Genomic DNA, 138,784 nt, shown 5'->3' with positions numbered 1-138,784 from the left:
CCCATTGGGATTATCACACACAGCTCGATGGAGAACCAGACAGATTGCAACAATAGCTGCTGACAAAAAGACGAGAAACCAAACGTGGCTCCTGATGTGCAAGATCACTTTAATATCCCATGTTAAATTCCTGATCTGGTAATTTCAAAATACAGCTACGGGGAACCTTCTCGGTCCTTTTTTTTCCGTTCCATTGCACAGGGAAAGTCTGCCAGACAATTCAAGCAGGAAATAAAAGAACAAGCCCATATTCCATGACAAAGGTTTTCAGAAGCTCTTTTGTCTCCCCAGTGTTCATTTAAAGGTGCTGCAGGAGGGCAGCACAGCACAGATCCTTCATCTGCAAAGGGCAATGAATACTCTAAGTGTGGATATGTGTTGTCCTTGGACTGCCAGGTGAAGTATCAGCCAGTCAGTGGGATGGAGACATCAGCAACAGACTAGTGTTTGGATAAAACTTCTTAAGCCCTGTCTTTATGGCCCATGTTTGAGATGTAATATCGTCCAAAAGACATTTCCTTACTGTGTTATAACTAACTTAAAAATACACATTTCCTAGTGATCTCTATGAGAAGCAAAAATACTCAACTATGACTAACAAAATCTTCATGTCTGCAGGTCAAAACATGTTAAACTGCTAGCCAGGGGGTGGGGAACCTACACAGAAGTTCTCTATGAACAACTAATCCATTAATAAGAAAAAGGAGAAATCTTTGCTTTAAGCCTAATGAGCACAACAACCTCAGGTCATCTGGAAATGAATTCTAGCAAACTGTTGGAAGGAACAATGACAATTTAACTGCAATGAGCTGGCAAAGGATTCGCTATTATTAGCCCATCTTGTGAGGAAGATAACCAATGAGCAATGTAACTTGAGGGTAGCTTGATACTTTCTCAGTTTTTTGAAAGTAATAAAGAGAACAGTCAACACTGAAAGCTGCATTTTCTATTTTTTAACACGGTACTGTTTGTCCTTTAAAAGATAAAAGCCTGTTGTGTCAGGGCTGTGTGCATATCTGAGAAGCCTTTCTCCATCACTTTATATAACCTTATCTTTCATACCCTCAGAGAAAGATAAATCTGATCCTGTCATTAGGTTTGCTCTAATATACTCTAAAACACACTTTAAAAAAAAAAAAAGAAAAGAAAATTAAAGGCCTAGAGAACAGATCACAACCCAAATATCTACCTACAGAAGTTGCAATTAGCACAGTGGAATCATAGTGTTTGTGTTTAGTGTTTAGCACTTGAACTTTCTAGTCTGGACATTACATATTTAGGGAAGAGGGCCAGCAGTTCACCAGGAAGTTGAGGTGAGCCCAAATGTGACCAAAATTGTAGGCTAAATAAGTATTTGCAACTAAGACTCTTTTTAACTGTTTCTGCCTAACTCGTGTGCTTGCCAGCAGCATCCTAAAAAATGTCAGAGACAGCAGAATCAAGGAAAATTACATTAAATCAACACAGCCTCTTAGAGGCTATAATATATTGGTTCACGACAGCAACAAGAGAGAAAAGCTTTCTAGACTGTTTTACATTGTATAAAAATGCCAGCATTTTAAAGACAAGAGAGTTCCACAGTCTTTTTCTTCTCTTCAGTAGATTTATCTGAAGAACTTTGCAATAAATCCCAACATTGCTACAAAGGTAAATATATAAACTTAACTTAGTGTCAATATTAAGTTCTCAAAATGACTGCAAAGCCAAGTGTTATTTGCCACAGTGATGGTTTTCAACACATCATGCCCATATTTACCATTCTGAATACCTACAGCTACCTCTGTGAGCTCACCTGCACTTGTAGCACCAGTAACAAAAAGTTTAAAATTTTCTCTATAAAAAAAATCCCACGGTTAAAACCAAACAAACAAGAAAAAAAAAAAAAAGGTTTCCTTCCAATCTCAGAAGCCTCCACTATCTGATACAACCTCATTATCTTGTTCTTCCAATGAGAATATTCTTTTTTTACATCAAAGCCCTTCAGGAAACAACTCCCAGGAATGTTTGGATTGGAACTAATGACTGAGAAGATTTAATGTTTCACCAGGGAAGTTGGTGGTATTGACTTTGTTGTGAAGTGTCCCAGCTGCAGGAACGCATTAAAAAGCTTGTTAAAAAGAAAAAGTAAATATTTACAGCTGTGTACATTATTAGCCCCTTTCTGAGGGTCACTGAGCTGCAGAAGCATTTTATTCCTAATGGAACCACGGTCTAGAAGACAAGATTATTGATGATTAAATGATATCAGTTTGAATGTTTGGTCCTCACATGAAAACACAAATAACAGCACAATGGCTTAAACAAAGTATCCGATCGTGCTTCAGGATCTCCCTTACAGACAAATGGGAAGAGTAATTCTTGACTTCAGCTTGTAAATGCCTGAAGCCAAATGAATTTTTTTTTCAAGAGAAAAAAGAGCAAACAGAGCCTCTAAAGTCTGTACCAAAATTCTCAGGAGCTCAAAGAAACCACTACCAATATATCAAGGCTCAAAACCCCACACGTTGCTCGGTGGTTGCACTGACAACAAAACCAGTCTGAACAAAGACACTGCACATTAAAGGCCACATCATTCCTTTATCATTGCTCTTCTGCCATGAGGATTGCAAACATTAAAAGGTTGTGTAGGGAAGGGAAATTAACTTCTGGCCAGACAAAACAAAACAGGAACAACTCTATAATTCATCACCCTTACTCATCTGCTGTAAGGATTAAAAGAAATGTGAGCCCCCCCAAAAAAAATGTGATTTGTAATAAAATTTGGGTTTATAAGACATCAATAACACCTTATCTTTGAAGATTGGCTTTCAATAAACTCAGAAGATGTGCCAAGCATGTGATATTCCTGACACCACTGACTTCTATTACTACAAGTTCTCTTGAGCATCCTGGGCATTATCAATCACTCATTTATCTTCTCTATTCTGGTGTATTAGATTTTACAGGGTTAAACAGAGGTGCGTGTTTAGATTTCTAAAGAACACAATCCACAGCATCAGCAAACCAAAATTTTTCTCATTTGTCAGTTTCTTACAGATTTCTTGAGATATTTGTTACACAGAAAACACTGAATTTAACAGCTTTTATTACGATTACGCTGCGAGACAGACTTAGGATGGGAACTGCTCATGGAATTATGGAAGCAGGCAAGCAGCAGAAACAGCTGCATTTTAAGCTGTGCAGGCAGAGAGACCTATGATTTCATATTGGCTATAAAAAGAATTCCCAGAGCATTCTGCAGGGCACCTTGATGCCCTGCAACACTGATGCTTCTCTTTTTCTTCCAATGAGTGAGCTCTCAGCTCTCCAGCTATGTTTATTTTCGTGCACATTGCTAACATGGTGTCACCATCTCCTTCACAGACAAAGAGCAAAACAGCATAAAATACCTCAATAAACCTGTGTAAATTCTGTTTAATGCCCATAAACAAAGTTACAATCAAGTCATTTTCATTAGGAATGTAAACTCCCTCTGTTTTTTTTTTTTTCTAGGGAGGGAAATGAACAAGACCTAGTGATAAGTTAAAAGTTCATTCAATTTATAGAAACAAACAATTGCTTCATAGCAATAGATGTGGAAGACTTTCACCTGATTTTATGCATTACATGATTTTATGCATCACAGACAGGAATCTCCGGGTCAAATTTCAAAAACTAAGAAGTTGTCTGCGTTACCATATGACCCTCAACCCAAAACAATATAGAATTTTCTATGTCTAAGGCACAAATAAAATGTATTTACAATTAAAATACTAGCTGAAAATACAAGTTTGGCAAGTGAACAATAACAGTGTACTGAAATTTGCATACTGAATAAAAATTACTTATTTCCTCATAACGCGGAGTTCTAATCTTGTTCTGAAAAGGGCACTTTCCAAAGAAAAACGTTAATAATCATAATGTTTGAAGTACAACCCCAAATTAAAGTCTCTGTTGGTTCACTGTGAGATAAAGCCCTTAAAAACTATCACAAGACTAAGGGGGCTGGAGGAAAGAAATCCCTGCCCAACTGCTGTTCCTACAAAGAAAACAAAAAGGTAACTCCACTTTGGTGGAGAATACTCAGGTGACTTCAAGGGGCTTTTCTAACTGGGCATTCAGTCACTACTTACTGACACATAAGATAATTTTAAGACTCCCTTGTGCTTTTTGAAGCTCACTTGAACTGCACTCCCCTCACAAAGTATGAAACCAGAAAGCACTACAGGGATCCACTTGATCCACACGAATTTTTTTGCCCAGGATGCTTTTATGTGTCACAGCTATGACCTGAATAGCAGTAGTAGTGAAAGACCTTCATTTGCAGCATAAAAAAAATAAAAAAAATAAATAAATATTTAGTTTTGTTTGTGAGAGGGAAAGTTCCAATCCTTTGGCATCAATATTTTTGTTTCCATGGGCCATTTGCAACCTTCTGGCTTCCTACCACAAATGAGATATGCAGATCGATTCAGAGCAGAAAATAAGAAGCACTTCAGTGAAGTTTCCCTGAGAACAAATTTTCACTCAAACTCCATAGCAGATCTGCGTATATGGAACAGAAAAAAATATATTGTTTATTATAAAACTGTAAATAAAACTACCAACGGATTTAGAGCTGAACAAAATCAAGTCAACCTTTGGAAACTCAACAACTGCTCAGTCCTTGGCTTTCCTTAACAGAAATCCCATTGAACAGCAGAGATAAACTAATTCACAGTTCTTATCAGTGGCTGCACAAAGAAATGGAGACTCTATAATCTGGCACAAAACCTTCCCTGCACCAAGCAGCATAACACAATTCCATCCCAAAGAAACAAAAGCCAATTTTATTTTTTTTTTTACAAGGGCAAGACATGTGTTTCTTCCCTTGTGCCCAAGAACAAAAACAATGCCCAACTGTTGGGTTTCTGAACATCACCGTGCCTTGAGCTCAAGCTGAAAGAGTCAGCAGACACTTCTGCTCAAGTGTCTGCTAAACTGGCAAATCAACTCTGTAAACAGATCCTCCTCTGTCCCAAAAACTGGGGATAAATGCAAATGTCAAAGAAAATACGAGTAACTCACTGAAACGCATAATTTACCTTTCAGGCATCGTGTATTTTTGCCATCTTCACATTGCACAGGTCCAATTTAGGTCAATTAATAAAAAAGAGAAGGACATAGTTACTACTAATATGTCACTGCATCCATCTATGCCTCAATGTTTAGACATCTAAATGCCTACAGTCACTGCAGTAACCACATGACTCATTTATAAGCTTGCTCTAAAATAGTGATTATAATTTATTCATTTGTTCTCTGAACTGGTGCTGTCCAGAACACTTGACATCAGTTCTGACCACCTCATTTCCTTTTAAAGGTCTTCTCTAAGGCTCCACCTTGAAATGTTATTTTTATGATAATAAAGTGCTTGTAAATACACTAAAAATTGAATAGTGTGATTTTTAGTGACTAATAAACCCATTTCAATTACTAAAATTACTAGTTATTCCATTTTTGAGATGACATTTCCTTGCTCTGGGGCATTACAAAAGCTTCTTTACAATAAAACTGGACAAAAGACACAATCATAAGAAGAACTGCTCCTGGTCCTCTCAGCTTGTCCTCAGTGAACAGAGGACATGCAGCTACCAAATTAACAGAACAAACATCAAAAAAACAAGGCAAGACATGAATTATTTCACTACCTATCAGTGCATTTTTCCCCCAAGTAGCACCACAGATCTCCGTTACACACTCTCTTCCAGTTTTGCCTTTCCTAGAGTTTACCACTCTGCTTTCATTAGTCAAGTTGGATTCTCTGAAAGCCACATAAAGGACAAAGGTTTCCATGCAGTTTTGTCCCTTTGTGTACTTGCTTTGTAATGACAAATTGGATTTTAAGAAAGAGTGCAGGGAAATGCAATTTGATGGTTGTGAGCTGGATGCTCTTCAGTGCAAACCCCAAGTTTAATGCCTGGAATGACTCGGAATAATAGAATCATAGAATGTTTTGGGTTGGAAGGGACCTTTAAAGGTCATCTCATCCAACCCCCCTGCCATGGACAGGAACAGCTTTAACTAAATCAGGTTGCTCAGAGCCCCATCCAACCTGACCTTGAACAATTCCAGGGATGGGGCATCCACCAATCCTTCTACACGTGCATGACCCTGAGAGTGATGAAGATAGAATGCATAAGCAGCAGCACCAAGTTCTGATTACACAAAGCACCAGAAAGGCATGTTGGAAAAGCAATATATTAGAAAAGTAGGAGTTTTTTTAAATCATTCTTGTTGAGCTCAAAGCATGACAGCTGTATTTTCAAAGGATGAAAGGAGAACATGCTTGAGCACCAGTTAATCAATCTGACGAGTACTGTGTTTCCTAAAAGTCTTCAAGCTTCCTGAAATGCAGCTACAACGTTTTCTGAAGTTTTCATCCAACACACAGCACTGAATTCCCCTCACTCCTCAGTGGTGTACCTTTTGCACTTAAGTTTTTGTTTGGTTGGATTAAGAAAACACAGCAAAGCATCTCAAATTTGAGTCTAACTGCACACATAATTTAGTCTTTAGCAAAACTGCTTTCCCTTTGCTTCAGGCCAGCATTTGTTTACCACTGTAACCCCTCTGTACTTCCTCTTCTGTCACCAAAGACAATCTGCTCTGAGAACTCTTCCATCCAATCCAATAAGAGAAAAAAAATCACCAGGGATGGCAGGACCTACAGAACCTGCTACTTGGATAAATGAATACTGAGCTGATTTGCACAAGACAGCTCAGAGTCACTGCAAGAAGTCAGGGGTAGCAGAACGAGCCTCCTCCAAGCAAAAGCTTTACTGGAAATCTGCCTTGGATGGATTGGTTGGACAAGGTGCAGCTCATGGAATCTGCACTCCAGAAGTGCCCTGAAGTGCTTCTTATTCTGACCATTGCTGAGTATTTTTACCATGAGCAGAATTAGCTGAAATGTCAAGCACCTACAACAAGAGTTTCAGAATACAGCACGATGCAGTAAAGGCCAAGAAAAAAAAAAATTATCCAAGTGTCACTCAATTAATTAGTTAAAGAACTCATTTTGGCTTCAATACTGCTGAAAATGTTTATGGTGGACTACTTGTCACACCACGTAACAAAAAAACACTAGAGAAAACCTCCCCATACAGACAGATAAAAACATGTGTGGACTGAAAACGAATCAGAAATTGCATTTCAAAAATTCTTACACTCCCCACAGTCCAACCTCAACAGTGCCATCTGCTTCTGGAAATCTGAAAAGGTAGATGGAATGTTTTGAAGTGCCGTCTCGCTTTTATAATCGTGCAAATCCAGACCAACTAAAAGGTTTTGGAACATGTTTTATTGTTAAAGTATTTACTAGATGTATAACAGAAAGTGAAAATATTTGTGATGGAGTTCCAGTAGCAAAGATATGACTTTTTTTTTTTCCTGGAAAGAAACACAGCCCCATCCTATTTTCCATGTACATAAAGGACCTCCATTAACACTAGAGCAACTTCAGATAGCAAAAAAAAAAGGACAGGCTAGACAGCTAAATTTTCAAATTATTGCTAAGTTTTCAGTCTTGAATCCTCTTTCCTCACTGCACTGTGATGTGTATTTATAATAGAACACTTGAAAATAATTTCTGACAGATTGCTAGATTTAGGGTTTGTGGGACCTAAGCTGTAAGTTGGACAAAATAAACTCACAATAAACACAGTTTAGAGGAAGAGCAAGGGGAAAAAAAAGCCTTTTTAAAGCTGATTTCAGAGATACTTAACTACACACCAAACAAAGCCTTCAGACCTTTCTACTACAGTGAGATATCACAGAGCATCAATTTCCTATATCCAAGAGTGACATCTACCATGACATAAAAAAAAGAAAAAAGAAGTGCATTTTCCTCACCTGAAACAGGTGTAAAAAGGTAGAATTTTTTGAGTGTTCATGGACTCAGCTCCTTTCTCCAAAGAGCAGCATTTTCACCAGGCTTCAAACAGTCCTACATCACTACAAAAATGCACTAACCACAGCACACCATTATTTGATGTGGAAATGAAATCACTGAGACTCTGTGACCTGTCCTTTTATCTATTGTGGTTTTTGAGGAGCAAGGTCTTGCTGAGTGATGAAGCATTTTGTTTTAGTCTCAAACAGCTCACTAACCAGGTGGTCTTCACTGCTTCCTTAGCTTCAGCTACTCAGTTTCCATGAATAAGAATTAAATAAGACTTTAAAAAAAAAAAAAAAAAAAAAAAAAACAACCTTTTATTTTAAATAAATCCCTATTATCATATCTACAATAACCCACTGCACTTCTAACAAGCACCAAAGCTGCCAGAAGACTTCTCTTGGCTCTTTCACTTCTATGCTGCTCCTGGGCAAAAAATGCAGTGCACTGTGTATCTCTCCACTGCCTGCTTAGCTATTCCAATATGCAAGATATGAAATTTATGTGACTAATACACAATATTTGCTCTTCCTCTTCACTTGTGACAGGAAATCGAAACCTCACACGGGTGAACTGAATCATCTAAGCTGCTGATGCAATGCCTACCTACTTATTGATTTACACAAAAGAGTTTTGCCCATTAATGTTCAACTTAGAGAGATGTTTCTATTCTGTTCTGGGCCAGAGAAGTGCCAACAGCCTTTTGGTGCCACTTTGCTCTTATCTAACAAACCCATTGCAGAATCAGTCACTTGACTCTATGGCCCTTTTGTCTGCTTCTCGATTAATCTTTTGGCTCAATTCTGTTATTATCTAATAATCACATTGCAGAATTGATCCCTTGACTCTATTCCCCTTTGCCTGCTTTTGGATGACTCTTCCCCTCAGTCACTTTTTCAGTCCCCCCATATTTCTTTGTTCACAGCATGAACAAACCACTGAACTCAGAGGAACAGGTTGCCAGGAGCCATTGCTACCCCATCAGGATACAGAGAGACAAAACTGTGGTTGATGAAGAAGTCAGACGTTGCTTTAGCTCCCCTGCCAAAACAGGCACAGGACACAATTACCCTAAAATCAGCCCTCAACAACAACAGCCCTGTCCCAGAAGGGGTAGCCAGAAGCATCTGTGTGAACAGATATTTCCTGATCTTCTAGAACTCAGCAGCCCTCCATCCCTCCCTTGATAAGAAGGGGCAATGATGTTTACAGAATGTATTTGACTATGATTAATCCATACTTGCTTTTTATGGAATCTGGAACGTGAATAGCAAAGCCTACACTTGATTGCAAATGCCATCTGCACTGCTAGCAATAAGTCCATTTGATCCTGTTCATTTGCTTGAATTTTGAAAATAAACTTCCATCTTCTTCCTATTAAGTTTCATCCCAGCTTGTAGGTTTTGGTGTGAAGCTACAAGAAACAGGTTTGAGCGTTGCAGGACTCAGGGTCCATGGCTGGGGAGCTGCAACACAGCTCAGTTCAGCAACATGAGAGACAAGAGCTGTGGAGAAAACTCAGAAACAAAAAAAAAGCTTTTCTCTTCACCTATCAAACAGAAGGGAAGACTCAGAGTAGAAATAACCAAAGAACACCAAACTGTTCTGCAGTCTACACACAGGGCTCACCACACCAGTGGTTCTGTCTTTACTAGCACCGATGGCACCTAGAGAGAAGAGGAAAAACAGAAAATGCTTTATTATACTTGAAGCACAGAAGTGCTGATTAGGAAAAAAGAAAGGTCTCTTCAGTTTCCAGGCTTGCCACGCAGCAAGGAAAGCATGGTAACAGCTTCTTTGCAGCTGTGGAGACAAAATAAATCTGAGTAGCACGCTGGGGTTTTGGCCAGTTTCTCCCTGCTGGTCACTGACTGCTTTCCAAAAAAAAAAAAAAAAAAGGGAACAGGGTGAGAAGTCAGTGGAAAAGATCCTTTGCTATTTCTTCCAAGAATCAAAAAAAAAAAGTGAACTTGAAAGGTGGAATAAGCTTTCTAACCTATTACTTACAAGTACTTTTGGACTGATTTGCATTATTTTACTCATACATGGAGTAGAAACATCCACATATGCATAATGTTACAAAATCCTCTCTCATACGACACACCCAAGGGTGGTAATGCAATCCCCAAAATTGTAAAGAGACAAGTATCAAACATGAGTGTAGAAGCCACCCTGTCTGTGATCACACTATTCCAGGTTGCTGCCAGAATACCTATTTTTGGCACACGCTCCAAGAGCAGTCAGGAGGGGAAAGCACAAAGTTCTAGCAGCAAAAGGACTCCGTGTCTTCTCTGTTCCAGGCACAGCTTGCTTTTTCATTTCCAACACTTCTCCATGGAAAAGAGATCAGATAGTAGGGAATTTTTACTGCCTGTGCTAGCAGAGGCATATTCCACAGCTGAAAGTTGGACATCAGACAAAACACGTGTTGAAATAAGATGTCGTTTGGTTTTCTAACTGCGGGGATAATTAAACACTGGCAGAGCTTTCAGAAGAGGTGACAGACACACCACGACGATCGAAGGCTGAGATAAGATCAATTCCTAAGAGAGATGTTTCAATTTATTTTTCACGAAAGCTCCACCAACTGCACCCAGGGGGAAATGAGTCTGCGTAACCTCAGTAACACATTTTGGTGTGGGGACACAGAGATCTACAAAGTTTCAAAGTCAGGTGGAGAAAAAGGAATACTTCTGCTACTCTCAGAAAATTTGTAGCACAACAGTTCCACGGGGCTGCAATTGTTAAGTGATGTGATTGTTGGTCAGTGAGTTACCTTGTTCAAAGCTCGGGAAATACTTTCTATCCAGTGCAGAAATTACTCAGTGTGCTATCTGGGGAACACAAAAGATCTTCAGGCACATCAAAATTTACAACTGGAGATAGTCTGGTGGCATCATTTCCCATCCAACAAACAGACATGCAGCAGGGGAGCCTCCAGGTTCAGCAATATTTCAGTCCAGCTCTTCAGCAGCAGCTGCTGAATTAAACTTTACTCACAACAAATGGTCCATCCAACCCAAAATCCTGCCTCTACAACTTGCAGTCCCTCCACCAGCCCCTCACACTGCTTGTTGAGATTCTACCACTGTTTTCCCCTTCACCTCCTATTAACCAACAAAACCACATGGAATCTACTCATAAATCCTTTCCTGGCCATCCATAGCAAGAAGAGGGGAAAGCTGCAGGAGTGAGGGGAAAATGCTGACAAGCACAAGGTCTGATTCTGTTCTCTCACCTTGTCACATCTCTGAGCAAGGCACCCCAGGGTAGCCCTGACGAGCTCCCTGCACGCCTTTAGAGCAGGAAATGCCATTCAGGGATACTCAGTGCTCAATATTCTCTATTTTTACTCTTATGACTCTCAACCTTCCCCCCCCTAGACCTGTCACTATACTTCAGCTCTCCTTGTATCTGTTTATTCTCTCCCTGCTCTCAGAGGAAGACAGGATTTAGATTTGTTAGGGACAGGTTAACACCCACTCATGCAAAAAACTTGTAAAAATAGCAAAGACATTCCCTACAGACAAGCAAAGGGAAGCATCATGCATTTGCCCAGTGCCAGAGTTCTCCTAATTGGTAGTTAATGTCAGGTGTTTTCCTCAGGTGGATTCCATCTGCCTATTTAATTATCTTCACTCCTCATCTCCTACCCTGAATGATTTTTGCATCTATTACATCCTTTGGGAAAAAGAAAAAAATATAAAAAACACATGCACTGCCTCTTGCATGAAGATCTACCTCATTTATAGCCTCAGTCCTCACTTGGTAACAGCAAACAGCAACTGTTTCCTCTACCTACCCCCTCCGGACCTACCATAGCCATGGATACTTCCAGCATAACCCCCTACAGTCACCTCTTCCAGAAAGTGAAGACTCCTTTCTATGGGAACTTTGTCTCCCACCTGAAGTACACAAGGTAAGAAAGACAATTCAATCACAATTTAATAACTGATTAACAGAAAATAAGTTGGATCAGTGGGCCTTTTGCCCCCATAAAAGAAGGATCACCAGTGGAGCCCCACGAGGATCTTTTCTTAGATCAACACCTTGCATGTTTTAAAGCAAAATCTAGCAACGAGGCTTAACACTGGACAGAGTTTGCTGACAATGCTTGAAGTTATTCAAGGTTGCAAAAACGATGGCCAAAGGTCTGAAGAAGACTTTAATGATACTGTTCAAGTGGGCTGGAAAGTATCCAATAAGATTAAATGCAGATAAATATGAAGTGGGGAACAGTATTTAAAAAACCCTAAATTTATGTACACAATGACAAATTCTGAACTAGTTATTACCTCTTGAAAGAGTGATTGTGGAATTCTTACAGTTCCACAGAAGTGCCAACTCAGTGCTTACAGATCATCAAGAAAAAGCAGGCAGAAGATTAAAGATTAAAAACCTAATATACTGTATAAGTTTACAGGGTGGCATACCCTGAAATACTGTAGCCAGTCCTGCCTATTGTTGCTCAGCCCTGTTCCTCCAATTCCTGCATCACTGTCTCCAATCAGGAACACACCAGCAGGAGATGCAAAGAACACAGCAAGGGCAGTGAAAGGAATGGAGCCACTTCTTTCTAAAACATCTCTGGAAAAGTCACAAACAAATGGCAAATGAAAGAAAAAGTCATCAACCCACAAACCATGCTGAATAACACGGATTCTCTTTTTCACTGCCTCTTCCAACACAAGAAATAACAAACAAGGCATGAAACCAAGCAGGCAGAAAGTTTAAAAACAAACAAAAATAAGTGGTTTTTTTCCACACAAAATGTGTTTAAGCCTTGCAACTCGGCCACGGGATGTTGTGGATGCTACAAGCATACACGGCTTCAGATACTGATTGGACAGATTCACAGAAGAAAAAACACACTGGGGGCTCTAAAAACAAATATCACCTCTAGTTCCGGAAACCTGGGAGCCACAAATTACTGGAGGCTGGGAGAGGCATTTCCTCAATACACACTATACTCTTCTCCAAGCATCTGCTTTTGGCAGCTGGGAGAGGCAGGATACTGGGTGAGAGGGGATCTTTAATGTGACCGAGTACAGTAATTTTTACATCCTTACATAACTCATAAAATAAATGAAAACATTAATCGTATGTGTGTCGGAACTATAAGCAAAGCACAGCAAAGGAGCAGATTTTCGAAGGCCTAAAGCTCACTGATTAACTGCTGCAGTCACAGTTTGATAAGGGCTTTTTTTTTTTTTTTTCCCCAACTCTGGAGTAGCTTAACCTCTCCCAACCACAAACTTGTGCAAACGCACGGCAAACAAAGAGATGTGAATTTAATTCTGAGTGTTCCCTGCAGCTGTGCACACTGTGGCACTGGCACAGCTGAGGGCATGTTACAGGCTTGGAAACAACTGGGCTACTTAAATCAGAAGTGGCCCCAAAGGAAGTAGTTGTCAAGCTACAAGCTGGATCAGTGGAAATGGAGTATCACGCTGCCTTTTGCATCTCAGAAGGCCCTTTTTACCACAGCCACACTATCAACTAGGGATGTTTAAAGAAATACTGTATTATTGATATTAATTACTGTATTATTGATATTAAAGACAGAAACATTGCGAGTTTGTCCTGTTTATTACGTTCATCCAACATATCCATTTATTTCCAGTTGCTTACCACGTTTACAAAACACCAAATTAAGGACAAAAAGGGGAGAGGGGACAAGGGGTTCCCCTTAAAGGTTGGAAGGCATCTCAGACAGGATGAGTAGAAGTCTTCTTAACTTTAGCTGAAAAACTCCTCGAAGACTCCATCACACCAAATACCTGCCAGCATGGAAAGGTTTGCTCCTACAAGTCACATCAGGTCCTAGTCAGAGCACCCAAGCTACAAACAAACTGGCACCATCTCCCACTAAAAAGCCTCGTGCATCTCAAAAACTGGTATTTCTGAATTTGAAGCCTTCCCTGCTTTGCAGTGTCGATGTTGTTTTGGTGAAGCTTCCCAAGTGTTCGGGACGTTGCAAGATACGTGGCATGTTCTGCATGCACGATTTGCAAGGTTGGTTCACAACTACCAAAAATGGAAATAATTAATTTCCTTCAATTTCCATGTCAGTGTCATAAATAATATGTCAAAACAGCACAACAAACACCTTGCTACTGAATTTAGCAGTAGCTAAATTGCATTTAGCAATAAAACTCTACAAATTTCTTCCTTTAATGGACAGCTTGGAAGGTACTAAGTCACCTCTTCTGATTTCAGATTTATTTTCTTTTTCCTGAATAAGGATCTTAGCATTCTTCAATTGTATCAGGAAGGGATAAACATCATAAGAAGCAGCATCTATCAACGACCTGGATTAACAAGGCACTAGAGAATAAGAGAACTCTCTTCTTCCAGGGCCCAGTCTGAAAAATATATAGTCAAGAGACATCCAGGAGAAATACTACTCAAAAGAAAAATACAAGACACCTATAACTGAAGGCAATGTAATGCAGCTTTCCTAGAAAAAGAAAAAAACTAAGAAATTATTTTTAAAATAGCATGAACCTGTGCAACAACGTAAACTTAAGACACCTTTCTGACAAAGAATCTCGTTTTTCACTTTTGTCCAAAATACAGCAAAGCAAAGCAATGAATTACTGAATCCTGGGAATCTTCATACTTGTGACACCTCCTCCTACTCCTCAAATATAAAAAAAAAATAGCATTATTCGTCACCTACATTTTTAAACTGCTAAGTGTCATCCCCCGTTTTTCTCACTTGTAAAACTGGGAATGTCAAAACACACCAAAACAAAGTGCTGACGATCCTAAACTTTGGTTTAGCATCATGTCTTTAGTTTCTCACAGCTATAACCCTAAGCAGCAATCAGTGGATCCTATTTTTCGGGGGGATGAAACACAAAAGAGGTTATATTGAACTTAACACCCTCTCCCACGTAACAAGCCTATGCATTTTCAAGTACCTGCAAAGGTTATGGTACGTTTCCTAAATAAACCACTCCTGGAACTGAGGCGTAAAAAATGCTGGAAAACGCATCATAACCATGGTCGCGTCTAGGAGTGACCTACGGAGGGTTACTAGAAGGATGCATTCTGTAATTGTTCATACCAGCAAGCACGTAAGAGGGGCTCGATTTCACCGCATCCTCCCTCGCTCCTTGCCGGGCGCACCGCGGCTCCCGCACCGCTCGCTCCCGCCACGCCGGCAGCACCGACACGGCACGGCCGCCACCCCTCCCCGCTCCCGGGGGCACCTACCTGCGGGAGCGGCGGGCGAGGATGCCCGAGGGATGCCGCCGCTCCTCCCGCCCCGCCGCCGCTCCCGCCCCGCCGCCGCTTCCCCGCCGGGATGCCGGCCCGGCCCGGTCCGGCCCGGGACAGCGGCCCCGCCACGCGGGGCGCGTCTCCATAACAACGCGACCCCCGCCCCGCGTCCCGGCTTTACCCGCTCCGGCGCCCCCGCGGCCCGGGAGTCCTCCGGCTCCTTCCTGCCGCCGCCGCCCCCCAGCAGGGCGGCTCTGCGCTCCGCCGCGCTGCCGGACACCGCCCGGCCGGGCTCTCTCCGCGCCGGCGGCGGCGCCGCTTTGTCCCCCCGAGAGCGGCCCTTCCTCATTTCGGCGGCTTCTCCTTCTTCTCCTCCTCCTCCTCCTGCTGCTGCTGCTGCTGCCGCTCCCGCTCAGCGGCGGCGGCCGGGCCGGGCGCCCATGGCGGGGCGGGCGGCGCTCCCGGCGCGGCGCGGCGGCCGCGGGCACCTGCGCGCGGGGCGCGCGGGCGCGGACATGCCGCGCGCTCCCGCTCCCGCCGCCTGTCAGCGAGCGCGGCCCCGCCCCGCGCGCCGCCGGCTATCGCGAGAGCGGCGGGAGGAGGAGCGAGACTTGGGGGCGCTGAGGGAGGGAGGGAAAGGGGGCGGCGGGTTCGCCGAGGGGCAGGAGGGGTTTGTGGAGGCACCCGGGGCAGAGCCGGGGACAACTCGGGGACACCCTGCCGGCCTCAGGCGGCTCCCGCCGGCACGGGCTCTGCGCCTATGCCAGGGCTGCCTCGCAGGAGGCGGCTGGGAGGCGCGGGTTGAGGATGCAGCGTGCGGGGGTGTCACCGCGGCGTGCCCCACAGAATCCCCTCTGTCTCCTTCAGTGGAGATGTTCCAGAACCGTCTGGACGGAATCCCGTGCCTTGGGTGGGGGGACCTGTGGTGCCTTCCAACCTGACCCGTTCGGTGATTCTGCCCTTCTGTGACCCTGAATCGCAGAATGTCTCGGGTTCGAAGGCACCGCAGTGGGGTCACCTGGTCCCACCTCGCTGCTCCAGCAGGGTCGTCCCAGAGCACGGGACACAGGATCGCGTCCAGACGGTTCTGGAATATCTCCACCGAGGGATTCCACACCCTCTCTGGGCAGCCTGTTCCAGTGTATGGTCACCTGCACATCCAAGTTCTTCCTCATGTTGCAGTGGACCTTTCTGTGCATGGTGCTGCCCCCATCATCATGATCCAGGATCAGCTCAGGTGTCCAGCAGCATTCGGCTTCCCTGACAATAAACTCTTAATTGCCCCTGAGAACATCAGGTGGGCACAGGACCTTCCTGGTGGTCGATAGCATTGGTAAAATGCCACACTGTTCCTCCAGCAGGATGCAGAGGGATCCAAGTCCCAGGCCCTGCAGTGATCCAGTGACTGGAACATCCCAGGGCAGCCCCCATCCCACCTCAGGAGCTGCAGGGAAACGTTCCCCAGCTGTGGCACCAGCCTCTGCAGCACACTTACCATGGGGCAGAGTGAGATGTGGTTCACCATCTTCTCGGCAGAAAAGACAAACCTTCAGAGATTCATTACCTTGAGGAGCATTCACAGCGTATATCATCATCTTGTGTTTCATCTCAGTAATTCACACCCTCTCGGCATTTTTGTCTTCACAAATTATTTCCTGAGGGTTTAAGTTACCGGTTTCTGCATTCATTTTTCACAAAAGCAACTTCAAAGTTACCTTTTTTTTTTTTTTTTTTCCACCATTACATAGCCAGGAACCTTGCTGCTGCTGCAGAAAAAAAAGAACTTCTCCCTTTTAAAAATGCTGAAAAGGCTTATGCATCTTCAACCAGGAAATCTGATGTATAAATTTTTTATTAATTTTGTACAGAGACAGACAACAAAAATACACTTCCCAACGATTTATTGAGGTAGAAGAGTAGGAGCATTATTAAGTAACTATTAAGAATATTTAAATGCTTGCTCAAAACTATTTCAGGATGCGGGATTAGTCACAGAGATCTTTTCCCCTCATAATTGTATATGATAGGGATGGACAACCACGTGGAACTTCCCAGCTGGGAATCCTGCTCTAACTAAATGTAAATAATGCAAATTTATGGAATCTTGGCATCCTCGTTAATGGGAGCCTATTAGGATGGCACAGTGCCTCATCATAATTTGGCTGGATCTTTGCCCTGTTGCAACACAGATGCCAATTAGTCGTTCGTTGGTTATGGCCTGTGGGACACCCTGCACTGGCTCACACCTGTGCTCTTCCTGTGCCAGAAAGGAATTCGTGCAGGGAGAAGGGAGGAAAAGTCACAATGAGGATTTGAATAGCATTACCTGTCTAAAGTATTAAACAAATAAACATATTAAAAACAAATCTTCAGTCTTTTTTTTTAGACAGAATTGCAAATAATTGCCTTCTTGTTCCATGTTTTAATCACAAACTTGAAAGATCTCTTTCGTCTCTCCAAACCAAAAAGCCATTTGGGGGTTAAGAGGACGTTTTACTTGGGAAAAGATTGCATTTGGTTTGTTTCTGGCGTGTTTCCTTCTCTGTTTAATCCCTGTTCAGTATTTTGGACTCAAAATGTCTTTCCGATATTTTTGAAACCAAAGAACAGTGAGGTTTCGTGTTGACGGAATAGGAAAACTACTCATTTTACTGAGTCTCCCGTAGTTTTTCCATTCAAACTCGTCACTGAGTATGACCTGAATCTGCAGACCAGCCTGAGTGACCTGATTTTTCTTTTCCATATGAGCTAGTTTTCTGAACTTTTTTCTTTAATTATTTTTTCCAGCCTTAAATAAAAGTGAACGAATCGTGAGAGGCTTGGCAGGGAAAAGGGGCACAGATGAACAAGGCAGAGCGTGGTGTGATGCCACGCCAATGCTCATGGTGTTTGTCTCCAGAAATATTCTGTCACATCCATGAAAGACAGAGGAGAAATTAATAAAGGTTTATAAAGGGGGTGGTTGTTATGATTCCTGTGTTATCCAGACTGACCAACACAGGGGACTGCAGAGAGCCTGGGTAGCTCATGTGCTGATAATTAATGCAGTTTCTCTTTGCAGTTCCAGATATTTCCCTCCCCGGCTTCCACCTTCCATTTTCTCCATAAAAAGAACATCTCAGCATGCCCCTCTGATTCAGAAGGAATTATGCTATCAGGAAAAGTTCCCTTCCATTCTTCTTTAGCTGGTTTAAAGAGACTTTGGTAAGGCAGGACAGAGTCTAGTCCAGCTTATCCCATAATGTTTTCTGAAAAGACATAAATTCATCTGCAACGTTTTTATGACTGCTGAGCACACAGCTACAGCCATAATTCCTGGAGCTGGAACAGAGATATGCAGCCTGAAGCTGTGAGGTTAAAACCTCTTTATTCCAAACAGGATAGAAAATGCTAAATAGTAAAAGTCCTTAGGAGGCTGCTGAGCAAGAGAATTTCCTCATAAAAATGAAGTACTTCACTGAACCATTTGAATTCCTGTTAAAATCGAGCATTTGGCAAAACTGGTGCCGCACAAAACCCAGCTGATCACCTGTTCTCCCTGTTTCCAAGGCAGAACCGCATCCTTAATGCCACCAAACGAGTACATCGCCACCACTTGTCGTTTGCCACTCCGCTCACACCGTGCCCACGACCTTCACCCTCGGTGTTTCTGCTCTGTGCGAGACGGAGGAAACGGCTCTGGTTGCTCCACGTGTGAACCTGTCACGCACCTTCTGTCAGTGGCCCAGTTCTGAGGGCATTCACAGACGAGTTTGGGGCTGTACTCTGGAGTACTGATGTGTGGCAGTCGGCTCTGTGCAGTCAGGCAGGAAGGCAGCACGGCACATTGTGCTGTGCCTGCGTAGAATGGCAGTAATGACAAGTAATTACACAGGCTGCTCGTCAGCGCCCTGACTCCTGGATGCTTCCCTAACTAACTTCCCCCCCACACACACATCCCATGACAGCATTCTTTTTTCAAGATTCACAGGTAAAAAACAACCAGAGTGACACAACTAGAGAACAGCAGTAAGTCCAGGACCTTGACACAATCTAGGCAAAATTTACTCATGATCTGGGTTTAGTGAGGTCTGCTCTTTGAGGAGGTCTGCGTTAGACATCTGTGTAATTAATAAAAATACTTATAGTTACATGAGTTTTTTCTTACAGGAAAGTTATAAACAGTCATGTTTCAAGGCACAAGCTAAACATTAGGGAATTAAGGAGGATTAGGAAGAAATTTCTTGCAAGCAGGTTTTTTCATAAATGTATATTATACCATATTATTATTCCAGTGCATCTTCACTGGAAACCACCACTGTTTGTCAGTCTTAGGGACAGAATAACGAAGTAAACTAACTTATGTTTGGATGGCAATTACTAGATGTAGATATAACAAAATCCCAGTCATAACTGGATGTGATTTGCTTTCCAATAATTCTTTTCCTTCTTCATATACCATGAAGGACATATATCCTTGTTCACAGTGATGCAGTATGTCAAAGTGCCAGCTTTGCACTGCTCTAACCTTGGTTTTGGTATCATATTTGCATCTGGTAAGGAAGTAGAAGATATAAATATGCAAATATATAACTGAAGTTAAAAATAGGGCTGTGAGATTTAGGGAGAGCTTAGTGCAATAGTGCTAAACAGCACTCCTTAGCAAGAAAAGCTCATCAAACACATTATAGCTTTAAAAAGAGTAGAGACCAGTGAATGTGCTGCTTTCATTGTCAGCTTTGGTTTGTTTGTACAGCACTTGCTACAGTAGGGCTGTTACCCACAGGTGTTAACAGAGGAGAGGTTACATATGCACAGAAATGTGTTTATTTGTGCATATTTCTGAAAGGTCCAAAAAGAGAAGCACATGGAGAAGGGAAAGATATTGGCCAGCAGGAGTTGCATCAGATCCTAACTGTTGTCACCCTCTCTTTGTCACCCAAACAAAGGTGAGTTTTAAGAAGGGCCCGGGGCAGGATTACACATAGTTCTACTCTTACTTACGGAAACACCTCCCAAATGGATGACAAATACAAGACGGTAAGCCATGGAAATCCAACAGGTGTGAGGTGGAGGCTGGCACGAGGACACCTGAAGAGAATTAATGTGTCTGTATTGCAAGAGAACAGACAGAGAGAGCACGGATAAACGGAGAAGGGATTTGGAAGTGAAAACAATCCTCAGTTGATACAACAGGGAGCAGAGCCGTCTGAGGGATGAAGAGAAAGAGATGACAATGTAAACAAAGGTACTGGGTAAAAAAAATACCTGTTTCATGAGTGTTGTGGACAATTTTCTAACCACAGATTCATCACAGGACAGTGAGTCAAACCATCTAGAACCAATAAGGCATGTGCGGGAGTCACTCATCAGAGACACAACGTGGACCTCAGCTGTGTCCTCCTTAACATTCATCCCTGCAGTGATCCTAACAGGAAAAGCTCGGCAATGACTCACCTGGTGGTTTCCAGTCACTGCCTTTTAATATGTTGACCAGTGTGATCTCAGTGTTACCTTGTGCTTGCATTATTTGTTTTTTCTATAGACCTGTCAGCTCTTCGTTTTGATTACAAGGTGTTCAACAGAACAATAAAAAAACCCCAACACAGAATGCTAACACACAATTGGGCTCAGAGGTTGGCAGTTCTGACTGAAAGTACTGCCAGTCCTACCCTCCCCTGTTTGTCTCTCTCATCGGGACACACCACCCTCTGCCTCCCAGCAACACAAACCTTGTACAGCTGTGTTTTGAACTGAACGGGGCAATTAATTTGGCCAGAGAATCTGGGGACAGAGGGGAGTGCAGGAATTCTTTTGGCTGGATCGGCTTCCCCAGCGGGTTGGGTGCAACAACACCCTGTGGGTTGTGCCAGGGCAGTGGAGGGAAAGGGGCAGAAAAAGGGGCTGTGGGATGTGGCCATCCTGAATCCAGTATTGGCACCAGGTACTTTAAAACACTGCATCACAATTCTACACGTGGCATCATCTCTATAGAAATAATTAATATCCATAATAAAAGTTTAAATTAAAAAAAAATTGTATTTATAATCCCCAAAGAAGAAATTCATCATTTGGAAGTGATTGCAGAGAATTCATTCAAATATTGATAGTCTGAATAAGAAACAAAATTGCAGTTGGTTATTTCTGGAGTACAGGTAAAACAGGACCCAGATTTTCTCTGTGGCTTGCGAGAGCCCCCATCACACAACACGGAGAGCAGCTACTCGAACCAAAGCCTCTGCTTTGTAGAAAAACTAACAGTAATTGTTAGTGGTTCAAGGAACCTCCCAGTAACAGACCAGCAGATTGTGAAAGGCAAATGAAAGACTAGGGCAAAGGAAGAGAGTTCTGTTATGCTTTCAAGAGGTGCTGTCAACTCAGCAATAAGCTGAAATAAGCAGGTTTTTGTCCCCTTTAATTTTGAAAAAGCTAACGTGAGGCTTAAAATGACACTTTTACAATTCTAATTTTGTTGTTTGGGTTGTGATTTCTTTTTAAACCTACTACTCATAAAACTGCCTGCTTTTTTTTCCCCCCACTGACTCATTCTCTTGGTTGTATAAAATTACTGGTGCTTTTGTCATTCCTGTGCCCTGGTGGAGAACTAGCTCAGCAACATTTGTGTACTCAAATAAAGCAAGTAAGACTAACTATGTTCCATGAAGTATTCCTTACACCGAGAAAATAAAAGGAGAAATCCCAGCCCCAACTGAAGTGAACAGAAAAAAAAAAAAAAAATCACACCTCAAATTCAGTAGCATTAAGATTTTACCTCAGCTGTTTTTTTCTGGAGTCAGGAGTGCCAGACTGAATCCATCTGGAGTGTTCTCCCTCGGCATTCAGCTTGACTTGTGACACGACACATTCAACCGGGACTTGTGAAGATGAGCTCTTAGTTCTGAAGTCTAAAATACTGAAAGCCAAGGTTATATTCTTAACTGATCACCAAATCACATGCCCTTGTTGCAACTCTAAAAGCAGTTCTGCAAAGGAGCTTGGCTAAATTAGATAGCAACCTATGCTGCTAATTACATTTCTTGTTACAGTTAACAAGAGAAACACTTCCAAGCTCTGAGCACGCAGGCTCACGCTGAGACACGAGGAACAAACAGATTAATTTCATTAGCACACATTGCCGTCTCTAATAAAGCTGTAACAGGCCAAATGCTCTCATTTACACTCCTGAAACCCAGTCCCCCTCCAGTCACACTGTTACGCTTTCAGGATGCCAAGAAGGGAAATGGATCTGGCAATTGTCACTGGTTGGAAGCGCAAACAATTTTTCCCTTAACCGCATCGGCTTTTCAGATTCACCCAGAACACAAAACCCTGAAAGCTTCCTGCAGTCATTAAAGAGATGTGACTCACAAAAGAGGAATCGCTCTGTTGAGTTAGGGGATGTCAGTTGACACAGTTACTCAACTGATTGCCAGAAGCTGGGAATTTAGCTACTATCCTTATTCTCCAAACATTTCTCCCTTTTTTTCTGCTAATGGCTCGTGCTAGAAGGAAGTTGCTCAGGTAGGTGGCTCTTGAGACCCAGCATAGCAGTGTTTGTGGTTTTGGAAGAGATGCACACTTTTACTACCATCACTGGCCAGTGTCAATTAGATCAGCAGACAATAATTTATTGTTGTGGTGGCTGAATTGCCATCTGTGGTGATACCTTAACATCAGGGATGCTTTAGCTCTTGAAAAGATGAATAGAATTTACAGGGTACTGGTTAAAGATGAAATTAAATGGCAATAGGAGTCTTAAAAGCACAGGAATATCACTGAGTGCTTGGAAAAAAGTTCAGTTTTAACAAATAAAGAGAAAGGACCCGTTCAAGTATAAGAAGGGATAAGAAACTTCCTTGAACAAATTTCCCAGTATAGGATATCACACCAAATAACTAGAAAATAATACTTTAGGAATAAAGAATCGGGATTCCCTTCTCAGGACATGAGGATGTGCAGCTGAGATCGCTAAAAGCTCCTTAGCCTGAGCCTCCTTACATGCATCGCTCATCAGAGCCAAGTCTGGGAAATCGCAAACATATGACAGTTTTCCTTCCTGCTGCTCGAAACTCTGCCTAATCTCCCAGCAAGTGGTCCCATTTGGCTCCTACTCAAAGGCTGAAAGCGATCCCAGTTTCCTATAGCTCAGTATCACTCGTCTGCCAATTCAGCGAGCAGAGGCACTGCAAGAACCCCCCCTGGCACGGTTACACCCCACCCGTGTCCACGGGTTTTCCTCAGACTGGGGCAGTGCTGCCCAGAGCATGGACTGCTTCTGTGCTTCTCACCAGCCTGGCCAGCCCCTCCACCCTGCCCAGTGTGGAATGTTCACGTTATATGGTGGATTTTATTTGGTTTGAATACACAGACCCAAGTGCTGAGCATGACAAAGCGGCGAGGAACTCATGAAGTGCAGCCAACACTGGATCGAGCCCCATGAGGTGAAGGAGTGGGTAATAAGCTGTTAGATTTACTTCAGTTTTGCCCTTAGTTACTTTATGCCTTTTTGGACTTGCCTTAATTAAATTCATTCTTTAAACTTGTCCTAATTAAATTCATTCTGGAACATAAATATCGCTCAGTTTCCACTGATCTGGAAAAAGCTTTTTTAGGCCAACAAGACGTTGTCCTTGAGGCATTTCCTAGAACTAGGATAGAAATCTGTGCTTATAGCTTATAAAGGTTGTTTTATTATCATGCTCAGCGGTTTTGCTCAATGAGAATCCTACCACACTTCCATTGTGCCAATGTTTGTATTTTCAAGAAGAAAAGGTTAGTAAATAATGGCCCCAGAGTAATATCTGACAAACCAGTGCTCTATTCAAAACACAAAACCAACAGATGCTGCTTTCCTCATGCATCTAAATAATCACAAGGTGCTCAGTCATGCTGCTCTTTACAGCACTCAACAAGACAGTCTGTGAAAGTGCAACTGTTTGTCATCACAGCATCTACCTTAGACCGTGATTTATGCTTAGATGCAAATCCTCTTCACAGAAAGCAAATCTCCCAGTGAGATCCCATCAAGAACCACAACAAGCCATACAATTGCAGTGCTTGTGACAGTGGCTGGAAGGTACATAACGAGGCAGGTAGAGCAAGCAGAGTAAGTGGGAGCAGGTTATGAAGGGATGTTGTGAAGAAAGAGTAAAGACCTGGGAACCAGGAGACCTGGACTATCTTCCAGGGGATGCAGTAAAATTCCTGTGTAACGAGGCAAGGCATCACACTTATAGGAAAAGTTGAGCCAGTCAGGCTGAAATAAGAAGCATTTAATGTCTTGAGTTCAGTGACAAGAGCCCCATGAAACTGTTGTGGAAATTAATCTAATAATTAATAATACAGGGAATCATTGACAAATCAGGCAGGGGGGGTTAGCGGCATTTGGATTGTAGGAGAGCTGTTGTTTTTCTAATTCTAACTCACATTTGTACTTTCCTCTTTGTCATGTCGACGTTTGCAAGCAATAAAAGGGCATTATGTGCTGGTCATTGCATCTGCTCTTGAGATAAATCTGTGTTAGCATTCCAAAGGGTCAAGGAACTCTTCCAGGGCAAACAAATTCTGGAGCACTGATGCCAGATGGTGTGTGTATATAAAGGGGAAAATGAGAAAAGCAATTTACTGTGTTCCTGTTCCAGGGAGAAGTATCAGCTGGGAAGACAATAGAAGAGGTGAGAAACTACTGAGAGACTGAAGAGACAGTTTTCTTCTTCTTTGTGTTCTTTCTATCTGAAAAGTGTATGTACACAGAGGAATGGCAGTCCTTATTCAGGAAAAGTTATTCCAAAGAGTTAGCAGGAATATTTGACTAAAGAATGAAGGGTTAAATTAATAACGTGTATGAAGAATTTTGCACTGATTTATGTTACAGGTTCTAGATTTATCTGCATAGCTGGTTAATACATAGTCTGTCTTTAGAGAAATTTTTATTCATAAAGATCAAATGTTTTTATCTTGCATTTTTGGCCAAACTCTACAAAAGAGGTAGAAAATAATGGATCAGATTCTTAAATATACATTAGCATATCTTCAACAAAGGCAAATACTCAATGTAGTTTATCCAGCTCAGGTGCTGACCACTACTAGCTCACCTGCAGCTGTATTTAATGTGTGATTTCCAAGTGTGCAAAACAACTCTGCAAATTTTAGAACTAATCAATATTTTTGTCAAATCTAGTGAAGCAGAGAAAGGTCTCTTGGAAGGGTTCAAAGATAATTCAGGTCAGTGTAAGAAATTTAAAATTATTTTCTTAAACAAATTGATAACAAGTCTTCATAAATAGCCTGAACTCTGGATGGCCTTTACCACTTGCCACCAAACCTCAGAATTAGGTAGCAAAAGTGTAAATGTTCAGTTATAAGCAAAGAGGGAGAATGTGTGTTTTAATGTGTGTCTTAATATTTCTGTGTGCATCTTTGCTGAAGAAATTTAACTTTATACATGTAGTTTTTTTTAAGGCAATCTTTCCTCTTAATCTTATGGCTTCTCTTAGGAAAAAAAAGAATATAAACAAAGACTTCTCTCCATACAGGAAAAAGAAGTGGACAATGCTCAGGTTTGCTGTCACCCTCTTTGCTGTCATAACATCATCCACCTGCCAACAATACGGATGTCTGGAAGGGGACACCCAAAAACCAAAGCCAAGTCCTGAGCCAAATATGCAGGAGTGCACCCTGTACTCCAAATGTAAGAGAGGTTTCATTTTTGCCAAATGCAGTCGAGAAGTAGAGCTTTGCACACACTGATTGTTTTGGCAGTCCCCCTAATTTCTCAAAAACATATAAGATTCAGAATGTATTGTATTTGAAAAGCTTCCTCCACTGGCATTTTGCTGCATGCAAACCAAGAGTAAGATTCTGGGTCTTAACCAAGTCAACTGCAAAACTGCGTTGACTTCATTTATTGTCCTCTAAAAACCTGATGCAGTTTGCCTTTCTTGTAACTCCATCTGCTTAAAACAGTTTAGAGCAAAGATGAATCTGGTTTATTGTGAATAAGTATAAAAATTAATTGTAGCAGACACGAAATGGGAAAGGTTGAAGTCAAAATTCTGTTGGGAGCAAAGTACAGTACTTATTACATTTCTTCAACTATTTTTTTTAATGTTTGATAGTTTTCAAAGTGAGTATCCCTTGGGATATAACGTCTGGCAGAACACTGGTAAAATTCTTGGGCCTCTTTAGGCACATCTTGACAAAGCACTGTTGGTAACAGTCCACCTCACTTAGCACACAGCTATTTCCAAACCCAAAAACATTAGAGCTTGAGCACATCTCCTAGTTAGTGCTAAGTTTTTACCATATTATGGTCCAAACCAGATTAATCTTACATTTTGAGTCTTCAGAATGCATTATTTAAAAAAAAAAAAAAAAGAAATTAATTTAAAAAATGCTTATTTCAAGCTCTTTGTTTTATTCCCACCAGCTTCCTGTTGCTATGCAGACTTCACAGAGCAGTTGGCTCATTCCCCGGTGATTAAAGTCAGCAACAGCTACTGGAACAGATGTGGGCAGCTCAGCAAAGCGTAAGTCAGCTTTGAAGTTGTCTCTGTGTCCTGTTTCCGTGGGTCTGTGCTGGGGCAGCCACACAGCTGCTGCTGGGTACCAGCTTGCCCCGGAGATTGTGCCACCCAGCCTAGTTCCCATCACCCCGTGTCTACACCTGACCAAAATCTGACTCTTCTTCTCCTCCTCTCACTAAAGCCCATGAATCCTGAAATACATACTCCTTATGCCGTTTTATCATGAGAAAGTTATGGTTTTTTCAAGTTTGCTTTCAGCATAGAATGAGATTTGGTAGTTGTAAACCCGGTAGGTAACAATCACACCACACTTCTGTAGGTCTCCAGTACAACCATCACCCACCAGTGAGGGTGATCCCTAATGAACAGAGACCAGGCACATCAAGTAGATTTTTAAATCTCAGGGGAAAAAAAAAAAATCCACAAGAGTCCAGAAATGAAACTTCTGAATATTTAGAACACAAATTCTTGTAGCCCAGTGCGTTTTGTAACCGTGCAGAATGACTCCATAATTAAGACTTTTAGTACCCCGTTAGATGTTAAAGCTGTGAAGCATGGCAAGTTATAGAAATAAAAGGATGAAAGTACAAAACAATTAGGCAAAACCAGATGTGCAAAAGTAACAGCTCTTGCCTGCCACTCCCAGGAGAGCAGCACAGTGTGTGATTTTAAGTAACTTCAGCTGGGCTGTGGGAAAATCTTAAGATTAGTGAAACCAGGAGGCTACAGAGTAGACAATGTTTTGTACCATAGCTTCAGACTACATTTTATTATTGCCTGGAATCGCTCTTGCCAGGAAAACCCAAGGCCTCAGAAGTTTACAGAAAGCTCACACAAATAGGGCTGAAATATGCCTGGAAACATTTGTGCACTCTGGAGCTGGCTGTGCTGATTGCACGGTCAGAGCCTGTGCACGATGCCAAAGGAATGAGCTTGGAACTTAAACACTAACAGGGCCAGAGGATGCTTTTTCTGTGTTTTTCTCCTAATTTGTAGGGTTGCATCCACATCAAAGCAGGCCTAGAAAACTGAGGCTATGGCCTTGACGCTCAGAAATGGGCTTATTTGTGGCGTTTCTCATCCACCACAGCTGTGAAGATTTCACAAAGAAAATTGAGTGCTTTTACCGGTGTTCTCCACATGCTGCTCGCTGGATACATCCCAATGACACCGCTGCTATTCAGGCTGTCCCACTGTGTCAAAGCTTTTGTGATGACTGGTAGGTTCAGCTCTTCAATCAAAGTGTTTTTATTCACGATTCAATGGGGTTGCACCACCTTTTCTCTTGTTCTGTTTCTTCATTTCTCGCTTGCCACCTCTACTTTTTCCTCCGCTAAGCTCCTACCCCTAAAATAACAATGACACAGGCTGTGACTGCAGGATGGAGACACCAAACTGAGTTTAGTGACTCAGGGGCAGCACTGCCCTGCTCCCAGTGAGGATGCAGTGCAGTGGCATCATGACAGAGGAGCTCCCACCACGCTGACAGGCACTAACAGCAGCCTGCCCACCCTCTGAAAAGCCCATGTCTGTGATTTAGTGTTCATGCAGTTAGTATTTTCAATCTAAATGCTTGATCTCTATATGATACATTTCTTTTGTATTCATAAAATGTCCCACAGAATCAGCAAAGAAGCCACTTCCCGTGGGATTTCGTGTAACGATCAATTTACATAACAAATTATCTTCATTCCTTAATATTTTGCCTTTGACTTTATCTCTTCCATTCCATTATCACACTCTCTAAAATCTCTTCTGAAAGCCTGAGAAAGAAAATTGCAGCCAAGTAGTGCTAAAATTATTAATGGCAATGGGCAGCATAACAGCATTTAATTTTGTTCCAAAATACAGCGTCAGGGAATTATATTATTTTTTGAGTGCAAGGTACATGGTGGGACAACCCTTAGTCTTGGGGTAGGAGCATTATATCCGTGTAGGGTTCTGAGGTGTTCCCAGTGATACATGTGCAGCATATACCCCTCTCTCCCTGAAATGCTGGATCTCAAATAACATCATCCTGTGACATCTAAACCTCAGTCAGCACCATATGAATGTTGTGCCCAGTCACCAGAGTAACTCATCTGGATGGGTAAATTGTTGTGAAGCGTAGTGCATACACACGGGCTCTGTTCACACTATGGCATTATGACTGCTAGCTTCCCGTGAAAGTGATGGTCTGTGAAAGGCTGAATCCCTCAAGTTGCTCTGAAAATCGTGGGAAACTGTTATGATAATACTTCTAAAAATGTTATAAAAGGGCTTTTCTTAAGAGTAGAGAAAATGCAGAGCACAGGGTAGTGCGTGGTGGGGTTCTCTCACACTGCTCTCTGCCAGGCCTTCCCTGGTGCTTACACGAATATAATTGACATGTGGATCCATTTCCATTCTCATATTCCTTCCAAGGGCAAGGTCATGCATGCAGTACAGGATTTTGTTAGGATTTACCTTTAAATATGTCTCCATTCCTTTGTGCCAGAGAAGGGAGTGAAGCCTGGCTTGTATTTGTAATGGAAGATAGTGACAAGGGCTGATGTATTTCTGAGCTTCCCTAGGGTTTTCTCCAGTGATGAATTTTATCTCTGTGTCAGGAAACTCCAGGTGCCTCAGGAACAGATTTGTCATGTGCAGACTTCTTTCCTAAGTTTTTGGTTATCTTTTAAGCTGAATCCACGTTATTGACCTCCTTGAAGATAAAGGCTGAGGCCTTGAATTCCCCTCAGTGTTCACAATCTTAGAGCTGAGAAACAAATATTACTAAATTTTGTATTTGGATGTTAAAGCACTGGAGTTGCCAGTGAGCTTTAGAATAGATCTAACAGCAAAATTATAAAATACCAATACCTAAACCAAATGTATCCCAAAACAAGCAGCATAGAAAGTCATCACCAAACTGCTATATCAAGTGAAGGGGTAAAGATGAAAGAAAATGTGTGCTGTAAGTTTAGTTTGCACCTATGAATTGGTTTAAGACAGCTCTAGCATATATGAGATTTATACCAAAGTGTATATTGTGGGTCATTATTACATCACAAAATCCTCAGTGTCCCCTGGGCATCGCCAGAACCTGCAGGTAACCAGGACTTTTAACTCCCATCACCCAGAAGTGTGGTGGGGGTGATTGAGAGCTGCTGCACAGGGAGAATTGACCCTTTTGCAGTACAAGTCTCCTGGCAGAGAGCAGGCAGTGCTCTGAACAAATACTGAACAATGATCTATTGCCCCTGCTGGCGTCACAGATGCCTGGCCTGAATCAAAAATGTAATGACGACCCATTACCCTGAACACCGCTCTGTGTGGCTGCCTAATGCCAGTGTCAAACCCATTCCTTCACCCTGCCCGAGGCCTGAGGCTAGAAAAGAGCCTGGACAGAATTCCCAGTCTTTCTGGTGATTTAAAGTAACATTTTTTCGTGTTCTATTCACTGGAGTCCCTTTGGCATGCTGTAGCACTGCTGGTGATGTGACCTACTTTCTCTCCATACTGTGAGTGTGCCTGCTCATACTCTCTGTCTTTGTGGCCAGAAATGTGCAGAGGATTCTGAATGAGCAGTGACTTAATTTAAAAGAAATTCATCTGAGTAGCTCGGGGCCATCCTTTTCTTCCTATTGTCTTAGAATTTCTTGCTCCCACTAGTCCTAAAACTATTGCTTGTGAAAGAATCCAGTGTGGAAGTCACTTTTTCATTCACCTGTGAAAGGGCCTTGTGCCCCCTAAAAGAGAAACAGCTCATTAGAAAAAATACAGGGGGAAAATCTCCGAAATAACAATATCCTACCCACTGTGCATAAGGAACTAGTATGTTCATAAGTATTTATGTTTCTCACAGGTTTAATTAATATTTGAAGAAACAACTTAGGGGTTTCTGGACAGCAGAAATCAGACTTTTCCCAAGTCATGATTTTCCGCAAACTTGGCTTCATAATTACTTCTACTGGGATAAAGAAAAACTCATAACAATAGTTATGCCTTGCCACCTGCTCATAGAACAAACTACAGAGTCAGGCAATAATCGTAATTAGGAAATGTTTCATCTCACAATTTAATAAATAATGGTGAATAAAAATATAAACACTTTAATAAGCATATTTTATTCAAGTTCCCGAGGGAACCAGATGCACAGCACGAACATTAATTTATCAAACTGCAGCCTCTATTTCCAGCAGAGCCTCTCCCTCTGACAGCAGATTAATGGATGAACACATTTGAGACTATGGGTCTCCTGTCCCAGACCTGTTCAGGCCCTGGTTACCCTCCATCTGTTCTTTCTCCCTCAAAAAGCCCAGAAAACCAATGTGAAGGTTGTGCAGATGTGCATGTTCTGACCTTCCTGCATTTGCAAACGTACTGCAACGTCCTGTTCTTTCAGTTCTATGACCACATGACAACCCCACTTAAAAATGGAAGGCTGCAGCCCTCGTGATACCAAAACGGTTTTGGAAGCACGGCCCTGAAAATTAAAAACTCCAAACAGAAAATATATCCAAAGGCATTAATTACAAATATCACGCTGAACGATGCTAACTTTTTGGAAGCTGTGCCTTAAGGTTTTGGCACTCTCAGTTGCTGGGTGTGAATAGTTTGCCTAAAGCCAGTGAGACTAAACGTAAGGAGATGTTAACTGATTTGCAGAAAAGGATTCTTAAGAAAGGCAAGAGCTGAAAAATAGAACATAAAAAAGAGTGGAAGGAAGAAAATTATGTAGGATAATGGTAAGTCATGAGATCTCTCACCACTTAGACCAGCCAGTTGCTTACTCTGCTCATTCCAGGTCATTTATACCTTTTTTTCTACATTACCACTTACAAGTAAAAAATAACTTTAAATGTAAGGTTTCCATCATTTCAAGTTTAACTGCTTTGAAAGCATCATTTTGAGGCTGATGGCCTATTAGTTTATATGATTTTGTTGTTTGTGGATTTTCCTTATTTCAGTGCACATTCCTCACTGCAACTCCTCTGCCCAGGAAGCATCAGTTTTATTTATATATCACTGTGTCTTCCCCCCTGATCTCCATGCAGGTATGAAGCCTGCAAGGATGACTCCACATGTGTTCGTAACTGGCTGACGGACTGGGAATGGGATGGAAGTGGAGAAAACCACTGTAAGAATAAATGTATTCCATACAGTGAGGTAAGAAATCAGATCAGCTGAGGCAGAAAATAGGACATTAGGAGTTCTTTTCTTTTTTTTTTTTCCCCTGAATATATGGGAGTAAAATGCCATCAGTGAATTATTTTTACTTCAGCAGTTCCAAGCCATACCTACATCAGGTTTTTTAAATATAGACATTTTCAAAGATTTACATTTATGTACATCACTTACTCTGTGTACATTTAATTAATCACTATTCGTTCCACTTGTGAAACGAAAGTTCAAGCAGCACTGATATTTTAACCACAGTGGGATTTAGAAAGTAAAAGGTAATGAGAGTTGCTCGTACAATGGAGACACTGAGATGCATTTCAGAAGGTTCCTTACACAATCCAGGGCTCTACACTCCTCTATTTCTTTAAATTGGGATATAAATTCCCAGAGCACTGAGGAATTTTTAAACTTTTCTTGCCTGTTAGGCATCTTTGCCCTTTTCTCTATTTTACCTTGTTATGTTCAAGTCGTTCTCCATCCTCCACATCCCCGTGTCCTGACATTCTTCCAATTGCCTCCCTTTCGATCTCCACAGACCTCTTGTGTCTCTCACGTGTGTTCACCATTGCGTTTGCCAACTGTAGGCAGAGCTAACCCTGCTCTTTATAACTCTGCTGGTTAAAGAGCAGCACTAACAAGGTGTCTGAGAGCTCAGCCCATCTTTCTGAGGAGGTTTAATGGGTGGGATAACTAATTTTATGAGCAGAAGTGTATAAAAATGAGAACTGACAAGACTCACAGGAGCAAGGTTGCCTGGAACCTGATCTACAGACCTCTCAAGGCTCAGGATTTTTTTTGTGACTCGAGTAAATTTAGCTTCAGGGCGATATAATACAGCCCCAAACTGCTGCACTTAATTGAATATCCTTAACAGTTGAACTTTACTGAGCCCATGAAAAACTGTCCAAGTTGCAGAAGTAAACAAAATTTAAGTGAGGTGCTCAGGGACTGGTAGTACGGCTTGCAGATTCATTGTTTTGAACTCAATTCAAATGCACATACTTCCAAAAGTCAGCTCAGCAACTGATATAAGTGGAAGACACAGTCCAGTTGGTGCAGGATTGCTGTCAGCCTTGCAAAAGTGACACTAATCAGCAGGCTCAGGAAGGTGGCCAAAAACAAATGGGCTGTGGAAACTTACAGCTTCGGTTTCCCAGATGTGCTAAATCATCAGTAGTTCCAGATGATGTGAAAAACAAAATGATAATCTCCGTAAATAATCTCCAGTCTCTGTCCAAACTGTCCCTGGTTCAGAGATAGGAGTTTTTAACCTTGAGTTCCCCTGTATTTATTTCTTAAAGAAAATATACCATCTGCAGGGAAAAACAGGCAGCAAATCCTGAGGTCTTATCACTCGAAACCAGGCGCAGCCATTCCTAAACTAAATGGAACCACACCCTAAACTGCCCATGTTTTGCACCAAAAATAGGCTTGCTTGGTAAGGAGGAATAAAGATGAAGTTTCTTCAGAGAAATTTAAAAAAAAAAAATGCATTTCCCATATGACATTTACATGATATACAAACACTAGACTTGATTGGTGTGGACTCAGCTCAGGGAAAAGGAAGATACTGTTACCCAGAGGCACAGAGGGTTCTCCAACCTCAGAGCACTGTGGACAGATGCTAATTTTTTTTTTTTTTTAAACGCCCTCAGCTCCCACAGAGAAGCAACCAGCAGCCCTACATGTGATATGTGCTACTGGATCTAAGGGGTCTTTGGGACAACTGCTGAACAAGGAACAAAGGCTGAATATTAGGGATGCACAGTTGATCGTGGCCAGTTTTAGCCTGGCTAAAATGAGGCCCATTTTGTCACTGTTGTCCCAGCTGAGTGCTCCACAAGCAATGTTAATGCACAGACTAGAACATTTTCCAAGAAGCTAACAAGTCAAAGTCCTGTGCAGTAATTTAGGGACAAGTTGTGTAAATGGGCTGTGTGCACTGCTTGCTTGCTGGTTGTGTTCTGATCTTTAAGCAGAGTTAGGAGGAAGGTCAAAATAAAATTGCCAGTTTAGCAAGTAGAAGAGCACGAATACATGTCACAGAACATATGGGACACAAGAATAGGATGCAGCTATGTCTCTTGCATGCAGACCTAAGAAAACCCCCATGATAGGTTTAAATGCTTTCCTGAATGATTAGCTAAAAGCAGGTCGAAATCCAGGAACTGCACAGGAGCTGGAAGAAAATGTTTAGTGCTACATAAAATCACAGGAATGGTGGGAAAGGAAGAGCTGAGATCTGCCTGCCCTGAGAACATAAGGAGAGAAGTAGGTGGATTAACTTTTCCTTTTCTGACCCTGCATTGCTCCCAGTGCATGAGCCAACCTCCATACCCCTTCTCCAGCATCCACGGCACAAGCCCTGGCTAGGGATGGTATGAACTGAAAAGCTATTTTACAGACTACAGAGTCTTTGGGGCTATTTGGAATGGGCTCTCTGTTATTCATAAAGGATAGATTTCTAAGGCAAAAGTGATTATTACGCCTTCTTCTCATCTGCCTTCCTCACAGCATAGGTCAACATTGTTTTGCACATGGGGAGACAGAGAGATATAAGAAAAACTTGTTGTCAAAAATAACTGGAGCAGAAGAAGCTGCAGGACTACAGATACCCAATGCCACTTCTGCATAATAGACTTAAATCTGTAATCAATTTTTTGCACACAGAGCAGCTTCCATGCAGAAGTCTCCTAACCACAAAGACAAGGCATCTGCACAGATTCACAGTGTCAGATCTTTGCAGGAGCTGGTGATGGTGGTAAATCAGCACATTAACCAGGAATTACAGCATTCTGAGAAACACTGTGGGATTAAAGAATCAGTGTCATGGGCAAGGAATACTTGTGCTATTACAGATGAAACCCAGCTCCCATCAGAGAGATGCTGGTGATGTGGTCAAGGTGAATCAGTCAGTAACAGAGCCCAGTGCTTCTGCTTCACCTACTGTTCCAGTTATTAACACTCCTACTCCTGCCATCACTCCCACCCCCAACTTCATTCCTAGCTTTGCTTCTGGGAGTACCTAAAGCTTCCTTTCCAGGAACAGAAAAGACCGAACTTCAACCACAAACACGTGGGAGAAATACAGGCAAGACAAACTGTACCTGCTGCCTGCTTTGTGTCTGGACGCGATAACTCCTAAGCTGATACCTGTTAGGCAAACTCAGGCTGGGTGGGCAGAAGGTTATCACAGTGTTGTGTGGGTGTCAGGTCCTGTGACACTGGCCTTGCAAAACAACGCAGCATCAAAAACAGGACAGATTTACTTGGCCAGAGTACAAGGAGCTGCAATTGGAGATTTCTTGAGCCAGAAGGGCCACTGCACCACTGGACACAGTGCTTTGGAAGCCTGAAGAGAACTTACTTTCTTCAAGCAGCTGATAAGTTATGTCCCTTCCCTTTGTCTCTGAGGTCCTGCCTGGACATGAAGTGCATTGCAGGAGGCACAATGAGATCCCTCAGAGCTGTTATTCCACTGGGCTGTCTCTGGCCTGTAGATAAAAGGATTCCCATATTCAAAGCACTGTCTGGCACTTTCAGCACTACTCAGATTCCGAGGTGTGTCAGAGTGTCCTGACATGCCACAATTTGTCCAGCCTCTCACGCACAGCTTTGGTCTGTCAGCCCCGGAGAGCGGCTGGGCTGTCAGCCCCAGGCTGGAAACAAAGGATGGCTCTTGATCCCTGCACTTGGTGTAGCCACTTGCACTCTCACACTTTTTCCAGTTGTGGGACTGGATAACATTTGAAGATATTTCAGGAGAGATGAAACATGGCACACAGCAAGAATGCAGATAACTATTTTTATAAGCTAGTACCAATTTTTAAAAAGTGATAAATGTTTATCTGAGCTGATTTTAATTCAAATCTTTCAAAATGTAATGGGGGCATTTCTTCTTTGACACACAGATGTACACAAATGGGACTGACATGTGCCAGAATATGTGGGGGGAGTCATTTAAGGTGAGCAAATCCTCCTGCCTCTGCTTGCAAATGAACAAGAAGGACACGATTGCAATCAAGTATCTCCTCTCCGAGAGCTCAGAGGAAAGCTCCAGCAGCAGCAGCAGCAGCGAGGAGCGTTCCTGCCAAAAAAAACTCCTGAAGTTTGAGAAACCAGAGGAAGAGGAAGGTGAACAGACAAGATAAATGCTAGTGGATGTATGTCAGGACAAGAGAAATCATCCTGGGGGCTGGGCTCATGGCATCGTGCCAGCCTGCTTTATTCCTTGCTTCCTAGAACACAATAAATCAGTGGCTGGTTGTACTAATCTTTCTCTGATGTTTTTGCATCTGCATCACAAAGCTGCAGACAGGTTAGCACAAGTGTAATCCCGTGACTTGAACTGAACAGCTACAAGCCTGAAGGTAACATCTAGGGGTTGACTTTCAAAGAGAAGAGGCACAGGCAGCCCCTGCAGACTTAAGGTGGAACAGTGAGAACCAGAGACCTCTGGAAGGTCATGCCAGTAATGCACCAAATCTTCAACCCAAACCCTTTGTTAGCACAGGCACACAGCACTCCTGTCACGAGTTCCTCTGTGTGTGGCTCTGCTCAGGTAAAGAAGAAATCTGCAGGCAGAAGTAGGTCAGTGAGCCTGGCTACTCACCACTGAAAATGTATTTATTTTGTACCTCAAAAACATTCTCACAACACAGGGGATTGTGGGGTACCAGATAAAACCTTGGATCCAAATATTGTCAGTATAGAGCATCCACAGTCTGTTGCACAGGGCTTTTATCTTAAAATAACAGCAGTACAAAAGTCTCCAACAACATCAAGTTGAAGCATAATTTTAAGTGCAATTAATCTCACTGAATGATTCCAAGCACAATGACCTCTGACAAACCAGTGTCAGGGAGGGCCCCAGTCAGATTTCTCCCATCAGTAATTCTGCTTCCAGTATCACTGTTACAGTCTAAACCAAACTAAAACCAAAATCTGCACCAGTCCCAGAGGGACTCATCAGGTAAGGATGAACAAAATCTTGCTTTCAGTGATGCATCCATACCTCCTCTGACATTGCTGCAGAGTGGGCAGGTCTGTGCCATTCTGTACAGCCTTTGCCAGTGTCATCACCAGGGAAACTGTGAAAAGGGCTGAATTTGGGGGTCAGATGATCAAATTGTGAAAATCAGCATCATCTCGGTGCTTTCAAAGGAACTCAGTGCCTGACAGCCTTTAAAGATCCTGCCCACAGTTAAAACAATGACTTGGCACATCCTGTTAAACTGGGAGAATCTTGAAAACCCAGCACACTTTCTTCACTGAGCTGTTTATTTACTGGAATGGGTTCACGCAGCTGCAACAGTAATGCTAAACCCATTAGGTTGGGCTCTGCTTCCAATCAGCTTCTCAGTGCATTTAACAATAGACTAATTCCTACCAGCACTGAATTGTTCTTAGAATGATGCTCTGCCACATCTGCGTTTCGTGCTAACTCAATTACTCAGTTCTACTGTTTGAAGGGGAAGAACAAGAATTTGGTCTTCAGTAAAGCTCTCACAGTCTTTTTTTTCTCCCTATTTCACTAATTCAATTGTTTCCTGTTCTTTATTGCACCTCAATCAGAGCAGAAATTTTCCTGCTTCTTATTCTGACATGCTCAAAATTCAAGAATTAATTATCCCCTCTCAACTTTTTCTGTATCACTATGGCCAAAGATTTCCTTCATGGTTTTTTGTTAAGTAGAGCAGAACTGTTTCACAGAATCACAGAATATGCTGAATTGAAAGGGACCAAAAAAGACCATCAAGTCCAACTCTGGCCCTGCACAGGACCATCCCCAAGAGTGACACCATGTGCCTGAAAGTACCATCCAAAACTTTCTACCTGTGTCTCTGCACTTTTCCTTCCATTCCACTTTGTTCTTTTTGCTCTGCCTAAACTACTCTTGAAACCACTCTAAACAAACCCCTCCTCCATGCTTAGTTTCAGGATGACCCATGAGCCTGGTTCTTGCACGGTCTTGAAGAGCAGCAGGTCCTACAGCAAGATAAAGGACCAAGAAAGGCCATTTAGCTCCTATTCATAATTTTCCCACTGACTCGTGATGTACCCAGAGCAAACCGTTTAACTCTTTTGTGATCCCAGTAATTCTTGCAGAGCTACCATATTTCCTTTAGGTCAGCTCTTTTCTAGGACAAAAAGTCAAGAATAACTCAGTTGTCCCTAGCACAGAAATTGCCCCATACCTTTGGTCATTCTCTCACTGATCCATGCATTTTCTTCCAGAAGGACTTTCAACCTTGATTTAAAACTTCAAATAATGGGGGGTTTAATTTAAAGCTTCAAATAATTGACCAATGCACCTGATAATTTGTTTCCTCGGTGTTAGAGATAATGCCCAGTTTAACGTTTGTTGTTTCAGCTTTCAGCCACTGCTTTCTGCTAAAGTCTGTTTTATTATAGTTCTTCATGTGTCAGCATTGCTTTTCTGCCCAGCAGAAATCACACTTATGGATCTTCTCTGTAGCTTTTCCAGCCCTGAATATCCTCCCTAAATCAAAGCCATGCTCCATGGCAGTGTTAAGGGTGACCTACAGAGAGACCTTGTCCCTGCCTCTCCCCACACTTCTCCCTGACTGCACTGCCCAAGTCTACAAGGGCATCCTTCTGATTATTTTCATGCTTCCAGTGTCCATGTGTTAGAATTCTCGGTGTCACAGTTTTCCACTGTGCAGCTCCCTGGTCCCACAGGTGTGAGCTCTTAACCAATAAGCTCTTACACTTCTTGCTTTGCACTTGGTTGTATTACAAAACCTTCACGTGAATCAGCAACCTTCTTAAGCCACTGTTTGCTCTGTCCAGTTGCTTTAAAGTCACAGTAATTTATGCCTTAAACAACCTTTGTGACACTCAGAAAGGCGATCAGTAAATTTTACATTTACAGATAGGCTGGGATAACTCAGATAAAGCAAAATGAAAAATAACAGAAATCGTTAAAAACCAGACCAGAACAATACACAGTGCAGGTAACCAGGGAAAAGCAGGATCCAAGTTAGTGGTGGCTGCAAACACCCCCACCTAATGCTGCTCTGATCAACTAAGTTCTTGCTATGCCTCACAGCTCCAAAGCATGTCCTGCCTCTGGACCCACACTGGCCCAGACCACGGAAATGTCTCTGTATTTAAGTGACACTCAGTGACTTGACCAAGAGCTTTATTAAAATGTCACAAGAGTAAATCAAGTGCTTTGTGAAATAGGTTGTGAAATATGTTCCTACAGCAATCTGAGGAAACAGACTTACAACCTTTATCAATAAATTAAACTGGACTTATCAACAAGACAGTGTTGAGAAAACAAAAGTGATTGCCAATTATTGACTTATTTACGACCTGGCTGAGAATCAGCTTTTGTGCTGTGCTACTTGGGCCTGGTGTCACGTTAACCATAACACAGCTAGCTGGGTCATCCTGATTGCTCTGTTTATTTTATTTTATTTTCTTTCCTTAAACACTGGCAGAATACTGTGAGTCTTCTGAAATTTCACTGACGTGCCAGGAGTTCTTACAAATGAGGTCTCTCTTGACAGCTCTGTCAGAGGTTTTTACTGTATGTTACCTGAGCATGCTGCTTTAAAATTATGGATGTTACTCATAATGAGGAACCTCATCTTTAATTACTTGCAGGCTGAAAAGGATTTCATCATCCCTCTGTAATACTAATACTTCATCCTGTATATATTTCAATACTAAGCATTATTAAAAAACTTGCCCACTGTACCTTGTGCCATTGCAAGGCTTTCTTCCTCAGGCCATAATTTCCTGCAGCACCTTTAGAGTCCTCACTCTATTTTTATAGCTCATGATTCTCCATGGATATTGATTGCCACGTAGTCTTCCTTTTTAAAAAATAATAAGCATCAGCAATTATGACATCTTCAGCTTCTGTTGCATTTTTTATGCACCATATAAATATTCATTAATCTTCAAAATATACCTGAGAGGAAAATAAGCAGTGAGAAGCAAACTAAGTCAGTGGGAGAGAGGCAGAAAGAGACTTATCTGATCATTGCAAGTATTGCAGAACTCGGACTAGCACAGACAAGTTCTCTTTGAGAACCTTTTTTTCACACTGCAAATGGAGCTGTGCTTTGTAAGACGATATTTAGAGAAAAGGTATTTAGAGAAATTATTAGGTAAAAGTTATTATGCAAAAATTAGAGAATCACAGAACTGCTTAGGTTTGCAAAGACCTTAAAGATCATCAAGACCAACCATTAACCCAGCACTGCCTGTCCCACCACTAAACCATGTCCCCAAATGCCACATCTACACGTTTTTTAAATACCTCCAGGGAGGGTGACTCCACCACTTCCCTGCACAGCCTCTTCTGAAGAAATATTTCCTAACATCCAATCTAAACCTCCCCTGGTGCAACTTGAGGCCGTTTCCTCTGGTCCTATTGCTTGTAACTTGGGAGAAGAGATCAATCCCCACCTTGCAACAATCCCCTCCTTTCAAGTAGCTGTAGAGAGTGATAAGGTCTCCCCCCTGAGCCTTCTCCAGGCTAAAAACCCCAGCTCCCCCAGCTCCTTCTCATCAGACTTGTGCTCCAGACCCTTCACCAGCTTTGTTGCCCTTCTCTGGATACACTCCAGCCTTTAATGAAATAAAATAGTGCAAAACACCCTGAGCATCCAAAAACCAAAATGAGTTATTCAACAGTGGATTTCCGTGTACCTCGAAGGACAATGGAATTATACAAATAATAATTTGTGCATTATTTAAGACAAATAACATCAAACAGGCTAATTTCCCTTGCTGAGAGACAGCCTGCCTGCAGAGAAAGGAAAGTTGAAAATTAGATACGACTTTTTAAGGTTTTTGATAACATTTAATGCAACATTCTGATAAGCAATAGGAGAAAAGCAAAGTGGCAAACAGTCACCATAACACAGGTGCACAGTTTGTTAAAAATATACTAAAAGATTACTACTGTCATTAAACACAGACAGATCTTCTGCTTGGAATCCCAGAGGGTCCATTCTGATTCTAGTCCATGCTTATGTTTAGTCAGACAACAAAGCAGAGATTTTGCAGGCACTTTGAAGGACAAGATTAGAATAAAAACGATCTTTCTAACCAAAGAACTGCACCAAGCCTCCAAAGGTGAAATTCTGAAAGGGGAGATGAAAAATGCTTGCACTGAGGAGAGGTAAATCATTGGAAGAAATCATCCAGGGAAATGTATGACAAGGCAAGAGCAGACCTATGCCATTTACAGCTGAAATGTCACACCGTGGAAGTTTTAATCTTTTAAGGCTTCAGTGTACACAGAGCTCTGGAAGTCCTGACTCACCAAGCAAGCAGATGCAGGACCCACAGACATCCTACTAACAGTTACTCAGAGTTCATGACGTATCTCACATTCCACTGAGGCGCTGCTTCTGGAATGACCCCACTGCACACACAGGCTGTGGAATGTGGAGGGTATCAGGCAGAATTTAACTCTATCCATCTTCTCGAGGAAATCGGCTCACAGGATCTGACAACGCAAGAGCAACGTGTTCTAGGAGCGCAAACATGCTGCTGGCATGTACCTAATGACTACAGAATATAAAAGGAATAAAATTAGCCAATTCTATGCACATTTTCTGGTTATTATCCTTCCTTTTTTTCTGTTCCAAAGGTTTGCATAACTTGGAGTCATTTAAAAAAAAATGCCACATGCTCTAGACAGTTCTGCTGTGTGTTTGCTCCACTTTATTATCCAAGGAAACACAAAGATTTAGACAAGAAGAGTTAAGTAAAGAGTCCAAAAAGCATTAGGGTTTGGATTACCATTTGAAACGGTGCCAAACTTTGCTAATGGCAAGACTGAATTCCCACACGCCTGCAGACTGATAATTCTCAAGCACAACTCATTTTTCCTCTTGGCAAAAAAAAAAACCTGCACCTTTGATACAGTCACCTCAGCCAGCAGATCTAACTCAGTGCGAAGCCACAGGTCAGCTCTAGACCACAAGTGAAAAAAGACCCAAGCTATGAAATCAATCATCTGCTCCCAACAAGTGTGAGGGCACAGTTAGGATCAGACCCCAACAATCTGGCAGCTTTCAACATCTCCAAGAAGAATTTGCAGCAATCTCCTCCTACTACTGAGATTTATCTTCGCAGAGAAATGAGGGGGGAAAGTCTCTCTTCTGCTAAAGGGAGGTTTTGATTCCCTTTAGCTACTAAAACCCATCTCTCCTGCCTCTGTTTTGGTCTGCTATCCGAGTTTTAGTATTATTTTGGCCTCCTTCCTTGGAAATGCAGTGAGCTCTCTGTGGAGTTTGCCTCGGTTCCCCTCTCAGACAGATGTGATTAATTCAGTGTTCAAGCTCTTGAGTTAATTCTCTCATTAGATCACTTTCCTTCTTCATGGAATGATTATTCCCACAGGAGAAATGAGAAAGACTGAAACAATATTGTGCTAGTATCTGACACATTGCATCCAGGATGTTTACTTTAAATCAAATTGCCTGGAATTGCTCCAGATCTGTGGCTTAAACACAAGAATCTTCTAAGTGGTGGGGAACTGCAGCCCTGCATGTTGCACAACATTCCCAGTTTAACTGGAATTCCTCCAAACTTCCTGCTAGGTAAGTGTACCCAGAACACAAACCTCTCCAAACAAGTAGGTCAGATGACAGGATCCTTTCATCCTCAGGGCATACTCTGGGACTGAAAAAGCTTTTTCCTCATTTTATTACTTTTTATCACACACCAATCACCTTTCCACCTAATGCTACTGGGAAGGTGAAGCCTGGAGCACGCAGCACCGAAATATTGCCGGTGCTCCTGAGATCACAAGGCATTATCTGTGTGTTACTCACTGGAAATGGCGCATTCCCTCTGAAGGAATGGCTCAGATGTGTTCCCCACTTTTGCTGCTGCCACGTGGCTGGTCTTTGGAGGGCAACACCCCCCTCAGCTGGACACAGCCCGTGCCTCAGCACTTCGGGTGAGATGTGGACACTCAGGAGAGTTTCTCAATAGCCACTCCAAGAATGCTAAACCTGTTCCAGACTGGCAGCTCTGATGGCTGTCACCCGAATGCCACCATTACCCGAAGCCATGTTATAGTGGAAGTAATATAAAACCTTAATTACAATTTCCAAAACAGACAAAAGAGTTCACAAAGGTTTCTAAGGATGAGAGGGAGAGGAGAGGCATTCAGCATGGCAGTGAGCTTTGCAGTTTCCCAAGCCATTAACAGTTCAGCTGAAAAATGTACAGATCCATCACCACCTTGCTGATAGTGTGAAAACTTAAATGTTTCCTCACAAGCCATACACTCTGGGGCTGCCTGTGCAGAAAGATTAACTTTGGGGACCCCTCCTGCTCTCCATCTCTAGGTCAATTCCAGTTCAGACCTTTAGTCTACACACATATTCATCAAGATTCATTAACCCTCACAGGAATGAAGGTAAAAGCTCTTGGGCCTGGCCCAAACCTGCCAAGAGAGAGTGTTTTCACACATGGCTTGGGAAATGTGTTACCTCACTGGGAAGCACACTGTGACCCACAGAGATTGGAAACCTTCAGATCCTGAAGGGAAGCTTCTTTATCCACTAAAGCTTTTGTATCACGTGAAAATGTAAGCTGATAACAGGTTTATGCGGGTATCTAATTAGAATCTAGTGCCTGTAGCTCATTAAAGGCTTTCGGCTGGGTAGACAACACAATAACTAGTCATTATTATTACCATTGGGGTGATAATGGGGTAACCAATGTTTTCTTCCAGGAATACCTTACAAGTATCTTCTGGAACCCTCTTCTGCCCCCCATGTTGCACTCACAGCCTGCCTGTGAGTGTGTAGTTGGGGTGTTTTTTTTCGGTGGTAGGTTTGCCGGTGTGGGGGGTTTTTTTGAGACTAAAAGCTCTCCATCTGCATGGAGTTCATAAAAAAAAAAACAAAAAAAAAAAAAAAAAAAAAAAAAAAAAAAAAAAAAAAAAAAAAAAACTTGGATCTAACAAAGATCTCGCTGTAACGGAGGAGGGGTTCAGCACCCACACATCCAACGGCTTTCAACCTCACGTTTTTGGTAATGTTCTAATACATCATCCTGCGGTCCCGCTTTTGCGAATGTTCCAATACATTACCCTGCAGTAACAGCGGCACCTGCAGGATTCGGGAAAGGCAGCAAGGCATCTCCCTCGACTCCACAGATCATCCGAGGCGTCTGGAAGGGTTTTCCTGAGAAGTCTTCAGCCAGTGAAACCAGAGCAGCCACGGGTCTCTGCGGGATAGGAATTTTTCAAGAGAAAGCCTGAATAGCTTGTTTGGTTCCTGAAAATCTACTGTGTGTTTTGGGAGATGCACAACAGTATAAGGGAGCATTAGCCCCATCCAGTACAGCTCCTGTCTGGTCACAGAAGACGCCTTCTGAAAGCAGTGCCCTTCCCTGGGGATGGAACCATCCAACCACATTAACACAGCACAGTCCTTTGGGGCAAAATTAGCCATCTCAGCAACGCTGTTTTGCGTCCATAAATTTGGTGCAATGGTGTGAAATCCTAGTGCTGGCCGGGAGTCCAACAGCTGACATCAGCCAGCGAGCAAGCCACTGGCATTTAGGAGAATTCTAAGCCTTTTATTCACAGGCCACTTCCGATGAATAAAATGTCAGCGCGAGAGGGGTTTGGTTTCTTTTACTGATGTGTCAAAGAAAGAAAAAAAGCTTCAATGCATTTATTAGCCGAGCTTAAAATTTGTACTGAGTTATATCAGCATGCATCCAACTATGTGTGCTTGCAGAAACCTTGTTCCATCCATATCTATGTTTTTTTATGGATAATTTTTTAAGAACAACTTGAAATGTAATTAGAATGTAATGCTGATGAACAGAGAAACCAACAGGCCCCAGAGGGTATCACAATTCAAGTTCCTTCCAGAAGTACATTTTAAAGTTATTACAATGAAACCCAGAATCATGAGAAAAGCCTGAGGGGCTGTGACCATTGTAACTCTGAGCAGACATGTTTTTCTTTCCCAGCCTCACAGTAAATAGATATGGAAGCGTTCCAAGCGGCTCTCTGATTGCTTTTTGCTTTGGCTGGATGTCACGCTCCTGGAACAGTCGTGGAAAACTCAGGAGGGATGCTTTTCTCTCAGAATCGGTGCCAGCTCTGCCAGACCCAGTGACCGCGTGCGTTTAACTCAGTATGTGATGCTCATCCTCTGTCAGTGCTCAGGCATGCAGTGACTCAGGGAATTATACAGACTGAGATGGAAGCAAGCTCTGCCTCAGGGTCAGCCCTGACTTCAGTGACCCACAAGGTGCTGCTACAGGACACTGATGAAACATCTGTGCTGGAATGAAGAGGAAGGCCCAGAAATGGCATGACACTTTGAAGAAAGGGGATGCTGGGCTGGATCTGCTTGTCACGCTCCTGGAACGGTCGTGGAAAACTCAGGAGGGACGTTTTTCTCTCAGAATTGATGCCAGCTCTGCCTGACGCAGTGACCACACGCGTTTAACTCAGTATGTGATGCTCACCCCCTGTCAGCGCTATCTCTGGTGCCACAGCCCTGAGCTAAGGACAGGCAATGCCCCCACATCCCATCTCTGGGGTTCCCTAGACAGGCACAAATGTGGTTTCTCCCCAACACTGCCAGGTTTGTCCCTCACAGGCACAGATCGAGGTGGGTTGGGATCCAGTTTGCAAGAGCACGACTGAGGGGAATAGGACTGAGGGACAGAAATTATGAAGAGAGTGAGTAAGTAAATTACCCATCGGGGGACCAGTTTTAACAACAAGCAAGCTCCCCGCGGAGCAGGCAGCGAGCACAGGGCGGCCGGAGGTGCGCCCGTGTGGGAGCATAAGGGCTCCTCATTTTAGAAAGGACGCTGAGCGCGTCCGGCGAAGGGCAACAAGGCTCGTAAAAGAGGTCTGGAAAAAACGCCTTACGAGGAGCGGATGAGAGGTGTGTGCTCAGCACAGGGAGCCCTCAGCAACAGAGAGCACCCTCAGCAACACAACGAGCCCGCCATGCCCAGGCCGAGCCGCCTCAGCGGGGCGCGCGACCCCCGCGCGCACGCGCCCGCGCGGGCGGCGCAGGCGCGTGCGCGGGGCCGGGGCCGGGCGGGAGGTGCCGGTGCGGCCGCAGCAGCAGCAGCAGCAGCAGCAGCAGCAGAAGCTCCGCGATGGCGGCGAGCGCCGCGGCGAGCAAGGGCGGCCCCAGCCCCGGCTCCTGCTCCAGCTCCGAGCGCCACGCCCGCCTCCTCCTGGCCCAGATCAACCGGCTGCGCGCCGGACAGTGCTTCTGCGACGTGCGGCTGGAGGTGGGCCCGGAGGCGTTCGCCGTGCACCGCCTGGTGCTGGCGGCCAGCAGCCCCTACTTCGCGGCGCTGTTCGCGGGCGGCATGAAGGAGTCCGGGCGGGACGTGGTGCGGATCGCGGGCGTGGAGGCGGGCACCTTCCACACGCTGCTCGACTTCATCTACACAGGTGAGGGCTGTGGCGGGGGCTCGGGGCGGGCGCCCGGCGGCCGCAGGCTGGAGCGGGGCCCCGCTGTGGTTTGGTGCCCGCAGGGGTGGTGAGCATCGCGGAGCACAACGTCCAGGAGCTCATCGTGGCCGCCGACATGCTGCAGCTCACCGAGGTGGTGGAGCTCTGCTGCGAGTTCCTCAAGGGGCAGATCGACCCGCTGAACTGCATCGGCCTCTTCCAGTTCTCCGAGCAGATCGCCTGTCACGACCTGATGGAGTTCACCGAGAGCTACATCCACGCGCACTTCCTGGAGGTGCAGGGCGGGGAGGAGTTCCTGGCGCTCACCAAGGAGCAGCTCGTGAAGATCCTGCGCAGCGAGGACCTGAGCATCGAGGACGAGTACCAGGTGTTCATAGCGGCCATGCAGTGGATTCTGAAGGATGTGGGGAAGAGAAAGAAATACGTCGTAGAAGTTCTGGAGCCTGTCCGATTCCCTCTGCTGCCAGCACAGAGGCTGTTAAAGTACATAGAAAGTAAGTGAAAGAAGGAAAGAAAGGATATCATGTGAGGAAGCCATGTGTTTTTTGGAGTTACTGGGCTTTGATGGACTTTTTTTTTACACTCATAGCACGATGAGTGAAAATACCTATAGCAAATGAGTTCTATTTTTTAACAAACAAGTACAGCTTACTTTAAAAACTTGCTTTTGAAAAAGCCGTATAAAAGTAGGCAACCTTGATTTGTCTGCTGTTTTAGGAGAAGCTATTAATTTTTCTACAGCTGAGTTGCTTACTGCCCCTAACTTTTCACTGTGCCTGTTTTATTGTGCTTATTTCCTCCAGGTATTCCAGATTTCAGTCTTCGGGTGGCCCTGCAAACTCTGTTGAAAGAATATTGTGAAGTCTCTAAATCTCCCAAAGAGAACAAGGTCAGCAGTTTTCTGCAGGCTTCTAAAGGTCGTCCCCGGAGGAAAGCCAGGAAGTACCTTTATGCAGTAGGTTAGAATGTGGCTGTTTGAACCTTGTAAAGCAAATGAAGTAGTATCTCATATTACAGTACTAAAGAGATACTGGATTTTTTTTTTTTTAATCAAAATATATAAAGATAGCAAAATGTTTCATCACGGCTGAGTTACCATGATAGCTGGTTTCTGCTTAGAATTGCACAGAAGTCCAGCGTTCACGTTTCTTGTCATTATGACGTGGCGTTCAAAGCCCAGATTTGCTGTCTACTAAAAGTAATTTGCCTTGGGTGGAAAGCTGCAAATCAGCAGAGGATTTACCCAGGGTTCTCTGCTGGAATGGTACATGCAAATTCACTGCACCCTTTGTTCTTCTGAGAGCTGGAGTTCTCTCTGTCCAGGATACTTTGGTTCATGTGATTGGGGTACTTGATATTGCAAGTTTTCAGCAGAGCTTTATATTGGAAAGGAACGCCTTTGTTTCACCTTGGGGGAAGTAGCACCAACTTGGATAGCAAAGGCAGTTGGCTGCTCCCTGTTTTACTGAAAACATGAATTCTAATATTTGTGGCAATATGGTGTCATCTCAGCACAATTTCCACGACCCTCAAGCCAACCTGTCTTCCTTGTGAGCTGAAGAAAACCAAGCTATTGTTAAACCCCAGTTCCTACTAAAAGGGACTAAATGGCTGTCGCTGTAATTTTTTTTCCAGTGGTTTAGATATAGGAGCATGGGGATGAGCAAGAAGCTCTTACTCAGCCGTGGTCTTTCCCCTTACTTTGCAGGTGGGTACACCCGACTGCAGGGAGGACGCTGGAGCGACAGCAGAGCCCTCAGCTGTGTGGAGAGATTTGACACCTTCAGCCACTACTGGACCACGGTGTCCTCTCTGCACCAGGCCCGGAGCGGGCTGGGGGTGGCTGTGGTGGGAGGAATGGTCTATGCCATTGGAGGTAACAGCTTTCTTTGTTACACGGACACTGGACAACTCATGGATGGGGATTTTTTTTTTATTTATTCTTCCTGTCAGTGGTTCTGAGGAACCCAGCAGTAGATAATACAACTTTTAGGTATAACTGGGGTTCGTTCGTTCTCTGCCTTGGTTCTCTGCCATCACTGCTCTGTGAATGTCTGTTTGGGGTCCTGTCTTGGCCAGTTTTTGCCAAGCAGCTTTCCCCTCAGGGTGTAGCATCTCACAGGTTACAATATGGACACGTGCTGATACACTAAGAGATGTTGGCTATTCTGAGGGCTTTGCATACCCCCACTAATAGAATCTCTTTTCTCACCTGTAGTCTGGCAGAAGCCCCATAGCATAAAAGGCAGTAGCACAGGACAGACCACTTGTGGTGTGCATGCCTGGAAAGGCTCGTTGTGTGTGTTGGCACACAAGGATGTGATGAGTAGCTCTACCAGCCCATCACTCAAGAATGCATATGTGGACTTGTTTTGTCACCACAGAACATATTCTTTGGTCCTGACAACCCTGGCAGTTGTGCTGCAGAGTAAAAGATGTGCAGCACTGTAGTTGTTCGTCCCTCTGATGTGTTCAGTAATGTTTCAGGGAGCTGTTGATGAAAGCGGTTCCTAGTGATGATTCAGTTCTGGCTATAAACAAGGCTTTTGCTACGTTGGCCATTTGGCTGAAAGACAGACCTTGTATTCCAATGTTGCCTGTCCTGGAAGGAGCTGAAGAATGTTTCCATATCTGCAAAACATTTCCCCTGTCTCTGTTCTTGCTCTTACTGTGCAGGTGAGGACAACTCGATGATTTTCGACTGTACGGAGTGTTATGACCCTGTTACCAAGCAGTGGACAACTGTGGCTTCCATGAACCATCCCCGCTGTGCACTGGGAGTGTGCACCTGCTATGGGGCTATCTATGCTTTGGGTAAGTTCTCTTTTTGTTTTCTAGGTGGAGTTAATTTTAAAGATTCACGAAACTCGCAAGCAGATTTGATCTTAAATACTACATCTTGGTGATGCAAATTCGCAAACTTAAGTTTTGAAAACCAGCTGTGTCCATAAGCATCAATATACCAAATCTTTGTGGATTAGTTATTGTTTATAAGTTATTTCCATTGTAGACTGACTGTGTGCTGGTTTCAGAATTTGTCATGGAACAGTGCACTGTATGCCAAACATGCAGCTAAAACACAACTTCATGCCCTTAAACTCCTTCCTGTGTTTGCTGTTATTTGCAGGAGGCTGGGTAGGAGCAGAAATTGGCAACACGATTGAAAGATTTGATCCTGAAGAAAATTGCTGGGATGTGGTGGGAAGCATGGCTATGCCCCGTTACTGCTTTGGGTGTTGTGAAATGCAAGGTGTGTATTGTTAAGTTTGTATCCATAAACAGTTACAACAGCTGTTGGATTTTGAAGCTTCATGTTTCAGTCATGAATTCTTCCATTGTCTTGTACTGAGCTGTCAGTTGCTTGTGCTTGTGCTTCGCTTGTTTGTCCTTCTAGTACCATATTTCTAATTCTGCAGAACTCAAAGACTGTAAAGTTCTCTCTTGTCTTCTGCCTTTTATCTCATGGAAACAGTTTTTCCTGATACTGCTTTTATTTACCTTCCATATTTGGGTTTGTGTGTGTTTCTTTGTGACAAGCTGAAGAGTTGCTACAGGTTATTTTAAGACACTCATGTCTAAAGACTTGGTAAATAAATGTGCCTCTTAAGTATTTGATTCAGGCCTGGTCAGCATTTGCAACCTTCTGAATTCCTTCCCCTGCACTTAATTAATGTTTGCTTTCATCAGAGCTTCCAGTGTTGAAGCCTCAAGTTGCTCATGCAAAAGCTTTATGTGCTCTGCTACTGAACAAAGGGAGGTTTTTCTGTCACTGTTAAGCCATGTTAACGTCAGGCTGAAACCTTTGTTGTGACAGTCATTTTCTGTCTGTCTTTGTATTGTGAAACCTGAGAGAGGAGAAATTCTGTTCCTGCAGGTTTGATTTACGTGGTTGGTGGCATCAGCAGCGAGGGAGCAGAGCTCCGCTCTGTCCAAGTCTACGACCCGATATCCAAGCGCTGGTCTGAGCTCGCTCCCATGGGCACCCGGAGGGCGTATCTTGGTGTGGCTGCTCTCAACGACTGTATCTACGCCGTGGGAGGCTGGAATGAATCTCAGGATGCGCTTGCTAGTGTAGAAAGATACTCATTTGAAGAGGTATGGCAGAGTCCCTTCCTTTCATAAATGCAGATTGCATCAGATCTGTGTAAGATGCTATAGAGGGATCTTGCTTCCTTTCTTTGAAAAGAAAAACTGGAAGTTCCATTTCCTTTTCACTACTGGCTGGTGATCTTGAGTAAAACAAAGCTTTTGGTGGTCTATCCTGACTAGTTGTTGTGGTTTAACCATGCTCAGATATACTGTAGGTTGGTAAATACTTGCTAGGGTTAAGATGAGAGGATAGATTCCTCCTCTTCAATAGAAAAGTCAATAATTTGAATAGAGGGAAAAAACTCACTGAAAAGTTGAGGATCTTTCTTCTGCATCAAAATGGTGTTTCAGCATGACTAAAATAAGAAATTATTCCTGACTGTTACTGCTTATGTTTTTATGACGCTGTTTGGAAGAGTAGCTACTGTTAAAAACAGAACATAACCCAGTGAGCCAATCTGTTTGCCTTTTGAATTCAATCTAGTTTTACTTATTTCCCACCTCAGGCTGTACCATTCTCTGTTTTGGAGACAGACTGCATCTTGCAGTGACTGAAGAAAGGGAGGGGTACAGACAGTATGGGATCTTCTCTTTAGTGACTGACACGATTTGGACTCCCCTTGTGAAAGTGTCGTCAGTCCTAGGTTGATAATCCTCTTGATACTGTACACATACCATATTGGAGCCCGTGAAGAGCATACACAGTGTTCTTTGGATCTGTTTCAGTCTTTAAGCTTTAAAAGTCATTTTTTTAGAATGGGGGCTTGCCCTAAAACTGCTTGTTGACTCTCACTTTGTCATTAGGAGAAGTGGGTTGAAGTCGCTCCAATGAAGATCCCAAGAGCTGGTGTGTGTGTGGTGGCTGTGAATGGACTCCTCTATGCCTCGGGAGGCCGAGCTCCCAGCCCTGATTTTGCTGCTCCGGTAACCTCTGACTCTGTTGAAGTTTATAACCCTCATATGGACAGCTGGACTGAAATTGCCAACATGATCACCAGCCGCTGCGAAGGAGGGGTGGCTGTGCTGTGAAACACAGAGAAGGACACTCACTGAAGGAAGGAGTAAAATCTGCCTCCTCAGATCTCCGGTTCCATTGGCCAGAAACCTCTTTTTAACACAGGAGCTGCAGTGGAGAATTAGATCAGAGGGATTTTCCCGAGCAAAAGGAAAAGCCCTTCAAAGTAAATTGGCTTATCCAGTGTCTGTCTTGGGAAGTATTCTGTTAAGAGTAGGAATGCCTCTTATAACTGGATTAGGCTCACTGAAATAAACGGTGAATTTGCCCTGTAAAAATCTGAAGCAGTAATTCCAGCACGTTAGAGACGTTATTTGGGTTGTTAACTCTCTCAGGTGCACCAAAGCTGGCATTTCAGCTGCCCTTGCAATCTGGAAGGGGGTTAGCTATGGACAGCAAGGAGTTACCTGGAGATAAGACCAGGTGGGCAGTTTGGATGGCATTAGCTGTCTTTTTCTGGTGGAAAACGAGGAAGAGAAGATAACATGGGGGAAGCTTGGTGTTTCTTGTCTCTACTTAAGACCTTGACACATTTGAGCCTCTTTTCTGCTCCTGGACATTAAATATGAATTGGATATTTACTTTCTGGCTACTCCACTCACTTGGATGGTGAGTGGCTGAGAATTTCCTATTTTGGAAGGTTATCCTCACTGTTCTGATAATGTCATTCCACTTCAGCACTGGCTTTTCTTCTCAGTGGTATCAGCATTGACAGTAGAGCTCCTTTTTGTGTAAGGTCTGGTGAATTTTAAATGGAAATGCTGTTCCTTAGGTTTGCTGTTCTCTTTAGGACTGCTCTTAGTAAAACAACTTAGGGAGAGCCTTTTGCCCCCATTTTTTTTTTCTCCCACAGTTAAATGTGCTTTTACCCTGTGTGACACATGCTGAGACTTGGCATTGGAGTATTTGCTGTTCTACAAGGCACGCACTTTCACCTTCACTACATCTCGTGCCTCGTCCCAGTTTGAGCCAGTGAAGCTTTCTGTGATAGAATCAGCTGCACTCAGCATTGAAGTGATGCCATCAGTGATGCTTGAGGAGTTTGTATTTAGCCTGGATACATCCAGTAGAACAATACTACTACGAGTTTGGAGGTTTTTCCTAGATTCCTTTAAGTAACGAATTTGAAGTTGCTTTTTGCACACTTGTGACTGCACAGCTGTGGATGATTTGGAAGGAGCCTGAAGTGAGGCTGCTTGAACTTTATGATAGACAGTGTTATTCTGGAACACAAAACCGCAACTGGAATGTCACTAAACAGGAAGCCTGCAGTGTGTAGACAAAGGAGCATTCATGCTGTGTAGGTCAACATCCCCTGTGTAAAATTAACAAATTAATACAGGAATCAAATGCCCCAAGGTGAGTGTTGCAGGTACCTTAAGAGTCTAGGTTTTAAAATCTGACATAGGGTTGGGCTAAAGCGTGCTACATGATGGAGAGTTTCTTTCTCTGATTGTTCTACAATCTTGTGTGTGCTTTTACTTCAGAGGATTTCTTATATGTCTGAATTAATGTCTAGTTTTTTCAAGTATAAGCTTGTATTAAACAGCTTTTCATAATAAAATGTGTTTTCAGAACTGACTGTGGAATGCTCTTGAGCGGGTTGCTTTCATATTACAAAGAGTTGTATCACTGCCACTGTGATATAATAGCTCCTTCTGTCTTTTTACTGGAAATCCTATTTTCCAGTAGCACATTAGAGAACGATTGGTTATAAACTGTGACTGCTTGAATGATGCAAGTAACACCTTTCTGCAGTAGAACACTCACATATGTCTGTTCTCAGTGTAAAATCACTCAGACTTCTTGGGAATCTGGCTGTCTTGCCAGCTCTGTTCAGCCCTCTGTGGGATGAAATTACAGATACTATTTCTTGAGCATTCTTCTTCACATTTCGGGGTCTTTTGTGGGAACCACTGGAGGAACATTACCTTAGCTGTATTTTATTAGTTTGGGAACTGAGAGTTCACTTCTGATTCCTGCCCATAAACTTCCTGGTTTACGGAGCTTGAGGGAATCTGCAGCTGTGTGGAGTTACCTTCTCCAGGTTCTGTAGCTGATTACATCATGTTTTAATGGAACTTGGTGGCTGATTGATTATGGTCTCTGATACTCAGCACCTCTTTCACTGAATCAAGCCAAAGGCAGGGCTCTACTCTGGACCCCTCTTAAACAATGATGTGTAAGTAAGAAAGAACAGAAACATTTTAGATCATAAACTCAATTTTATTTCCTTTATATTCAGAGAGCACTGACGTATATTTTTGCTTCAGAGGGATGATGCTGTTACCATACAAAAGTTGACAGGTTGCAGCAGTGAGAGGCTGGTGTACAGAGCTGCTGTTTCAGCAATATCACACAAGATGCCTCTATCTCCAGGACAGGCAGGCTTCTCAAACCTCTGCTCTTCGCAGAGTGAACAGATAAAGTCTAAGTGACAATATGTGCTTTATTCTGTGTAGAACGATGAAGATCAGCGATTTAACAACTATGAGGACCATCTGGTCCTAAAACCACGTGTGGATGTCACTTTTCAGCTTTCTCGGATATTACACTGTACTTAAAGACTTCCAGTTAAAAGCTTACAATAAATATGTTCACATACAATTTCATGGCTTTCCAGAGGTACCTGAGACCAGAGAAGAGGATCCACCTAACTTAGGCTGTGACTTCTGCTGAATGATGTACAAAGGCCACCTGCTTCTGCAGGGGTTTCAGTAACAGGCCCATCGTGGAGGGTTTGCGGATTACAAATCCATCTGTACCTGTTCTGGGAGCTCACATATATGGATTCTCAGGAAGGAAAAGACACAAACTACTTTCAATCCCCTTAACTAGTCCCTTAGTGCCAGCACTGGAGTCCTCATGTCCTGCTGTACAACATCAGTTCGCAGTGCTTTAATTTAGGAGTGTGGCAGATCTTCCTGGCTGTGTTGCATGCAGCTTCCTTTGCTGGGCAGCCCTAATTCCAAACAAAACCTAGGAGCAGGTGGCCCACATATCCTTTTTTGTTTTAGTAAGCCTGAGCAGGAAGTTGACCTTCTGTCTCCTCTGGTGCCTCATCAAAGACACAAAGCTCCACCTTCAGCTTTCCCCACTCCAGCAGAGCAACTGAATGACACATTTTAGGCGAGTGCTGACCTTGCCTTGCCTTGCAAACAAACCTCACCTGGCCTTTCTTACTGACTCTGCACTGAGCACTTCCTCACACAGCACCCCTGGAGTGTTCAGGCTGGATGGAGCTCTGAGCAGGGGGGTTGGAACAAGATGATCTTTAAGACCCCTTCCAACCCAAATGATTCTGTGATCCTCAGGTGAAAAAGGAGTCTTGTTCCAGAGCACAGGAACTGAACATGGATGTGCTTGCGCACAGTTCTCTGCTGCTGCTTTAAACACCAAACTAAAAACTGCTTTCACCTTGTTGCTGTTTATGACCACACAGTTGTCCTCCTCACCTAAGAACATGATCCCACATTATAGTTAAACCAGATACTTTAATAACTCAGCCTACAGCAATTCATACCCACATCATTCTGAATCTCCATTTGAAATTCCTAGGACAGCAATATGTCGTTCAAGAGCGATTCCTTGTTCTATGGATAAGGACAGACTCCGCCTTGCCTTGGAAGTCATTGCTATTTGCAATCCTTCCCTCCTAAACTAGCTAGAAAATCAGTAGGAAAATCAAGTTTCCTTTGAGAGTAAGCATCTTGATCCCTGCCATCATCACTTTTAAGCACAAATCAGTTCTTTATTTCTCCAGGAACTCCACTCAAATACCTTACTGGCAGACAATATCTTTTCCCTATCGATTTATCAGTTTGTGTTCTGCCAGCTATTTCTGCCTTCAAGTCTCTGCTCCTCTAAAATGAACTTCAGTGCTGCAGTGGCCAGCAGGGACGACACCATCACCACCGTTCCCCACACCCTCAGCCTCCGAAACCACCTCGGGTACGGGGGCAGAAGGGCGACATCATAATGCAGGGCTATCCCCAGGGCCATCACCAGCATCACTGCTCCCAGGGTGGCATCCTTGAAGAGCAAGGCCTGCCAGGCCAGCACGGGGGGCACGATGCCGTTCGCCAGGTTCAGCCAGTCCGGCTTGGCCGGGCTGCCTTCAGGGAGGGCAAAGCCCCATCTCATTCCCCCCAGGAACGAGGCTGTCACGGCCCCGTACGTCACCTGAGCAAAGGCCACCTCGGGGTAGTAGGAGCCCTGCATGGCCATGGCCAGCGGTGCCATCACGAAGGGAAATAGTCCCCCCAGGCTCAGGTAAAGGGCTGGCTTGGGAGCATCCTTCAGGGATTCCTTGCTTTCTTGGGATTCTGCCTCGGATTCTGGAGGTTTTTTCTTCTTGGAGGCGGGCAGAGAGGTGTGAAGAGCCTGGAGCTGGGTGGCATAAACTGGTTTGAGGCTTGGAGGTCTCGAGAGAGGACACACATCCCTCTGGAGCCAGAGGCCGAGGGAAGACCAAGTTGTTTTATTCTTTGCACAGAGCAGCAGCCTGGGACCCGTTAACTTCTGGAGCTGCAAGCACAAAACTTGTCCTGAGCACCACACAGTGCAGGCTTACAGACCTGCAGCTACCTCAGCCACCTGGGGAATATTGTACCAACTGGTTTTCCAGGTCAGGTCACATCACAGCTGTCCTTGCCCTTGGATTTCAGGTGTTTATAACTGAACTGGTGAAGGCACCCCATGCAGCTGATGAAGAGCAACTGGGCTCTCCAGAGTGAGCAAGAAAACCTCTACTCACCGCAAAAGGTTTGTACACCCACCCATCCTTCCCCCCACACCTGCATTCTTTAGGCACTTTGAAGATACACCAGTCCCTTTCAGAACAAAATGTAAAATACTTTCCTGCACAAGCAGGACAAGGTCACCCCAGCAACAAACTACTCTCCCTCGCTGCTCTATCAAAAAGTGAGAGGAAAAAACACCTTGAGACAATAAAATATAATTTTATGAAAGAAACAGCTTTGTCTAAAAGTGCTGGAGAAAGCAGGAGCTCTCCCAGAAAAGCTGAGTGATAAAGGTGTGGCTACTCTAACTGAAAGCCACTTTTTTTTTTTTTTTCAAAGCTGCAGTTTATATACTTTGCTATTTTACTTCTAAATAAAAACAGACAGCAAAAGAAAAGCTTAAGTAACTTACTCTGAAAGATGTGTAGAAGCAGCACCGTTGTATGAGAGGAAACATATTTGTTTCACCGACGTCCTAAAACCAGAAAAAGTGAGGACAAGGTCTGAAGCTGCTGAACAGGTGAGTTTCTTATGTCCAAAGTCTACACTTATCAGATGCTCACAGGGTCAGGTGTATATTTAAAGAAATATATATATATATTATCATTTCTCCTGGAACTCCACCTCATTGGCACATAACACCTCTTCCTTATTGATTTATTAGTTTCTGCCCTGCAATTTATTGCTGCCTTCACTTCCCTGCTCCTCTAAAATAAGCTATAATATATATAATACATGTACTCAATCCGTACTGGGCCACTACAGAGTGGAAAGGCGATCCCCTCCCAGGCTACAGGTAAGCTCCCTGCCGGAGGATGACACTCACCACGGAAGGCAGTTCCCAATCCTGCTGCTCCGGGGAAGGACGGCAGCTCCGCGCGGCCAAAGGTCACAGAGGGAAGGCGGACAGGAGAACTTTCACACCCCAGAGGGAGAAGCGGCCCCGCCGCCCACGGGCACCGGGCAGGACTCCCGGGCGCCGCCGCCGCCCCGCCCGCGCTCCCTGAGGCGGCTTCCGGTGCCCCAGGAAGCGCTCCGGCGGCGCCCGGCGCTCAGCGCTACCGCTCCGGGCGGCAACGGGAGCGGCCCATCGCGTTCCGCCTGGCCGAGGAAAGGCCAACCCGAGCCGAAGGCAGCAGCGCCGCTCACTCTCAGCCCGAGGGCCGCGGTCGGTCTGGTAGAGGAGCGACAGGGGCCTCTGCCGCCCGTGGAGTTGCGAGGCGGCGCGGCCGCTCCTCCTTTCTAAGCTCCGGCATCTCCGCAGCGGGCCAACCTCCCACAAGCGGACTACAGGTCCCAGCGTGCCCCGCGGCTTCCGCCCGGCCGTTCTGCAGGGCGAGGGGGCGCGAGGCCTTCTGGAACTCGTAGTCTGCGGCGACTTCCGCCAGGCTGCGGCGAGGGCGGCGCGCGGCGCGGGCTGTGATTGGCGGGGCGGGGGGCGCGGGGCGCGGGGCGGGGGCGGGCGAGGGGAAGCCGGGCGGGGGGCGTGTCCCTTCCGCGTGCTCGGCCCCGCCCCGCGCGCGCGCCGGCCCCGCCCCCTCCGGCCCCCGGCCGGGCAGGGCCGGGCGGCCATTTTGGGCAGAGCTTTGTTATGGTTGTGGGGCCGCCGGAGCCGCGCCAGGGCCCGCCCGGTGAGTGCGGCCCCCGCGCCGCCCCCGCCGCGCCCCCCGCGCCCCCCGCGCATTCACCCGGCCCCCGCCGCCCCGCCGTCCTCCCCGCCGCCCCCCGCGGCCGCCGCGGACTCGGCGCGGCCCGGGAGCGGCCTCCCGCCAGGCCGGGTTTCCCCCCCCCCCCCCCCCCGCGCTCGGTCCCGCGGCCGCGGCGGGTCCCGGCGGGGGCAGCGCGGGGGCCCCGCGGGCAGGGCCAGGCCGGGCCGGGCGGGGGGAGGCCGGGGCTCCGCGGGGTATTGTTTCTTTGCTGAGCCGGGAAGTTCGCGGCGCTGACACTGCCGGGGCTCAGCTCCTGTCATGGGGTCGGCCGGGAGCGGGGCGGGCCCGGGCGGGGGGTGAGTGCCGGGGTGGGGGGGGGCCGGGCAGGGGCGACCTCGCTGCCGGCTGGAAACGAAACCAGCCCGGCCGCTTCCCCTCGGCTCCTCCCGGGCCGCGCTTCCCTGCTCCCCCGGCGGGAAGGGGCGGTCGGGGCCGGCAGTGACACGTGTGCCGCGGGCGGCCGGGGCCCGGCTCGCCCTGCCCGCTGCCCCAGCCGCGCTGGGAAACTTGTCAGGTGCCCCCTTGCTGTCCGTTCGCAGGGAAACAGCGCCCGGCCCGAGCGTGAGGTGGCTCTTCCCGGCGTGGAAGTTATTCCTGCGCGTCCCGGTGTGTTTTGTGCCCCGTTGGCCTGAGTTTTTTGGCGTGGTTTGGCATAAACGGCCGTGGATGGACTGGGTCAGAATTTGAGACTTTGGATTTAGTAACGAGCTGTTTTGGAACGATTTTAGAACAGTCAGGGGGTGTCTGCACAAGTTTTGGAGTTTTTAAACAGCTTTAGGGGAACGGTCGCTATTTAATTCCTTATAAGTAATGATGGAATGGTTTAAGAGGGTTGCTCAAAAATCTTTTTTTATTAACATGACCAGGTAGGTCAGCCTGCCTTTCCCCGCCCCCGAGGTGTGAGTGACACAAGTGTTAGTAATGTTGATAATATTCTGAAACGTTGCGAGTGCCTGAGCAAAGTGTGGAAACAGCAACGGGGGGGAATGGAGATGAGATAAAAGCTGAGATAATTGAGGAGCCATCAAGGCTGAGTTTACTGTGGAGCTGACATTGCTTCTATAAAAAATGTTAGGTGTTATGAAAAAAAAGCTTATGCAAATGTTGCTTTCATGAATGACTGCGGCTGGTATTTCAGCGAAAGGTTCCCTTTGCTTATCCATTTGGAGACCGGTATTTCAAACTTCCAGACTCTGACTCAGGAAGGAAACAGGTGTAGAGCAGTGGTAGGAAGAAATAAAATTCCCCAGATTTAAGAGGAGCAGCTTTTGCTTTTGCATTCTTTCCCATCATTTCTAGAGAAAAGTCTCTTAAGAAGAACTTTTTTGAAGTTTTGAGTTTTTGTCTTTAGAATAGGAAGGCTTCAGGTGATACTTCCCTATCTTTCTTTTCTCTCTCTCTTTTTTTTTTTTTAACAGCTATTAGTAGCAAAGTGCAGCCTCTGCATTTTATATTCATCTGTTTTATAGCCTTAATCCTATATGACACAGAAGTTTCCATTGCAGATATCATAGGAGGACCTAAAGGGAAAATATGCAGGGAACAGATGGCATTTTAAAAGAAAGCAAGTCCTATTTTTTTTCTGAGGGTGTCTCAGAAATACGAGGAGCAGAACGCAGATGTGAAACACAACAAATCAAATGGAAATGCACACTTTCTGAATGTTAGGAAAAATACTTTTACTTTGGGAATATTTGCAGGGTATGGTCACCTTGTCCCACAGTTGGGACTGTTTGTGTACACGTGGTGTTACTGCCTCTTGAGATTCCTGTTTTAAATTAGGAAATTAAGTCACCAGAGAAAAAATAATATGCACTAGCATTTTTCATGAAGTGTAAACAGCATTTCAAGGGGTGTGAGATACTTATTTTTAATACTGCAAAACGCTGTGGTTGGATCTGTGAATTTCTTCAGGAGTGTGAGGTCTCAGATAATGTTCTCCTTGCCTTTACAGAGTGAGCTAAAACCATTGGCTCGGGAGTTAAAATTGCCTCTTTTTTTTTTTTTTTTTTTTTAAAGTCAGTGTTACGAGTTGTTTGAAGTTAGTTGTGTAACTGCTGAACTGACTGGGTTGTGAAGTGCAGTGCAGGGCGTGCTTTGTTTGTTTGTCTGTACGAAGAGGTGGGAACGGGGCTGAGCGTTCAGCAGAGCTGAAAACACGAAGCACCTCTCTCTCCGCTGGAGTGCTGGCTCTGCTCACACGGACACAGGTTTTCCTCGTGGCTTTGTACAAACACAGAGTGGGGGTGGCCCTTGCTCCAGCTTATCCAGGGAAAGGTCACAGTTCCTGAATTTTGCAGTCGGTGAGGTCGGTGTGTGCACAAGGAAGTTTGTTTAGGATTTTTTTTTTTTTTGTAGAGGGCGGGAGGGGTTTTAGTTTTTGTTCTGCAAACTCAGCGATGGAAGCAGACGTTTTACTGTCACTTATTGTAGCCACCGGGATGCCAACTAAATCACGTGGCTTTGGTTTCAGCAAGAGTGGCTGAAGTGCGTGTGCTCTTTGCTCCTCAGATTTGATGAAAAGCAGGGAAAGTTGACAGAAACGTGGTCCTGCTCAGAATACTCCACCGATGCCAGGATGTTGTTTAACTTGTGGTGCTGTAACTTAATATGTTCCTGTGAAAATGTGCCAAACCTTTAAGGAGTTACTGTATGGTCAGAAGATAAATTTACATTTTTGGGAGGGGATTTAGGTAGAGATTGATAGTGGCTAAGTGTCCACCGCCCCGTGGATGTGTGTGCAAACACTGTGCAGACCTCAGAGTTCTAGGGCTGTGAACATGACAGTGAGTGGGGAGGGAAGCATATTGGCTTAATTAATCATAGATATTAGTGATCAGGCTGTATCACTCCATACTGGAAATTCTTGATTAAAGTGTGCTTAGCTGTTTCAGTTCCTGCCTTCTCTCTGGCCTACAGCAGCGTGGGGAGAAGGATTTTCACTCTTTATGCTGTATTTAAACAGCAAAACAGTTTTGCAGTGTCAGTGTGTGCAGTTCCATAAAATGACTAATCTGAAATAGTTGCACTTCCAAGGTCTGGCTTAACAAAAATCCTTTGAACCGGTGCAGCCAAACATAACTGAGGTTTTCTGCAATAAATGATGCTCAGGAAGAAATATTTTGCAGTCTGTGACCTTGTGCCCTGGGGACTGTTGTACACCAGAGAGTTCACCAGGACTTACTGAAGGTCTGGGATTCACAGTCATTCCAGCAAAAATGCCGGTGTTGGTTTGGTTGGGCTTTTTTGTCCTTGAATCTTGTGATCGCTTCCAGTTCAGTGTTTTACACAGTTTTATCCTCCACCCTGCAAGGAGCATCACAGCCTCATGGTGTGATGATGGTGACTCTTAAGGAAAGGGGTGGGTGGGTGGGTGTAATGTTGTCTAAATACATGTCCCTGCTTTTAGGCATCCACTTTTTTTCCAGTACAGAAAGAAATTAAGATTTTTAATTTCATTTCCCTTGGAGCAGTTTATTTCCAATGTCAGCTCTAGGTTCAGGTAGACTATCAGTGTCTAGCATAGTAAGGGCCAAGAGGACAGTGGGGAAAGAAGTTTAGGATGGCAGGAATGGCCTTTTCTGGATATCTGTGTGACCCCCATGGCGTAGTTACAACATCCAGAGCACGTGGCAATGAGCGTCACTCCTGGAATTTTGTCATGTTCAGTTTGTGAAGAAACAACTAACTTGTAAATAAAGGACTGAGTCTGCCAGGGAGGTACATGGTGTCATTCTGGGCACAGAAATTGTTGGTGTTCACAAAGGTGCTGTGGGTTTGTATGGCAAAGATTACAACAGGCCTCCAGCCTTTCAGCAGAGGGGAGTGTTTTGCCATTGTGTTACAATGCGTCATCCATCATCAAGGGATTAATCAGAGCTCACGTGAGATGGACTGAAAAGACCTTTGATGTTAATCTTAGAAAAAAAAAAACTCAGCAAGGAACTCTCATCCTGAAAATGTTGAACGTGTTATGATCTTGCCTGTTGGTTTGGGAAAACTCTCTTTCCTCTACTTTGAACTCCAGTTAAAAGTAGAGAAACACATTAATGACAACTTTCGTGTCTTTGGGTTGACTGGGCCTTATGGAATGTGTCCTACAGTGTTTAGGGAGCTGAGAGCCTGTGGGGATGGCAGAAGTTCCAGAATGCTGAGGAGTTGAGGTGCACTTTCCCTCACAACATCTAGAAAAAGGCAGGACTGGGCTGTGTTCACGTCGGGGAGCCTGTCCTGGATCAGGCACTTTTTGGTAGTTTCACTTCTCTGTGTTGAAATAACGTTCTTACTGAACACACAGATCTTGACAAATTCAGTAAATGGTCTGAAATCAATAGGATTGGTTTCAGCCATTTTGGTGTAGATGGGTTCAAATTACTGTGTTTTGGTACAATGCCTACGCAGACAAGTAGCAGCTGCCTGGGCAGCACTTCTGTGGGGGAGTATCTGGGGGCTGTAGTGGTTCCTAAATTATCGTGAGTCAGCAGCATCACTGTCATGAAAATTCATTGGAACATACAGCAGGATTTTAAATTAGGTAATGGAGCAGTTTCTCCATTCTGCTGAGGAGTGGTAGGTCTGCAGTAATTACCTGGTTGAGTTTGGGACACTGTCACACTTGGGAGAGTTATGGCTGTGTAACAAGAGCTGTCAAGAAAATAACAATGTCTGTGAAAGAGCCAAACCCCGAGTAAGGACTGGGGAAAAAAAATGGATTATTTCTCTGTAGAATGGTTTTGTACAATGTGTTTCATCAGCCATCAGCAGGTGATATATAAAGCAGACTAAAAAAGTTACCTGCAGGTGTAACTGGGAGGCAGCTCTGACATCCTGTCTCTGCCTGCAAGCTGTCACACTTGGCAGGTGGGTCACGTCATTTTCTTCACCACTGGTGCTTTGAACTTAAAAGCTTGGAACTTCAACAGTAAAATTTGACTGGCTGAGGGTGGGTTGTTTGTTTTGTTGGTTTTGTGTTTTTTTTGTAAACTGTGACTATATTTGATCCCAGAATATGATAATACATCCCTTTTCTCCTGCCAAACAGTGCTGGGATACAGGGTGGTCTATGGGACTTCCCCAGGAAAAAAAGAAAAAGGGAAAAAAATTCCCTGCCTTTCAGTCAGGGAATACTGAACTATTGGGCTGGAGGAAAGATGTCTTAAAAAGTATCTGCAAGGAGAGTTCAGTCAGTTTACCATATCCATCAGGAGTAAAACAAGTAGTTAGGGGTTGAAATTGCAGCAGAATGTGTTTAGGTGAGGCACCAGATGTGGGGACAGACTTCCAGGTTGTAAGAATAACCAAAACAGGTTGTAGGGATATGCTGGCAAATGCTGGTTATGCTAATCTGGTTTGATTTACAGCTACCAGAAAAGTATTACAGTGGAGTTATGTGTAGTTTCATAATGAACTCCAGTCTGCTGATCACAAACTCATTTTTCTAGTACTTTTGGAGACATTTTAGGATTAATTTTCGGACCTCTGTAGCCTGAAGATCACTATACAGATTGGTGAAGGGGAGCATTACTCAGTTGATTTCAAAGGCATCTAAAGGAAGAGGGTAGAGCTAAATTCTTTTAAACCTCAGGAAAAAGGAATTAATTATGTAGGCTCTGAAGATTTTTTTTTTTTTTTCCCCACACAGATGTTCTCCTGGTTTTCCTCTAGTTTATTGTAGGACACTAGGATAGAAGAATGACATTAACTCCTGGCCTGCACGGTGTACCTGCAGAAGAGCAGCAAAATAATTCTCTGCAAGATCTAAAGACAAAGCTCAAACCAGCTGGACAACACCTTGTCCATAACTTTATTATTGCTTGATTTTATCCCTAGGAGTTTCACAGACTAGATCACAGAGAGACCTCCAGCAAAACACTGTGAACATGCAAAGAGGATGTATTTCCCAGCTGCAGCAAATCATTAGATCACTAATTAGGATTAGGGATCTCTTTGCCCCCCCCCCCCTTTTTTTTTTTTTAAGCCAAGACCAAACAAGTGGAATATATATTATTTTTTCAATTTATTTTATATGTATAGTTGTTTTAAACTGAATTGTCTTCAGTAACTTTTCTGCATTGAAGTTTGTTAATAATTTCTCAGTCAGAGAAAGTGCTGAAAATGTTAAACTAGTGGATTAAAAACCATTGCAAACAGTGTAAACCTTACAAACTGTAGTGCAGGTGTTGTACACATGCTGAAAAGTGCTGACTGAACATGTCTTTGTCAAGTCCTAGTCACAGAGAAATAAATGTGGAGTTTGATCATATTGTCCTGATGTAAAAGGGTTGGGAAATAATCCAAATGCAGGGAGGGGCAGAGAGGGTAGGAGTTGTCCTTCAGTTCTGGGTGTGTTGTCTTGAGGGGGAAGTACCAATAACTGGAATGTACCTCCCTTCCCACTTTGTGCTCCTGATCTTGTAGGACTCAGGTAATGGTATAGAGGGGAAGAATTACGACAGTACTGGAGAACGGTCTCTTATTTCTACCTGTCCTCTGTTTGTTTTGTTGACTTTTGATTCTCCTTCCTCTCTGTAAATACCTTCTCGCTTATCCTTCATCTGGATTGCAGATCTGTAATTCCCCCTACTTGATCTATAGTCTGTCTTGCCTTGACACAAACATTTGATAAATAATCTGGTTGCATTTGATTCTCTTTTCCAAAGGAAATAGGTTTTTCTCCACTCCAAATGGGATGTATTTAAATTTAAATGTGCTATAGTAGCAATAATAACCCTGGTAAAATACTGGGTTATAAAATACCCTTCGTGGGAAATACCCATCCCATTATTTTTTTAAGGTTCTGGAGAACTTCTTGCTCCACTTCTGCTTAGGCTCTGTCCCCACCTCTGGAAGACAGGTAGGCAGGAGGTATGCAGCATGCAGCAGGGGTAAGCCAGTAATTACATATTTGCAATTCTTTCCTGATGAGGAGGAGCATTATCCTGGTGTGTGCCACTGAGCAGCAGAAGCGACTTGGTTCCTTTGGGCTTTGGGGCAGACCGTGCAGATGGGCTCTTCACTGCTGTTTCTCCCAATCTGTCATGAGGTTTTGGGGAGAAGAGTAGCACCTTTAGAGGCAACCATGACAAGGGGTTGTGCTTTCCAAGGTTTTCAGACAGAACAGAGCCTTATCTCGACTTCAGATACTTGCAAAAGGTCTGTAAATCAAAGTGCACAACAAAATAGATGTTCCCTTCAGGAGCTAAAAAGACCTTTGGATTTAATTAAAATGATCAGAATACCTTCTCCAGATTTAAAATACCTTTTATTTAAGTGCTAAAGCTGTTTGGAAGTTTAGAAGATTGTTCACATTTAAAGCCTAATGCTATTTAAAATGTGCTTCCTCCTTTTGAATCAGCAGTTTCAATAGATACACTTGTTTGAGAGAGGTGTGTACAATCCCCAGAACCTTTCTCCCTGCAGTAGGGCAGAGCAGGTAAATTTTCAGGTAAATACTGCAGTTCTGTAACATTAACAGCACTAAAGACAGTTGAAGGGTCACTGGAGGGAAGTGGAATTCTGAGAGGTACAGGAGAGAGGTGTAAGGGACAACAGCATTGCCAGCAGCTGCACACTGTGAAACATCCGGGAATAATCATTGGGAAGCACAATATCTATAAAGTCTGTGCTCTCTCTGTTCTGTCTCTGCTTTTGAGGAGTTGAGCCTTTTAGATTTTACACATTTAAAATGACCTCATCTTGGTACTCTTGATACTTGGATGAGTAAACTCTCCAAAACCCACTGGAACGCGGTTCGTTTGTGGTGTGTCACACTTGCTGGCTGAGGCCCAAAGGCTTATCATCTTACCCAGGCCTCTGTGCAGGTTCCCTTGATGGCCTTTTCCAAAACGTGCTTTGGGTTTGGGAGTTAAATTCAACTTGCTTCCAGAGACAAGCTTGCTGGCTTTGCTTTCTGTGGTTTCCTCAGGGCTGTTGGCCCAGTGGTGATGTGGTAACCTGGCTGGCAGAAACTTGGGTCAGCTGAGGCTTGGAGGGCAGGTATCAGTCAGTCAGTAGCATTTCTAAAGATGATGTTTTCGCCAGTGTTGTTTTCTTGCTTGATGTAGAATCTTTCCTACGTCACAGTCCTAGAATTCACTTTTCTCTGTGATTTGGTTGTTACTCTTGTCTGCCCTGGTGTCCTTGATTGCTGTTAAAAAAGAAAAAAAAAATCATCTCCTTACCCACTGCACTCTGGATCTCAGTGTGTGTTTACAGGACCAGGCTGTGAAGGCTTTGGACAGTCCGTGGGTGTGTGGGAGCATGTTTTTGTCCAGAAGTTTGGAAGGAGGTAGGATTCGGTCAGCGTGACCTTGGAGAAGTGGAAAGTAAGTAGGTAAAAGGGACAGTTTGTTTGTGAAGCAGAGCTGTGTGAGATGTCAGTGAGAGGACTGTCAGTAGAGAAAAGGGGGTTAGGACACAGATGTGTCCGTGTGGACCTTTCTTAACCTATTTCCAGTTCATTTAAATTAGTCAGCTGGTTTGGTCAGGTATGTACAACATGGTTTTCCCCACCCCCTTGCCTGTTACTCTGGAAGGACTTTTGTATGGCCAAGCTTCTGGCATGTTTTCATCTGGGAAAATACAGATTTGCAGTATTGTTTCTAGAACACGAAACAGTTGTGATGATTCTGCAAGACAGATTCATTTGCTTTAAACTTGAAAAACAAGGTGTTAATCTTTCAGTAAAGGCTGCTTTTTACTAAAACTTTTAATATCTCTCTCTGGGAAGATTCTGGTTTAGTACACAATTAACATTTTAATCCATCATTAAGTGTTCTAAAATGGGCTCATATTTCTGTAATTCTGGAAAACCTGGTGTGAGTGAAGCTCTGCATTTTTAGATGCTGGGGGTTTTTTTCAGCAGCCGGATACCATTTAAACAATGTTTTCTACAGTGTTTTTAACTATTAGGACTGTCCTTTACCTTCAGGTAACCCTTTTGGAGGGGTAGTTGTGTGATATGCTGGAAGGAACAAGTTCTGATGGCACATCTGAGATTTAGTTATTCTGGTTCCTGATACCTCAGGTGTGGGAGCACTACCAGTCCTACGTGCCAGGCCGGAACATCTACATTTGTCCTCTCCAAAGGTGGCTGTTTTTCAGTCCTGTAGACAGGCTGAAGGTGTGTCTAGACAATTGTATTCATGGAAGTGAAAGCAAAGTGACAAGAAGTTTGTTTTGTAGATACTTTCTGTCGGTGAACTGCAAATAAACGAGCTCACCTTGGGAAGACGCGGCTCACCAGTTGTTATGACGACTGCAGCATAACTGGTTCAACAGTCGTGTCTTTCATAGTAAGGCCTCACAGTGTTGAAGCGAGATTTATAATCACATTATAAATCTAATTTACTGGCACAGGTTGCCCAGAGAAGCTGGGGGTGTCCCATCCCTGGCAGCGTTCCAGGCCAGGCTGGATGGGGCTCTGAGCACCCTGGTCCGGTGGAAGGTGTCCCTGCCCATGGAGGAGCGCTGGGAGCTCAGTGATCTTTAAGGCTGTGTGCCCAAATACAGTTATTTTATTCAATAAAATGGTTGTAGCAGTGAGACCAAGTGATCTTCTTGGGGTTTTTTGGGGCTGTTTTTCTGGATAACTGGATGATGGAATTTCACGTGAGGCTTTTTGGTATCCTTAAGGAAGTCAGTAGCGCTTTTGACTCCCAGGTTGGGCTTCAGGCTGTGACTCCCTATTTCTGTAAATGTGCTGGGTGAGTCAGAAGTTGTTAGAAAAAGATTATATTCTAGTAAATGCATATGGTATGAATTCTGTGTCATAAACTAACTTACACCTCTTCAGTGACACTACTCTGAAGAGTAACAAAGTGGAAAGCGGCCTGTTTTGTGTGTTTAGGCATATCTGCTTGATTAAATAACTTTAATAGAGCTTCACAGAAAGAAATTTGATGAGGGAAGTAAATTCTGTTCTGCCTTCTGCGTCCATTAAATTGTTCACTAATTTTTCTGAATGCTTTTGCAGCCCAGCTGACATCAGATCTTTAGGAATATTACTGAAATCCCAATTGACTTGTCCGGTTAGAAAAACAAATCTCTACTTTTTTTTTTTTTTTTTTTTTTTTAAGTAAGCATGTTTTATTTGGAGTAAGAGATAGAAAAGCAGTGAACTGAAATTGTGGCAGGGATAGACAGGTGACCTTTTACATGTGCTGTTAACGGGGTTGATGAATGTGTGATGAAGGGTAAAAGTTTACTTTTATACTGGTTTTCCACTAGAGGCTCCAGTCTCTGGGATTTGCTGTTGCAGGGGAGAGGAAATTCAATTCGAGGCAGTAACTGGGGAGAGGTTTGCAGGGTAAAGTGAAGCAGAAAAAGCACCCAGTAAGATGTGTCTGATGTGGCCAAAGGTTGGAAAGCCTGTTCCAGGTATTGCCAGCTGTCCCAGCCCAGCAGGGGATCGGAACTCTGGACACGTTGTTGGAGTTTTACAGTTTCCAGTTTCCAGTGAGTAATTCATAGCTGAGTGGCTTTGCTTGTCTTTAGCTCATCTCTCTGGTCTCATGGAGGTGTTTACATACTGAACCACCTCCTTGGTTCCTGTGTCAGGTACATCTGGAAAGCTCAGCTTCAGAATCAAAGCTTTAGGAACTCTGGTTTAGAGATTAACTCTGATCAGGTCTACGTTAGGAGAAGAAATTAAAGTTAACAGGAGACTGAAAACAAGTGGGCAACTCCATTTAACTGAGGTGCAGAAGAACTTTATGGATGGTGCACTAGAAAACAGGGGTTTGTCTCAGACTTTGGATGTTTCTTTACTGCGGTCTGTGTCTCCTCTTTAAATTCAATATGCCTGTATGTTCCTTCCATTTTCATGTCAGTTTTTAATATTTGTTTAGACAAATACACAATGGAATCTGGCAGTGTAAAAGAGCACCTGACAATTTTGTTTGACTCAGTGATAAATGCCACTTCTACTTGCATGCAAGATGACACAGTGAAGGGTATTAAGTCTTGAAAGTTAAGCATTTACCAAGGGAAAAACATACTTTTGGAACAATAAAATCTTATAAAAAAAGGTTGCTGTGAAATAACAGTTAAGACATTTTTAATGCTACACAAAAAAAAATGATAATTTAAATTATTTATAAAGGTTAATTAGAACTCTTGACAAGTGGAACACAAGTGTTAATACAGAGTTTAATTTTTGGGGTTTTTTTTACTTCGATTACTTGCCAAACACTCATTTTGATCAGTGGAAGAATGTTTTGGGATAGTTGACAGATAACCTTTATTTCTTCACCAAAGCTCATTAATGCATATTTTGTTGTTTTTTTGAAAGGAGGTTTGCCTTTAGGGAACATCTCATTTAGTAATATTATTATTAGTATTATTTTCTCTTTTTTTTTTTTTTTTCTGATTTGTATTACCAGAAATATTTCAAATTTGAATTCAGAGAGAATTAATTAAATTTACATTGACAAGCACTTTTATTTCCTTTTTCCTGGAGTTGGGAGTGGCTGCTGATGATCTTTGTCCTTGTGTTTTCCACAGTGAAGCAGAGATCAGTTCAATTGAACTGTAAATGCCATATGAGAAGAACTGAGTAGTTGGCAAAGGTCATTTCAGTTCTGTGTAGTAAAAAAAAAAAAAAAAAGGAAACGAGATTAGATATTTGGAAGAAGAGTTTAAAAACGTACAGTTTAGCCACTGGATAAATGGGCCATGGTCCCAAATCTTGAACACAATTTGGGTGACGTTGTGTCTGAAGGGCGTGGTAAAGGTTAGTAAGGATGATCAGAGGTCTTCAGAAGGATTCCATGAATACCCTCAGTTTGGAAGAGGGATGACCTGATGAGTCTTTGTATCTTGTAGAAAATCATGAGTACCATGAAAACCTTTATAGAATGTGGTTGGGCACTTTGGTAGCACGAGAAAATATCCAAGTGAATTGAGGCTGACATTTTTTATAGCCACAAGCTGACTTCTACACAAAGCACAAATAAACTGTGCCCACTCTCATTTGGGAGGCAAAAATGTATAAATGTGTCTAAAAACAAAGCAATTGAACAGATTTACATAGAAGCTCTGACTGGTAATAAAGTGTAGTACAGACTCTGGCTTAAAAGTCTGAGAAAGGAGCCTGGGAGTCCTGATGCTGTTTGCTCTTGTTCTTGCACTTTTTTTTCTCAAGAATTTATTGTAGGTTGTTGTCAGAGAAGGGAATTGAGAGACTTTGGGTCTTGCCCATTAGGATTTTGTGATGTTACTGTTGTCAGCAGTGTGGGAGGTGGTGGGAATGGTCTCAGGTAGATTGTCCTTGTGCTTTTGGACAGAATTTGGAGTCTGTGTGAGAGGGGGCTATAAAACCTAGCACATGGGATAATCCCAGAAACCAGAGGGGTGCAGTACTAGTATAATTTACAACAAGATTTTTGCTTTAGCAAAAAGTATTGCATTTGAACGTTGCTTCCCTTGTTCTTTTTGAGGTTGTTCATGCCCAGGAAGGCTGGGACTGAGGAGTGGTGAATGTGCCTTCTGAAACAAGGAGACAGGACCAGGAGCTGCCTTATGTGCACATCAGACACTGCTGGATGAACTGCCCTGGTCACTCACACTCACAGTGCTATCAGAATAGCACGTTAGGAGATCCAAATCTTCTGCAAGATCATTTTTAAAATTGCTGGTTGGAGCTTTACAAAAAGTTTCACCTTGTTTTGGATTGTGCTGAAATATAAAAAAAGGCCTTGCAGCAACACAAGTTTTGCAAGCTGTTGATGTGCTTTCTTTTCAGTTGCCTTTTCCAAAGGTACTGGGAACCTTTTTTGTGAATGGAACCTGGGTACTGTAGTCCTGTGCTAGTTTTATAGTTTTTGTGTACTCAGACCTGGTTCTTACTTCAAAACTGTAATTCTGTGTTTGTTTATTTAGATACTTTTAATCCAGAGAGCAGCTCTCTGTGGGCTTTGCTCTGTTTAGGTTCATTTTTCACGCTGCTGCAAATTGTTCTCAAGGTTCATTAAATCAACTTCTTAAATTATATGACTTCTGTTAATAGTTTGACACGGCCAAACTGCTGTACAGTTTGTTCTGAAAAGCATATTTATTCAGAAAGTAATGAATCTTGTTTAAATATAGTCAACTGCATTGACTTTGTCCCTGTTTTATCTTCTTACTGCTCAAATGTTTGGTTGCAGCCTCAGAAGGTCACATCTAAAGGAGTTCTGTACCTGTACAGAGTTCAGCGTGATGGGAAGTCTGTTCTGTCTGCAGCAGATGTTCCATTATGTCCCTATGCACAACGAAAAATTACCCTTTAATATAAAACCGGGTCTTTTTAGATTAGCACTTCAGTTGTTTGCAATGTGTGACACTTGGTAGCTTGTGGGATGGGATGAGATGCTCAGAAAGTTCCCAGGTCAGTGTTGTGTCTGGCCAGGACCACTCTGGTTTTTCCTCACCTTGGCTGGTGGTTTCTGTGGGTTGTGAGGCTGCTTGTTCTTAGTTTATCTCCAGGAGTGTGATTGTGCCTCACAGCTTAGGTGCAAAAGTGTTTCCATCTTTCCAAACTGCTCTACGCAAGAGTAACATCCAGTTCCAGCAAGAAAACATACATGAAAATGAGGGGGTTTATTAGAGGGGATGACTCAGAGGCTAAAAGATGGTGATTCTTTTACTGTTCCCTGTGTGTGTTTATTTTGAGTGGCGATCAAAATCACCTTAAAAACTTCAAAAAAAAAAAATCCACATGCTTAAGGCATGACATAAGTGCAGTGAAAACCGAATTTGATGAAAGAATGGAACCACATCCAAACAAAGAAAACAAACTCGGATAAGTCAAGGCATAATAAGGCACACCTGAAGGGATGCTGAGGAACAGCTGATGCCATCAAAACAGTGATAAAACTTCTCAGATGTTTCAGGAGCAATAAACTATCTATTTGCTCCTGGTTAGGTAAGATGGTTCAAGGGAAAAAGAGGTCATAGCAGAATAACTCAGGTTTTGCTGGTGGGGGTAATTTCCGTGGAGAAGTTAATGGAATACCGGTTGTGTTACTGTCATCATCCTCTTGAGAGAGGAGTCTGGCTGTGCTGGAGCAGGTGAGGAATGATGGGGCCACACAGAGATGAGGCTTGTGGAAGGGCCAAGCCTACCTGCAGCCTGGAGTCTCATTTTAGCAGCAGGATTTAAAATTGCTGTGAAGTGTGCAATCGCTTTCATCAGCTGCAAGCAGTTTCTCCACTCTTCCCTTTATTCTGATTCAGCTTGTTTTTGTTGCCCTTTTGTGAACCGAATCTGGGAAGTGATTCATTTAAAAATAAAAATGCTCTTTTCAGGGATTTTTTTTTTAATTAGATTATTTCAGGTTTTGTTTTGATCAGAGATCAAAAAGCTTTTGGCACTTGCACTGCAGTTGCTCTGTTTCCCTTTCTGTTCTTCTCTTTAGTCATACTTTGTCGTGTTTATGCCACTTGTATTGATGGAGTTTTGTTTGTTTTTTATAGTGACTACAGTTCCTGTCTCCCCTCTTTGATGGAAGAGGACTATGACCCAGAAGTGAACTCTTCACTGTAGAACAAGAAGCTCTTGTGGAATAATTGTGTCCCTTTAAAAGCAGCACCCAGTCTACAAAAAAATAGAGTAGAAGAGATTATTTTTGGACCTGGCTTTTTTTTTGTTCATGTGACCTACGTTTCAGCATGTAAATGGTGAAAACCAGGGGAAATATTTGTGCCTGCTTCTGAGCTTTATATCAAGTAGCGCTTAGCTCTGTGGAGCATTTACCAAGTTACGTGAAGACCAGAGCATATATCCCAACGTTCATTTTTTAAAATACTTTACCTTTTTTTAGCAGATGTATGCGATAAAAATGAAGCTTATATTTTAAGAGCACTTCGGCAGATGCTTCTCGTTTAGATCTCGGCATCTAGGGCAAACATTTTTGCGTAACATCCTTTTTCCAGAGTGTTTAGGTTGATCTGCTGCAGATCATGAACTGTCCAGCAGCCTTGAGTGTTCAGTGTTAACCATGATGTGGCTCTGAATGTTGTCATGCAGACTTGACAAACCTTTTTGTGATGTAAAGGCTGACCTCTGTACTACCACGACCAGAGGAAATTTAATGAGGTGAACGTGGGCGCGGCTTTTTTTTTTTAAATATAAATTACCCTCTTAGGTATCTTTTTTTTGTAGTGAGAGTGCAAAGAGAAGTTAAAATGAGCAGCTGAGGGGGTGAAGGGCACAGTTGGCACCAAGTGCGGCCTCTCGTGCTCTGCTTTGAGACGCACTGTTGCCTCAAGGCTGGCCTTCCAGAGTACTGGAGAAGGAAGGAACCCAGAGCTCACTGAAGCACACAAACTAAGGACATTGGACTGCAGAGCCCAAACTCAGGGTGAGTGATCATATGTACTTTTTTTTTTTTTTTGCTTATACAATGTTGACTTGTTTATAGACAACGTTGAAAAATAAAGCAAAATGGTAAATTGGAGAACCTTCCACGAAAAGGCGGAATTCAGTTACGCAGAGCAGTGAAATGTTCCTCGTTTTGAGCAGTGAAAATTGCTATGGTATGGTGGGAAGAAGGATTTGATTTTGAATTCATCAGTGAGACACCTCTGCTGGTCTTCAGTTGAACTTCCATTAAGATCCTTCCAGCAGTTCCACAGAACTGTGTTCTGTTCCTCATCATGTGCTTTCTTAGCTGTGGAAGCGGTGTCAGCACAGGATATTCCCTGGTGCCTGGGACTTGGTGGATCTGGATACAGTTTTACTTCGGGGGTGCAGGAGCTGACCTGTGGTTGTCTTTCAGGTCTCTGATCCTCTCTGAATGTCTCTTAACATCTCTGATTTGTCATACTTGATTTACAGCCTCTGGAATAAAACATGCAGCGATCACCCCTTTGTAGATTATGGGGCAATGAAGGATTGTACCCCAAATTCTGTCATGTCTTGATTTTGCATGTCTGTGCATTGTGTGGCTTTTCTATGCTGTTTGTTCCGTTTTCTTCCCACCTCCACACCCATTCTATCATGAACTTCATGGGTGTGTTAATTGTAAACAGGAAGTAACTGGGAATGTTGAAGTTCTTACCTGTTTCAATCAGAGGAACAAAACACCAGAAAAAAAGGGCTCAAGTGTGGTATGAAAAACTGCAGCACTTTTCCCCTCCTGGTTGCGTAGGACAAGCTTTGGGAGATAAATTATATTATTATTTCGGTTTGGAAAAGATGACGGGGGTGTCCTTTTCATTTACAGATCCTGGCCATGAGGTTTGATGCCTCATTTTATTGAAGGGAGACACTGGACCTAAATGGCGCAGCATGACTTTGTTCCTGCCTGGCTTAACTTCTCAACACCGCAGTCAACCAAGGTAACAGTAACACACATCACCTGCTTTTGCAGCTGTGACCGCTGGTAAGATGAGTGTGTTGGGTTCTCTGTGTTTCTGGATGAGATCTGTGGGTTTGTGTGTCATCCTGATCAGATCCGTGCTTGTGGGTGGCGGTTAATCAATGCAAATACGGGAAATCGTGGGGTTTGGTGAGGTGGGTTTGTTTTTTTTTTTTAATTGACAAAATGCCACTGCTGGGCTGACAGGCTCCTGGGGTGTCCAGATGAATGCTTCGTTACATCACTTTCTCCTTTCTGCAGTCCCCTGCAGCCACCTTTGAGAAACATGGAGAGCATCTTTCCCGGGGAGAGGGCCGCTTTGGCGTGAGCCGCAGGAGACACAACTCCTCCGATGGATTTTTCAATAATGGGCCCCTCCGCACTGCGGGAGGTGAGTGGGAAGGATCAGAAATGCAACCTGAGAGTTTATGTTCTACAGGATGAGGAATTCTGCAGAATATCAACTACATTTTCCCAAACTGTACCTTTTCCAAACATCCTGTAAGGAAGCCGTACTACTCTCTTCTCCCGTGCCATGTGCTCAGGCCTTAAGGGGGTTTCACGTAGCTGTCTGTGCATTGTGTAGCTTATTTTCTGCTACAATCACACAGTAGCTTAATAAGTTCAGCTCAGTAGTTACCCAGTGAACACTGACCGAACAACAAAACAGCCTGATATTTCCAGTGTTCTGTGTGCTGTGCTGATTTTTTTTTATTTGCACCCTTATCTCCTTTTGTTTAGACTGCTGGCATCAGCCGTCCCTTCTCCGCCACGATTCTGTAGATTCTGGTGTTTCTAAAGGAGCTCACGTTGGGCTTTCTGGCAGTCAGCCTGGCTGGCATGGTCCCTCCCGGGGCCATGATGGCGTGAGCCAGCGTGGAGGAGGAGGAACTGGAGTCCATCGCCACTGGAATGGCAACTTCCACTCTCGGAAAAGTTCCGCCTTTCAGGAAAAGCTGCCTGTTGAATCCAGGGAGGAGAAGAAGGAAGATAAAGAGCATTTGCAGTTTGAGGAAGAAGACTTTGTAAGTGTCTAGCTTCTCACTGGAAGTGGCAGCTGTGAGAAGTGGCTTTTCACATCTCGTTTTTATTAGCATGGATAGGTGGTGAGGATCTAGGGTTGCATTCCATTCCATGTTTGAGATCACAACAAATTTAACAAAATTATTCCAGCGCTGACAGGATGGTAATTGGTACCCAGAGTCCTCAGGACCTGATGGCCTGTTGGACTGTGGGTTTTGGCACATGTATTTTGCCAGATGGTTATTGTGAACTGAAGGCATTGTAACACACAAGCCAGGTCTTCAGCAAAACCCAAAAAGATTGACTTTGTGGCTTTGCTTACAAAGCCTTTTTTTTGCTCCTAAATACTGTTCTGCTTATCTTCAGTCTTCCTGTATTCTGGTACATGTTGGTGTTTGTGATAACCTTCCCAAGCTCGTTCATGACACGTTCAGACCTTTGCAACCATCTGTCTTGAATCTTCTGGAACACTATTTTGTTATCAGAGCTGTTTCCTCTCTCTCTGGTAATCTGTGGATCAGGGTTTCTTGAGCCATTTCTTCCATCAGTATCTCCAGTTCATCAACGTTCTTCTTACTCAGCATTCTGATTCATGTGGTATTATCAGTATGATAGTCTCTTATATCCTGGCTCTATTTTTACTGCAATATCTTTAGTTTTTCAAACTTTATCAAATTGTGCTTGGACTTCCAGCTTTCATCCTTACCACATACATTCCTTAATGCTAATGTTTTGAGATGTGCACAGCTTTTCTGCTTTCACTTTTCAATTTAATTTTATTTTTATCATCAGCATGAAGTTTTTGCTGCCTTATTCAGCATTTGTCTCTGGAAGGCTGTTTACAGCTGAAATTGTTGTGGCACTGCTTCTGTTCGGGAATTTAGGAGTTGGAGTGAAGTGTGTGGGTGCCCAAAGCTCCTTCAGGCCAAAATCCAGAGCCTGCAGTTAAATTGCCACGGGAGGCAGTTTGATTTAAGCTGCTGGGTGGTTTTTTTTCAGCGAAGTGCCTGGGAAGTGATTGCATGTTCTTGTTCAGCTGCTTCTGCTGGAAGCAGGAGCATCCCAGGGTGGTTAACAGCCAGAGAGCAGCAATGAAGCTGGAGCATGGATTTCTCTTGCCTGATTTCTCAATAATACTGTAATTCAGGATGCTTTTGACTGTCAGAAACCTGTTGAAATACAGAAATATTGCAGCAATTGTGACTGTGCACCGTTCTCATCTGTCTTGGTCTAAATCCTTCTTCCATGTTCTTCTTCATTCTCCAGTGCTTTGATTAGTGCCTTCCCCAACTACATGGTTGTTTCTTCTGTAATTATTTCCCCCATTTTTAAGATGATAATACCACGTGCTGGCTATTTTGTTTGATAACTCCTGTGTTGTCTTTGCCGTAGTGGTGAAATCACTGTGTGCTGGGGTTGAGCTGTTAGGCCTGCGTGGCTGACAGCGGCAACATTTGTCCTGACAGACTTCCAGCCTGTTCTGCAGACCTAAGTTCTCCTGTGCTGTGAGCACCCCTGCCATAAATCTGGCCAGTAACTAAAAAATGAAGCAGTGAAACAGAAGAATTTCTAGGGACTGAGGCAGGAATTTATGCTATGGTGTGACATTTTTTCCTAACTCTTAAAGAACAGGAATACCTACTATTTCAGATACTCATTATTAGAAACTTATGCTGTCACCATAGCAACTGACATATGAGGAATTCATTAAAAAGAGGGAAAAGATGTGGCTGGATTTTGAACTGGGGTTATTTGGGACAGGGGAAGAGGAATAGCTAATCAGAAACACTTGTCATTGCATGCTTAGATTTTCTGTACTTTGCTTTGAGCTTGAACACGTCCATAGTTGTTCCACTAAGTTGAATTCTGATGCTGAATCGCAGGTAAGTCTGCAGAGAGCACTGAGTCTGCATGCAGGATTGTCCTAAAAAAGTGGACTCTGAAGCTTAAAAATGTAAATGTAGCGCTTTTTTTGTCAGTGAATGTATTGCTGTACGTTAGGAATCTAGTATTGCTTTTGGTGGGTGTTTTTAATTGGCTGATGCAGAGTTCTTATGTTAAAATATTTGAGAAAGGAGGCTGGATTCTTCATATACTGATAATGTGGATTCTTTTTTATTTTTTGAGCTGCTGACTAAACACCTAAATGATTTATGTGTGCATGGGTTGGTAGAATCTACTGAATTGTAAAAGAGTACTGAAGGGCCTATCCTGCACCCTCTGATAGTTCCACTGGAAATACAGCAGAAACCAAGGAGAATACAAACTTGATTTTTAGATACTTGTGACAAAACACTCTCTTCCACCTTCAGGTGCTGTTCAGACAAATCTCTCTGTGCTCTGGGTTCCTAAAAACATAATGTTATGTTAGTACTGATTATATTTTTGTTACAGACGACATAACGATGCACTCATTTGTGTTGTCTTTTTGCAGCCATCTCTGAATCCAGAAGCTGGAAGACAAAACAACCAGAACAAACCTTTAGGGACACCTTCTGGAGTATGGGGTAGGTAAAGGTCACTGTACAGAATGCTGGTGCTGAAGTAGAAAGTTGTAACCGGTGTTTAAATGCTATGCTTTCTTCACTCAGAAATGCTTTCAAGACCTAAGTGAAGCAGACAGTTTGCTGCTTTCTGTCCTTTGTTGTTTTCCTCCCACAATCTTCACTAATCTCTTGGCCTTTTTGTCTGCTTGAGACTGTGCTTGTCATGTCATGAAAGAGCTGCCAGTGGCAGCAATGTCGCTGTTCTGCTCTCGCTCCCTGTCGTGCTGCAGTTACAGTTTCACACAGACATCTCTTGAAGGGCAGAGCAGGCTGGAGTGAACTCGACATTAGTTCCTGGCTTGTGATCTTCATATTAGAAATACAGCAAAACTGTCAGATTTCTGTGGTTTTGCATTTATTTGTTTGTGTGTTTTTTTTTTAACTCAGCCTTGCTTTTGATCCTGTTCTGGTATGTGAGTCTATACCTTTAAAAAAAAAAAAAAAAAAGAGTGAAGCAAGGTGCCAGCTCTAGCAATTAAATACAGGTTTGTTAATATCCAGTTGGGTTAGATACTGTAAATAGTACAAATGCAAAAGAAACTCAAACCCACTTCTGGTGATAGCATTGGGTTGTATTCCTTTTGTATATTTGTCACGTAGCTGTTGCTCTGCTCAAAAACTAATGGCATTAACATTTATGGGGCTCCTTGCTGTTATCACTGTTACTAATTTTTAAATTTTTATGCTCCTGGAAATGTGCTGATTTGACCTAAGAACCATTAATTGTGCTTGTTTGTAAAAGTACTGTGTCTTTTGAGGTATAAATTATGCAGTGTATTTCTGCTGTGTTAGTGAATTAACAAAGCTGATCCATGACTGCTGAAAAAATGCTCCTGTCTGTTCAGATTCCTGTAGAATGGTGCAAGGCTGCTGGCTGATGTCACTGTGGGTTTTTCCCTTCGGCATCAATAGAGCTGTTGTGGTTGAGTGAGAGAAGATTGAACTTTGACATCCGTATCCAGTACCTTTCCTCAGAGTTGAAATGGAAGAGCAGCTGATGGCAGAGTCAGAATCAGATGTGAGGTGTTTTAAGATGGAGAGGGGAGGAACTGGAGAAGTAACTGAAGCTGTTCTCTTGTTTCATTTTTACAGAAAACCCCCCTAGTGCCAAGCAACCTACCAAGATGCTGGTCATCAAAAAGGTTTCAAAAGAGGATCCTTCCGCCGCCTTCTCAGCTGCATTTACATCACCCGTTTCTCACCTGGCAAACGGCAACAAAGCCACCACCATTGTCCCAAGTGTCTACAAAAATCTGGTTCCTAAACCTGCAGCTCCTCCTTCCAAGGTACGGGGGATTCCAACCAAGTTGGTGAACTGCAGATCGAGGGAATCAACCCCCCAGCAGGTAGCAGGAGTTGGAATTCAGGAGTTTCTGGGGTAGTGGCTTTGACAGTAGAGAGCTGTTTACTACTAAAATTTTTGTTCCCTGTTAAAGTGCCTTTTGGTCTTGTCCATAGGGAGAACTGAGGTCTGTTTGAGTGGGTCTGTCCTCATGCATTAGACAAAACCTTATCTTAGTAAGACAAAACAGGCAGTGCTGGAGAGGTGGAATGTTTGCTGCCATGTGCCTGAACTGTTCACATGACTATCTTGAAAAGTCTTTATTGGGCTGCACTACTTTGATGTGTTCAGAACACAGTTGGGGTTAAGATCAGATTAGATTGTAACATCCTGCAATTCAGGTGTAATTTAGTTGAGACTTAAAAACAACCTAGAAAAGCAGTGGAGGCTTTAGTTCATTTACTGAAGGAAATATAGGAGTGTTGAAAAAACCCAAGTAATTTTTTTGTTTGTGATTGCTGGGGGCAGAGTGGTGCTCCTTGGAGGTAGGGATTACAGTGGGAAGAATTGCCTGCTGGTGTCATCAACAGCACTTTTGTTAATGAATGGTGAGCATTAGCAAAACCAGAAGGTGAGATATCTCTGGCCAGGAAAACTGTGTGCATTGGTGCTTTTTTTAAAGGCACAGCCATAAAGCCAGCTGTAGGATGCATTATTCTGAAGACCTCTGGAAAGTTGTACAGGAATTGCAGTGCATAAAGCAGAAGAGGAGTCAGAACATTCCTTTCCACAAAGTCAGCAGTATTGGAAAACTGTCACAGGAAAAATGAATGAAGAATGGTTTTAAGTTGTACCAAGTAGTTTTGAAAGGGGGAGAACTGGTGGCACTGGAACAAGTGTGTCCTTCCTTGGCTGGTTGAGATGGCTCAGAGCTCACAGGCAGTCCATGAAGGTCATGCTCAGCCTCCCTAGGAAAGCAGGAGGGGTCTGTCTGTGGATCTGCCTGAGCTGCCCCTCTGTGGAAGGCGGGAGAACAGCAGTGGGAGAGCTGGGAATGGAACAGTTCAGCCCCAGAGCTGCAGAGAGAAACTTCCTGTCACAGTCATACCGTACCCTGATTTTAGTACAGGCAGTATTGCACAGCTCAGGGTGTTCTGGGGGTTTGAAGGGAATGTTTGTAATGGGTGCTGTGAATGCCAAAGAATCCATCTGATAATGCAGGATGCCCTTGTTTTTAAGTTGAAGAGTAATGCTGCTGGCCTCCCCTAGCGATGTATTTATTTAAAAATTAATGAAACAACCCATGAGAACATGCTGAAATACTGGCCTCTGCTCTCATTGCTGGCAGATTGCAAGATCTGTTGCATCTGAGATAGAATTGTCCCATTTGGGCATGAGTTATTTCACTAGTGACTTGAAGCTGGCTTCAGAAGTCCAAGGGGTCAAAGGAACCTGTATATCTTCATGTTCTGATGGGTGTATTTGTGTGCTACTCAATACAAGTTTCTTGTTAGGAACCTTTGTGTAAAGACTCTCACTTCTCAGTGTTTGTCCTTGGCTGATAAGAGAGCCCCAAGAATAACATTCCAAGCAACAAAAACTTATCTTGGAAGTCTGTGCTCTTCAGCCAAATGGCCAGTGTGTATTCAAAGAGATACTGCAGAGAGTACCCAGAGCAAAACAGCAATTGCTCCTTCACTATGACAAACTGGCTGCTTTTTCTTTTTCTTCTTTTTCCTTTTTTTTTTTTTTCTTGTTGTTGCTAAATCAGTGCAATGATGGGTATTTTCAGAACCCTAGGAAACAAATAATTTGCATTCTCACCCTGGACAGAAATATTCCCTGATGTGCTTCTTCCTTGCACAGAGGAACTTTCTGTCAAGTGATTGGAGGTCTTTCCTTGTGGCATGCAGTGTTCCCCTAAGAAATGTGAATTTAGTTGGGATTTTTTCTTTATTTCCCATCTGTGGGATGAATTGCGTTACTTGGTAGTGATTCCAATTAACGAAGGGCAATGCTGGATTTTTCTCTTTGAGCTCTTAATGGTGCTTTACTGGAGGGTGGCACCCATGAAGCAGAATTATGTGTGATTTGAGGAAAATAGAAGATTCCAGGGGGGAAAATGATGGGTGTTGAGGTAAACCTGTCGAGACTGTTCTTGGAGAGGGAGGAAAAAAAATTTCACACAGCGGCCAACATAATGTTGTTCATTTATTTCAATACTTGCAAACAACCCCTCCTTGTGCCCTGCCATTTAACTGCCCCGTGTTTTGTGCTCTCTTTGATGCAGCCAAGCCCATGGAAAGCCAACAGAAACGAACACAAACCAGGCTCGCTCTCCTCCACCCGCGACTCTGCCTTTACCAGCCCGGTGTCTGTAACCAAACCAGCGGTACTGGCAAGTGGCTCAGTCCTCACCTCTCCCAAAGAGGTAAAGAGGTTGGGATTAGGGATTGGGATTTGGGAGCTTCTATCACTGTCACCTACTGTAGCTCAGACATGATAAAACCCTCTCTGTATGTGGTTCCACTTTTGCACCCTTGAGGGATGACTCACTTGCACGTTCTCTGGCACATCTTCTGATACACTGAAAGAAATAAAAATTCTAATACATTTGAACAGAGACCAATGGCTATAAACCCACTGGTCTCTGTTCAAATGTATTAGAATTTCCCTACAGTAAAAAAACCCCCAAAGTACTAATCCTTTAAATGGTGTTGTGTAACTAAACATGTATCGACTTGGTGTTATCCAAGTGCAGATACCAAGAACTGATGTGAATAGAGAGGTAAATTGATTCCCATGATGTTCTTCAGCATGGGAAAAGAAGGAAGGAAGGTGATCTGCCTAATTTCCTCACTCTAAAACAACAGCACAGGCAGTGAGCTCTGAGGGGGTTGAAGGAGTTTAACATGTGTACATGTGACTTTAGCTACAGGGTCTAATTTTGGTGTTGGAAGGAGGCAAATCTGCTGAGATTGAAATTGATTCGCCCCTGCTTTTGGTCTGAAGTGTGGAGAGAACCTTAAATACAAATCTATTAATATTTCAGCAGTAACTGTGACATAACACAAGAAAAAAAAAGAGCAAAAATAAAACGGGCTGTGATGATGATTCACAGCATTTGAAATTACCGTGATCACGTTTTAAGTGTAGAAGTGGTGTTTTTTTTTTTTTTTCAAGTTGTGTATCTGTCTTGTTTCTTTACAAATATTACTTACAAAATAAAACCTCGTCATCTTTATGATGTTCTGCTTTGCAGGCTTTACTTTGCAGCAGCCTGCACTTTCCTGCCTTAGCCACAGCTGAATGTACAAGCAGGCACTAAAGGCAATAGTTAACAAGCAGGCACCTGTCACTTTGACAGATAGATCTTAACACCTTGTTCCTTTCCCTTGCCTTGCCTTGTCTGTCTTTAGACCAAGTTCTTTGTGCTGTGTTGTTTTTAAAAAGTCCTCCTGATTAAAACTGAGCACTTGTAAGATGCTTTTCTTTGAGTCTGTTGGAGATTTAGATATAAAAATATGTGACTGTGGCCAGCACATAGTGCTGTAATCCTGGCTCCCCAGGACTGCTGCAAATAATCTCTGGCTTTTTGTTTGTGAAAGGTAATGCCCCTCCTGCAGAACCGATGAAAATAGCACCTTTATTCATGAGAGACCACAGTGTGTTGAAAACTAAAAGAGTGCCAGCTAGCACTGGCCCTGTGTTCCCACAAGCCAGCCTAAGACAACCAAATTGCAATACAGTCAGAATTCTTAAAATGATCCAGGGTATCTTTTCTGTGAGAGATGCCTTTATGTTTCAGTCAAAGGGCTAAACTTACTTCGGAAAAGATGCTACAAATGACTCCTTGTACTCCTTTAGTGCTAAAATAGAATATTCTGTAAAACATAACCATTCAGAAATCTGTTGTTTCTAAACTTAAGCTATAACTGTCTTCCCCTAATGCATATAAATTAAGTTTTAGTACCTGAACAGCTTATTAAAGATTAAAACAGCCACTAGCAATGAGTTCAAGTAGAGTATTCCAAGTTACTAGAAGACATCTAATTTTAGTCTCCTTTGTTCATTGTTACCTTTTGTCACTGCACTCAAACTAGTTGTCTCGTTGAGAGCTTAATTTCAGTACTGTTTTGGCTTTTTATCCCGATAGTCACAGTCACTTGTTAAGTCTGTAACAAACTGGTGATTTGTTCCTTACTGTGTTGAATTAGGCAAAATCCAAGAAGGCTGCCTGGGAAATGTTTCCTGTAAGGCATTACCTCCAGCCTGCATTTCCCTGAAGGTTTTATTTCACACCAGTATTTCACGTGCAACAGGCATTAGAAATTCAAGCAGCAGTTGCTGCCTTGTTTTTGTTCTAGTTCCCTTGATCTTTGCTCAGAGCACCGCGAGTGTGATAAAATTTTTTGGCAAAGGAGATTTGTTTTGAAGAGCCTGGAATCGCAACCTTCTTCCCCAGCTTAAAAAAAATGGGGAGAAAAACACTGCAGACTTTTGGAGATGCTACTGTTTTGATATTGAAAAAAAAAAAAAAAAAAAGAAAAGCAACCACATGAAGGAAAAGAGTAATTTTGCATTGAAGATTCTGCTGTCAGGGTATCCATAATAATGATTACATTGTTTTTGAGTAGCTAGACATGAATTCCACACGACGAGCAGGAGGTTAAGATATCAGGAAAATTCACACAACGTTTGTTTAGTCTTCTCTTGTGTGCCCAGTCAAAATCACGGAACAGATTAAATTGAAAGCTCACCTTGGTTAGCAGTGCTGCTGCTGCAGGATCAGGGCTGGGGCAGTGCCAGTGGGGCAACTGCTGTGCCGTGCCTGCTTCACAGCCCTGGATAATTAAGAAAACTTAAACACCGTGGAAGAGCACAAGGGGTTTCCTGGGATTGGTGCACCGAGTTGAGCAGGTTTCCCCCAGGCTCCAGGTTTGTCTGTGTCTGGCTCCACACTGAACCATCTGGGCTGAGTGTACAGAGCAAGGAGTTGGCAGCCTGTTCTCCAGGGGAGGATCCCGAGGCTGTGGCTGCTTGTTTCACACCCGGTTGTGGTTAGTTAAGGATGTGACCTGACCACTCCCTGAAAGGAGATTACCTCCCCATAGCTAATTTCAGGGTAGAGTCTGTCAGGATGACTTAAGAAGCAAATTTGAACTGAGGCTAATCTCCTTAATTTGTTAAGTTTTGTAGGGCAAGAATCCTGCATGAAGTTTTCTGCCCTAATATTCTGTTGTTGGCTCAAGCTTGCTTGGGAGAGTTATATTGCCAAGGAACAAAACAAATATGGCCATGTGAATTGAGTCCTGAAGGGAGGGGAAATTGAGGTGATAATAATAGATGGGAGAACAGTGTGCTGGTAAGGGGAGAGGTGAATGTGCAACACCCATCAGTATTTTGATTGGAATTTGACACTAGACTGGGGGGGATGTTGAGGGGTTAAGAGCCACCCAAAGAACTGATGAGTGTTTGAAAGGTGTAAGCACAGACACTGGAGAGAAACTTTGTGGCAACACCATTTGAAATGGTCTGTGTTCTCCCTCCCCTGTGCAGAGTCCTTCCAGCACCACCCCTCCCATCGAGATCTCCTCGCGCCTGACGAAGCTGATGCGCCGGACCACTGATAAAAAGAGCGAATTCCTGAAGGCACTGAAAGATGATAGAAACGGGGAGATAACAGAGAACAGGGAATGTGACAAGCTGGATGATGTAAGATCACTGTCCTTGAATATATGATCATAATGAGTTAAGGAGCTGGAGACTGAAGAAGCCCCGAGCGGTGTATGTAGTTCAGGGCTGTGGAGGAGGAAAGGCGTGACTCCCTCTGGTCTGGCACATGTGCCAGCAGATGCAGTGCACGGCACTGTGATGGAGGGGGATGTGTAACACAGAAATGCAAACAGATAAGTAATAAATGAGGTGGAAGGGAAGGTCACAGATGTTGAAGGTAATCTAGATTTTTTTGCAAGGATTCTCTAAGGAGTGGAACAATACCATATTCTTACATCTCTGTTTTGCTTTCCAACTTCCTTGTCAATCTGCATTCACGGGCAGGTAGAACTCTGTGCTTGTGTAAGGGGCAGGGTTGTGGCTTAAGCCACAGAGGCTCAGACCAGACTCCTGAACGCATAATCTGTGCCTTAATGTGTATGTAAAGCGTGTCCTTAGGAGCATTTAATTCTGGTAGTTTTCTTGCCATCACTCTGAAGCCCCTGGTGATGGCTTTGTGGTGCCAGCACTCACAGCAGCACAGTCCACCCAACATCCTTCATCACGCGTTGTCCTGTCACGGCCAGGTACAATCCGTTATCAGCCAGGCTCTGTAAAAAAACACAGGCTCAAGGTGAAAGGCTTGGCTGGACTTCCAAAGGCAGGAGGAGCTTGAACTTGGAACTGTGCTTTTGTGTGTTGGCACACTCTGATGCTTTTATTTTTCTTTAGATGGAGAGCAACAGCACACCAGAACCAAAGGAAAACTGGGACGAGAATTGCCATCAGAATGGCCTTTCTCTCCCTTTGCCGGAGGAGGGGGAAAACCTCTCCCATTCGCTGGAAGCAGAACACAGGTGAGTAAATGGCAAAATAAAGTCTCTGAAGTAAGGGAGGGTGAGTCCTTGGGCTGTGTGAGGAGAAGGAAGTTACTTCAAAGAAAACTCAATTTTTGGGAAGCAGCAGTAGCTTTGTGTGTGTATGGAGCAGGAGGTGTGTGGGCTTTGTAACTAGTGCTGGACTGGGCAGGGTCTTACTGAAAGTGAAACAAGACACCAGTGACAGGTGAGCCAAGGCTTTACCAAGGTGTGTAATTAAATTCCAGTGCTGCTTTAGTGCCACATCCCCGTATGCTAATGCAGCCTGGATATTTAGTTGCCCACACTGGGGGTCAGCATGAACCTGGTGTGATTCTAGTTAATTTACAAGCAGGTGTCCTGCATGGAATGGTTTGAGGACACACACACCACATTTTGTTTGCATTTAGAATACTCCTGTGCTACTTTACATGCTGCAGAAGTGGAGGAGAGCTAAGAAAATATTTGCCTGGTATCTCAATCTGTATCTCACATCAGTGAGTAAGCACTGTGAGCATCTGGTGCAAGCGGATAGTGAGGTTTAGGAGATTCTGAGCCGTGATACTGGTTTGGTTGCTTCGTGTCCTCCTTCAGTGTCCTTGGGCTGGAATTTCAAATCCCTGCCTTCCACCAGGCTGGTTATTTACCCATTGTACAAGACTGCTGATGGTAAATACTTGTAAAAGACGTTGAAAACTATTGGGTAAACACAAAAGGTTGTTGAAGTGGTCTCTGATAGAGAAGATTCCCTGGTGAATTCGGGGTGATTTAGTACCAAACCTCGTGCTTCACAGACAAAGGGTTCTCTCCTTCCCCACTGTTCCCTCGCTTTAGTTCCCACGCCCCTTTTATTTTCTCCACAATCAGGTTACTGAAAGAAATGGGATGGCAGGAATATCCTGAAAATGATGAAAACTACCTTCCCCTCACGGAAGATGAGCTCAAAGAGTTCCAGATTAAATCAGAGCAGGTATGTTTACACCTCTTGCCACTTGTCACTGCTCTTCTCCCTCTCCCTTCTCATGCACGAGTCTTCTGTGGGGTCATTCTTAAGGATGTTCAAGAAGACAAAGAATTGAAGTGAGACTGTAGTGACTCTGCATTATCCCTGCAGAGTGCGTGTATACACAGTTAAATATGTAATTTGTGTCCACGCATGGTTAGGGACAGTTACTGCCCACAAGTTTACTTGTTTTAAAACTTGCTTTCATTTCTACAGCGAAGAAGAAATGGATTTGGGAAGAATGGATTTCTTCAGGGCCGCGGCTCCAGCCTGTTGTTCCACTGGAGAAGCACTTTTAAGACAAAGATTGAGGACTCAGACACAGAAACTAGTAGCAGCGAAACGTCAGATGACGATGCCTGAAACTGGGCACAATAAAATTAAAATAAATAAAACCAACCCAATAAACTCAGTTCATAGTTCAACACGTGTTTGGGGTTGTATAAACTAAACAGAGTTTATTCTGTCTCCAGTCTGTTCAGTTTTTTTCTTTTGTTGTTGATACTTCATGCACAAGGGAAATAATTGTATCCCAAAGAAGAGACAAAATTGGCTTCTTTAGCTTTTTCTTTTGGTTTTGCCCTAATGCTTACTAGAAGTTTGTGCAGCTAGCAAATTTTGACAGAAATCCCTTGTGGGGCAGTGCACAAGTTCAGTCGTGTGAGCAGGACACAAGTGGCTGACTGATCTCTGCAACAACAAGCTTCTAACAGTGCCGCCGCATTGCCCAGTGCCGCGCGGTAACGGTGTGCTAAAACAATCATTGTCGATGACAAAAATGGCTTTTGAAGTTCTAATTATGTTAAATTAATGCTAATAACATGGATATTTTATTTTATTTTATTTTTTTCTTTTGGCGGCTCGGGGAGCTTCATCACTTAACCAGGCGTTTGTGGTTTTCCTTTTTTTTTTTTTTTTTTTTTTTTTTTTTTTTTTTTTTTTTTTTTTTTTTTTTTTTTTTTTTTTTTTTTTTTGGGTACAGCTGTAAAATATTTGGATATAGGAATTGTTTGTGTTCTTCTTCTTGCAGCCTTGATATTCAGGGTGGATTGTAAAATATAAATTTTTTGTGAGATTTCAAAGATTAAGATTATTTTGATAACATTATTTACAGATTTTAAAAAGTGACTATCACATTGAGTCTGTATGAGGGGGAAAAACTACTGCATCAAAAATAACTAACTTGGAATAAATATTTTGCATCAGTTTGCCAATTCTAATTGTCTTTCTTATGTAAGAAGAGCTTTCCTCTAAGGGACCTGAAACTCTGGGGGTTCAGTAGCACTGGGGATAAACTTTTTCTTCTCCCACTCTATATTTCCTCTTGGCAAACATTGCTGTAGCGCTCAGACTGCAGGAACTGAACTCTTCCTGTAAGAAGGGAGAGGGAGAACAATGCTGAGATGACAGCCCATGCTTGGGTGTTGTTTTTTTTAAAGAAAATAATGGCAATTATCTCCTACTAAAGCAGTTTGCTCTTTTTTTTTTTTTTTCCGCTTCATACAAAACGGTGAAGCTCGACCGGTCGGTGTCACTTGTTCCTAGTGCAATGCTGCTGTTTATGTTCACAACGTGGCAAGGGAATGTCTGAATCCAAAGCTGTTTTCATTGAAATCTTTTTTAAAAATTCATGAAAACATTTCTATTAGATTAAAAAGAATTTTACAAACAACTCAGTTGTGGCCTAAGCTATTTTAGTGTCCGGTGTAAGTTCAGCTTGTGCACAAAGGTTTTGGAGTGGAAGGCGCTGGGTTGTTGGGCAGTGTTTGCAAGTGGGTTGGTTGGAGTTGCACAGCGAGAGTGAAACACTGGGCCTGCTGAGCTGAGGGGATTTCACGCGAGGTTGTTATGCCTATGTGGTTTTAGTCCACTCCTGGCCAGGCAGGGAGGACAGAGATGTAAGAAAATTGTAATGTTTAGCCATGAATCTTTGCGTCTGGGCTCAAGGGAGCACTGTCAGCATTATCAGGTGTAACTGTGCTACCTCTGCTTTTCAGCTCCCACCACCACAGTGATGCTGCCTCTGCAGGGAACCCCAGGTGAGAGGAGTAATGGGGCATTTCTTCATCACTGCCTTCTGGAAACTGAGCTCCAGGGGCTGGGTCTGCCTTGGAATGCTTGGGGAAGTGTTGGGACTCCTGTAAGACAGACATTTTACAGATTGCCTCATTCTTTTTGAATGTCTTTGTGCTTTGGTCCCATCAAACACGGCTTCTGGCTGGAAAAGGCCATCCATGTTTAAAAAGACTAAACTTCCTACATCCATTTGAATCAAATTATGCATACCTGTTGTGTGCACTGTTGGCAAGAAATGGGGTAAGTTTAAAAGGCCCCTCACGGTAAATCCGTGCCGACAGCCACTTGGAACAGAGTACCTGGATTGCTGAGGAATCCCTGCCTGAGAAAACGAGCACCCCGAGGCAGAGAATGTTTTGTAACCAGGGAGGGAGAGCTCTGCGGGACCACCCTCATCTTGTTTTCCGGGGATTGCTCAGGTGCCCAAGCCATTATTTTATTTTTTTTTTCCCCGTTCCGGTGCCCGCGGTAACAATGGGAATGGCCGAGGCCCCGGGTGCGGCCGCACTCCCTGCCCGGCCCAGCGTCCAGCATAGCAACAGCGGCTCCAAACAGCCGCCAACACACCCGGCAGGTCTGAGCCCGCACCCAGCCCTCTCCCTGGCAGGGTGGCCCCCACGAGTGACCCCCCCACCCGCTCTGCTTCCCAGGGTGCCGGGCATGGGCAGCTCCCTGTGCCCCCGCTGCCGCATGGCCTTCAGCTCCCGGCCGCTCCTGAGGGCGCACCAGGAGAAGCTGTGCCTCGGCATCCCGGAGCCCGGCAGCTCCTGCCTCCATGAGGAGAAACCTCCGCCTGTGGAGGGCACGGCAGGAAGGCCACAGGACACCTCGGTAATCTGGAGCTGGGTCTGTCACAGAACGGGGAGGGGGAGGAGGGATGAGGATCGGGACAGGGACAGATGCTGGGCTGGGCAGCAGCATCTCGGCCAGCATGGCTGGATCCAGCTTGGCCTGAGCTGGGGCCACGCTCTGCCCTCCCCTCCACTCGGGCAGCCCTTGGTGCTTATTTTACTAAAGGCAGAAAAGTATATGAGTAAATGGGGGGATTTTTTTCACCCTTTCCTTCCTGTTTTTGTCTGCGAGGTCGGGGTGTCCCAGCATGGGGACGGCCCTGAGCCACACCGTCGCCTTGAGCTTCCCGGGGTCTCACCGGCTGTGTGGGGACAGCGGGGACCAGGGTGGGCACGGGGGGCTCCCCTGGGGGCCGTGCTCACCCCCCGCGAGAGGGCCCTGCTCCGCACGGCCGACCCCGGGTCCAGGAGGCCCCTGGTGGAGGTAGGGTGACCCCCCTGCCCCTGGGGGCACCAGCACCCCCACAGCTCCCCACACCCCACGGCTGGTGGGGGGCCGGCCCCTCCTGCCCTCTGAACACCCTGTACAGCAGGGAGAGCCCCCCCAGCAGCCGGGCCCGCCGCAGGGACACCAACAGCCACCACAGGAGCTGCTGGAGGCCCACGAACGCCAAATGGCCGAGATCCGGGCCAGGACCCGGCAGCTGGAGCAGCAGAGGGAAGGTAGGCACTGGCAGCAGTTTAGGGGTGATGGGGGGCACGTGTGGGGTGCAGCGACCCCCAGGGAGTGGGGCTGTGGGGGCTGTGCTGAGCCCCCCTGTCCCTTCACCGTCCCGCAGGGCTGTGCCAGCAGCTGGCGGCACTGGGGGCTGTGAGGCCCCAGCCCGAGCAGGGGGAGCTGGGGCTGGGCCAGGTCCTGCAGGCCCCGAAGGAGCAGCTCAGATGGGTGCAGGCGGCCCAGCACAGGTGAGCCCCGGCCTGGGGGGGGGGGCTCTGCCACCTCCAGGGGAGAGCCCAGTGGGGTGCTCTCCATTAGGGAGCCTTTGGCTTCCTCACCCCCCCCCCATTTGCCTGTTTCCTCCCCAGGGCCACCCTCCACCTCGACACCCTCCTGCCACCCGCGGGGCCACTCTCTGCCGAGGCCAGGTGAGGGGCTGTGGGCCACGGCAGGTCCAGCAGAGCATCCCACCCAGCCCAGCGATGGCTGATCGGGGGCTCTGGCAGGGCACTGCGACTGTCCTACCTGCGCGCTGGGGGACACGACCCGGCCATCCTGGACCAGCTGCTCCACCTCCAGCTGGAGGCCACGGTGCTGGAGAGAGGAACCCCAGGGCTGCGTGGGGGAAGGAGGATGGGTAAGCCCCAACCCCAGCCCCGTCTCCCTGCAGGGACCGTGACTCCACAGCCGGCACCTGAGGCACCCCCGGCTGTGCCAGCAGAGCCCCCTGGCACTGGCACACAGGGTCTGGATGCGGCACTGCTGGCTGTGGAGCTGGAAAACTGGCGTCTGGAAGATGAAGTGTTGGCGCTGAAGGTCAGGAGGGAGAGAAGAGCCGACGCTGGTAGGTGATGGGTCCTGGGGAAACGGGTCCCCAGCTGTGCACCCCACAGCCCCTGGATGCCTCTGGGGCTGCAGCATCAGAGCCCCTGGGCTGGACATGACTCATGGAAATATGGGCAGGGTGAGGGGGCTGCAGCTGCACAGCCTGGGGTGGGGTCTCTGCACTGAGCAGAAAGAGTCCCAACGCCCCCCAGATCCTGAACACTGGCCTGGTCAGATGCTGGGGAAAGGGTTACTGGGGGAGTGCAAACCCCACAGCAAGGAATTCCTGTCCCCAGGCTCGAGGGTGGCTCAGCAGCACTCGGAGGAGCTGGCCCAGCTGCAGGCAGAGGTGGGGATGCTGCGATGCCACGCGGAGCAGACAGGGCCACGGGTGCCCCCACCCATCCTCCCACACCCTGTGGACCCCCCATTGCCACCAGCCCTGGCTGTGCCGGAACTTTTTATGGTAAGAGCCTCGGCCCAAGGCAATCTCTAGTTCTCCAGGTAGGGGAGAAGGGAGATGGGAGAAGGGAGAAGCTGCCAACTGGGATAGGATGAGGGGTGTGGAGGTACAAGCTTGGGAAGATTTGGGAACAGCAGCCTGGGCTGCAGCTGGGGATAGGGCCCCTGGAGCAGGTGAGTCCCTTCCTAAGGATGGAGCAGGGCTGTAATTTGCTCTGCACACCCAATGCCATGACAGAATGGCCAGGCAGCTCCTGCCTGTGCCTGTATCAGGACAGTGCAAGGACCCTCCTGCCCTTGATACCAATTTTTTTTCATTTCCCAGGAGCCCCCCAGGCCAGCACTGGGGCCAGGCAGCCCCACAGCCCACGTGCCCCATGGCCTCCCCCTCAGCCCTTTTGTGGCCCTAGAGGACCCTCCTCCTGCTCAGGAGCCCCCAGAACAACACAAACCTCCACGAAGGTGAGCCAGGAATGGGCCACACTGCCCTGGCATTCCCTCACCACCCTGGAGGGGGAAATTGGGGCTCTATTAACTGTTGGGGTGATGAAAGGATGGCAAAACCTGTGAACTTCAGCAAGATGGGGCTTGGGAGTGACTGGGTAAACGGCACCAGGAACCCAGTCCTGGGTGGGGAGAAGCATTTGGGATCCCTGCTGGGAGCAGAGAGGTTCTGGGCATTTTGGCAGCATTAGGCTGACCCCCAGGCCAGCAGCCAGAGTTACACAGCTCAGCCTCCACCTCAGGCTGCTCTTGTGCCCCAGGACTGAGCCCACAGCCAGCTGAGTGTTCCACCCTGCGCACAGTGGTGGTTTTGAGGACAGGCACAGAAGCACAATCACATTCCCCATGGCTCAGCTTGTTCCAGCAGGCACATCACCATCAGCCTTTAGCAGGGAAAGCCTGACCAGAGGCAGGCACAGCCACATGCTGTGTGTTTAATAAATGGTTTCAGCCCATTGCTCTTCCCTTCTTGGCCCTTCTCTGTTTAAACACCCCCCCTGTCCCAGAGCAGGCTCACATCTCCACCTTGCCCAGGGGACAGCTATGCCCTGCCTGGAGCCACCCCTGCCTCCATTTCCACAAGGTCTCACTGCACAAAAGGGCCGAGCTAAAAATCCACGTCCAACAAGGTCCAGGATGTTACAAAGCTCTTCATCAGCCTTCCCCCCCCACCTCTTTAGGCTGCTCAAGGCCGAGGGAGGCACCCCCAGAACCCATTGAAGGCTTAGCTAAGACTGAACCCAAACACAGCCCCAGCTGTGACCACAGAGCTGGTGCACCAGAAGGAAAAAAGGTCACATCTAGACTGTCCCCACACAAGACCATAATGAATTTCAGTCACTGCTTTTCCTTCCCTCCAAGCAGCCAGCCCTGCCTGCCCCATCCCATCCTCTACTCCTGCCTCGTGAGGCAGATGTGGATGGAAATGCTGAAGCTCAAGGGACTTAGAGCCCAGCACTGGGCCAGGGCGGGGACTGCACCCCAGGGGAACAGCCAGGAGCAGAGGCTGGAACCTGGCACAGGAGGAAGGTCATGACAGGGACTATTTGCTTACAATCTTTATTGAAGTCATACAAAAGTTGCCAAAAAGTGAAAAAATACACTATATACAAAACCATTTTCCTTGTAAGGAGAGGAGTGTCCGAGGTTAAAGAATTATCATACTGTGCTTTCAACTGCAGCCCCTGATTCTGCTTGTGGCCTTTTCTCTGTCTAAAAGAGAAGAGAAGGGTTTGTTTTAAAAAAACCAAGACACTGCCTTACAGCACCAACTCATGCAGCAGCCCAAGGGTTCTGTAATTTGAAGATTTAACTGACTGCATGAGCTTTGCTTGAGTCCAGAGCCCAACACTACCCCAAAGCACTGACATGAACAAGTGCAGCCCAGGGGTAGGGTAATAAAACCCAGGAGTATGAAAAAATGGGGGAAAGACCCTATGCTGGAGTTTAGCCCAGCTCAGACTCCCAGAACCCGTCTCTGTCCCACCCCAGAGGTGACAAAGCTCCACAGCTGGGTCTGTCCAGCCCACACAGGGTCAGGCACCACAGTACAACATGCATCCTGCCCACTGGGAATATTCCCCATCCCATCAGGGAAGCCCTGTGGGAGGCCAGCAAGCAACAAAACCAGCACATCTACCAGGCACAGAACTATCCCTGAACTGAGTGGGGGGGGGGGGGAAATGAAATAAAAGGCACAGCCCAGACTCCTGGCTCAGGTGCCCACCTCCTCTTCCATTTTTGCTGCAACCTCATTTCCACTGGGGGCAGGATCCCCACCACCACCATTGACAGCCGGTTCTGGTTTAGATTTCTTGGCTTCGTTGTCTCCCTGATGAGCCTCCTCCTCTGGTTTCCTCTGAAGACAAAATTGTTTATAGGCTTCAATAAGTACAAATTAAAGTTTTAATCTTTTTTTTGAGAAACTCAGCATGAGAGGTTGTTGCACATTATCCACCCAAGCTGTGCTTGCCAGGCTGAGGGCAGACACCTCAGTGTGAGGGTTTAACTGAGCTCTGAGGCTCTGGCTCCAAGGTCTCAACCACAGCAATCTCTAGTGAGACACTGTTTGGGTGCCAGAATCTCTAGTGCTGAGTTATCCCTGATTACACTCTGGCAAGGAAATGCAACCACTGAGCCCAGTAACAGTTCCAGGGTAGGTTTAGGGCAGCTAAAACACTTGAAATCACCCTGTGTAAAGCAGCTCTGAGTCACTGCAGGCACACCTGAACTGACAGAGGCCAGGCTGTGCCACGGCCACAGGCAACATAAAAACTCAAGTTCCTACAGGGGATACTCTTGTTTATATCAACAAACACCTCCAGAGAACACACAGACCTTGAAAGGAACAAAGTGCTCAACACCTCATCTCTGTAAGAGACCATTTATCATCAACATCACTCTGGCTTTGCTCTTTATTAAGCCCAAGTCTCCATTTCCTTTTGGAAAGAAGGGAACAGCCCAGCCTGGGGTTCCCTGCCCCTTCCTTGAGATCTGCAGGTGGCCCTGCTGCTCTTGAGGGTCCTCAGCAGAGGAAGCCCCTGTTCAGAGAACATCTGCAGAAGCCACACAACAGAGTCAGAAGTTACACCAGGGTCAAGAAGTTATGATCAACAAGTCATTTCTGGACTCACCTTTTTCCTGACTAGGTGAGAGATGTCTGTAACACACTGAGATGCACCATCAGCTGCTTTTCTTACTGGAATCTGTTACAAGACAGACACTGACACATGAGCAACTGCAACCAGTAATCCTTAGAGCAGACAGGAATTAACAACATCCACCTTAAATTAACTTACCGTGGAAACAGAACCACTGTCTTCACTTTGTGCAAAGCCAGATGTAGTTCCAATCTTAAGAAAAGCAGAAGAAGCAGTGAACAGATTGTGTTCAGACCATTCAAGCAAGCTTAGCAGGGGGCAGAAAGCCCAACCCCTTTAAGTCCCAGCACTGCACTCTGCACTTCTGCACAGGACAGACAACATCACCTCCAGCCCTGACACATTAAATGCCATAGAAGCCTATCAAATTCCCATTTAGTTTGGAACAATTACTCTCAAGGTACTTACTAAATATCCTTTCTTTAGAAGTCAGCTGCCTCAGTTTCCTTCTCAGAATCACAGCCTGTAACACCTGTGAGCAACCACCAGCCCCTGATCAAGTCCAAGCTCCTCCCATGACTGATTATTACTTAAAGTTCCACTGGAAGAATGCTGGGTCAAAAGGAAGTCACAGGACACACTCACCAGAGTTGCCTTCAGTCCCAGCTCAGCTACTCTTGCACTCTTTTGAGACTCCTTTGAATCTTCTATCTTTTCTTTAATTTCAGGAAGCAATCCCTTCAGCTCTTCAATCTCCTTCTCGTCCTCAGGGGACCCACTTTCTGCTTGCTTTATCCTCTCAGTCAGAATTGCTGGGGTGAAACAGTTATCAGGGCAAAACACCTTGAGACAAAGTAACTGTCCAGTTATCAACATGCAGAGACAGCTATCTGCTAACACACACGGCTTCCACAATTCTGCTACGGGTGTGGTTTGCCTGTCACCGCCTGCAGAGCAGCAGACACGGCACGGCAGGCAAGGAGCAACATCTCAGTTAAACAAAGTCTGCTGTGCCTTGACAGAACACTCTGACAGAGCCTGAGAAAGCCACTCACCCAGTCTCTTGTCGATGACCTCCATGGACTTGCCGAACTGCAGGACGGCCTCGTCGAAGTCGCTGTTGTAGTGGTAGGCCAGGGCCAGCTGGTAGTGGCTCTCGGCCAGCAGACGGTCATGAGCCTCCAGGTACTTCTGCTGCAGGGCCAGGCAGGACTGGAACTCCTCTATGGCCTGTGTGTAGTTTTCTACGGGAGAAAAGCCACGAGGTCTTCGCAAACAATGCCGATTCTCCAAACAATCCCAGCCCCCATCCCATCGCTTTGTGTTTTGTTACACCCCGCACCCTCCGCAAACAGAACCGGCAGTCGAGGTCAGAGCTGCTCTCAGGTGATCAGCTGACAGCACCGCCTCCCCCTCAGAGATGTCTAGTCCAGTTCCTTAAGTTCTCTCAGGAGTGTTTTGTCTACTTCCAGCACGGTCAAACCAGGCACTAAATCCTCCTGTTTAACCTTGGTACCACGAATTGGATGTGACGGTTCCCAGCTGTGACACGGACCTGGAGCCAGTGACAGCCCCCTGCCACCCTCCCACCAAGCTCTGAAGGTGCTCCACTGACACAAGATAACCCTTGATTTGTAGCCCTGTTGGATCATTTCCAATGCCTGCCCCAGAGAAGGAGTACACTTGGATTTAACAAGATCAAATTATGTTTTTAAAGGAAAGGCAGGTGAAACATCAGAAGGCACAAACCTGGGGCTTGCTTCCCACTCCTTTTTTCTGCTGTGTAACACAAGAGTCTTTCCTCACTACACCTGAGGATTTTGGAAAGTCTAAGTCAACCATTTTTAATTTGCAGTCTTTATGTTCTGACATGGCATGGTACTGGCACCTCCTATTAATTAAGCTCAGTGACTCTCTACTTCAATAAGTCTCTTTTAAGTTCATAGGCAAGGTTTGGTTTTCTTACTCGAATTTTTCTTTCACTGCTCTGGAAAAGCACAATTATCTCATTTAAGGCACCAAGTCAGTTCATCCATTGATGCCAAAGCTTCTCACATGGCTGCAACTACCATGATCAGTCTAATTTGTTTTTATCCTGAGTGCCCTAACTCACCTCTCTGCTCATTTTAAAGTACAAAACAGTGTCAGAAAGTGGAACTGAACACTATGCACATGAGAATTAATGCTTCTTACCAGATTCAATGCTAACTTCTCCTAACTTCAGATGAGCTTGAGCTGCATGGAGCTGAGCTTCTTTTGTTTCTTGCCTAAATCAAGAAAAAAAAAAATTAGTTTCCAGGTCCTGATCAGAATATGCCACAGTCACCAACTGGTTACGCCACCCTCCAATTTACAGAGTTTCTCTGGCATATATCCAAATCAGAACTCAAGTCTTTACCTCTTATAAATGACTTTTGCTAACTCCAGCATGTCCCAGGCTAGCTCAAGATTTCCAATTTCATCCTCCTCACTTTCCTGTAAAGACCAGAAGTTCATGAGAGATTAAATGTCTTGGTTACAGATCACATCAAACACCGCCACTAAATCCCTAAGGAATCCATTCCTTCAAGAGGTAAACAGTTTACCACTAGAAGGAGAAAAAGAACAGGAATATGCAGAAGAGGTTATTGCATCAATCAAGACTTTGTCTGCAGCGAAGATGGTTCAGTGGAACATAAATTCACACTGTCTGTTGATCTGGCCTTATTAATTTTTTCCCCCCCAGAAATATCAGGGCACCAAGTACCAATATTACCTCAAGAGGAAGATTTTATTTAAGATGCTATTTAGATCTACCTTTTTTTTTTTTTGTAATGAACCTTTGAACTTTATTAGAGTAGTCTGAGGAAGGGACAGACAATCATTTAAAGACAGTTATCTAGAATGCAGCTCTCCCTGCCTACCCCTGCACTCCCAGGCCACGTTACTCAGCAGACCACAAGAATTTGTTTCAGAGCAGCTGAACAAACCCAAGTTTACAGACACAGTTGAGCAAGATCCCACAGTGTGGACAAGGTACAATTCCTTAGGCAACACTGGTTTTCAAAAGTAATTTCCTACATAGGACTAAATAAAACACAGGTGAGCTTTTAAAACACGATCTTTAGGGTAACACTGCACCCTCCCCTGAGCGCCGCTATCAGAGCTCAGCAACCTCACCTTGTCTTCCACTGTCAATTCATTCTCCTTATCATCTTCAGCTTTATCGTTTTCTTTATCCTCCTCCTCAGATTCTTCTGCTTCTACAAGGCAAGTAGATGGATGAGAACACTTGTTGTTCCTGTGCTTGCCTGACATGGAGTTGGGCAGAATGTTACATCCAGCCCTCATCCTTCCAGTGACAGGTTAGAGGTGTGATGCAAGAAGAGCACAGATACATTAAATCCTCAGCAGCAGCAGCAGCAGCCATCTTGCTGAAACTGTTCAGCACTGCAGACTAAAGTAGTCTGTAAGTTCAACTTCTTACTGCCTACAACAGGGACTTACACAGAATTTAACTCTCACAAGTACACCGTGAGCTCCCACTGGAGCCATGGAGTCCTGAGCACCCCAGAGGAACTGGGCAGCTGCTCAGCTTCATCCTCCACAAAACAAGTATTTTCAGCAAGATAGCTGCCAAGCTGCACACAAATTAGTCTGAGTTCGTGTTCCTCATGTCAGGGATTTAAGTGGCAATGTTATTAATGAACCTCCTGTTGCGTAGCGCTAACTTGACTTCTGATACCCTGCAGGGGCATCATATTATCTATTCTGCCAGCAGAAAACTTTTTGGGAAAATGTGCAGTGAAGGAGCACAGCTAATAACTTCAGAGAATTGGCTGATCTGAATGCTGAAGTCACACAACTCCTGTATCACAACCTCTGGCTAATTCCAGAACAACAGGAGCTTGATGGGGTGGGGACTAGGGAGCCTGTGAACTCATAAGTCTAACTCCCAAAAAGGTTTATGTTCAGTCACACTCTCTCCACATAGGCAACTTGTTAGGCTGCTGCTCCACCACTGAGCATTCACTGTGCTAGGCAGAACAAATCCTTTCGGTGTCCACAACTATTTAGTCTGAACATCTGCCTCTCCTGAAGCTGAGCTACTGACAGGCAAAGTTGCAATTATCAGCTCATCAATTAACTTGTGCAATAAGTGCAACCAGCCTACTGAGGCCATGTACAGTAACACTGCAGCAAGGGGTGCAAGTCTTGCTGGGTTACTCCAGCAAAATCCTGAAAACAGCTATGATAAAGCAGGGAAGCAGAGGGCAGAAGCTGGACAGCTGGAGGATTGCACTAGAGAGCAGCAATAAGCCTTCAGCAAATCAAGTTTAGGTTTGCCAACTAAATTCTCACTAGCAATGGACCACCAGGAAGACTCGAATGAGGAGTTCCTTCCCTCCACCAAAACTGAATTTACTGTTTTGTGTTCAGCTATTCTTGTTTTTTCATCACCATTTAAAAATAAAATACAGGCATAACCAGAGGCAACTTGTGCTTCAAGTTATTTGGAGGTTAGTGCAATAAACCCCGATGCATGCAAGTGAACATCCATTCAGTATTCTCCACCAGCCTGGCCAGTACTTACACATTTTACAGGGCTGTCAGTTTGCTTTCAAGTCAGATTTGCTTTGCAGTTAGTTAAGCGTTAGTCTAGAGAGACTGAGACTATTCAACTATTCCTTGAAACTTTACTTGGATGTAAAGTCCTTCAAGAGCCCCTTTACTGTGCCTTTTCCTTATTCTAAGGCAAACAGAAAATTCTGAATGGAACACTTTTTACCCATGGTTAGCCAAATCCATCAAGTCATCCACCCACAAGTACTTTTCTCCTCTCAGTGTTACCTTCTCCCTCTTCCATCAGGTCATCTTTCTCTTCTTTTTCTACCTTAGCACCTTCACCCTCTTCCACCAGGTCATCTTCCTTTTCCTCTTTCTCTACCTTAGCAGCAACTTCAGCCTTTTCTTCCAGGTCACTGGGTGGCTCTTTGCCCTCTGTGGGCACAGGCTCCTTTGAGGACTCTGTCTCTTTAGATTCACCTGGTTTCTCTTCCATAGCTGTCTCTACTGACTCTTGTTTCTCTTCCACCTTCTTCTGCTCAGCTGCCTCTGTTTCCCCTTCTGCAGCTTCTTTCTGTCCCACAGCAGCTGCTGCCTGGGCTTCTGCCTTCTCTTCTGCTCCTGCCTTCTCTTCCACAGCCATCTCTGCCTGCCCTTCTCCAGCCTCTCCCTTCTCCACAGCTGGCTCTTTTTCTGTTGCTTCTGCTGCCTGTTCTCCTGCCTCTCCTTTCTCTTCCACAGCCGCTTCTCCCGCTTCAGCCTCTTCCCCAGCTGCCTTTGCCTCCTTGTCTGACACTTCTGTTCTCTCTTTCTCCTCAGTTGCCTTCACCACCTTGTCTTCAGGCACTGCTTTCTGCTCTTTTTCTACCTCCTTCTCTTCCACAGCTGCCTCTTCTTTCACAGCCTCCTTTTCCACAGCCACCTGCTGCTTCTGCTCTTCTGAAGTTTCTTCTTTTCCCACAGAAACCTCCATCTTCTCTTCAGCCTCTTCAGGCTTCACATCCCTGTCAGCAGTTGCTTCTTCTTTTGGTTTCTCTTCTGTAACCTCCTTCATTTCATGACCTTCCTCTTTGATTTCCTTCTCAGACAGTACTGGAGACTCCTCTGTAGACTTTTTGGCCTCTTCTTTTTCCCCCATGGCATTATAAACCTGTTCTCTCAACTCCTCCCTCGCTTCTTCTACATGATTGAGGAAGCATAAACATTCCTTCGAGTTTAGTGATAAAGACATTAACTGACAACACCACCCTCAGACCCTCCAGTGTGTGTTGGTTTGTTACCAAGTCGGATGACACTCCTTAAAAAAAGCTTCATTTTCCAAGTACAAGGAATTAGGACACAACCAACAACAATCACTCTGAGCTAAGCAAACCCCTTCCCCAGCATTGCAAGCGGCCGCTCAAGCAGTGCCAGCGATTTTAGTCACAGCTAAGCAAGAGGTGCCAGTGTTTTAATAGTCTGGATGGACAGGAATTCCTGTGTCATCTCCAGCTGCAGGCGGTATAAAATAGTTACTGTTTTTGGACTTGGTTTACAGAGACTCTGACCTGCTGGACTACACGCACTGTACTGCTACCAGGTTACAAAGCAGTTCAAGTCAGCGGTGAAGCTTAGGAAAGCAAGCTTGAATGCAGTGTTTCAGGACACAGACACCTGGTGACCCCTGACACGTGCTTTCAGTGACCAGCTCCTTGTAGATGTTTTACAGGTTTTGCTCATCTTAAAGCAAGACTTAAAAAAAAAAAATAAAAAACACCAAAAAACCCCAGTCCATTCAGACTGCCAAGAGCTTCAACAGAACAGTTCAGGCTACCCAAGATGCCAGTGGACTAAACTTGGATCCTTTCAGCAAGAACATACAGTTTGGTGCCTCCACACCAGGGCAGGCAGCTTTACCTACCAGCTGGCAAGGCAGAATCATCTTCTGCTTTTTCTCCTTCCTCTTCCACCTGCACCCCTTCTAATGCATTTCCCAGCACACCATTTTCCATCCTGAAGGGAACAAAAGCTTGTTATCCCTTGGTTCTTGTGATGCATCCCCATTTGAACTCCACAAGCTGCAGTGCCACAGCCCATTCCACCCAGGGAAAGTCTGTCCATAAAGGAGCGAAATCCTGTTACACCAGACAGACTCTTTAACAACTGACAAACTGTCACCATACCTTGCCAACTCCAGGAGAGACTTTCCATAGTAAAAAAAAGCTTCTGCACACTCATCCGCTGTCTCACCGTACTTCTTACCCCTACAAGAATAATGAAGAATTATTTGCCTGGGCCTACTTTAGATTTTGATACATGAACTAGAAAGCTAAATTTTCTCTGGACAGGAAGAAATCAGTTTCTTGGCTCCTCTTTCATTGCTTCAAACCAATAATGAACGCTCCTCTCACTTAGCTTTCATGTGGCTCTCAAACACACGCAAAGGGAATTAATCTTTAACCCAGAAAGTACCATTCTCAGAGGCTGATCGAGGCTGGTGAACACGTTACTGGGAAATAACACTATCTCATTGCTTTTATATTAAAAGACCCCTGCAAAATAAACTATCAAATCCCTTTTCCTCTATAGGGAGCTGCACTGGCAACTACTGTCACAAAAGCCATCCAAGCTGCAGACCAGCCACAGCATGTCCAGCACTTGGGGGAGTTCAGTTTGTCCTCTCCTCAGTTCTACTGGAAATTACAAACACGTGAGGTAAAAATCCCAATCTTTCTCGCGTGAGCCACATCAGAACAGCCAAGCTGAAGCCCAAGCCCTGCAGAAACACCCAGAACGTTCTGCTACTCACAGTAAACTTGCAGCTTCCTGGAATGCATTAACAGCAGCCGGAATATTTCCCATCACCAAGTGCTTCTGCCCCAAACCCAGTAGTTTCTTTGATTCTCCATCCACATCCATACTGGAAGAGGGGAAATAAGTCAAATACAGGACAGTGTTAGTTTTCACAGTCATTTCATAGATAGCTTTCAAAACCTTGCCAGCTTTATGGAAGAGTGAGTTGTGTAAGTTACAGGGGTTGGAACTACCAGCGGGGATTTGCTTGGCTTTGTTTGTTTAAATGGGGAACAACTTACGGTTCCAATAAGCAAGGGATGACAGGAAAATCTGAACCAACCACTGCAGAAAGTACCAGAACCTGGTATGGCAAAGGGTGCTAAGGAATGCACTTCAGGAGCTGTACAGAAACAGACCACCGAGTACCACAGTGTTTCACCAGACTCCAGTGGTGGCTCAGTCAAGAGAAAGAAAGAACAAGCCCAAGTTCAGACTTTTCATAGCACAGCACGATGCAGCTGAGAAGAATGATAGATGCAACACTCAAGTTTCCATTCAGTGCATCTTGCACAGCTTTACTTCCAGAAGGCTCTGCCCAGCAGAAGATCTCAGACTGGGACAAGAGAGTATTGTCACATACCAGTCTGTGCCTCTCCAGCACTAACAGACCAAGAACCTTGAGAACAGCTGCTCTTTTTGCATTTATTAGTCCTTGAAATGGTTTTGCTGCTCTAGATTTGTGCAAACCACGGGTGAGCACAAGTTTTCAGCACCTACATCAGTTAAATCCCTAGCCTAACCACGTGATTCGAAGGGAGACCTTTGTGTTTCAGCCAGTAACTCCTGAATTCCACATTATTTGGTGACCGATAGTCCTGACTCCCTCACCTCTCTGTCTTGTCCGTGGACGTGGAAGGGGCTGCCAATTCTTCTTCCATCCTGCAAACAAAACATCGAGCGATTCTTTTACAAGCGCTCACCAACCCCACGGCAGGAAGGGCATGAAGCGAGGGCAGGGAGCGCTGGATTTCGGACGTCCATGCCCGCGGGGCGAGCTCGGGTTCGGTGTGCGGGGTTCGGGCCCCGCGCAGACAATGGGCCTTTCCCGCCCTGCCCGGCCCCGCCCCCCGCCTTGGCCCCGCCCCCCGCCCTTGGCGCCAAACCCCGCGGCGGCTCCTCACGGGCCAACGGTCACGTGACGCCCCTCCCCTACCGCGGCGTCTTTTGCCCCCAACAAAGATGGCGGCGGCCGCGCCGCGGTCACGTGGTGGCCCCGCGCGAGCCGCGCGGGCCCAGCTGGCGCCGGAGGAGCGGGGAGCGGAACGTACCACCGGGGCGGGGGGGAGGGGGGGGACGGGGCCGGCCGGTACCACCGGAGCGGGAGGGGGGGCGGGAGAGGAAGGTACCACCGGCGACGGGAGGGGGCTACGGGGGGGGATGCAGGTATCACCGTCGGTGCGGGGGGAGCAGAGGGGACAGGCGCGACATCCCGACCGGCACCCCCAGCCCTCCCTCCAAGGAAATCCTGCCCACCGCCTCCCTTACCCCCCCCCCGCACCCCCCTCCGGGCGCGAAAGCGCCCCCCCGCTCCTCTGCTACCCCCCCCACCCCCTCCCCGACACGCACACACCGTAACCGGGGCGAGCCAGGCCTACCTAGTCGCGGAGGCCGGCGCGGGCTCAACGCAGCGGGGAGCGGCGACGGCCGAGGATTGCATAGAAGCTGCTGGAGAGAGGGGCGGCGGCGGCAGAGTGCAGCCCCCTGCCCCTCGGGCCGCCTATATACCCCCGAGGACACGCCCCGGCCCGCCTGGCGGCGCGCGCGCGCCGCGGGGGGACTACCGTTCCCGGCATGCCCCGCGCCCGCCCCGCCGCGGGACGCCGGGGGCGCCGCCGCGCGGGGCCCGCCGGGAAGTGTAGTGCCGGCCGGGGGGCGGGGGCACGCCAGGCACGCCGGGAAGTGCAGTCCAGCGGCGCCGCCAGCCCGGCCCGCCGGGAGCCTCTTCCCGGCCTCGCGTATTCCCGGGAGGCTTCGGCGCCCCGGCCCCGGCACAGCTTCAGCAGCCACCGCAGCCCATGCGAGGCGGGCAGGCCGTGCGCTCCGGCTCTGCTCTGCTCTGCCGCAGCACACGGCCCCGAGCGGGCAGGGCCGACATGGCCGCGGCCCCCTCAGGGCGCAGACCCGCCGGCTCCGCTGCTGTTGTTGTTACAAGATAAAAGTTCACCGCCTCCAACCCCGCTATGTCACTGCACGCAACACAGCCGGGAAGTGTGGGCTCCACAGAGGTAAAGAATCAGCCTGCTTTTCTTGGGAATTCTTCCCAGCCCACGTACCTCTGGTTGGAGAAATAACCGCACAAAGTTAATTGGGGCCCTGACATGAGGGGGGGGGGGCGGAAAAAGTCCCAAAGTCGTACAATGAGTACAGAATTTATTGAAGACAAGCAAACATGCAAGGGGAACACAAGCAAGAAAAGCCCCCGTCCTTGGCAGGATGACTGCTGTGAGCAGTGCACAGAGTGCCTTCAAAGCACGACTGCTTCCCTTATGGCTGCAGCAAGAACCACATTCAAACTCACCCGTGTTTGATTAGAACAGTAATAATAATAAAAAAAAAAAAAGGCAACAGGAATTTCATTTTCCTTAGGAGTAAATGTCCAGTCTTGTGAAGATATCTAACTGAGCTGCATTGGCTTTTTCCACTGAGGTAAATTCAACAGAAATTAGAAAACATTTTACCAAGAAACAGGAGTTCCTTAAATTTTACATACAAAGAGTGATAAACAGGTTTGTTCCAGTTCAGCTGCACACTGGGAGGCCCAGGGCAGGAAATACTTGAGGAGGCATTAGAGTCGGGATGAATATGTAGCTTTGCTACAGGCCTACTGTAAATGAGGTTATCAAAACTGAAGTATCGAATTCTTTAAGTTTTGAACTATTGAAATACAGAAGATTATTCTTCTAACTGTTTGCTACTGCTATGGGAAAAATTAATCCTACTTTACAGCCGGAGAACACCAATATAAAAGGTTAATGTTGCTAAAGCCACAGAAGGTACCACCATCAGAGCAGGGGTAGGTACTGACACCTCATGCCCTTTGTCTCAGATGGGGATTCATTAAGAGACTGAAACAAAATAAAACTCTGGTTAGAGCTGGAGTTCCAGCCCTCTGTATCAGCACTCAGTAAATTAATCCCTGCCAGGGGGGAACACAGAGACGTGGAAGTGAGAAAACAGAGGCACAGAAAGGCGAGTGACTTGCTCTGTTACCAGCAGGTCAGGGGTAGAGCAGGAGAGGTTGATGATCTTCCGAGCATCAACCCAGGCAGCACCCAAAAATGCTACATCAAAATGGAAGGAGCTCTCTGACAGGTCTTTGCTCTTACTGTATCAGTCAGGAACTGATCTTGTGACCTTCCAGAACTCAGACTGGACACCCCTGCTAAAGGAACACTGGCCAACTTCACGGGAAAGGCAGGATGTTTTTCTACAGGACTTCCTGAAAAGTTCTTGTGGCTTTTGCGATAGGAGGATCAGAGCTATTGTCAGAGCTGAAACTCAGCACTGTGACAAGCAAGAGAGCATGGCCCTGAAGGCCTGCTCCAGGGCCTGCTTTTATTCTCTTCAAATCTACAGGCAAATTAAAAGAAAGAGAAAATAGAAAATTGTAAGTTCCACAAGTACAGTAAAGTGGATAGAAGTGCTGGGCATGGCTGGTGACTTGGGTTTTAATGAAAGGGTATGGACACAGTGCAACTGCAGCACATTTCTCTTTGTTCCCTGTGTAAAAAATATTACTAAACACATCAAAGGTGCTGGCTGAGCAGTTTTTTAGTCTTAAAATACTTTCACGTCTTCACTCTTTTTTTTTTTTTTTTTGATTTTTCCCTCTCATGGTGATAACTATAAAGTTTTCAAAACCGTTTCACAGGCAGTAAACCCAAAGTATTGCCCCAGCTTGATAATGACATGTTCGGAACTTGATTTAGACTTCACCACTCTACCTAATCTCCAAAAGATTTGATGCTTCCAGCAGCAAGCTTGCAGTCCTTGTAATAAATCCACAAACTCGGACATGGAAGCTACAGTATCTCCAGAAAGGAGGTCGATTAGAAGTTGTTCATTGTAGGTAAACCTACTCAGAGAGGAAGTTGTAAATTTGGACAGCGTTTTTGACAAATTGTGGCAACAATTGTTCTGTGGAAGGGCACTAAGAGGAGCACGTTAATTTAACACCTTATTTTCCCGTAGTTAATAGGGGTCATTGAAGGGGTAATGGGGGTGTCCAGCATCTCTGGCGACAAGCTTTCCATCCACCTGTGAAGTAAACAAGACAAACTCGAAGTCAGCAAGACGAAAACCCATTCTTACTCTCAGTTTCAAGTTCTCCATGGAGGTTTAGATTTCCAAACCTTTGTATGCCAAACATCTGGGACTGCACTTTTCAGCCTAAACAAGGGCTGTTCCCTCTACTCCCAAGTCCTCTTAGCATTTCTTAACAGAAAAGACAGATTTCTGTAGCCTAGAGCAAGAGCCTCTCAAGCTGCAGAGACCTGAAGAACTAGATTAGGAATAGTTAAAAGCCTTTGGCCTTGTAGCTGTTCCTGAGTAAGTGTTGTAACATGCACACTTCCAAAACACTTCCCTGGAATTGGAACCCCTGTTTCCACCACAGAGTTGCTGGGCTGCCAGTTTTGAGAGATGGATAAGATGGAAACACACTGGATGGCTTGCTCAGGGCCACATCCTGAGGCATTGATAGTGTCACTGCACTCCCTTCCTTGCACTCTTTGCTTAACAACATTTCCACAGAAGACCACTTGTCCAGCTCTCAAATGTCAGAGAAATCACTGTTTTTTATACCTATAAATGTGGTTTTTATACATATAAATGTGATGTTAGGGACGTTCTGGGGCCAGAGGGAATCACAGGGATTTTCAAACCAAGTATCCAGTAGGAAATGCCTCCATTAGCTTTCAGTATAAAACCTGCATTTCAGAGCAGCAACCGGAACTCCTGCTGTTGAACTGTTTAAATGAAACGAGTCGCCTGGGGGCACTGCAGAGCTCAGAACGAGGGTGTTACAGTTTAACATCTGACTAATGCTCTGATTAAAACAAAATAAAGCTGAAATGAAGCTGTCAAGGGAAGGCAGCCCTCAAAACCGTGGACAGAAGTGTCACAGTAGCGTCAGGTTTCCTCACGTTCTCTTCAGAGCCAACAGCTTTCTCGTGTTCCTAGAATTCAGATTCCTCCTTTCCCCCCCCTCCCAGTTTCTCCCCCCTGCATATTTCTCCACAGCATGCCGAGACAGCAGCTGCCAGCAGCAATGTTTCACATCACTGACTCCAGTCTGCTCCAGGAATCTGAGAGAAGGAGGGGGGATAAAATCAGCAGTGAACACGCTGCAGGTGAATGGTAGTTTACTATCAAAAATAGGTCATGATGTGTACACGACCATCACTCCTCTCCTGGCTTGACAGTCATTTAAGTTTCACTTCAACATTCCTTGGCCAATTACGTGTTTCCAAAAGTTTGGATTTCAGGCAGGTGAAAGGTCATTTCCAACCTCTAACTAGATAATGAACAGTTAGAAGTATAAAGCAACTTAAGTTGCCTACATTCGATGTAACAGCCTCTCCTCAGGCTTTAACACAACCAGGAAAAGAGAGGCACAACTGTAACAACTTGTGGTTATAGATCAGTGAAGTAAAGCAAGGAAGAACTGTCAGATACAGCAGGAGCTCTGATGTCACTGCCATATCACACTTTGAAATCCAGAACTGAATCTGTTAAATCAGATTCATAGGGGAGATAGGCATGAAAGGTTAGACAGGAATTTTAATTCACAGTTGACAAAAAAATCTTTCCAATAAGCCCAGAAGGGATGGGCAGGAGACAAAAGGTTCCGGTAGAGATCTTACAGCTGCAGAGCCGTGATTTAATTCCCCTCATCTCGCTTCTTCCTGTCTTGTTATCTGACACTGTGGCAGTACCTTTGAAGCCCAGCTGCACCACATCCACCCTCTCTCCAGCGGGATGGGCTGCCACTTTGAACTGCATTTCATCTCTCCTTTGTGAATCCCTGTGATCCGCTCAGGTCTCCCAGGCAACAACAGCTCACCCAAGCCGGGCTATGTTCTAACGCATTTTGCAGTTTCGTTAACAAAACAACTTTGTTTGCAGCCTGAGTATGAAAACACTTGGAAAGGAAACACCCTGTCAGCAGCAGGTGTGCTCCTCACTGCCACATCCACACAGGGCAGCAGCTGAGCTTGCCCTTTGGGGTACAGACTCCTGACCCATAAACACAGAGAGAGTCCTGGCTGCAGGGATGTGGGGGGTTATATTTATGCACACACGCAGTTAAAAGGGTGGCCTTGAGGCTCAGAGCATGACAAACAGTTGGAAATTGTAACAACAAATCAGCAGGAGTTTGATGAGATGGGACTCTGACTTAAAGATCCATGTAATGGGAGCTCAGGAGAGGGCCACCAGTGTCCAAACCAGAGAAAAGTGTTCAAAGAGCTACCTTTTCTGCCCCCCGACTTTGAAAAATTCCTCCCTTTAGACAACCTAAGATGCGGTGTTCTTATGAGTAAGTAGTTCTGATGGGGGGGCTAAAGAAAGAAATCTGTAAAATCTCAAGTTTTGGCCACAGGCACACAATAAAAACTGTGAGAAACGTGAAAAATTTACCGTAATCATCGGCACGATGTAACGCCAGTTTTTATTCAGGCTTGCAATGTGGCTCATCTCCTGGTCTGTGAGGCTGAAATCAAACACCTGAGAACAAAAAAGCAAGAGGCTTCAATAAATAACCATAAGTTGCCATCAGTTTGTCTTCTGCTTATAAATATGAATTTGCAATTAAACTCATTGTGTAACAAACACCAAATAAAGGCCTAAAGTCTGAGGTGTTCACACACCTGCCAGCTCTAAGCCTACACTGTTACTGCATAGGGCTCTTCCACAAAGATAAAAGGACTGTTCCTCCAAGTAAAGTGCTGCCTATTCAATCAATATTCTGTTCCCATGTAGGTCTAAACCTCAAGTAACAGAATTTACAGGAATTTCTTGAGATTTCCAGCAGCACACTACATGGCAGAATTTGGTTTAATGGGAGTAACAGCTACAGAAACCGCTCCTAACTTAGAAACAAGCCATGTAACCAGCCAATCTTAATGATTAAGGGCTGAAAAAAGATCCCAAGCAGTGATTCAGAGACATCCCTCAAGATTATTTAAAGTCAGAGTTTTCAAATAATTTTTAAAGTGAACTGCCTCCACTTCAGAGCAGAACTGAGCCACACTTATTCCTTCAGCATCACTAGGATGGCAGTTTGCTGCAGAAATCGTCACCAGCCCTCACTTGCAGGACAGAGAAACTATTACTCATAAATAAGAACCACTGAACATCATTAGAAGACTCCCTTGTTCAATAAGTTTGCCTCTCAAAAGAATTTAAGTAAAGATTTTTTCATGCAGACTTGTAAAAAATACATTCTTTACCTTCTGATAACAAGACTGTGCATGTGCACATCTGCACACACTGAGCTACTTAAAACACATCGTTTGTTTTCAAAAGAAAAATCTCTACCCTCCCTTGTAAGTGTGTTGATGAACGAGCACGAGCCAAGTGTCTCAGCTTGTTGCTCTGCAAGTCTTAGGGCAGTGTTTTACTCTCATGAAAGGGAACTGATGAAAACTCCTTTCCTCCATTTCAGCTTACCTGGAGATTCTGCTGAATGCGAGCAGGAGTGACGCTCTTGGGAATGGCAACCACTTTACGCTGCACTTGCCATCTGTTAAGAGGAGGAGAGGAGAGAGATTTTGTCTCTGTGTGCAGCCCAAGAACTGTAAGTATTTATTTCAGTTGAGTAATGATCTGTTTGTGTGTGAAATCAAAATCCCCAGAGGAGGAGTGACAGGGCACTGCATGGTATTAGGACCTGGTGTGCCCAAGCACAAGTAAGACAGCAGTCACTGGATTAATTAATGAGGGGAAGATGTGCATGCGAGCAAGTTTCAAGTGTTTTAAGCTAAGAACGCAAGGGACAGTCAGACAAATGTTCTCAGGCATTTTACACAAGTTCTAACACGACAAACACTGAGAAAATAGATGAAAACACAAATCCATAAGTGCCTTGAGCACAAAATCTTGAACATGTTCAGTTGGCAGGGAAACTTGCTACTGCCCAAGACTGTGGTAGTGTTGCCAACAGATATAAGGCTGGGTCCCTCCCAGACACCCCCTCTCTCACAGCTGTTCTGACCTGAGGATGATCTGGGCAGGTGATTTGCTGTATTTTTCTGCAATTTTTTTGATGCCAGGTTCTTCTAGGAGCACAGGCTCATCGGGGTGTTTCCACATCCGGTCTGGAGAACCAAGGGGACTGTAGGCAGTGACAACCAGTCCTCGTTTCTGGCAGTGAGCAATCAGCTCGTTCTGAGCTAGGTAAGGATGGCATTCCACCTGTTGAAAGGACCCACAGAACAGACACCAACACAAAACTAAACAAATGGGGAGCCGAGCACAGCAGAACCAAATATATCACAGGAGCTCATTCCAGGTTTTGTAAAACCTTATAAGATTTAAGTTAAGTTCACTCTTATGGACAAACAGGAAAGGTGTTTGTCTTCTTCCTTCATCTCACCTGGAGCACAGCTGGTTTGACAGTGGCCACACTTAGCACATCATCGATCTGTCGACTGTTGAAGTTGGACAGCCCGATGGCTTTCACAAGACCTTTCTCCACCAGTTTCTCCATGGCCTTCCAGGTGTCCTTGTAATCAGTGTAATCATAACGCATGGTGTTATCAGGGTTCTTTGGGAAGAGATTGTCCCCCCGCCTGCAGCATCAAAGGGGAAGTGTAAGTACATGTACCACCTTCTTTACATTATGTGAGTCCTTCACTAAAAGAAACCTTCCTCAGAGTATTCTTAAAGACTCATACACGGTCTGGAGGGCAGAGCACAATCTGAGTGAATTTATCTGTTCAGTTCCATTATGTGACTGAAGCTCTAAGCAGTTATTTACACAGAGAGTCTTCTAAAGTTGTTATACAGCACTTTGAAGTACTGACCTGTACGGCAGTGACTACCCAGAGCTGATAAGCCACTGAACACACAGCAGCAGCTCATTGCACACTTGGATCCTGATAAAACAGCTGATTTAAGGAGCAGAAACGCATAGTCTGTTTGGAGCTGCTACCAGAGGGATCTTGGTTTAAGAAGTACCTTAGAGAAACTGTATTCTCATAGAAGTCTTACCATGTACACATTGGCTGGGTGTGTTTCCTTCCAGTAAGTCATACCAAGGCATTTAAAAAATAAAATTAAAAATAATAATAATAAAAAAAAAAGAGGCCAAAAGAAACAAACAGGCACAAAGAACCTGGTTGTGCCAGGTGACACCACCACAGCCAAAGGGCTGGGACTGGTCCCTGAGCAGCCCATGCTTGGAAGGGTGTAAGCAATCCCAGTGGAAGAGCTTCAAAACCACCACAGGACTTGGCTAGCTCAGAACTCACACCCTTACATTGCTCCAACCGAGCAGGGAACAGTGTGAGGAATGGCAGCAGCTGGGGACAAGGGAAGATGGCTCTTCATGTCATTGGTAAATCTAGAACCAAAAGTAACTCTGAAAGCTTTAGGAGTTTCCAGCTCAGAAAAAGCAGCCTCATATGTCAAGGGTGCTGTTTTAAGAGGGAGTAATTTTCAAGACCTTGAGGAGCTGTGATTTTCACCTGGAAGTCCTTTGTCCAGCTTCCCAGGACAATAGGCATTATAGATAAGCAAGCATTAAAACAGTTAGGCAGAAATAATGGAAAACTGGAGAGTGAAGTGTTTCCAACGAGAAGAAAAATGAAAGTGATTTATTAGAGTGCCAGTTGTGTCAGAAGTTGCATAACATCAAGCAAATTTCAATATCAGTGATATCTAAACACACATCATTATTTGTGTTATGTGTCATTACCAAAGCAATATTTAATGGGTCTTTTTTTTTCCAGACAAATGAAAAGCAAACCTGTTTCACAACATGGGGAATTTTTAACAGCTCTTCCTCCAGACCAAAAGCACTTCCTCATTCTGTTATGCTGAGGAATACATTTATACTCTGAGCATCTTTCAATTTACTGTCAGTGTTTCACTTTGTAAAATTCAGTTCCGCCGACTAGAAGGAGAAAAAAAAAATCTCAAATTTGCAGAACTGAGTCCTCTTAAACTGACAGGCCCTTCGCTGTTGAGTGAAGACTCCATGCAAACATCTGGTCAGGAGATTTATTCCCCTTGCCCTTTTTTTTTTTTTCTGACTGTAGTTGGGTGGGGGGACAACTGTTCCCACATCTATAAGGAAATAGAGTATGGAATTCTGCTTCTCATGGGGTCGTAGGGTAAGTGCATTTAGCACTTATCTGGAAAACTTTGTCATCTCTGATTGCCTCAAATCATAGAATTACTGAAATTAGTGTCATAAAAGTCATTTCACTTCCTCCTCATACAAACACCACGATACTGCATGGGCTTGGCCACTTCAGTACATTTAATAACTCCTAGTGAAAAGTGTTTTCTTCTCTCCAAAACACTTAATTTTCATTTTACAGATCAGTACAACTAGGGCATAGGGCAGTTTCAGTATTTCCTCAAGGTTACCACACTTCCCCAACGCCTAAATGAGGACACCAGACTAGTTTAAACTTCTAATATGTTTGACACTAAAAGACTTTACCTCACAGGTAGTATAAGATGGCAAGCTTCAGTATAGAAATTTGTCCCATAAAACTTTTGCCAGTTACCTAATCTTGGCACCCATGCCAAACTGTCACCAGTGCAGTCATCCTAATTTCATTACCTAATTGTTCTCATGACTGAAAATGTATGTAGTTGCCTTAAGAATTTAAATGAAGATTTAATACTCGTTTTCCAGCCTCACCATTGCTAAAAAATGAGAGCAATTATCCTTCTTCTATTTACAATACTACACAAAACCCCAAGTTTTGTCTCCTCTACTGTATGTTTACAGACAGGCTACAAATCTAACAGCAAACAAATTCCCACCCAACTGGAATTCAAAGAATGAAATTTGAACAATTGTTTCTGTGAATGAATGAATGAAATATGAGCAAGTGTAGAAAAGGGTGTCTACCTGACAGTCCACAGGACCACACACCAAAAAAACATCTTACAGACGGTACACACAGGAAGAAATTCACAGCTCAAAAAAGAAGGTCCTCAGGATATAACATGAAAATACTGGGCTTTCTGCTTTCTGTGCCCTTTCCACTTGGTACTTACTCAAAGGCATGAGGCCAGTGCATGAGGTACAGGTCCAGGTAATCCAGCTTCATATCTCCAAGTGTTTTCCTCAGTGCTGGCTCTACATCTTCTGGGTGGTGCTTGGTATTCCAGAGCTTTGATGTTACAAACAGGTCCTCCCTTTTAATGAGCTGCAAGAAAGGAAGGAGAGCATAATTCACTGGAACAAGTTCAGAAGGAGAATTGCAGCAATTCCCCAGCTAGTTTTAAAACAGAGAGAACAACTGAAGTTTTTGTTTAAAAAAAAATAAAGGTTAACATATGGAACCTACTAATTAAACCTTTCAAAAATATACTGGATGGAGAAGAGCCACAGAAACACACACACTGGCAAGTCCTTAAGTATATCAAATACTTCAGCCCTGTATTAAAAGTTCTGAAAAACAAAACCATCCTCTCCACATACACACACACACTTTTCCCAACGTTCCAATTCAAGGGTTAAAGCCACTACTAAGTGTGATGTGGTCAAAAGGTGATGTGGATTATTCACTTTATTCATATGTAAATTATGAAATTTCTATTTAACAGTTCACATATTCAAGGCACAACCAGCCAACTGACTTTACTCATCACATGCCATAAACCAAAAATGTTTCTTGTGGAAACTGCATGGGAAAATAAACAGAACTTTCCTCAAACCTTTGCATTTGAGTTTCCAGGCTGTGGAAGGAACACGCTAAGAAACTGAGAGCCCTGTACCCTGTCTTGGAAGGGTAAGACCCATAGATAAAACAAATATTCAAAATTTCACCCAAGTCAGTATTTTGAAGAAGCTGAAATGATTAATTCTTTAGTTTCTCTCCTCCAGCCGTTCAATTATTTCTGTGTTTCACACAAGGATGTCGTGCTCAAGAACAAAGATTTTTAAAAATTCTTTTTAAATATAATTTTAATTTAAATTGTAGACTTAAGTTGGCTGGCTAATACGAACTGAACAAAAGCCCTATGCTTCCCTTTGTGAGTTACCACATCTGGCAGGAAGGAATCCCTGGGGCAGGCTGAAAACAGCCTCTCTCAAGCAAATCACATAACAAAGAGATTGCCCTAAAGCCAAGGCAAGAGCAGCAGGAAAACAGGGAACATGAAAACTTTCTTTCCATGGGCTCTGAGGCTGTGCAGGTAATCCTTCTGGCCCCTTGGGCCAACAAGAGCAAGGGGATAAATTTAAGATTCCACCATCCCTAGGAACGCCTGTTACATTACGTTATACTTTGGCCTTGGACTCTCAGGTGCAGGCCCTGGAGTCACAGTTGTTAAAACTTCACACGATTTCCAAAAAAAAAAAAATCACCATGCATTTACTCACTCCTTTTTTTTTTTCCTGTAACCACAAAACCTACAGTCACCAAATCTGCTGAGGCCACCTACCATTGCATGCCAGACTGGAAAATCAGAGTAACTTTCCACATAAATCGTGGCAAGTATTTTACGTTACAACTGCTGGTTCTGGGAACCCACGGTCTTTGAACATCCAAACTGGGATACTTTGTGAGGGGGAAAGGGGCAGGCATGCAAATTAAAAAAGGCATTTTCTAAAGCTTCCCTCCAAATATTCCTGACGATCTCTTCTCCCCAGGACAGCCAGCAGGGTTTTTAAGAGGAGAGAAACAATCAGCTGGGGCAGACCAGGAGGAACAGCCACAAATGTCATCTTCACCAGTCTGCTTTCAGGTCCTGGCTGTAAGTGTTGGTACAGCACGAAGCCAGCACGGCAATTCCGGTGCTTTTACCTTGTTGGGCCCGACGCATTCCTGGAAGGCCTCCCCGATCTCCGCCTCGTTGCTGTAGGCGGCGGCGCAGTCGATGTGGCGATAGCCCACGCTCAGGGCGCACTTCACCGCGTCCTTCACCTGCAATCAGACACACACTGTGCAGTGCAGTCACTGCAAAGGGACACAGCACCAGGGGAAAAGCTAAAAGATGTTACAGACTTAGGGAGCAACGCTCCCAAAGAAACCCCACAGAGCTGCAGAAGTCATGAGACTCAAACCTGCCCAAGTCATGAGACTCAAACCGTGGGGTGCAGGGCCCTCCACGCCACAGCCCTCGGGGGGGAGAGGTAATTCTGGCAGACACTCCAAGAGTAATAAGAAAAGGGCTGTGCACACAGGACCATTCGTACAAGAATGCACCAGGACAGAACAAATCCCTGCTTTTCACTATGGCTGGCACACTTTTCTTAGATATAAAATGAGCTTTAAGAAGCAGTTTTCAAATAAATCATTACTCCAGAAGATGAACTTTCCGACCTGACTGATGAATCAATGTCAGTTAAAGCTGAATTATATCTCCTCTCACCCAGTAAAGGCAGAGCCTGGTTTATAACTCCAGAATCGCCAGAGATTGGGTCTGGTTCAACCACTCACACTTAATTACTAAGACAATGCTATTTTATGGCACCTTTTTCTTTTGTGTCTCATTCTTACTGACTGCACAACAATGCAAGTTATTATACTGCTGGGACACTCCTGATGGTGCTCCCAGCTTTGCATTTTGTTCACACTGAAGGTGTTGCCAACAGCAACGCGCCCTTTGCGGCGTGTTGTTACACAAAAGCCGGAGCAGTTGGGAACCAAGGTGCTGTATTTCGAATTTGTATCTGCTTTTGGAAGCTCTAATGAAGCAGAGGCACAAAACATCTTCACATGTGGGCCTCGGATATGGAGCAAGTCTGGGAACCACAGAATGGCATCTCTGTGAGGAGTCATAAGGAGCTTCTGAATAAGGATTTTTCAAATAACTGATTGTGCAAGAACCAAGAATTACTACAGATGCCAGCGTAGTCATCATCTCCTGTTAGGCTCAGATTTAGTAAAATCTGTTTCATTTAAGTTCAGCAAGCACATGTTCTCTTTGACATCTGTCCACCTGAAGTACTACAGACAGAGTACATCCTACCTGCACTGGGATTTCTGTTCACTGCTCCTCACCAACTCATCTCTCAAAACTACAGGAGACCATAAATTACTCTGTGCACAATGCTTGAGCCACTAGGACCCTAATGTGTTTACAGAGATCACATCTCTCTTGTCAAGAGATTAAAAAATGTGTCCACAAAGGCTAGAGAGACATTGATTTCTTTCAACTCAACCAAAGTACCAGCATTTTCAATTTTAAAGCTGACAAAATTAGTAATACCGAGTAAAGGCATGTACAGTCCTGCTTTGGGATGCCACAGAAAGGCAAGGGGGAATCAAATGTGAAAAACATCTCTCTCCTACTGCTGGATTGCATTTGGCTTTCTTTTCAAAGAACTGCAGTAAAGGCAGACACAGGATATTCTGACTGCATTCTTTGGCATTTTGAGAGGAGAACTGGAATGTAGCTCAGTTTCCCTTAGCCAGAATGACAAAGCACTTCTATTACAGCAGAGAAGTGAACCCTTCCCTTCTCCAGCAGGATGGCAGTGCCAGTGCTCCTTTCCCCTGACAAAGGCATTCCTCAGAAGGTCACTACAAAGTCAAGGGCAGAGTAACTCTGAAATCACCTGAGACGCAATAAAGGCTTTTAAGACTCAATATCTACCCCCCAAAGAGGTGAGAGTTGTGGAGAGGGATGGGAAATATCAGTTTTCTATGTCTGCACTACTCCTTTATTTCCTATATGAGATTAATAGTTTTTTAAAATCCAAACAGGCGCAAAATTTGCCTTAAAATGCAAGTAGGCACCGCTCGCAGAAGACCAGAGATAAGGCACTCCAAACACGTCTCTGCAAAGCATTCCAACAGGAGGCTGCACTTCTTTATCAGCATGTTTTGATAAATTTCTAGCACTGAAGAACTGGGACTGGTCATTTAAATAAGGTTTGGATCGAGGGAAAAAAAAAACTGTATTTGTGTAAACTACTCTCAGCCTACTAAGACATTCCAATGTGACCTGAAAGTTCCTGTTGCACATAAAAGGCAAGCAACCAAGAGAAAATGTGGGGGGGAAAAAAGGCATTTTTGGAGGGGAAGAAAAATAACAATAGATGTAAGTTTAAGAAAAGTACTTTTTTTAAAGGAAGTTTTGTGTTTTTGAGATTATGTGCAGACAGATACACACATTTTGTGGAGGGGAACAGAGGAAATAAAAAAACCACGACAGAAGCAGGTGGATATTCATATGCCTCTGGGTATTTGGTGGTGTGAAGCAACAGTAGCCAAAGGATCCTTCAATCTTTCCACGTATTCTTTAGTTTATCCTGCTTATTCATGCCTTTCTTCAAATGGTTTACTCCAAAACAGACACAGTATTGCAGCCCACATGATATTCAGATGCAGTATGACCAGAACATAAAAGTGTTCCTATATTGCAGTTCCTATATTGCACTAAAATTTGCTGAAAAGGAACTCACACCACCACATAAATGAAGCTGACTTAAGAGTTGGTGTTGACCAAAACAAAAGGAGGTTGCCTCTTATCCTTCAAACATTGAATTTAAGCCCCTCCCTTAACCCATCCCAGCAGCAGTGAATTTTTTTGTGCCTGTGACCAGGATTCTCCACATTGCCTAAGGGACTTCGAGAACGAAACAGTCTCCTCCGCAGCTGCAATCCTGTCACGAGACACCCAGTCTAACTGGTTTTCTGAGGCATGTTGTTTCCTCTTCAGTTTTCCTGAAGCTTCACATGGAAATACAACTTCCCCAAGCCCCGTGTCTGTCTCCCCCACAGAGCCAGCCCTCTGCCACTGCAGGTTGGACTGCTCATCAGGTGGGGAGCGATCCTGCAGCTTGAAAGCACGGCTCGCTTGAGAGAAGAGAACAAAGCATTAAAGGATTACAGCTAATCCAGCTGCAGTATCAAAAAGGCCACGCTACTGATGTTCTTGATGCTCTTGTCTGAATGAGTTTCTCTTTGAACTCATTCACTGTCAGTTCACAGAACTGTTGTACTGTGCTCCCTTCCACTCAGCAGGCCTCTATCATGTTCCTATGGAAACATGTAAAACAAATTTCTCTTCTAGCTTTTGATTATGCAAAACACAGAACACCTTATTATTTTATAGGGTCTAAATCCTATAAAACCCTATAGTCTTCCAGCATGGATTTAGATTCAATAATTTGCCCCCCATTCTTAATATCTAGGAAACTAGGGCTGCAATGACACCTTTGGGTCACTGGACTGGACTGCTAAGATCTGGCTACAGGTCAGGGCTTGCTTACAATCAGGAACAGCAATAATAAAGAAATTACTCAAGCTTGCCAAGGAAAATAACTACAGCCTGCAAGGTATTTGCCTGAAATAATTTAAAAGCCATCCATTTCCATGCTTGCTTCTAATGCAGTCCTTGCACAAAGGAGCTTTTGACACGTAGCCTCTACTTGGGAAACAGCTAGATTAAATATAATCAGTGATAATTCTTCTGCTCCACTGGGTTTTGGCCCTCAGTCTTTAATTCATAATAGCTATTGTTATGCCTGAACTATATCATGTCCTTTTAAGGGTAAATCATTTGGATGATCAGCCAAATTGCTGCTATGCCTCTGAATTTGCAACAGTGATAAGCAGAAATCTATTTATTCCATAGGAACAGCAGCAACTTCTGCAACTCTGGCCACTTTCACTGCACTTCCTAGATTTTGCCTGCACTACATTCTGCCAGTAAGTCTTTGAAGACAGCAGATATTGCAAATCAGTGCCTCCCAGTGACTTCTGAGGAACCCCAGAGAAGATGGCTAGATCCCGTGTGGGGTCCAGCTGGTGGCAGCACTGCTTGTCATGGCAAAATCCTGAATTAGGTTTAAATTATGCACAAACAGGATCTGTTCTGGTTCCTTCATAAGGCTGCACTCTCCCCAGAACAGTTCATGCACAAAATAAACTATGTATTCATATTTTGTTCATTTAGACTCTGAGATTTGTTTTGGACAAAGCACATTTAAACTGCTTTGAGTGCACAGAAATTCATCCATTAAGTTTGTGCATATTAATAAACTCAATTAAGCTGTCAGTTGATGTTTTAAGTGGCAGAGCTGAACATTCACCCTTGTCCTCGTTTAAGAGGTTGACTGAGCTCTCAACCCAACTCAGTTGCCACGTTAGCACAGCTTCCATTCCCAACAGATCCACTGTCCTGACAGTTGTTTGGACAGGAAACCCCACAATAAATGGCTCTCAACAGACTTAATTTTCAGAGCTGGTTTCCCACCTTTTCCTGTAGTTGGCACGAGAGAATAGCACGTCTTGAGAAGGGTTTTAACTTTCCCTCTCAGCCACGAAGCTCACGCAGGAGCGGCAGCGAGACACACAACATTTACTGCACAGACATGCAACAGTGCAAATGCATGATCCAGAGAAGCTGGAAGTGTTCCAAGGCCAGGCTGGATGGGACTTGGAGAAACCTGGTCTAGTGGAAGGTGTCCCTGCCCACGGGGACACCTTCCATTAGGGAGGTGAGGGGACAAGCCGAGATCTTTAAGGTCTCTATCAACCCAAACCATTTTGTGATTCTATGATTCTTTGAATACCATCTAAGAATTCCACCAAGCACGGCCTTTCACAGGGAGCATGTACAATTTCTTTCCCTAAGAATTTATCTTTTAACTAAATGAAAGAGAAAAGAAAAGACGGACGAGGGGGAGAAGCGTTACAATAGCAGCCACAGTCCACAGCAGGCAAACATTCCCACAGACTGTTTGTAGTAACACGGGGAATTGTTTCCAAGTGTGGTGTTTGCCAGTGCAGTGCATTCAGAAGCAGTGAATGTCTAATGATACATGAGTCTTCCTAGTCCAAAAGCAGGCTGAGCCAAGCAAGTTCTTTGTTTTCCTGCTCACCGCTGGCTGACTGCCGGAACAGGACTTATTGCAAGAACAACTACAGTTCTTGCCTCCCAAAATAATGCTTTCTGCTGAGTCACCAGCCTAAGCCAGAGGGGTGTCTGGTCAAGCTGGCAGCCTGAGGACTTACCAGTGGAAGAGTCCAGCACCATATTATTGCTACAGCATTGTCCGTGTCCCACTCTACTCACTGGTCTCTTTCTGGATTCGTGTCCCAAAGCACCACTGCCTGGGGTCAGGGTTAACAAGTTTGAAGGGATCTTCTACTGTTGCCTTAATGGCTGAGCTGTGCAAATACACATACATTCCACTGGCTTCAGTGGAATCAAAGCTACAACAACTCAAGCAAAGGATCCAGGTCTCAGATCTGGGATCTCCACAGAAAGGTGCACAAACCACAAAGAGTGTTGTGAGCACAGTATTGTATTTTTCTCTGCTTACTTGGCCACGGTCACTTTTCCAAGTTCCCAGTCCCACGAGAGGCATCTTCTGCCCATTGTGGAGTGTAACGAAGTCGCACGCTGCAGACATTTTTGCCTAGAGAATAAAAAGAACAAGTGGTTTTGGAGCAATTCAGTAAGTTGCAATAATTTACCTTTTCTGCTCCCAACGGCAAACCTGTTCTTAATCAAAAAGGAAGAGCTTACAGTGTGTCCCAACATCCTCACAATTTATGTTTCTGCTCAAACAGTTAAAAAGAGACTCATGCATTCAGGATGAGCTCCAAAGCTGGCTGGCTGATTTCAGCAGAAGCTGAGGAAGTTACTTCCCAGTTATGTGTTTAAAAAAAAAACCAACAAACAGAATCACGAGTGGAAACATGCAGTGTTGGTTGAATATCTGTCTATATAAGAGGAATGGACATTTTCAAAGCATAGCACTCACACAGCACACCTTCTCAAAAAAGATCTCCCTTCTCTGTGTTATCATTTTCCTTAGATAATTAGGTACCAGCCCGTGGATGTGTTCACACAGAGTTTATACTTTCCTTTTTTTTCTTAGCTTATCAACCTGCCTTTTTGTAGATTTACAGCAGACACCAAACTGCACACTTGTTTTTCAGATGGACATAACAGCGGAGCTTGAGTGATCCTGCCCTGAATCACCAAGGAGCTGGTGATCCACGGAACAGTTAAACCAGAGTAGGTCCAGGCCTGCCCTGTGCTGCACTTCATGCACTGTGTGGCCTCCAGGCCTGTGCTGTGGGGTGCACGACCCAGGATAAGCTTTGCAGCCACCTGCAACAGGGGAGTCTGCAGGCAGCTCGAACTTTGTGCATGAGATTATGCCTCCTGGCTGTTATCTGAAAGAGCAGGAAGTTCTCGTGCAAGCACCCTTTGTGTTTGACAGCAGAAGTGATGAATAGAGTTGTTTTCTTGTAAAAGAATCCCTAGTAGTTTGAGTGACCAAAACAGGGTAACCTCTCCTGTGGGACAGGGTGAGGAGGTCTGCACAACCTGGGGCTCCCAGCACCTGAAAGATTATCAACACTTTCCTCTTTCTTTATAGGGTTAGATATCAAAACCAGCATTTGAGGTGACACTTCAGACTCCCAGTGCCCTTCTTACCAGGATTGTAATGGGACAACACCTCCTGATTCGAGACAACAATGACAACAAACTAATGGCTCTGCATTTGCACTGAGGTAAGTCCAGATACTGATGCTGAAGGCAGTCACTGGTGAACCAAATTGCAGGTGTACATCTGTTTTTTGGGGTAGGGGGTCAGAGAAGGCAGAATGACAAGAAATTAGCTGCCTAAATAAAGGCACCTTCTTACATCACGTAACACAACTGAAAACTTCGGGCTTTTTGATTCCCTTTGGCCTATAACACAAATAAGACACCAACTGTATGCTTTACACAACCATGTTATGCAATCATCTTAAAGGTAAGAGTTCAGCTCAGAAGACAAGGTACACGTTTAATCAATAACTAGCATCAGCACATTTTCTAAGATCCACTCCGCTTCATGTAATGTTGTTGTATATTAACACCACCGAGAGATCAGAACTAAAACCTCTGGAAGAATGGAAATACTGGAAGGAAATACATTAATTAACACTTTCGACTCAGACTCTTCTCTAAAACAGGAGAGTTAGGAGAACCACTATCTGCTAGCCATCATTATGAGGTTCATTGAAAAGCTGGATGCCTCTTCTTAGGAGGGCAGAGACAAAAACAAACACAAAAGCAAACTAATTCTGGACAAGACAGATGCGGTTTTTTAGCTTAACAGTGCCGACCTATTGCTACATTCACATAAAAGAATTAAATCTCACAGCAATTCAAAGGCTGGGAGGATGCATCAATAACCAGAACAGCACGAAGCACACCTGCACATCAACCCAGGGATACAACTCACTTTTAACCAGAAGCGAGGGGTCTTCTGGCAGCAGTACACGCAAAGATATGCATAATATTAATATGTATAAATATGCAAATATGAGCACATTGGCAATTCTTAAATCACCGCTACCGAACAGCTGAATGAAGCACAGGCGAGGGGTAGACCCTCCGTATTTCGGCTCCCCCCGGAGGCGCCAAGCGCGCCCACCCGCCCTTTATGCGGGGGGGACGATAAGGCGGCCCCGCAGCGCTCCCGCACTCGCCCCCTTAACTCACCCCCTTCACTCACCGCCCGCCCGCAGCGCTGCCACAACCCGGCCCAGCTCGGCTCAGCTCAGCTCGGCTCAGCTCAGCTCAGCCCGGCCCTTCCGCTTCCGCACGGGCAGCGCGCCCGCGGCTCGGGGCACTGTGAAACGGCGCGGGGTGGGCGCTGCCGGGCTGAGGAGTGAGAATCCGCTCTGCTGCCGGGCTGAGGAGTGAAAGTCCACCCGTGCGGGTTGTGCGGGGCAGAGCAGCCCCCCCTAACGCTCGGGGCCCCGCGCCGGTCCCGCACCGACCCCGCTCCCCGCAGCAGCTCATCGGCCGTGCCCCGCCGGGCTTTCGTTCCATCTCCGCCCAGTTCCCCTCGGGAGGCTCAGATAGCCCAGACCTCTCCTCGCCGTTCGCGGCCACGCGGAGGGAAGCGACAAAAGACATCCCGGCCCCAGAAATTCGGAGTGAAGCGTTTGCGTGAAGGTCCCCCTGACTGCTGTTTGTCTCGGCCTCTTGAAACCGTCTTTACATGTAGGAAGATAGAATTTCCTTAGTTTTATTTGCGGCCCTAAATAATAGGAATCCAGGGATAGTGCAAGGCCAGTTACGCTCGTTTTGCTCCAGCTTTTGTGTGACGAAAGGTGTATAAAGGGGGAAGAAGCTGCACTTCTCCAAGGAGCTGGGGCACCTTTTGTTTCAGGTGCCCAGGAATGCATTTCTTTATTTGCTGGGAGATTTGCAGTGAGATTAGATTAGAGCAGGCTCATTCAGCAGAGTGCTTTCTTCTGCACAGAGACAACCCCGCTACTGGTTAAGTCAAAGCCTTCCACTGGAGCAGACTTTGGCCTGTGACCGAGAGTCTTAAACACAACTTTGGGGAAAAAAAAAAAAAAAAGCAGCCAGTTTTGACTTTTACTCCAGGCTCGAAATGAACTTGAAAAGATAAAAAGATTAGATCAGAAATAAGGCAATATATATATCTCCAGCGGGGCTTTGAAGAAGAGCCTGTTATTTATTTCCAGGAAGACAATTCTGCTGCAGATTTGTTCTTTGCTGTTCTGACTTGAACTGCTCAGGAGGTTTAAAGGCACAAAGGTCAGTTAATCTCTTGGGCACGCATGTGACCAGATTTTTCTGTTGCACAGCCTGTTTTGACAAAATACAGGAAAGTGGAAGGAAAGTACAAGGACAAGACAACAAAATGAACAGAAAATAGAAAATTTGAGAAAGTGAAAGAATAAAGCAGGAGGAATCACTTCTGACTTTCTTTTTATGGAGACCCTGTGAATCACAAATTCATTTAAAAATCCGCAGTCTTCATGCAACAGAAGATGCTTGATTTATATAAATATCACATGTGAAAACCTTAACAAACCTCAGCCTCCAGTAACATTAAAGGGATTAAAAGAGAAAAGATAAGGAAGAGTAAAACATTTTGTCATCAAAAGGCAGTGATTATCCAAACATACAGTAGTGGCTTGCTAATTGAAAAAAGAAGAAATGCAGAGAAGGAAGAGGTAGTGCAAGACATTTTGACCTAGAAATACAGTCTTCATTTGAGCAAAACAAGGAAAGCAAATATGTGCATTGTATATTTAATGATCTGAAATTGTTTTCATTAGAATGACTGTGCACCAGCTGCTCGTGCATAAATGCCCCGTGGCTTGGGAACATGTCAGTTGTTGACTTTTCAGTTGACTTCCTGTCCCCACGTGGCTAGGGTTTTACTCTTACTGTGTCCGTGATAGTAACACCTGTGTGTGGAAGTTTGGTATGTTCAGGATTCATGCATGAGGATGCTATCACACACTGGCTTTAGAAGGCAGGCGTGCCCGAGGGGCATGCCCAGTATTGCCCAAACCCAGTTCATGTTACTATTCCAACTAAATTCATCTTAATCTAGAAGTCTTGGACACAAACCCCTCAAATTCTCCTCTGACAAAGTGCACGGAAACCCAAATGTGTGGTAGTGTTCTGAAACAGGACCCATTCCTTTGCCTTTGTTTTTGCACACCTCAGTGTGTTTGTTTTTCACGTCAAGCAGGATACCCAGGAGATGCTGTGATCAAGGTGATGGATGTAAAATCCAGCTTGGTTCCCACTTTGGGTAGTTCCAGTGCACTGGCACTGCAGGGCCTGCAAGCTCCTCCTTGTTAATTGATGAACTACTTATTGTGTCCCTGTGTGTGTGGATGGTGCAGAGGCCACTGGGCCTCTGATGCTCCATGCTAATCAGGTACAAGCTGATCCTGTCTGGCAAGGTGGGGAGAGAACTCCATCCTTCTAGCACCTGCAGGATGGACATGCCCTTTATTTCCTGGGAAACTTAATTTTTTTTTTAATCTTAAACAGCATCTTACATCTAAAAATTTGAAAAAAAGCTGCAGAGACCCAGGTGCTCGCTGAACAAGGAGTGGCCCTGACAATGTATTACTCCAAAACCTCCAAAAAATCGATGTTTGGAAAGACAAGCTCAGAAATCAATCAAAAATAATGAGGCCGTGGACATATGAATGGAAATGCAGTGCTTATGCACAAACCTGGAACAAACTGCATACCATACTGGGTACACTGTGCACCTGAAAGTTTGAGAAATGAGCGTAACAAGCATTAAAGGAGTCAAAAACCATGAGAAAGAAATTTCTGGTTTGTCCATTGGTAAACATGCCAGAGTTGCATTAGGACTACATTGTTCTAGAGGTTTTAATTAGGACTGCCTGACCTTGCAGGGGTTAATCTGTTCACAGTTTCACTGGTCTGAGGTGATACAGGTGAGGTACATACCTATCTCACCGTATAGACCTCAATTCTCATGACAACACTGATGTTAAGAAAGTAGCAAACTTCTTTCTTTAAAAGATTGAGCGTGCTATAACAATAGAAACAGCGTTAGATAAATCATTTGCAAGAAGAGAGTGCAGATTTTTTTCTCCTGAGTACACACGTGCATGTTACTTGCTTTTATTATTTTGAGACTAATTTAATCTGATCCCAAAACCAGCCATCTCTGGGTGAATAACCACGTGGGTTTGGCCACCCAGCAACACTACACAGCGATCTCAATTACAGACATTTAAGTTTGTTAATCCTTTGTGGTTTTCTCCTTATTACAATTTATAATCAAGTTTTAACAAGTATAAGAAACACAACTGTTAACTGCAAAAAGGCAAGTAAAAATCAGTTGGTAAATACATTTCTTGCCTTTGACTAAAGCAAGCATTTTTGTCCTCGATACGTGCTTAAAGGCCTTTAGTATTCATTATCTAATAAAGATTTAATATTTAAATTCGGGGTTTGGTCCTCAAAAAGTACTGCTTCCGTTCACTCTTGGATCCAAACACAATGCTTATGAGGATTCACTGAGGCCAAACATCCCTCAGATCAGCTTCACCCTGTGAATGATGCAAAAATTCCTGAAGTAATTGTATCCTCCAAGAGTTTCCATTCCACCACAAGCTGAAAGGTTAGACCTCATTTAGTTTTCAGCTGGTTTTGCTGACTTGCGTGGCTTGGGTCGGGGTTCCCACTGATGGGGAAGAATCAATGAAAGCCTCGGGAATGAGTGGCAGGTTGAGGAGGGAGTGGGTAAAGCAGAGCAGGAGGATGGAGATTTGACCCCGCACCTCTGTGACACACTGAATTGATCAGTATTGAAGTATCACTGAAGTATCAGCAGCACCGTGAATGCAGATGGCTGTGTTTATAGGTTTTGTTTTACTTCTGTCAGCGGCCAACCCTTCATTCACCTGAATTAACGCGCCAGTCATCTTTTATGCTCCCTCAAAGCGCTGTGTACCCTCCGGGGACTTCTAACAGTCATATCTTGGTTAATGAAAGCATTAAAAAAGCAATTTCTCCTTGCACTGAGCCCATCAGTCGTTTACGGCCGCGACATTTAATATTTCCACGGCACCTCCCGGCGCTCTCTGCAGGGAATTATCAGCGCGGGGAGCAGCGGGGGCTCCACCCGCGGCGATAACCGGGATGTGCCAAGTCATGCTGCCCTGGCAGGCGGAGGGACCGGCCCTGCCCCTGCCCCTGCCCCGGGCCCGTCCCTCGCGAGATCGGCGCGCCTATAAAGGGGGCGGCGCGGCGGGGCCGCCGCAGTGTGGGGATCGCTGCTGGAGGAGGGAGCGCTGCGTGTGCGGGACCGGCCCGGGCTTCGCGTGAGTGTGTGCGGGACCGCTGCAGGGGGGGGACGTTTGCGCAGTGATTATTTTACCTTTTTTTTTTTTTTTTTTTTTAAATTTATTTTTGGGCCTTTTTTTTTTCTTTCTTTCTTTCTTTCTCGTTTGCCTTCCCCTCCCCCTCTGCGCAGCTGCGCCCTTGGAGCCGAAGCGCGCAGGGCTCTGGCCCTGCCTGGCTCGCCGCGTCCCGGCCCCGAGAGGAGCGCCTTGCGGGGGCTGCCGAGCGTTTCCCGCCGCCAGCGTTCCCCTCTTCTTTTTAGCGGGCGGATAAGTCCTTCCACCGCCCCGGCCTTTATCAGCGCCGCACAGGGAGGAGCCCTGCGAGGGGAGCGCTGCCGGGAGCCGAGCGGGCCCTTCTCCCCCCGAGGGGCGCGTCGGCATCTCGCTTCTAAGCTTTGGGAAAAAAAAACCCACCCGAGTGCTCGATTCGGCTCGGGGACAGGCAGGGGCCGGGTGTCCCCTGCCCCAGAGCAGGGTAGCGGTGGCCTCGGCGCAGGGGGAGGCTCGGGGATCGCCCCGCAGTGCCCGTGGGCGGTGCGGTGCCCTCGGTGCGGTGCCCTCGGTGCGGTGCCCTCGGTGCGGTGCCCTCGGTGCGGTGCCCTCGGTGCGGTGCCCTCGGTGCGGTGCCCTCGGTGCGGTGCCGCTCCCGCATCTCGGCCGCGTCCTTGTGGCGGTCTGGAGGAGGCAGAGTGGGTGTGTTTTGCCGCGGCCTTTCACTTTTGTTCGAGGCACCCTAAAGGTATGAATTGCTGGTTCGGAGAGCAGGCCTGGCTCATTATAATTGGCGTTTGAAGATAATTGAGGCCGTCTGCGGCTGTGAGCAACAAAGGTTGCTCTGACTGGCTTCGAGTGTTCATGATTTACAGCGTTCATTCTGCTCTCCTCCAGAACGAAAGGAAACAACAATGATTCTGTGGTCTGTTCCTCTGTGGGTTAGGAAATGCTGTGGCTAAAAATCCGAGCGTTACACGTGCTGAGCCCAGACAGGAAAGCAGAAAGGTTGGCCAGGTCGCAGTAGGTGCCCCGAGGAAAGCAGATGGTTCTCCTGCAGTACCAGGCAGCCGAAATCTCCCGCCGATGTTAAAAGGTCTTCATGTTACCTAAAATGGGGGCGATAACTTGTAGTTCAGGAAGGGGAAGTATCAAAGAGCAGTCTGATGGCTTCTGTCTGACATTGAGCACCTAGTGAAATACTCCAGGGGATTGCTGGTGGAACAAATGCAGGAGGACTGGCGCAGTACTGAGCAGGAGTGTGACCTTGGGCTTGAGTAACGGAAAAGAATGTAATTCACTGACAAAACGCGGGGTCACGCACTCCAGGCCACACAGCTTTTGCTTTTAAGATAAAACCGGCCAGTTGGAGGCATTTCAAATATTGTGCAGTGGCTGTTCCACCCTTCTTTGTGCAGAATCGCACTTCGGGAGCTGCACCTGCCTTTGTGGGTACAGGATTATTGATGTCCTACTGCCGGGCTGCTTTAGTTGCATCCTACAAATTCCCTCTAGTTCTGGCCACCTTCCCTTTTAAGACTCACTCCCAGACTGCTGCAGTTGAAGACTAAACCCTTGGGGGTGAACATGGGGATAAGGAGCTTTGTTGCAAAAGGCATTTAGAAACGCTGAGCACGTTGGCACTTCTCAAAATAAAAACTGAGAGGTGGATGGTTAATGTCTGCGTACTGCCAGGGTGAGCGAGAGAGAAACTTTCAAAGGTAAAACCGTTGCTAAAAAGAGTAAATGGGGTTTGAAAGCTCAGCGTTTGACTGGAGGGCTGTTTCTCCAGGAACAAAGTGCCTGGCAGGGGGGAAGGAGCCAAGAAATGAGGTGCTCTCAACCTTTTTTAGAACGGGCACAGTGCCTCGCAGGCACAACGTGGAAGAATCCTTGTAACTTGGCTTTCCTTAGCAACATGCTAACCTTTGAGGTGGTTGGTTTTTTATTTTATTTCCAAGGCAGCTGGAGCTTGTAGCAGTGTATAGAATGACTTAAGTGTAAATCACTTCGAAGAATATTTTGTTAGCTGCAGAAATAAGGTTTCTAGAGTTGGCAATTTGAACGATTGTGCTCTGGATGCAACTGGAATACCAAAGTGATATTCTGCATTCCCAGAGTGAGCAAAAATACTGCACAGGGCGTATTGCAGATGACTAGCTTTTAGGGCAGGCAGCCAGAAGTGGAGTTCTCTTGTCCTTGTCTACTCTCTTACTATTTTTTCAATAGACTTGAGGAGAAAACAACCTGGCTGTACTGATTAAAGACTTGGTGAAATTTTAATTGTTAACATAGAATGTTAACAATTTCCACACATACCACGACTCTTTCTGGTTGCAAATAAAAAAAAGGTTTAACTGTTCAAAGGGTTAAAGTGTGTAGTTATGCAGAGCACTGTTCCCTAGGGATTAACAGAAGTTATTTTCTTTCAGAATCAACAGGAAGATCAAGTTTGAGGTCTTAAATTCCCTTGTAAAATGGAACAAGGGTCTTCTCATTGGAAGGTCTAAAAAACAGACTTTCTACTCATCCACCAAGTGGAATGGGAAGATATTTCTGGGTTCTGCTAAGGCTCTAGGCCAGCCCTTTCCCAGACTCTGAGCTGTTACTGCTTAGATAACCATTACTGTATCATTAGGAGGCCGTGAGCCAAACATCTTGAAGTGCTGGTAGTATCTCTGTAGTGGCTTGAGTACCCAGGTGACAAAGTCATGTCACTCTGAAGCCTTGTGGAGCAAGGCCAAGTCGTCTTTGGTGTTCGGTCTAGATTGATAAAATGCTTTCAATAAATGCTTACTTCCTGGTGCAGAGGTACCATTATCTGAACTGTGTTGGTGTTATCTCCTGTCTAGATTAAATCAAGATGTCTTCAGGAAAGGCTTGCATTGGAAAACCAGCCCCTGACTTTACTGCCACGGCTGTAATGCCAGATGGACAATTCAAAGACATCAAGCTCTCTGACTACAAAGGTAAGTTTGTGCCTCTCTAGTGACACAGATAATCTGGCCATAGGCAGGAGGGAAGGGTATCTAAAGATACATCTTGATTTGGTTCCAAAGTAATAGTGACCACTTGGCAGTGGACTGAAGTGTGGAACTTAGGCAGTGGTTCTCAGTGGTGGCAGGAAGCTGTCAGCAGCGTGACTGGATGTCCCACCTATGATAACTGTTGCTAATTAGCACAAAACCCCTCTAAACTGTAATCTTGCATCAGGTTTATTGCCCTGTGTCTCACACTGAGACTTGGTGTAACATCTCCAAACTACGTGGAACAGCAAAATCTTCTCTTCCATCTTTGTCAATGGCAAGAAGATTGATTCCTTTAACCAGTGAAGTCCCTTTCTCTAGAGCACCTATTCAGTTAAAATGTCTCCTTGGCTTTAGGCTTTCAGACCTGTGGCATTTCTCTTTTCATTGTCAGCCACGGGGTCTTCTAGTGTAGCACACCCAGAGGTGTTCTCTGGGCAGGCCTATGGGAGTAGAGTCAGGAGACAGGCATTCCCTGGCAAATTTGACTGTCTGGTTTTGGAGTAGTTTGTCATTTACTCTTTACAGGTAGTTTTGTGTTAAGACTTTTCTCCTCTATCAGTATTTGAATGGTTGATATCAAATATAACTCTTGAAAGGCTGAGAGGGATTAACTGGTTATGCTGCTTTTCTAGGAAAATATGTTGTGTTCTTCTTCTACCCCCTGGACTTCACTTTTGTCTGTCCAACTGAAATTATTGCATACAGTGACAGAGCTGATGAATTCAAGAAAATCAACTGTGAAGTAATTGGAGCTTCTGTTGACTCTCACTTTTGTCACCTTGCCTGGTAAGAGAATCATCATTTTAATGTAATAGAATGTTCTGCCTGGCCTCAGTTCTTGCAGGAACTGAATCCTGAGTGTATTCAAACTTGCTTAATGAAGTGTCAAAGGCACTTGGGAAGTATTTGCAGTGCCAGATGCTTCTGATCAGAACTGAGCACAACTGGTCAGTTCTTCTGTTGCCTCTTGGCTGACTGACTAATACTGCAGAAAGGATCAGTTTCTGTTGTACCTTTAACCTTCATTCCGAACTGCCCATATTTGTAACATTTAAACTTCCTTCTTTCAGGATCAACACTCCTAAGAAGCAAGGCGGGTTGGGCACCATGAAAATCCCCTTGGTTTCTGACACAAAACGTGATATTGCCAGAGATTACGGAGTCCTGAAGGAGGATCAGGGTATTGCATACAGGTAAATACACCAGCAGGTAAACTTGCTGATAAGGTCTTGCGTTGCAGTACATGGAGCATGTCAGATGATCACAGAGCTTGTGAGGACTTGAACACCTGCAGCAAGCTGGAGCTGTTGGCTGTTCCAGATGTAAATTCCTTCAGGCTGTCTAACACTCCTACAGGGGGAGATGCTGCTTGGTTCTCCTTAGTGCTTGGACTTCTGTGCTTTAGTCTAGTTGGATCAGTGCTGCACCAGTGCAGGAGTATCGTGCAGGTGAGCTTCTGCAAACACTGGTAATGCAAGACCTACATAGTCATGAGAATGATTACAGGTATTTAGTGATCAAAGTACAGATTAATTAAACCCCAAGCCTTATCTTTTAGTTCAGTATAAATTGCTGAGGGAGCTGAATTCTTGCTAACTTAACCTGACTTTGGAGGACTGAGCTGTTTCTGGTTGGGTTGTGTTTTTTTTTGTTTGTTTTAGTTTTTTTTTGGATGTAAGAATGCCTCTCTTTGAATTTACTCTTTTTCCTTGGGTTTCTCTTCCATTTTGTCTTTTACTAAGATCTTCCTTAAGTAGGAAGCATTTCTTTCCTGCATCAGTGTTTTGACTTACCTCCTGTCCTTCCTAGTTCCTGATGAATGTCAGGCTTTCACTTGCTAATGTTTCAGTGCTGTGCACGCACCAAAGGTGTTGGTTTTTAGGAAGAAGTCAGTAATATTAGATGACACACTTACTGCCATAATTGAATACTGAACTTTGAGTTTTTGAAACTCATTTCAATCTACTCAGTCTTTCAAAAAGCTGTGTTTAACTTTGGGGTTGATTTTTTTGTTTGGTTGGTTTGTTTTTTTAGGGGCCTGTTCATAATTGATGACAAGGGCATCTTGAGGCAGATCACAATCAATGATCTTCCTGTTGGCCGTTCTGTTGATGAAACCATCAGACTTGTCCAAGCCTTCCAGTTTACAGACAAACATGGAGAAGGTAAGAGTTTGTTCATTTTAATTCAGTGCTTTCTCTGAAGAGCAGTATTGAGTAGGCAGGTTAAATCAAGGTTTAGTGGAAGGTACTAAGTCCACGTTATCAATCTGTGCACAGCAAGTCATTGTAGCTCTTGAAGTGCAGCTGGTTCTGTGAAGTTGCTTGTTGAAGGACACTGTAGTGCTTTATCCTGTTCCGGTTAATTGTCCACTGAGTACTTGCTAATGTTGAGATACCGCTTAAATCAACTTGGTGATGGATGTCTTGTCCAGCACAGAGCAGTTGTGTCCCTTCTAATTGAACGGAAAACACTTGAGACAGAGATGAAGAACATGAAGCAGCATGATTTAGATTCTGCTCTTGGATTTGGTAGGTTGAGCCCACCAGTTCTAAGGCAGTGTTTGATGCAGTCTGTTGGGCAAAGTATTCAGATTCCCAGAAAGTCTGCTGATCTTTCTGTCAATATGTAGTGAGGGGAAAATAGAGGAGTCTCTGTGCCCATAGTTCAAGGGTGATGAGGTGATTCAGGCTGGCAGCTTTTCTGCAGGAATTGAAAAACATAAAGGCACCGCAGATGAAAAGTTTAAACCAAGTTTTGGAAACTCGGAATTGCTACGTAGGTGTTGGTAGTCTTCTGTTGTCATTAACTAATGACGTGTTGCTGCTGGGCATACTTAAATGTGCTTCAGAACAGGTAAATCAATGGCAGGTTTTATTTTAATAAGCTGCTCTTGTGGCTCCGGTGTAGCCTGAAGAGGGTCAGTCGTTCTGAACGTGTCAGGTGAGGGAACATCCCAAATACTTGATGGAGCAGTCACATGTCATGCAAATGAAGCCTTCTGGGGTTTACTGTGGCTTGGAGTAGCAAAAGTTTTTAGAGCTAGGACTGCAGTGACATCTGAGCCAGGATAGACCGGAGGAAGATGTGTAGCAACACTCAGAAGCTGAGAACGCTGCAGCTGTAATTGCCAGTCCTGTGTGGAGCAAGGACCAAGCACTGCGTGGCTGTAAACAGGGAATGCTGTGGCTGCAAATTTGAGACCACGAAACCTCTGAGCCGTGGTGGCTTTTTGATAGCCATGTAGTGACAGTTTAACGCTTTCTCCCCCTCCGTGTTAAACTGGAGGACTGGGCCCAGGGTGAATTAAAGATAAGGGAATACAGACTTGACTGGATGCCAGGAGATAAGTGTACTGAGAGGGTGTCAGAGCCTCTCTGGCCTGGGCTGATGGAGTTGGTGTTGAGCTTCTCTGAAGCCCTTAGGTGGGATGGGGAGGGGGTGCACGTGTGAAGGACCCCCTGATCCCTGGGCAGACACCTGGTTCACTTGCCCAGTGAACAAATAAAGAGTAAAATAAACTGAACACAGTGTGACCCTGCATGCCCCATCTGTATGTTGCAAAGATGTGTACGTGTTCTGAGCTGCTGTTTCGCCTCGCTGTTGTGTAAAAGGTGTTCTGCAGAAAGCAGCTGGTAAGACTTAGAACATTCTTTGTCGTTTCAGTGTGCCCAGCTGGCTGGAAGCCTGGGAGTGACACAATCAAGCCTGATGTTCAGAAAAGTAAAGAGTATTTCGCCAAGCAGAAATAAACGTTCAGCCTGAGTGGAAACTTAGAATGCCTTACGTAAAGAGCAAAGCATCAGTTACTGAACTTTGACTAAGTCATTGCATCTGAGTCAAGGGATCATGTTATAGTTATAAACAGTAACTTTTTTACTTGAAGGAGAGTTTGTCCTGTTGACAGTACCTTCAGAGAAAATACTAATGATCAGTATCTGTACATCAAGCCCTGTTGACCTTAGTGACAATGCTGTGTATGTGGTTAGCCATGTGTTACATATAGAGCAGTGGTATCCTTTTGTAACTCTATTAAACTTGTGAAAAGAGCACCCTGTCTACTGTTTTTCTGTTCAGTCGTCAGGAGGAAAGCAGTGCAGGCTGCACTTGTGGAAGCTCTCCCTGCTGAAAGGCCTTTGTAGTAAATGCTACTGATGCTTTTAGGCAAAGAACTTTGCTACAAGCTAAAGGACCATGATTTGATTTTTCTGTCAAGACTTGAGCTCTGGGCACTGCAGTATTGCTCAAAGCATAGATGTGACAGGCAAAGGTGGGTCCCATTTTAGTGCACCACATCAACTTGCTCATTTCTGTATCTGCTGTTGTCAGAACAGACTGTTCAGGGTCAGTTTCTGGGAATCCAACATTCAGTTGGAATGCTGTCAGTACAGGAGTGGAATGGAAGACAGGGCTTGCTGGAAAGCCAACTTCCTTGGATATACAGCATTCATCCCTAGTCTTTCCCACTGCATGTCACGGGGGTGATAATACGCCAGTTATCCATTAGCTTGTACTCAGGGGATTTAGATCAAAAGGGTGGCATTATAAAATCTGGCACTCAGGTGTGCCCAGCTTTTTCCCTTTAATCTCTGTGTTCCCAATGATCATGCAAAACTCAAGGCACATGACTGTGGCCTTAAAGTCCCACTGAAGCTGTGTCTGATGTGGAGCTTCACAGTTAAAAGGTGGCTTGTGATGAAAGTCCTGAACCTCAGAGCTGAGAATTTGGGTAATGAGCTATTGCCTAACAATGTGAGTGAGTTGGAGCCTTGTGATCTTGATGTACCTGTAAAGATTAAACTGTTAAAGGCATCTTGCACCTTGCATCTGCTCTTCAGCTCCTCCAGTGGTAAACAAGTTCTGTTCTGCTTAAAAGTGAGCAACAGCAAAGTGAAGGCCCAGGGCTACTTAGATGACTCAGGAGTGAAAGTTGCCTGCCTTGAGAAGTGAACTTGTTTAGTACAGCTGGAAAAAGTACACTGCAGAAACCTTAGCACCAAATACTTCAATAACTACTGAAATAGCTAATCAGGGTCTTGTTTATATGCCATAAATCTTCACTGAAGATATGTGAAAGTGATGTTTACCTGGATCATTAATTCTTAATATTTAAAAAAATCCAAATTCTTGAGACAAGGAAGCCAACATCCCCAGGGGGCACTGATAAGTAACAGGAGCATTTGTATGTTCAAAGTAAAATTAATATAAATCAGTATGGCTGAGCATGGAGTTATCTATCAAATGCTCTTTTCTAGCAAATGAAAAGGAGTAAAGTTAGGGCTAAGCTAATGCAAAACTTACCTCTGTTTCGTCTAGCTATTTTAGCCTTGAAATGTAAAATTGATAACAGCAGTTATTTGAGAGGTACAGGATTCATGTGGTTTAGTTCTGTGGAATGGGGGTTTTTAACCTGATCATGTGACTAAAGTGACTTTTGCTCTTAATCAGAAGTAAAATTACACTTGATTGCACTGGGCCATTGCATCATAGAACCATTTATGTTGGAAAAGACCTCTAAAATAATCAAATCCACGTTACTGCAGCAAAGCCCTGCTGACCACTAAACTTTATCCCCAAGTGCCACATCTACACATTTTTTTTTATTTTTAAATACTTCCATGGGTGATGATTCCATTGCTTCCCTGGGCAGCTTGTTTCAATGCCCAACCACCCTTTCAGTGAAGAAATTTTTCCTTAATTCCTAACCCAAACCTACCCTGGTGCAACTTGAGGCCATTTCTCTTGTCCTATTGCTTGTTATTTGAGAGAACAAACTCCACCTGGCCACAGCCTCCTCTCCCAGAGGGAAAGGATCCCCCCTGAGCCTCTTTCAGGCTCAACACCCTCAGCTGCTCCTTGTGCTCCAGCCCCTTCCCCAAGCCTGTTGCCCTTCTCTGGACGTGCTCCAGCACCTCAACATCTGTCTTGTCGTGAGGGGCACAAAACCAAGCACTGCCCTAGGTTGAAGTCCTGCTGACTCATGACAGGGTGACACAGGAGCCTGTTCTGCGCCCAGACCGAGTGCTGGTAAATCAATGACCAAGTTCAGCCCCTCACCGTGATAGAAATGGATTTTCTGAAATCTTTAAGTGTGTTCACTGTTCATATGTGAGAGAATGTGTTTAGAGGGAACAGGCTTTGTGGCTGCTCTGTCACCTACCCCTTGTCGTGGAGTATAAAGGGGCTTTTTCTTTTCTTTTTTTTTGTTCTGGCCTTGGACCTCTCTCCCAAAAGGCAGAGGGAATCTTTATGTGCCCATCCCAGACCTTGGGAGGAAGATGCGGGTCTGAGGGCTGTGCAGCCCTGAGCCCTGGAACCTCCTTATCCCACGGGCTGAGCTGTCCCACTGGGGCTGCTGCCAGGAGGGGAGGTCAGAGCTGCCCTGAGGGAGTGTGGGGAGTGTCCCACAGAAACATTTTCATTTATTCCTCCTGCTCCTCTGATGGAAGGCGTTTCCTCTGGTACACCCTAATTCCCTGCACATGCTGGTCATGTGGGGACTCAAGCCCTGACAGGAAAATGTTGCCAGCCCTCGGCAGAGCTGTGTGTCACTCCCCGATCCCATCCAACAACCCGGATTTTAACACCTCCCACCTTTTAAATGTCTCAATTGCAATAGCTGTGTTCACCCGTTTAACTTTCCTGTTTTGGAAAAAGGGGTTAATCTCGGGGGCTACTTAAGTAGCTGCTGGTTTAGAAGAAATATTCTGTGACTGAGAAAAACATTTTGGTTCTAAATAATTTCTCTGCTGCTGCCCACCTGGAGCTGCTACACTGAGAGGCTACAAACTGTACGTACTTAAACATCATAGTCACAGGTGATACTGTGGAAATTTGAAATGGCCAAGAAACAAAATACCTGCGGGTTAGGAACTGTGTTACATTTTTGCACCGAATTATTAACTGGGAATTGACGCAATTATATTTTCCTTTAATTCTTCAGCGACGCGACACATTTGTGGGGAAAGTTTGCCATATGGTCATTTTAGATGTTTACATTACTTACATTTCCAAGAGCGTAACACCAAAAGGTGGGTAATACACAAAACTTCTTCAAAGCCAGAAGAGTCTAAGTTTATTTCTTTGCTTAAACTCTGCTCCTGGAGCACTTCCTCCCCCTCCTTCTTCACTGACCTTGGTGTCTGCATGGCTGTTTCTCTCACATTCTCACTCCTCTCTCCAGCTGCAGGTTGTTGCACATTTTTCCCTCCCCCTCTTCTTAACTCTGTTATCCCAGAGCCTCTCCCACTGTCACTGATGGGCTCAGCCTTGCCCAGCAGCTGGTCCAGCTTGGAGCCACCTGGCATCAGCTCCGTTGGAAACACTGGAAGCTTCCAGGAGCTTCTTCACGTATTATTTAAAATACAGAATATTTAATCCCTCATTTTTGTGACACATGTTCATTATTAAGTTTTCAGACAACAGGGTTTGTGTAAGAGCAACGGGATTTTTTTGGTGTGTATAATACAAAACTGTGCATCAGACTTAAATTCTGTACATTCTATGTTTATCATGGAATACACAGAATGTGACATTTGATGTTTGACAGACAGAACCCAACTTTACTAGATTTTGTACAACTTGTATGAGTATGTTGTTTCAAAATTAACAATTGCATATTTAGGTGCTTATAAGAAAAAAAATTGCTTAATAATGTTTAAGGAATTAGCACTTTGTTACAAAACGAGTTTCTCAGTGGTCTTGGAAAATAGTCTAATAAGTTACTAATTTTAAAAAGTACTCTTTTCTTAACAAGTTCTCCAGCCTTTTTATCAGGCCTCTGATGAGTAGGTTATTGGATTGTCCAACAGATCAATACAGTGCAAAGAACAAAAGCAAGTAGTTTACATCTCACGGGTGTTGCAAAACGATGCACTTTGGTTAGGAAAGCATGTTTGCAAAAGCCCCATGAACTGTACCTTTTACTAATGTTATATACCAAAACACCAGTCATGTCAAGATTACTTTGCAATAATGAGGTTTATCATGTTAACAGTATGAAAAATATATATCCTATGAGATTTTCAGTGGGTCTGGTGTTTAGTATTAAATGACTGATGTATAGTGCTGGACAGATAAAGCACAGAGGACTTAAACCAGAAATGTTTTGGTTCTAATTTGCAAAGGGTGAAATGAGGTAAGTGCAGAGGAGTGGTGTGAAGACAAGAGGTACCAGTAGGAATGCAGCACACTTGGCCAATTTAATTCAGACAGTGTGTTAAAGATGTCACTGTCCCTTTTTTAAACAGAAATTAATGGTACGTGCAAAAAGAATACGGAACAAGAAAATCAAAGAAATAGCAGGGTGGGGTTTTTATTATGAATATACTAGCTTCTATTTTAATCCTAGGAAAGAAAAAACAGGTGTTATCCATCAGTGCACAGTCAGAACTGATTTTACTGTGGGTGTCCACATGCCTGTGTTTGTATCAGCCCGGTGATTGGTGCCTTCACCTGTAACATGGGTATAATTCAAACACCTCACAGGATTTAGGAGGATGGCATCACAGAACAGCTGTCCAGGCCAAAGCCTGTGCAAATCAAACAGCTCTGCACAATCAGCTCCTCTGTGCTGCACACACTGGGGTGGCTGCAGGAGGGCAGGCCGTGAATTGTTCGTTCCCGAGGAGGGGCTGTGCCTGCGGGGAGCGACTCTCACCGCGCCTTGTGATGAAAGCTTTGGGCTTCGGTGGGGAAATTTGGCTCTTTCACCTGAAACTCCAGTCATTGCAGGTATCATGGGGCACGTGTCTGAATTTAGAATGCTGCCATGCAAGATGCCATTTCAGCAGGAATATGTGTGAAGCCGTTAAGGCTGCACTGTCCCCGGTAGGTTTATGTTCCATATTCTACAGCAACAGATTTTTGAAGTATTTGCACTGATAAATGAGATTAATATCCTTTGTCCGGAGAGGAAAGAAGTCTTTAAACTGCACTCAATAAAACAGTATCATTTAAATTTAACGTATTTCATCAAATTGACAAAAATAAGGTGGTTTTTTTACCGTTTGGAAGAA

General features: G+C 44.7%; 9 protein-coding genes across 18 annotated transcripts in view; 5 read left to right on the top strand and 4 right to left on the bottom strand.

Annotated features, from left to right (window-relative positions):
- Positions 1-15,571, bottom strand: part of MAST2 (microtubule associated serine/threonine kinase 2) — a 190,905-nt gene extending 175,334 nt beyond the window's left edge. Inside the window, exon 1 of the mRNA XM_027893597.1 lies at positions 15,324-15,571. Coding sequence (XP_027749398.1) covers positions 15,324-15,491 — 168 coding nt within the window. The 5' untranslated portion in view covers positions 15,492-15,571. The remainder of the gene's footprint in view (positions 1-15,323) is intronic.
- A 9,159-nt stretch (positions 15,572-24,730) lies between these two features.
- LOC114062211 (riboflavin-binding protein) lies at positions 24,731-36,060 on the top strand. The gene is made up of 6 exons (XM_027893394.1): positions 24,731-24,795; positions 25,657-25,811; positions 26,550-26,649; positions 27,737-27,865; positions 31,665-31,776; positions 35,703-36,060. Exons 2-6 carry the CDS (start codon positions 25,673-25,675, stop codon positions 35,940-35,942), a joined length of 720 nt encoding a protein of 239 aa, XP_027749195.1. The 5' UTR covers positions 24,731-24,795; positions 25,657-25,672; the 3' UTR covers positions 35,943-36,060.
- Positions 36,061-45,923: 9,863 nt separating this feature from the next.
- IPP (intracisternal A particle-promoted polypeptide) lies at positions 45,924-52,948 on the top strand. Its single transcript, XM_027893325.1, has 8 exons — positions 45,924-46,237; positions 46,321-46,752; positions 47,062-47,217; positions 47,967-48,134; positions 48,935-49,072; positions 49,386-49,508; positions 50,133-50,353; positions 51,152-52,948. The coding sequence occupies exons 1-8, from the start codon at positions 45,934-45,936 to the stop codon at positions 51,374-51,376; spliced, it is 1,767 nt and encodes a 588-aa protein (XP_027749126.1). The 5' UTR covers positions 45,924-45,933; the 3' UTR covers positions 51,377-52,948.
- A 1,888-nt stretch (positions 52,949-54,836) lies between these two features.
- Positions 54,837-57,019, bottom strand: TMEM69 (transmembrane protein 69). Its single transcript, XM_027893380.1, has 3 exons — positions 56,931-57,019; positions 56,517-56,579; positions 54,837-55,889 (listed from the first exon to the last, which is right to left on the bottom strand). The coding sequence occupies exons 2-3, from the start codon at positions 56,559-56,561 to the stop codon at positions 55,179-55,181; spliced, it is 756 nt and encodes a 251-aa protein (XP_027749181.1). The 5' UTR covers positions 56,562-56,579; positions 56,931-57,019; the 3' UTR covers positions 54,837-55,178.
- A 620-nt stretch (positions 57,020-57,639) lies between these two features.
- On the top strand, positions 57,640-87,004 carry GPBP1L1 (GC-rich promoter binding protein 1 like 1). Of its 3 annotated transcripts, XM_027893339.1 has the most exons (12): positions 57,640-57,735; positions 72,268-73,154; positions 74,019-74,133; positions 74,415-74,544; positions 74,895-75,178; positions 77,611-77,683; positions 78,815-79,008; positions 81,295-81,435; positions 84,564-84,719; positions 85,452-85,576; positions 86,444-86,546; positions 86,796-87,004. In XM_027893339.1, exons 3-12 carry the CDS (start codon positions 74,074-74,076, stop codon positions 86,940-86,942), a joined length of 1,413 nt encoding a protein of 470 aa, XP_027749140.1. In that variant the 5' UTR covers positions 57,640-57,735; positions 72,268-73,154; positions 74,019-74,073; the 3' UTR covers positions 86,943-87,004. The 3 variants fall into 3 exon arrangements, with proteins under 3 accessions (XP_027749140.1, XP_027749158.1, XP_027749150.1); XM_027893349.1 differs by lacking the exon at positions 72,268-73,154 and having other exon boundaries at positions 57,667-57,735; XM_027893357.1 differs by lacking the exons at positions 85,452-85,576; positions 86,444-86,546; positions 86,796-87,004 and adding an exon at positions 85,198-85,410.
- NASP (nuclear autoantigenic sperm protein) lies at positions 83,936-103,684 on the bottom strand. Of its 4 annotated transcripts, none has more exons than XM_027893288.1 (15): positions 103,531-103,684; positions 102,764-102,814; positions 101,889-101,999; positions 101,263-101,343; positions 101,001-101,092; positions 99,386-100,291; positions 97,715-97,797; positions 96,954-97,030; positions 96,749-96,822; positions 95,611-95,799; positions 95,201-95,367; positions 94,754-94,807; positions 94,589-94,660; positions 93,682-93,813; positions 92,999-93,167 (listed from the first exon to the last, which is right to left on the bottom strand). In XM_027893288.1, exons 1-15 carry the CDS (start codon positions 103,590-103,592, stop codon positions 93,114-93,116), a joined length of 2,205 nt encoding a protein of 734 aa, XP_027749089.1. In that variant the 5' UTR covers positions 103,593-103,684; the 3' UTR covers positions 92,999-93,113. The 4 variants fall into 4 exon arrangements, with proteins under 4 accessions (XP_027749113.1, XP_027749089.1, XP_027749096.1 ...); XM_027893295.1 differs by having other exon boundaries at positions 99,386-100,285; XM_027893312.1 differs by lacking the exons at positions 92,999-93,167; positions 93,682-93,813; positions 94,589-94,660; positions 94,754-94,807 and adding exons at positions 83,936-83,948; positions 84,083-84,089; positions 94,938-95,087.
- On the top strand, positions 89,543-92,742 carry LOC114062196 (pollen-specific leucine-rich repeat extensin-like protein 1). Its single transcript, XM_027893369.1, has 7 exons — positions 89,543-89,930; positions 90,037-90,169; positions 90,533-90,592; positions 90,835-91,008; positions 91,286-91,455; positions 91,777-91,913; positions 92,636-92,742. Exons 1-7 carry the CDS (start codon positions 89,685-89,687, stop codon positions 92,673-92,675), a joined length of 960 nt encoding a protein of 319 aa, XP_027749170.1. The 5' UTR covers positions 89,543-89,684; the 3' UTR covers positions 92,676-92,742.
- Positions 103,685-104,280: 596 nt separating the features above from the next.
- Positions 104,281-122,706, bottom strand: AKR1A1 (aldo-keto reductase family 1 member A1). Of its 5 annotated transcripts, none has more exons than XM_027893257.1 (10): positions 122,653-122,674; positions 122,598-122,616; positions 120,402-120,497; positions 114,928-115,047; positions 113,174-113,325; positions 110,532-110,727; positions 110,151-110,350; positions 109,607-109,679; positions 108,575-108,661; positions 104,281-106,192 (listed from the first exon to the last, which is right to left on the bottom strand). In XM_027893257.1, exons 3-10 carry the CDS (start codon positions 120,489-120,491, stop codon positions 106,127-106,129), a joined length of 984 nt encoding a protein of 327 aa, XP_027749058.1. In that variant the 5' UTR covers positions 120,492-120,497; positions 122,598-122,616; positions 122,653-122,674; the 3' UTR covers positions 104,281-106,126. The 5 variants fall into 5 exon arrangements, with proteins under 5 accessions (XP_027749058.1, XP_027749050.1, XP_027749040.1 ...); XM_027893249.1 differs by having other exon boundaries at positions 122,648-122,669; XM_027893239.1 differs by having other exon boundaries at positions 122,598-122,706.
- A 3,910-nt stretch (positions 122,707-126,616) lies between these two features.
- Positions 126,617-133,819, top strand: PRDX1 (peroxiredoxin 1). Its single transcript, XM_027893225.1, has 6 exons — positions 126,617-126,726; positions 129,591-129,707; positions 130,400-130,553; positions 130,838-130,960; positions 131,802-131,932; positions 133,434-133,819. The coding sequence occupies exons 2-6, from the start codon at positions 129,602-129,604 to the stop codon at positions 133,517-133,519; spliced, it is 600 nt and encodes a 199-aa protein (XP_027749026.1). The 5' UTR covers positions 126,617-126,726; positions 129,591-129,601; the 3' UTR covers positions 133,520-133,819.
- Positions 133,820-138,784: the final 4,965 nt, after the last annotated feature.

Source organism: Empidonax traillii, unplaced genomic scaffold, assembly GCF_003031625.1.
Source record: "Empidonax traillii isolate 1590-97213 ecotype Southwest subspecies unplaced genomic scaffold, ASM303162v1 scaffold15:size5535645, whole genome shotgun sequence".
NCBI lineage: Eukaryota > Metazoa > Chordata > Aves > Passeriformes > Tyrannidae > Empidonax > Empidonax traillii.
This window is presented reverse-complemented; position numbering and strand designations above follow the sequence as displayed.

What these genes read in the sequence shown, in the direction of transcription:
- LOC114062211 (XM_027893394.1), top strand. Translation starts at nt 25,673, where the DNA reads ATGCTCAGGTTTGCTGTCACCCTCTTTGCTGTCATAACATCATCCACC. An exon ending in GTGCACCCTGTACTCCAAAT is followed by an intron (nt 25,812 to 26,549) that starts GTAAGAGAGGTT and finishes TATTCCCACCAG; the next exon opens with CTTCCTGTTGCTATGCAGAC. An exon ending in AATGTATTCCATACAGTGAG is followed by an intron (nt 31,777 to 35,702) that starts GTAAGAAATCAG and finishes TTTGACACACAG; the next exon opens with ATGTACACAAATGGGACTGA.
- IPP (XM_027893325.1), top strand. Translation starts at nt 45,934, where the DNA reads ATGGCGGCGAGCGCCGCGGCGAGCAAGGGCGGCCCCAGCCCCGGCTCC. An exon ending in GAAGTACCTTTATGCAGTAG is followed by an intron (nt 47,218 to 47,966) that starts GTTAGAATGTGG and finishes CTTACTTTGCAG; the next exon opens with GTGGGTACACCCGACTGCAG. An exon ending in AAAGATACTCATTTGAAGAG is followed by an intron (nt 50,354 to 51,151) that starts GTATGGCAGAGT and finishes CTTTGTCATTAG; the next exon opens with GAGAAGTGGGTTGAAGTCGC.
- TMEM69 (XM_027893380.1), bottom strand. Translation starts at nt 56,561, where the DNA reads ATGTTTCCTCTCATACAACGGTGCTGCTTCTACACATCTTTCAGA. An exon ending in GCTTCTACACATCTTTCAGA is followed by an intron (nt 55,890 to 56,516) that starts GTAAGTTACTTA and finishes TTGTGCTTGCAG; the next exon opens with CTCCAGAAGTTAACGGGTCC.
- GPBP1L1 (XM_027893339.1), top strand. Translation starts at nt 74,074, where the DNA reads ATGGCGCAGCATGACTTTGTTCCTGCCTGGCTTAACTTCTCAACACCG. An exon ending in AATGTGACAAGCTGGATGAT is followed by an intron (nt 84,720 to 85,451) that starts GTAAGATCACTG and finishes ATTTTTCTTTAG; the next exon opens with ATGGAGAGCAACAGCACACC. An exon ending in TCGCTGGAAGCAGAACACAG is followed by an intron (nt 85,577 to 86,443) that starts GTGAGTAAATGG and finishes CTCCACAATCAG; the next exon opens with GTTACTGAAAGAAATGGGAT.
- LOC114062196 (XM_027893369.1), top strand. Translation starts at nt 89,685, where the DNA reads ATGAGTAAATGGGGGGATTTTTTTCACCCTTTCCTTCCTGTTTTTGTC. An exon ending in GGAGAGAAGAGCCGACGCTG is followed by an intron (nt 91,009 to 91,285) that starts GTAGGTGATGGG and finishes TCCTGTCCCCAG; the next exon opens with GCTCGAGGGTGGCTCAGCAG. An exon ending in CTGTGCCGGAACTTTTTATG is followed by an intron (nt 91,456 to 91,776) that starts GTAAGAGCCTCG and finishes TTCATTTCCCAG; the next exon opens with GAGCCCCCCAGGCCAGCACT.
- NASP (XM_027893288.1), bottom strand. Translation starts at nt 103,592, where the DNA reads ATGCAATCCTCGGCCGTCGCCGCTCCCCGCTGCGTTGAGCCCGCGCCG. An exon ending in CAGGAAGCTGCAAGTTTACT is followed by an intron (nt 101,344 to 101,888) that starts GTGAGTAGCAGA and finishes TTATTCTTGTAG; the next exon opens with GGGTAAGAAGTACGGTGAGA. An exon ending in CTCACCTAGTCAGGAAAAAG is followed by an intron (nt 93,814 to 94,588) that starts GTGAGTCCAGAA and finishes TTTTGTCTTCAG; the next exon opens with AGGAAACCAGAGGAGGAGGC.
- AKR1A1 (XM_027893239.1), bottom strand. Translation starts at nt 120,491, where the DNA reads ATGTCTGCAGCGTGCGACTTCGTTACACTCCACAATGGGCAGAAGATG. An exon ending in CCTGCCCAGATCATCCTCAG is followed by an intron (nt 109,680 to 110,150) that starts GTCAGAACAGCT and finishes TCCTCTTAACAG; the next exon opens with ATGGCAAGTGCAGCGTAAAG. An exon ending in ACATCGTGCCGATGATTACG is followed by an intron (nt 106,193 to 108,574) that starts GTAAATTTTTCA and finishes TTTACTTCACAG; the next exon opens with GTGGATGGAAAGCTTGTCGC.
- PRDX1 (XM_027893225.1), top strand. Translation starts at nt 129,602, where the DNA reads ATGTCTTCAGGAAAGGCTTGCATTGGAAAACCAGCCCCTGACTTTACT. An exon ending in CACTTTTGTCACCTTGCCTG is followed by an intron (nt 130,554 to 130,837) that starts GTAAGAGAATCA and finishes TCCTTCTTTCAG; the next exon opens with GATCAACACTCCTAAGAAGC. An exon ending in TACAGACAAACATGGAGAAG is followed by an intron (nt 131,933 to 133,433) that starts GTAAGAGTTTGT and finishes TTGTCGTTTCAG; the next exon opens with TGTGCCCAGCTGGCTGGAAG.